At 44.2% G+C, this 144,179-nt stretch overlaps 4 protein-coding genes and 2 pseudogenes across 8 annotated transcripts; 3 read left to right on the top strand and 3 right to left on the bottom strand.

Annotated features, from left to right (window-relative positions):
* Positions 1-12,254: 12,254 nt before the first annotated feature.
* On the bottom strand, positions 12,255-13,588 carry LOC122421466. The gene is made up of 3 exons (XM_043437514.1): positions 13,528-13,588; positions 12,928-13,185; positions 12,255-12,553 (listed from the first exon to the last, which is right to left on the bottom strand). Exons 2-3 carry the CDS (start codon positions 13,144-13,146, stop codon positions 12,407-12,409), a joined length of 366 nt encoding a protein of 121 aa, XP_043293449.1. The 5' UTR covers positions 13,147-13,185; positions 13,528-13,588; the 3' UTR covers positions 12,255-12,406.
* Positions 13,589-25,266: 11,678 nt separating this feature from the next.
* LOC122421465 (transmembrane protein PMIS2-like) lies at positions 25,267-26,614 on the bottom strand. The gene is made up of 2 exons (XM_043437512.1): positions 25,922-26,614; positions 25,267-25,716 (listed from the first exon to the last, which is right to left on the bottom strand). Exons 1-2 carry the CDS (start codon positions 26,162-26,164, stop codon positions 25,588-25,590), a joined length of 372 nt encoding a protein of 123 aa, XP_043293447.1. The 5' UTR covers positions 26,165-26,614; the 3' UTR covers positions 25,267-25,587.
* An 18,908-nt stretch (positions 26,615-45,522) lies between these two features.
* Positions 45,523-119,004, bottom strand: LOC122421444 (annotated as a pseudogene). The gene is made up of 3 exons (XR_006263484.1): positions 118,864-119,004; positions 118,486-118,619; positions 45,523-47,598 (listed from the first exon to the last, which is right to left on the bottom strand). The product of XR_006263484.1 is annotated as a hypoxanthine-guanine phosphoribosyltransferase-like (transcript).
* LOC122421445 lies at positions 77,954-79,087 on the top strand (annotated as a pseudogene).
* HAUS5 (HAUS augmin like complex subunit 5) lies at positions 119,002-130,178 on the top strand. Of its 2 annotated transcripts, XM_043437311.1 has the most exons (19): positions 119,002-119,157; positions 119,929-119,991; positions 120,083-120,115; positions 120,250-120,274; positions 120,761-120,866; positions 120,946-121,105; positions 122,217-122,286; positions 122,380-122,462; positions 122,952-123,009; positions 123,164-123,288; positions 123,474-123,537; positions 123,645-123,775; positions 123,999-124,161; positions 124,381-124,461; positions 124,563-124,708; positions 124,893-125,004; positions 125,082-125,214; positions 127,219-127,351; positions 127,520-130,178. In XM_043437311.1, exons 1-19 carry the CDS (start codon positions 119,060-119,062, stop codon positions 127,635-127,637), a joined length of 1,902 nt encoding a protein of 633 aa, XP_043293246.1. In that variant the 5' UTR covers positions 119,002-119,059; the 3' UTR covers positions 127,638-130,178. The 2 variants fall into 2 exon arrangements, with proteins under 2 accessions (XP_043293246.1, XP_043293248.1); XM_043437313.1 differs by lacking the exon at positions 120,083-120,115 and having other exon boundaries at positions 119,105-119,157; positions 120,156-120,274.
* A 4,897-nt stretch (positions 130,179-135,075) lies between these two features.
* RBM42 (RNA binding motif protein 42) lies at positions 135,076-142,970 on the top strand. 3 transcript variants are annotated; one of them, XM_043437426.1, is made up of 10 exons: positions 135,076-135,323; positions 135,563-135,707; positions 136,989-137,073; positions 137,176-137,250; positions 138,809-138,874; positions 138,953-139,128; positions 139,584-139,916; positions 140,229-140,346; positions 142,452-142,646; positions 142,727-142,970. In XM_043437426.1, the coding sequence occupies exons 1-10, from the start codon at positions 135,196-135,198 to the stop codon at positions 142,837-142,839; spliced, it is 1,434 nt and encodes a 477-aa protein (XP_043293361.1). In that variant the 5' UTR covers positions 135,076-135,195; the 3' UTR covers positions 142,840-142,970. The 3 variants fall into 3 exon arrangements, with proteins under 3 accessions (XP_043293361.1, XP_043293362.1, XP_043293364.1); XM_043437427.1 differs by lacking the exon at positions 138,809-138,874 and having other exon boundaries at positions 138,974-139,128; XM_043437429.1 differs by lacking the exons at positions 137,176-137,250; positions 138,809-138,874 and having other exon boundaries at positions 135,090-135,323; positions 138,974-139,128.
* Positions 142,971-144,179: the final 1,209 nt, after the last annotated feature.

Raw genomic sequence — 144,179 nt, 5'->3', positions numbered from 1 at the left:
GTTAGAGGGGGGGAACAAAGATTATACATCAAGGGGGGATGGCTCCATGGTTAATCTAACAGGGGCAGCCTGACCTCAACTACAGTCTCTGTCATCTGTAGGGAGGGAAGTCTCCAGGAGAAGTGGTTTTCACTAGCAATGGTTTTCTCACTTTTGGGCAGGGTTCAGGCCCAGTTTATATCCTGTCTTTAAAATGGATGACAGACTTCAAGATGGAGTCTCTCTTGCTTTCCTCACACTGGCCCCAACATTCCCCGCTCTTGATGCTCATCTTATCCTTAACGATGGGCATCAGTCATGGGTAAATACTGCACACGGGGACTGTGTAACAGTAGCAGAGCTGTCAGTCTGGAGGTTACACATCGAGTTATACACTGGAGAATACAAAGCCCCCAAATTAATAATATAATGATTAAAAAAATAGCTACAAAAAGATTTTCCACCAATCACTTTTGATCCAAGAAAATACCGATGTCTAAAAAGGAGGATTATCATTAGACATAGCTTTTACCTGGTTTTTCATGTCATCTAGAGAAGCTGATATATTGCCAGATAAATCAGGGATATATACACAGCATTCAATTTTAATTAGAGCACAGGTCCCTCCTTGGGTGGCTGTAAGTAAGTCTAAAGCCATCCGATTTTGAATCATTGCCTTTCTCATTGTCTTGGATTGCCTTTGCATTGTCCAGGAGGGCCTGTTTCATGAAGTTAGTTAGAGCTTTTATTTTAATCATCACAGACCTTGCCCACCGTGCATGTAAATAAGGCAAATTTACCGGGGCTTGTTGTAAGGATGGCTTAATACTTCCATGAGCAAAGGCAAATCCTAATGTGCAGTAGCCAACCCAACCAACTGGAAGCCAAGGCCATAAATTCAATCCACTGGGTGCCATTAGGGGCCACCCATCAGATCCCAGGGTTGGTAATCTGAGCCAGGCCCGTGAGCTGGTAAATCTGGGTGATAAGTGACCTCTAATATTTGTTAACATTGCTCAGAGGACAAGTATCCCACATATTTTAATTCTTTTGGATCTATAGGATGGTCACCAAACCCAACTTCTTGTTCCCTGTGTCCCCAACAGATAGGGGCAGGGACAATAGATTGGCCTTTTTCTGGGGTAATCCAAAAATATTCATGCCATATCAGGTATTCAAATTTCCTGATGGATTGGCCCTTCTCACCAGCTACTGAGTTCTCATTCTTTCTATTTTTTAAGTAAAAGGTATAGGTTTTGGTCACTTTTGTAAGGCTTGTATTTACCTCAAGTGTTACCCCATGGCCTTGACCAATTTGGTTAAAGTCCAGGTTACACCAAGGAAGAAGCGACAGGTTGTGAGTTACCAAGGAAGCAAACACCTCTTGTTGCTGTCTCAAAAATGAGCAGAGGGAGCTAAAGTCCCCTCTGTGTAGGGGTGACACCCACCAAGGAAGTCCATCCATCACTGACACCACACACCTAACTTTTAGAAGTATTTTAGAAGCTTGTATCCAAGTGGGCCCAAGATAGGAACACACTATCCTGAGTTTGCAGTCCCAGGAGGGTAATCGTGCAGATCAGGAACAGCAGAGCTATTTGTAGTGGCTCCAAACTCAATCTGTGGTTGCTGATGGAAGACGAGTCAGGTCTTTAATGGTTCGTCCAGGTTAGGATGGGCAGTCCAAGGTCCCTTTTCCTCTGCTGCTGGTGTGTGGTGAATCTAGAGAGTAATACCTGCAACTGTAACTGCAGTGGGTGTGGTTAGTACAATTGTATATGGCCCTTTCGGGGGAGTAGGGGGTGGACAGTATCTGTTGCTTCCAATCCTTTACCCATACTAAATCTCCTGGTGAATATGGGTGTACAGTACTGTCTAGAGAAAATGGAATTTTTTTCAACGTAAGAGGTGATGTCATGGATCACCTTTCCCAACTGTTCCAGTTGCCACAACACCTCCATCCCTCCTGTTTGTAATAAATTTCTCTTTACTTCCAAAATAAGTGGGTGAGGTCTCCTGAACATTATCTCATAGGGGGAATACCCATGCCCGGGGGGTCATTCTGATCCTCATTAACACTAATGGCATCACGTCCATCCGAGACAGGGCACCAGTTTCTTGCATCCATTTTGCCAAAGTCACCCTGATGGTCCAGTTCATTCTCTCAACCATTCTTGAGCTTTGTGACCTATACACTGTATGTAGTTTCCATTTAACATTTACTGCTTTGCAGACCAGTTGGAGTAATTCAGCCACAAATGCGGGCCCATTATCTGATTCTATACTCAGAGGGAACCCAAACCTAGGAATAATGTCTCTCAGCAAGAATCAGGCCACTTCCTTCGCTTTTTCAGTCTTGGTGGAGTAAGCTTCTACCCATCCTGTAAAAGGACATACCATTACCAGCAAATATTTGTAACCTCAGCATGGCTTTACCTCAGTGAAGCCCACTTCTAGATGTTCAGATGGTGCTGTGTCCCCTTGAATTGTATTCCAGGAGGCGCAGTCCCCTTGGGAGATGGATTATTCTTGGCACAGGTTACAAGTTGGGTGGCTTGCATCTGCCCACAAGGCTATTAGACGTGGTATGACAAAATAGCAAGCTAAAATCTCACAAGTCTTTGTTTTCCCTAAACGGGTGGACTGATGGAAGTCTGTAACCAGTTGAAATGCCAACCTAGAAGGGACAAAGAGCCTCCCATCTGAGAGTTCCCACCATCCAGCCTCCTGTAGTGTTCCTTGCTCAGTTCATGCCCAGGTGGTTTCTTTTCCTTGTCATAGACTGGGGCCACTTGGGCGGTTAGTAGGCCAGACACCACAGGCGTCACCATAAGTCTGGTTGCTAAATTGTCCTGGGTGGCTGCTTGCTTTGCCACTCGGTCAGCCAGACAGCTCCCTTTCGCCTGAGGTGGGTCCGACCACGGGTGGCCCCTACAGTGCATTACTGCCACTGTAGCGGGTTCCCACACTGCTTCCAACAGCAGCAGAATTTTCTCTTTATTTTTTTATCTCTTTGTCAGTTGTAGTTATTAGCCCCCTTTCCTTATATATGGAGAACAGCTGGTAGTAAAGAACAGCGGGGCCAGGATGAGTGTGCCTGTCTGACCCCACTTGTAGTGCCGCCTGGACTTTCCTAAGAAGCATCTGCAAAACCTCTCTCTCGAGGTTTCTTTGTAGACCTCAACCACGTCTGAACACTCAGCTGTTCCTTTTTCCCTTCCTCTGAACCGGGGAGGGCGGGTATAACGCTGGCGCAGTCGCTCCCATCACACTTGGTGGTGCAGTAGGAGGGAAAGGAGCCTCCTCCCCCGGGGGACGTGGGGGGAATCTCCTTCTTTTCTCACTTCTTCCTCCTTCTCTGGGAGTCCCTGTCATGTTCCCCAGTATGAGGGAGGAAGTGGGGGCTCCTCTTCCTCTGGATCATGGTATTTTTTTTTCTTTTTCAGCTTCTCTTGCCTGGGTTCTGCCTATGCTAGCAAAATGTTGCTTTCTCCTTTTTCAAGGTAACATACCCGGGCCCAAGGGGGTGGGTTTTGCGCAATTAGTAGCCATGAGTCAATGTACGGAAACTGATCCAGGTGGCCTGGCTGCCCGGTTACCAAAGTATACAGCACGAACTTTGTCCAATTTTAGGGTTCCCTCTGAGGACCATCCTACCCCAAAGGATGGCCAGTCTACCTCACAAAAGGTTTTAAGCTTGTTTGGGGTTAACTTTATGCCAAAGTCTCCTCCAAAGCCCTTTCTCAAGTTTCTAATCATGTATCCAAGAACAGTCGGCTTGGATTCTCCACTACCCATCCCGCTTTCACTTTGCTTCTACAATACCTCTTGGGCTCCTCTTGCTGTCTTGGCAGCCAGCCAGATCCAGTCAGTTAAGGCTTCCACGTATTCTTCTTTGCACAAGTCTGATCCTTGCTAAATCCAAGACCATTTATCACTGGTTGGTGTAGCCAAACATGCATGCAAAGCCACAGTTCCCAATCCGACCCCAAGCAATGTTCAGGAGGTCCCTGAGTCCCTAAGAATGGAAGAGTGTCACGGCAAAGGGGACAGTCCCTTGGAAACTAAAAGCTATGTTGACAAACAATCAGTACAGGCCTAGTTAACAGAGTACCACTTATTTCAGTAAACAGTTTCCCACTGAGCCTAGGAGGACACAGCCGCCACAGACTCATCCAGCCCCAAGGGGTTGATCAGGCCCCTTCTTCCACTATTACAGCGGGATGTACCTGTGCGCTTCCCTCCTGCCGTCCACAGTCTTGTGAAGTCCGCCTGTAAGGACAAGTCGCTAAAACAAGAGCCGATCCACAGGCAGAGGCTCAATGGGCCTGTCTCTCCAAGGGCTTCCTGGCCAATGCACTAGAAATGTGGAATCCAGAGTTACAAAACACACCTCGGAGGACACTCAAGACAGTGGAGTACAGTCTATTACGCCAGAGAGTCCAAGGAGAACCAGTTTGTATACCCCCCAGTGCATATAAAGCTGGGCCTTTCAGAAACATCAGGGTCCTTGTTGGGAACTGATTCCCCTTGGACCCGCTAGCGTAATAAACTGAACGCCACTGTCTTGAGTGTCCTCCGAGGTGTGTTTTGTAATTCCGGATTCCACAGCAATAGAACCAACCCCACCAACAGGAGGATGTTGGAAGTCCTTGCCCCACAATGACCCTAGCTACCACTATGGGAAAACAGACCCTGTGACATCCCAGTGGTTCCATATAATACTCCTGCTGGCCCTATATAACACCCTTCAAGAAACAGAAACCCTGCCAGCTTCTTCTGTCCTCCTACACCCATTCCTGCTCTCCAATAATGTGCTCCATCCTGGTTTGCTGTGCAGTCCAGTTAGTTAAGCCTGGTCCTACCAAATTAATGAGAGCTTCCCTTTTAGTTTAGAAAATCCTCAGTTTGGATGTTAAATGGAATGGTCACTTTAGCCCAGTGATGCTAAAACAAACATACAACAGAGTCACATGGAGGATTTACTGAAACAGGTAACTGAGTGCCCAGAATTGCTGATTCGGTAGGTCTGGGGCAGGGCTCAAGAATGTGCATTTCTGGGACTTCCCTGGCGGTCCAGTGGCTAAGACTCCATGCTCCCAATTCAGGGGGCCTGGGTTCAATCCCTGATCAGGAAACTAGATCCTACATGCTGCAACTAAGAGTTTGAATGCTGCAACTAAGGATCCCAAATGCTGCAACTAAGGCCTGGTGCAGCCAAAAAAGTAAATTAAAAGAAAAACCTTTTAAAAAGAATGTGTATTTCTGACAAGTTCCCAGGTGAAGTTGCTGCTGCAGGATAGGGACCAGGCTTTGAGAACCACTGCTTTAAATGATGACTTACTCTCTGTACCCCTCTAACCCTCTGGTCACTTCTGTAATCCTTTTTGTGTACCTTATATTCCCCATCCTGTAACTCTTATCCTTATCCTGCTACACTCCTCTCCCTGATCCAGTAAAAACCTTCCTGTCTCACTTAACACCTCCCATAACCTACCCTCCTCCTATAACCTCTCCCTGTCCCCTAGAACTCCCTTTCTGCTCCCCATAACCCTTTCCTAAACCCCTATAATCCCCTCCCACAACTCCTTCTCTGTCTTATACTCCCCCTGCCTCTATAAACCCTTCAATTTCTTCATATAAATCCCTCCCTGTTTCCCCTCAAACCCTTTCTCAAGACCCTAACCTCCTGGATCCTTTCCTAACCCTCTCCCTGTCCCATGAGAACCTCCTTATCCCATGTAACCCTCTCCTTGACCCCTATAATCTTCTCGTTGTCTCTCACAACTTTTTCTTGTTCCTTTCTAACTTCCAACCTCTTCCCACACAAATTACTTCCTTCCCCCCCAAGAAAAACTTTCCTGTGAATTTACAATTCCCTCCTGGACACCCAGACACCCATCATCCCCCTATCTATCCCATACTAGCTCTGGCTGTCCTCTTTTGACCCCTTCCTGATGCCCTTAAACTCCCCACTATTTCTGGATCATCATCCACAAACCCAGTTAATGCCACAACTGACCGCCCAACCTAGACCTGGGGCTGCCCTGGAGAGCTGAGTCACAGGGGCGTGGCCTCTGTTGGTTACCACTTCATTGTGATTGGCTGCCCTGATACGGAGGAGGTGGGGGAGGGTCAGATGATGGTGTCTCAAAAGGGTTTAGACCCAGATTCTGGTTGGTTCAGTGTTTAAGGAGGCATTACTTAGGCACTCCCCACCCCTGTTCTCTGCCTTGTCCCCTTCATTGATTCAATGAATAAAGAGGTAGGGTTTCAACTATTTGCCTTTTCATTGTTGTTCACAGTTTGAGCTCCTGATTGACTCAATGAATGAACCTCAAGTACAGGCTATTAAATTCTGGATTGACTCTTTGTTAGGCTCCATAAGTGCAAAGGGCAGGGTGTAATGTTGCTGTTTTTAGAATGAAAATATCGAAGCCTAGGGTGCACCTGGCAGCGCTCTGCTCTCGAGGGCCAAGTGACAACCAAGAAAGGCAAAGCCACAGCTGTCCCGGAGTTCATAGACCTTGCAGGACATGGGGAGATGGAGAGGGAAAATCTGAATAAAGAAGCCAAATGATTTCAGAGATGACCAAGGGTTATGGGGAATAACTAAGACACAAGGGCGAGGAACCCAGGAGGGTGACATGAGGGCAGATGGGTAGTGAGGAGGTCAAGGAAGGCTTGCCTGGAAGAGGACATCCAAGCTGAGACCATGGATTAAGGGCCAGCCATGAGAAGATCGGGAGGAAAGAGTTCCAGGTAGGGGGAATGGCAAGCGCAAAGGTTTTGAAGTGAGAAAGAGATTTGTGTGTTCCAGAAACAGAAACAGGGGCAGTGTGGGTAGAGTGTGGAGAGGCAGGAAGAGAGTAGCGGACCAAGGCTGAGCCTGAATACCTAGGTGAGGGTTTAATCCAGGGAGGGATAGAATCTGGTTTAGAATAGAATCTGGATAGAATCTTCCTCCAGCTGCCCTGAGCTGAATGGAGAGTGGAAAGCAGGTTTTTGTTTTGCCTGAAGACTGTCTGGCACTTTTATTCTTAGGGAGAACGGCACAGCATGGAAGCTGAAAGGTGCAGGTAGGACTGGTGTAGGCAGAAATCATGTTTCCAAAGAGTGTTTCTCACCTTCTACCAGAGAAATCATCAACACAGATTGATAAGAATGAGCGCCCCCAGGATTTCCCTGGTGGTCCAATGTATAAGAATCGAGGGGACACGGATTTGATCCCCAGTCTGGGAAGATTCCACATGCCGCAGAGCAACTAAGCCCGTGGGCCACAACAACCGAAGCCCATGTGCCTACGGCCCACGAGCCACAACAAGGGAAACCACTGCAGTGAGAAAACCTGTGCATCGCAATGAAGAGCAGCCCCCACTCGCTGCAGCTAGAGAAAGCCCGAGCACAGCACCGAAGAGCCAGTGCAAGCAAAAAGAAAGAAAGAGAACCCTCATCCATGGCTGAGAGTCCCTTGGCTGGTGTGTTTCTTGCCAGGTGGATCCCATGGCTGGTGGTCATGTGTCTCTTAGCCAGTGGGCTACATCCCAGGGAGGCCATCGCTCCCACAACTCCGTCTCACTAACGGTTTAATGTGCAACCCTGACCAGAGCCATTCTTTGGTGGGGTTTCAGCAAGTGAGAGTGAACTGCAAGCGCTGTGCCACCTGCCGCTCTCTCCAGGGGCTCACCCAACTTCTGAAATTCCCTTGAAATAACATTCTAGAGTTTTCTTTGTCCACAAAACCAGGTATAAGCGTAGGGCTAGGAGAAAAGCTGGAAATAGAGCTAGGTACTTGTGCCTGCAAGCTGCCTACGGTAAAAGATTAATAAAAAGAAATGTCAATCAAGTAGAGTTAGGATGCCAGAAGGGGGCACTCTGGTACCTTGCATCAACAGCAGAGTCCTACAGGAAGAAGAAAGATCCCCTCCTCTTACCTGGGGGTTTCCTTGGTGACTCGGATGGTAAAGAATCTGCCTCCAAAGCAGGAGACTGGGGTTTGATGCCTGGGTTGGGAAGATCCCGTGAAGAAGGGAATGACTACCCACTCCAGGGTTCTTGGCTGGAGAATCCCATGGACAGAGGAGCCTGGCAGGCTACAGTCCATGGGGTCACAAAGAGTCAGACATGACTGAGTGACTAACAGTTGCTGGAGAAATTATCTGGCAGTCTACTTATTTCAAGTCAACACTACTGTGTGCTTGTTCTGTAAAAGAATCAGTTTTCTTCTCTGTTACTTGCAACCAATGACTACAGATGGATTCCTGCGTTCTTACCAAAATTTGCTGGCAGTAGTCTTTTCAATTTTGGTTTCAGTTTGAATTTCCCTAATGACAAAGGATATTAATCACCTTGCACATGCTGTGGCCGTGTGGAAATTACATTTTGTGAAATGCATGTTCATGTTTTTTGCTCATTAAAAAAGCTGAACTGCTTGTTTTTTCTTATTGCAAATATTTTTTTTTTCAGCTTGTAACAACTTTTCACCTTCTTAGTGGTGTCTTCACAAGCAGAAGTATTAAATTTTAATAAAATCCAACTGTCATTTTTATTATTGTGCTTAGGTTTTTTGCTAAGTCTTATATAATAAATCTTTGTCTACCTATGCAAAGGTTATAAAAAACACTCTCCTGTGCTTTCTCATAGAAGCTTTATATTAAGTTTTAGCTTTCATACGTAGGTCTGCGGTCATCCTGAATTAATTTTGTAGCTAGCACAGTTCTCGTGTACAACTCTTTCATGACTCCGGCCAACTGTAGCCTGCCAGGATGCTCCGTCTGTGGGATTTCCCAGGCAAGAACACTGGCATGGGTTGCCATTTCCTCCTCCGGGGGGTCTTCCCGACCCAGGGATCGAGCCCATGCTTCCTGCATTGGCAGGCGGGTTCTTTACCACTGAGCCACCAGGAAAGCCCCCTCAGATGGTCCCCTCAGAGCTGCTGAGAGACTGTTTCCTGGGATATAGTTCTCAGTAAGTTCCCTGAATAAAACCTAAATTCACAGCTCTGATGCATTTTTCTTTAAGTCTTAACAAACGTCTCTATAAAAACCCCAAAGGATGATTCAGAGAGCTTCCGGGCTGGTGAACATGTGAAGGTGCTAAGAGGGTGTTTCCCCTAAAGAGAACATGGAAGCTCTGTGACCTTTCCCCAGACCTTGCACTGTGCATCTTTTCCACCTGATTGTTCCTGAGTTACATCCTTTTATAATAAACTGGTGATCTACTAAGATCTACTGAAAAAGATCTTAATAACCCAGATAACCACAATGGTGTGATGACTCACCTAGAGCCAGGCATCCTGGAATGCGAAGTCAAGTGGGCCTTAGGAAGCATCAGTACGAACAAAGCTAGTGGAGGTGATGGAATTCCAGCTGAACTTTTGCAAATCCTCAAAAATGATGCTGTGAAAGTGCTGCACTCAATATGTCAGCAAATTTGGAAAACTCAGCAGTGGCCACAGGACTGGAAAAGTCAGTTTTCATTCCAATCCCTAAGAAACACAATGCCAGAGAATGTTCAGACTACTGCAGAATTGCACTCATCTCACACACTAGCAAAGTAATGCCCAAAATTCTCCAAGCCAGGCTTCAACAGTACCTGAACTGAGAACTTTCAGTTGTTCAAGCTGGATTTAGAAAAGGCAGAGGAACCAGAGATCAAATTGCCAACATCCGTTGGATCATAGAAAAAGCAAGAGAGTTCAAGAAAAACATCTATTTCCGCTTTATTGAGTACACCAAAATTTTTGACTGTGTAGATCACAACAAACTGTGGAAAATTCTTCAAGAGATGAGAATACTAGACCACCTTACCTACCTCCTGAGAAATCTGTATGCAGGTCAAGAAGCAACATTTAGAACTGGACATGGGACAATGGACTGGTTCCAAATTGGGAAAGGAGTACATCAAGGCTGATTATTGTCATCCTGCTTATTTAACTTATATGCAGAGTATATCACACAAAATGCTGGGCTGGATGAAGCACAAGCTGGAATCAAGATTGCCAGGGGAAATATCAATAACCTCAGATATGCAGATGACACCACCCTTATGGCAGAAAATGAAGAGGAACTAAAGAGCCTCTTGATGAAAGTGAAAGAGGAGAGTGAAAAGGCTGGCTTTAAATTCAACATTCAGAAAACTAGGATCATGACATCTGGTCCCATCACTTCATGGCAAATAGATGGGGAATCAATGGAAATAGTGACAGACTTTCTTTTCTTGGACTCCAAAATCACTGCAGGCGGTGACTTCAGTCATGAAATTAAAAGACACTTGCTCCTTGGAAGAAAAGCTCTGACCAACCTAGACAGCCTATTAAAAGGCAGAGACATTACTTTGCTGACAAAGGTCCATCTAGTCAAAGCTAGTGTTTTTCCAGTAGTCATGTATGGATGTGAGAGTTGGACCATAAGGAAAGCTGAGTGCCAAAGAATTGATGCTTTTGAACTATGGTATTGGAGAAGAATCTTGAGAGTTCCTTGGACAGCAAGGAGATCAAACCAGTCAATCCTAAAGGAAATCAGTCCTGAATATTCATTGGAAGGACTGATGCTGAAGTTGAAGCTCCAATACTTTGGCCACATGATGGGAAGAACTGACTCATTTGAAAAGACCCTGATGCTGGGGAAGATTGAAGGCAAGAGGAGAAGAGGATGACGTAGGATGAGATGGTTGGATGGTATCACCGACTCGATAGACGTTGAGTTTGAGCAAGCTCTGGGAGTTGGTGATGGACAGGGAAGCCTGGTGTACTGCAGTCCATGGGGTCACAAAGAGTTGGACACGACTGAGTGACTGAACTGAACTGAACTGTATCTACTAAGTAAGTTGTTTCTCTGAATTCTATGAGCCACTCTAATTAATCAGTCCTGAGGAGGAGATTGTAAGAACCTCTGATTTACAACCAGTCACTTAGACATACAGGTAACAACCCAGACTGGGGACTGGTGTCTGAAGTCTCAGGAAGAGGTTGTGGAAAACCTCAATCTGTACCTGGGTGGTCAGGCTTGTGACTGACATCTGAAGTGGTTGGGGAAGGTGGGAGATGGCTTGTAGGACAGAGCCCTCAAACTGTGGAGTTTGATGTTAGCACCAAGCAGTGTCAGAATTGAGTTTAATTGTAGGACATCCTGGAGAAGGAAATGACATCCCACTCCAGTACTCTTGCATAGAAAATTCCATGGACAGAGAAGCCTGGTGGGCTATGATCCATGGGGTCCCAAAAAGTTGGACACAACTGAGTGACTGAGCACGCATGCACATAGGACATCCAGCTAGTGTCCGAGGGTAGCTTATTAAGTGTGGGGATCACCCCTCCAAAATTGGAGCTGGCAACAGAGCCTATTCAGAGATATTTTACATTCGATTTAGACATGGGACTCTTTTAAAAACAGAATCCAGAGTCTGTGTTCCCCCTGTTTAATGCCTATAATAGCTTCACTTCACATTTAAAATCCAACCTTCTTCCTGTGACCTTCCAGCCTCTCTGCGACCTGCCTCCTGCCCACCCTCTGAACTTATTCTGTATCACTCCCATTGCTCCACCCCAAACCCACTAGTCTTCTTTTTCTTCTGGGGACAAGCCAGGCTCCTTCCTGCCCTGGGGACTTTGCACTTGCTGTTCTGCTTAGAACTCTCTTCCAGAACTTTCTAAGGCTCTCCCCTCCTCTCACTTCAGACCACAACTCAGGTATCAGCTCTCCAGTCAGGGTTTTCCTTAGCCACTCTGTCATAAGTCCCTCTTCCTACTCTCCCAATTTTTTTCTTCTTCATAATGTTAACACTACCTAGAACTGTGCTGTCCAGGACAGTGGCCACTAACCATATGTGGCAAATTTAATTTAAATTAATTATAATTAAGTTACATTAAACATTGAGCTCCTTAGTTGCACTTAACCTCATTTCAAGTGCTCAACAGTCACCTGTGACTGGTAGGTACCATATTGGACAGAGTGGATTACAAAGCATTTCTCTCACTGCCAAATGTTCTGTTAGACAGAGTGGACCCAGAACCATCTTCTTGCTTTACATTTTACCCTTTTTTCTGTGTCCTCTCAAAATAGAGCAAGTTCTATGGAGGTAGATCCCTCATCTCTTGAATCAGCACTGAATCACCAAGACCCAAAACTGCCTGGCACAGTAGAGTGGTTGCCCAATAAATGATTTGCATATTCACCGAATGTGTAAATAAGCCCCATGTAACTCTGACATGGAGATGCAGGGGCATGAGAACATTTGTGCACATACACATACATACAGAAGATGAAAGCAGAAACTTCCTCATAAACTTTATTGCTCTCAAAAATCCAATGGTGGGGAACTTCCCCCCAGTATAGGTAGGTTACTGATGTTCAAGTTCAAAGGCTCCAAGAGGACCCATGAGGTACAGTTCATAACTTTCTGAGGGAGCTGAGCTCTCAGGATGATCTCATTCTCGCTGTTTCATGACTCTGACAACAATGGAGGAAATAATGAGAGTGGAACCCACCAGGATGCTTGAGAGGCTGAAGCCCAAGGCCAGTCTGGAATTCCTCTGGGCTTTCCTCTGGTCCCCAAGGATGTTGGCTTCACGGGTCTATGGGGATGAAGGCAAGCTGGTGGCAGTGTTTCCAAGGAAAAGGAGACAAGGGAAGGGCATCCCTGGGGAGAGGTGAGGTGTGAAAGGCCAGTAACAGTGGTGTGGGGGTGGAAAGTGCAGGGGTCAGCCCTTCAGTGGAAAAAGGAAGAAAGAAGGGAGCCAGGATGAGGGTGTGGGTCTGGGCAGAACACGGGAGTGGGGAGCAGAGAGGGGACTCCTAGAGAGGAACAAGGGCAGCTACATGGTGAAGCAGGAGTAAATACCCCAGGAGGAAGAAAGGGGGATTGTGAGGGAGGAGCAGGAAGGTAGGGTGGGACAGAGAAGGCAGATCTGGGGGCAACAGGAGTTGGTGGTAGCTGGGTGGTGCCCACCTTGAAGGAGAACAAGAGGGCTGGGATTGCCAGCAGAATGAAGAAGAAGAAGGAAGCAATGGAGAGAAACAAATAATCATTCTCCGGGGGATTCAGGGGCACCAGGACGACTGCCTGCAGCGGGTAGACCTTCTGCGTCGGATAGACCTGCTGCAGCGGGATAACCTGCACTGGAGCAATCTTGGACTCTCGGTCCTTGCGGTTAGTCTCAGTAGCCATGGACCTTGGCCAGAGGAGGAGACGCTGAGCAGGTGCAATCTGTAAGTGAGGGAAATGGGACCCAAAGCGGGGATATCTTAGTTCCCAGGAAATGAGGACTGTCCGAACCAATCCCTCTACCTAGAAAGGCACTGAAAACAAGACACTGCCCCAAACTAGAGGACGGCACACCAAACCAGAACCCACCATACCATATATGTGCCTGTGTAACAGTTTCGATGGCCCTATAGCACGATTCAACCCTCCTCTATCCTCTGGTGACTCCTCTGTACCCTGCCCCATTACCCACTCTGTATCTCCCTCTAACTACTTTCCTCCGCTTAACTCTCCCAACATCCTCCACATATACACACTTAAATTTTCTGATAACCCATCACAAACCTAGTTAACGTGTCAAGGACTTCCCTTGACCTCTCAGTCCCGGAGGCAGTCTCGGGGATTTGAGTTACTGGGCGTGGTTTCCCTGCTGACCACCACTGCATTATGATTGGCTGCTCCCGTAGAGTTGTGCCGGTGTTGCCTAGCCAATCCCCTTTCTTCTTGACTTCTTAATTGATTCGGTGAAAAACTGGACTAGGTATTCGCCCTTTACGTTGTCGTTCCCAACTTGAATTCCTGATTGATTCAACATACAGTGTGTGGGTCTTACTTTCAGATTGAATCTGGGTGCAAAAGGCCGATAGATACGCCTACGAGGAGCCTACTGAACACTAGACTTAGGCTGGGCACTGAGGACCGTGTAGTAACTAAGGCAGACAAGACCATGGCTTTCCTGGAATTTACAGTCGCTGGGAGAGAAGGGGAAAAAACACCCAAACAAATAGATGAAACGATTTAATGGAGGATTAAGACCTACGAGGAATAACTAGAACGGGGAGGGAGAGGGACCCCCAAGGCCCACACGGGACTGCACGGTGGGGTTGAATAGGCAGAAAACGTCCCTCTGAGAAGGAACATCTAAGCTGAGACCTGAAGTACAAGAAAAGCCATTCCCTAGAATATTTGGAGGAAAGAGTTTCAGGCAGGGGAAACAGCAAGTATTAATACAAAGGTCCTGGGGTGGGAAAGAGGTTGATAAGAACAGGAACAGAAACAAGGGCCATGTAGTTGGACTCAGTGATAGATCAAGATGCATGAACAGCACACACAACTGCGCATATCCAAACACACACACAGTCTGCAGGCCAGCAAGTCCTCCTTAGAGTTTTCACTTTGACGGCTTCCTTTGAATTAATAGCCTTGTGTGTGGCGCTGGTGCAAGAAAGTGAACTGCCTGCCCTGATCCCCTTGAACAGAGGCCGAATGATCGAAGGATGCCTCTGTTGCTGGTTCCTTGGCTTGGAGATTCTTTGGTTGAGTGTTTCTCTTGGCTTTTCCAGGCCATCAGAAAATAAAGCTGAGAAAATTGTAAGATGATAACCCTCATGATTCCATATTCAGCAGAGTGACCCATATTGAAAAGGTCTCATCTGTGACCCACTTGTTCTTGTTAGCTTTCCTGGTCTGTGATGATGGAAGGGAAATGTGCCTTCATGATGTTTGCTCTGGGAGAACTTTGGGGATGGGACCAAAGCCATGGCTGAGAGTGACAGCCTTCCATTGACAGCCCATAATGTCATAGGATGGAAGAGATGCAGAGAGTGGGGGCTGTCAGTAAAGCATGACACAGGAGAGTGGCAAGAGCTCAGAGAATGATCAGCCTTGACAGAGAAAGCCAGAGATGGAAACTCCAGGGAAAGAACTGAACCTAAACAGTGGTTTTTAAAGCATGGTCCTCTGACCAGCAGAGCCAACATCACCTGGAAATCTCTTTAAAAAACAAATTCTTGCCCACCCCAGACTTTCTGAGTATGAAACCCCAGTGGTGCCTGAAGTCTGTTTTAATACACCTCCATGCAATTCCAATGCAAGCTAAAGTTTGAGAAACACCAGACTATAGGAATGAATAAGAAAGGATGCACGTGCCAAGGACCCTCTAAAAGCTTCGCTTTGAACTCCGGACTTTGTCTTTAGGAGGTTCTTTGGGTTCTGGAAGTACAGAGGCTCTTCAGCTTAGGGTTTTATGTCCAAAAACAGTGGGAAAGGATAACAAAATAGTTTCACCTAAATCAAAGAAAGACATTGAGTCTTCAAGTTGAAAATACTTAGTAGGAATCATTTATAGACAAGCACACATAAATCAAGACATATTGCCACCCAAATCCTCAGTGCCAAGGACATGGGTAGAATTTTACAGGCTTGTAGACTGAACAAATAAGATTTTATTCTAAGTACTGTGGGAACCTGTCATGGGGCTATACATTTTTGAGGTTCTTTGGATACCCTAAGCAGAATGGACAGTGGGACACAGTAGGTTCCTGATCTTCTTATGGGTACAGAGTCTGCAGACCTTGTGCCTGGAAAGAGAAAGAAGAAAAGCCCAGATTGTGTGGGCTCTGGGCATGTCTGAGATGTTTCTGAAACAGACAAGGTCTTGGGAATGTCAGGAGAGAACAAGCTATGCTTGACTACAAAATTATGTGTGTGTGTGTGTGTGTGTGTGTGAGAGAGAGAGAGAGAGAGAGAGATGTTGATGGGCTCCCTGTGCCTCCTGGGAAGTTATTGACCCTTGTTGCCTGGTAGGGTGGCCACTGGAGGTGGGGGCTGAGTAGGGCAGTGTTAGGAATCAGACTGACCTCCATACCTCCTTGCCTTCACAGTTCCAGACAACGTCACATGTCATCAAAACTGAGTCCACATGCAGTCTTGCAAATGTACAATCAAAGCCAAGCACAGTCACAAACTCACCTACATGAAAAACACATGCATTTTTCTCTCTCACACACAAACCTATTCCACAAACCAGCAGGTCCTTCTTAGAATTTCTAAAGTTTTCAAGATTTCTTCCACAATAAAATCCCCATTGAAAGGAGCTAGAAGGAAATAAAAGCAGTTAAATCCACTCCTTTTGGTGATCCCCTTTGGGTGAGCAGTGGATATGATTGGCTCAACAGTCTATCATTGGTGGGAATCTTGCCTGGATGGTCTCTCCACTTGAGAATGCTTTGCCTGTGGGGTCTGTTGCCTGAAGTGTTCTTTGTCTATAAAGTTTCTTGGTTGGAGGGCCTCTATCTGATGTTCCCCTTGGCTTTGCCAGATCAGCAGAGAAAGATGAAAATATATATATATGATGAGGAGGAAGGTTCTCCAGATTCCATATATTCTCTGCCAGTTGCCTCACACAGAAAAATGTTCAACTCTAGCCCAGTTATTCTTCCTGTTAATTCTCAGTCAGTGGTGATGGGAGAGTGATGTGATTTTTTAAAGTCAAATGCAGGGTAGTGGGGGTGAGGGTCCTTGAAGACTACAGTAGGGACAACAACCCCCACCCTCAAATTCCTAAGATTAGAAGAGAAGACTTGCAGGGAGTAGAGACTTTAGAAAAGGATTTAGGGTGTGGATTTGGGGTATATGTGGGGGGCAAGGTCTTGGGCAATGACAAGTCTTGAAAGAGATACAGACTGTCCAGAACTCTCTCAAAAAGTCTTGATTGAATAAATTTCACAAGGACCCTCAAATTCTCTCCTTTAAAATATGGAACAACATCCAGCCCTTCTTGAATTTTGACTGCTGATTGATACTCCTTGGCAGGGCTCTCTCTCAGCATATTTCCTATTGGTGACTGGCTGCAGACTATAGAAGATGGGTCTTGAATGTATCCCCTCCACCCTGCCTAGAGCACATGGTTGGGAGGTGTCAGTGGAGCAATGGAGGGAGTAGAGGGAACCCTAGAGGGAGTGGCAGAAGAAGAGGTGAGAAGGGGTACTTAGAGACTAGTGGCCAATGTCCTTGAGGAAGGGAGTGGCGCTTCAGGAAAGGGCATGGCCGTCAGCCATTAGAAGAATCTCCTCAGCTTTGCTCTAAGAAGTGGGAGAGGTCAGCCAGCAGTTGATGGGGCAGTAGAAGTGAAGCAGCGCCATCAGAATCTCCTGGAGGGCTTCTTGAAACGGTTTTCTAAGCTACATCCCCAGAGATCGATTTAGCAGGTCTGAGATAGGACCAATGAATTTGCATTTCTAACAGACCCCTAGGTGTTGTGCCTCTGGCCCTGAAATCGCAAGTTGAGATTCCCCTCTGGCAGCAACCTCTTTCATTAGGTTGCCTGAGGAAGAGGAAAAAGAAGCAGGGCTCCCAATTTCTGAGGTTGGACCTAGGGAAAACCAAGGACAGGGGAGGTTTTCTACATCCCCCACCAACAGAGCAGCAGATTAAATACATCAAGATTCCACCTTTCGTGCATGTTCAGTTGTGTCCAGCTCTTTTTAATCCCATGGACTATATAGCACACCTGGCTCCTCTATCCATGGGATTATCCTAGCAGGAACACTGGAGTGGGTGGTCATGCCCTCCTCCAGGGGATCTTCCCGACCCAGGGATCGAACCGGTGTCTCCTGTGGCTCCTGCACTGGCAGGCAGATTCTTCACCACTGAGCCACCAGGGAAGCCTGGGTAAGATTTGTTGGCAACCATTTTGCATGTTAGAGAGTTCTTGGAATGGGGGGAAGTCTGACATCCAAGTTGTTATTCAGTGGATACTACATTTTTTATGAATACTAAATTTAACAGTTGACCTGGTGATGACATTGGTTATGTTACTATGAGATTTATTTGAATTTTTATGAATTCCAAATATTCAGTCAATAATTGTGAAGCCAATTTGTGTATGTGTGTATTTGTGAGTCAAACTTTTTCTATGAGCATCCCTTGGACAGCAAGGTAATCAAACCCATCAATCCTAAAGGAAATCAACTCTGAATATTCATTGGAAGGGCTGATGCTGAAGCTCCAATACTTCGGCCACCTGATGTGAAGAACTGACTCATTTGAAAAGACCCTGATGCTGGGAAAGATTTAGGGTAGGAGGAGAAGGGGGCAGCAGAGGATGAGATGGTTGGATGGCACTATCGACTCAAAGGACATGAGTTCGAGCAAACTCCAGGAGATAGTGAACGACAGGGAAGCCTGGCATGCTTCAGTGGGGTCGCAAAGAGTCGGACATGACTGAGCAACTGAACAACAACAAGAAAGCTCATTCTGGCACTGTGTCCAAAACAGAAGGAAACATTTGCCATTCTCTTCATCATGGGTACTCAGGAGCAAAAGTTTGTTGCCTGCCGCTCCCAAGAACCTCCTATCTAGCCTGTGAAAGGAACCTGCCACCAGCAGCCTGCAAAAGAACTTGTGACTCTCCCAAGAGACCTCAGAAGTTCTCTAATTGACCATCGAATTAGCTTAGGGGCTTCCATTGAATCTGTGGAAGAGAAAAGAGTTCTTTATTAAAGAGAGAGGTCTCTAACTGATACCACTATCCTACAAAGTTTATTAGTTAAATTAAATGATTTTTTAAATTATTTAATTTATATATATCAATAATTTTAAAATATTCAACAAATCTAAACTTGATATACAGTGCATGCATGCTGCGTGCTAAGTTGCTTTGCTTGTGTCTAACTCTTTGCAACGCTATGGACTGTAGCCCACCAGGCTCCTCTGCCCATGGGATTCTCCAGGCAAGAATACTGGAATGGGTTGCCATTTCCTCCTCCAGGGGATCTTCTCTACCTTATTGTCTCCTGCATTGTTTCTTTACCACTAGTGCCACCTGGGAAGAATCGAAATAAACAACTAATTTGTTGGTCCAGATAATTAGAAAATTTAATTCAGAGAAAAACAAGAAAACAACACAAGAAAAAAAGTTATTTAAAAGGTCCAGGAGATCTAATAGATATTAGGTAGGAATTTTCAGAAAAAGAAAGGACGTAACAAGGTAATAATAAGATATAATTTTCCCAAGCTGGACAAAATACTGCTCATGGAAAGAATTCACAGAGTTTCTGACAGAACAGTGCAAAACACACACACACTCACACACACACACACACACTCCTAGGCTTTTTCTGGTGAAGTTCCTGAATTCTAAGAGTAAGACAAACATCCCAGGAAGTCCTAGACAGTTACTTAAATGGAGAGATAGGGAATTCCGTGGTTGTCCAATGGTTAGGATTCCATGCTTCCACTACAGAGGGCACAGGTTCAATCCTTGGTTGAGGAACTAAGATCCTGAAAGCCTTGAGATGGGGCCTAAAAAAAAAATTTTTTTTTAAGGAGAATTAGGCTGGTACCAGACTTACTGCCATCACTGAATGTGGACATGAGAAAATGGCTACAGACCATTGACAGAGTGACACAAAAATATTATCCCCAGTAAGATTGTTCATGTGTTCCGATTACAAAATCTTTTTATTTTATCCAGGATTTAAGTTAACCACTCATGTATCATACCATAGGAAGTCCTGGAACTCTAACCCAACAAAAATTAAGACATCTCAAAATATAAGACAGAAAGGAGACAGAACAGTGGCGAGCAAGCTGTGTTTGTGTATGTTTTGAAAGTCGTTGTGAAAGTGTTAGTTGCTCAGTTGTGTCAGATTCTTTGCAACCCCATGGACTGTAGCCAGCAGGCTCCTCTGTCCATGGGATTTCCCAGGCAAAAATACTGGAATAGGTTGCCATTTTCTTCTCCAGGGTATCTTCCAGGTCCAGGGATCGAACCTGGGTCTTCTACAATGGCAGGCAGATTCTTTACCAACTGAGCCACCAGGGAATGTATAGACAGTCAAAACAAATGGGTTCATGTTGATGGTGAAACTGGAAATTTGTAACCTGTGTTCCTATTTTTTAAATCAGAGAGATATGTTCTCTGTCACTTCTCCCCTAAAACAAAAAGGGAGAGAAAAACATGGATTCCAGGAACTAACAACAATAAGAAAAAGTGTGACACCCTAGGAAGACTGAAGGCTGCCTCCAGCTGGTATGGAGTGTTTATAAGGTGCACAGGTGGCCACAGGTGGTGTGGAGCAGAAAGTGGCTGGAGGGGCCAAGGCTTAATAAACTGAAGTAAAGGTGAGCGTGTGTGTGTGTGATTTTTGTTTCCTAACGGTAACCTTTGATATTTTTAAAGTATTTATTTATTTATTTACTTATCTGATGTACTAGGTCTTAGTTGTGGCTCTCAAGATCATCAATCTTCATTGCTGTATGCAGGATCTTTGATTGCGGCATGCTAACTCTTAGTTGCAGCATGTGGGATCTAACTCCCTGACCAGGGATTGAACCTGGGCCCCTGCACTGGGAGTAAGGAGTCTTAGTCACTGGACCACCAGGGATCTCAAGTTCTCTCTTCTTTTTTTTCACTTTTTGGCTGCACCATGAGGCATGCTCAATCTTATTTGCCCAACCAGGGATTGAATCCACACTCCATGCAGTGGAAGCACCAGAGGGTAACCTTGGAGTTTTAAAAACAATTTATTGAAGTATGATAGGTCTACCATGACTCAAAGAATCTGCCTGCAATGCAGAATGACCCAGGTTTGATCCCTGTGTTGGGAATATCCCCTGGAGAAGGGAATGGCTACCGACTCCAGTATTCTTGCCTGGGAAATCCTGTGGACAGAGGAGCCTGACAGGCTACCATCCATGGGGTCATCAAGAGTCAGACATGACTGAGCGACTAACGCATCACTGAAAAGTGCACGTATCAGAAAGGTACAGCTCAGATCTTTTCCAGCTGAACTCATGTGCGAAACCAGCATTCAACCTCTTAACCCCAGGCCTCCTTCCAGTCACTGCTCCCCAAACACAATTTAGCCTGCTTTTGTACGTTCTACAGTATAAGTCTATAGGAAGCTTCCTTTTCTCCATTTCATGTCTGGGAAATTCCTCCACATTGTTGCGTGTAGTTGTGGAGCAACCATCTTCTTTGCTGGGGAATATACACCCAACGTATTCTGGCATTCTACTGTTTACAGGCATGTGGGTAGTTTCCAATCTGGGTTCTTAGTAATAAAGTTGCTATGAATATTCTAGCACAAAGATCCCCAGCCTCTGGGATCTAACACCTGATGATCTGAAATGAAGCTGATGTAATAATAATAGAAATAAAGTGCACAGTAAATATAACGTACTTGAATCATTCCCAAACCAACCCCTTGCCCAAGTTCGTGAAAAAATTGTCTTCCACGAAACTGGCCCGCTGTTCTAGCACATCTTTTGGTGAATACATGTACACGTTTCTTTGGGTATAAATCTGTGTATGGAATGGCTGGGTTGTTGGAAGGATGCTTTTCAGATCCTGCTCTTGACTTTGATGTAGTTGCCTTGAGGAAGTTATCGGCTATCCCTTTAGAAGTCGGCAGCAACGGTCCAGGCTGCTGGTGTTCAAGGAAGAGTTAGGGAGTAAACCCTCACCTTTGGATATTCACTCGCTCCTCCAGCCTACTGCTTTCAAACTTCCAGAACTGAGTGATTACAATTCAGAGAGGCGGCCTCCTTCTGTGCTGCTCTTCCTGCTGGGGGGCAGAGGAGGGGGGACAGAAACTAGGGGTAAACATGCCTAGGACTCTCTCTTGGGGCTCAGCCATCTGCTGGCTCCTGAAATTCACCTCTACTCACACAATTAAAAAACCCAGCTAATTCTCCCAACATTTAGAACTTAACACATATGTCCTCAGAGACAAATTATGGAACAAGATGGACTAGGAATTGGAAATCACCACGATCAGCTCACAGAGGGGAGTTATTGACAAGTAGAATGCAGGGCATTCGGTGTTGAAAATCTTCAGTATTAACACAAAAGCATTTTCAAGACCTAGAGGTAAGCAGAAGTGTGGTATCAAGGTGTTTGAATACATATGCACATGGAAATGCATTAAGGTAACTGAAAGTTAACAACAAAATATTGTCAGCTGGTGGCTCAGTGCTAAAGAATCCACCTTCCAATGCAGGAGACACGGGCTGGATCCCTGAGTCAGGAAGATCACCTTTAGAAGGAAATGGCAACCCAGTCCAGTATTCTTGCCTGGGAAATCCCATGGACAGGGGAACCTGGCAGGCTACAGTCCATAGGGTCCCAAAGAGTCACACACGAATGAGCAACTAAACAACAACCTAGGAGAGGGGGAAAATGATACCAGGACCAGCCATAAAATGAGCTTCTCCTCTCCTTCAGACTCTTTTTATTACTTGATTTTTTGGGAGAATATATTTGTGTGGAATTTGTGCAAAAAAAAAAAAAAATTCCATGGGACTTCCCAGGCAGTTCAGTAGTTAAGACTCCTAGCTCCCAATGCAGGGAAGAGGGGGTGGGGGTTCGATCCCTGGATGGGGGGTTTAGATCTTGCATGCCAAGGCACTGCCACATGGCGTGGCCAAAAATAAGTAAAATTAAATTCAAAAATCTCAGGTAAAGAAACAGGTTTAATGATCCAAAGGAAAAAGAGAATAAAAAATGACCTAACCGGTTTGGCCATGGGGGAATTCTGTTGAGAGCAGTTAAAGAGTTCTGGAGAGTCTGGGAACAATTCGTGAAGGGGCACATAGATAACTGAGCAAACAGAACCAACAGAGGAAGGAGGAGGAGGAAGGTGAGGAGAAGCAGGAGGAAGAGGGAGAAGAGAAGCAAAAATTGGAGGAGAAAGAGGAAGAAGAAAAAAATCTGAAAGAGTCCAAGCAGATGGGTTGCTTGGCTGCTGAGTTCAAAAATTAGTTCAGAGTATGTAATCACCATAAGGGGCTACCTTGGTGGCTCAGACAGTGGGTTAGATCCCTGGGTTGGGAAGATTCCTCTGGAGAAGGGAATGGCAACCCACTCCAGTATTCTTGTCTGGAGAACTCCATGGACAGAGGAGCCTGGAAGGCTACAGTCCATGGCGTCGCAAAGAGTCAGACACAACTCAGTGACTAACGCTTTCACTTTTTTCACTTTCAATCACCATGAACCACCATGCTCAGTAATGGAGCATACTTACAAAGGCCTAATGAAATATAATCCCTATAAATTAAATAAAAATGGTAGTCCCATTCTGCAGGAAGTAGAGGGGAAAGAAAAATGTGGAGGTGTTATATCTGTGTGTTTCATCATAGTAATTCAACTGATGATGTCTCAAGATAGAAGAATAGACATTTGGGGTTTGTTCCCTGGTGGCTCAGCTTGTAAAGAATCTGCCTGCAATGTGGGAGACTTGGGTTCAATTCCTGGGGTGGGAAGATCCCCTGTAGAAGGGAATGGCTACCCACTTCAGTATTCTGGCCTGGAGAATTCCATGAACTGCATAGTCCATGGGGTCGCAAAGAGTCAGACATGACTGAACAACTTTCATTTTCACATTACACGTTGGTAAATACCAGATGAATGTCTGAGAGTGGAATGCAGGTTGGGGGGAGTTAGGAAGCAGAGAAGACTGCTTGGCTTTCCAAGTCTTATAGTACAATATGTCTTTTTTGGATTTGGCTGTTCACCCTGACATAGGCCATCCTGACTTGACATGGTTCTGCAGATGAATGTTACAGCCCCAGCTTAGGCTGGTCTGGGGAACGACAGGGATGGCTGACCCTGACCATCCAGAGCCACCGACACAACAGACAAGCAAATATAATCTCCTTTCCCGGACACACCCATAACATGGAGCAGTATCCCACAAACAAGTGTGGTCTGTGCAGATATCCGGGGCCACAGAAGAAACAGAAAGAGCATTGTAACAGCTAAGGTCAAGGTTAACCATAGACTACCACTTTCATTCTCTCCTTCACTCATTATTTTCCATAAATCTTCCATGGTGAGTCTCTTGTTGGGTATGAATTTAAAGCTGTAACCCCAGATGTCTAAGCAATGAAACTCTATTTTCCTGCATTTGCACAGGTTAGGGTGGATTAAGTCGTGGAAATAGGTGGGTCATACATAACATGGAACAACATAGTAGTTTATTTTCTGCTCCCATCATGGGAGGTGGTAGGGTGGTAGTAATCTTAGAGCGGTAATCTTAGGTTGGTAGTCCCTAAGATTCATGGACTGAGGCTCTATAACATGTGACCTTCAAATCACCAGGGCTATCATTTGCCCAATCAGCTAGAGGAGGAAGAAAAAGGCAGAGTGCCTGTGTGGGAGATGGGTTAAGGCCAGGGTTACTTGTAGCACACATCACTTGTGATCACATTCCATGAAGCCAAAGACAATCTCATGGCCACACGGGGAACCTAGGAAATGTAACGGAGTCATGCTCCCAAGAAGAAAAGGAGATGGGTATGGAGAAAGAGTTAGCGGTCTTTCCCCTAGCTATTCAATTTATTTCCACTGACAATTCTCATTCCCCTTGACTGTGGAAACTTAATTCCACTAAGCCTAAGGTTTCTGGGTGTGCATTTGGGGTTGTCTGTGAAGCTAGGGCCCCAGAAGAAACCCCTGAGTGTTGCCGATGGGATCATCCTTGATCTCTGTTTTCATTCATTCTGGATGGTGATTGTGTTGTCCCTGGTTTCCCTCTGACAGTCATCGTCACTCAGGCACTTGGCATTCTGTAAGCCTCCACCTCCTCCTCACCAAGTTGGGACGTGAGATATTCTACTTGGCTGTCAGAGACCATTTCTTCCTAGACCTCCACACAATACAGCCTATTTTCTTTGATATCTTAAAGCCTCTGTGGGATTTGTATGTGAAGTGGGAATATAGGTATTAACCAGGGTCTTTGACACCCTACCCCTTCCTGAGATGCAAGTTATTAGGGGCCTTCTGATGGATATACTGGCATCTAGTATTTCTCTACTTCCCTATTCCATAAATAGGCAGCCATTTCCATTTCAGGATTGGGGGAGAGGCAGTCCTGATCAGCTCTGCTGGAAATTCAATTATTTAGTTCCTGAGGTCTTTCTTTCCTAAGAGTTTGGCTTTTAAATCTCAAAAGTTGGAGGAGGTTTCTATTTTTCCCCCCCTTCTCTGAGACACTGGAAGCCTGGAATTCCAGTTTGAATGAACCTAGAGAACATTAATTCAAATTTCTAAATATCATTCTATATTGACAATTATTATATCTATTTTACAAAGGAATCAGTTTCCAGAAAATTATCTTGTTCAAGGATATACAGTTTTTAAAGTGTCAGAAGTGGGATGTAGACTTACATCCACCAGATTTCTATGTCTCTGTGCTTCACCATTAGGTCATTCTGATTTTCACCTGATTTGGGAGACACATAGCCCTAGAGAAACACAGACAAGACTCAGAAACACACACACGTACACACAGGAGAAGCTGGAACATACCCTTCGATTTTATTGGTTTAAACAAATATTTTCCTGAAAGAGCAGCCCAGTATCAAGGAGCTTAAGGCATCTAGAGCATCAAAGTGAAGATCCCCAAGATGGATAACGACAGAGCTGGAGGCCAAGAGCATAAAGTAAAGTTTTCCTGGGCTAGTGGGTTGCTTGGATGTTGAGCTCCTTGGCTGGTAGGTTTTCTGGCTAGGGAATATCCAGCTGTTGGTTTCTTGCATGGTGGCTGATTTGGCTGGTCAGTGTTTTGGTCAGCTGGTCCTGTTGGGGTGGGTGAACCAGTTGGCTATTGGGCCTGGACTTCAGACAAATAGTACTAAGAAATAAATGATGCCTAAACCGATGAGTATGGCGAATACATCCAGCCAACCAGTTCGGCCCGAGTTGATATAAGCTTCTTCCCATTGGCTTTTCTTGTTGGCCTCTTTGGTCTGTAGGAATGGGAGCTTTAGATTTGGGTTTCTCAGTCCAGCCTTGTCAAACCCTGGGTAATGGCTAGACATCTCTCCGGTCAGGAGGGAAAACCCCTCCCCATATCCCAGGACAGGAGCAGATGCAATGGGGACAGCAAGAGGGCACCGTTGAGGACAGCAAGGGGGCGGGTAGAGGACAGGATGGGCCCAGGCACTGGTTTACCTTTCCGCTGAATACGAGTGCTGGTATTCCCAGGGGAGGGAATAAAATTATGGCCATGACGGTCAAACACGTGTACTCCGGGGCATAAAATAACAATTCTTCTTTCGTCTGTTTAATCTCTGGTGCTGCGGCACCTGGAGCCCCGGGAGGCGCGTCTGGGGCCCCGGGTGGCGCGCCTGGGGCCGGGGGCGGCGCGCCTGGGGCGGGGGGCGGCGCGCCGGCGTCGGCGGGTATCGGGGTCATGATTTTTCTACCCTAAAAGGCTCCAAGTATCTTCAAAACAGAGCCAAACCCACTACACCTCCCCTTGTTGTATCCAGAATCCCAAGACTCAGACCCCAGACCATCAAGGGCCAGTACTTCACAATGGAGAAATCAGAGCAGGTCCTGATTGGCTGCCCGTGTGAGGGGGCGTGGTCCCGCGTTACTCAGTTCCTCTAGGATTCAAGAGGGTGGCTGCGTACTGAGGTGCTTCAGTCGTGTCCGGCTCTTTGCGACCCTGGACTGTAGCCTCCCAGGCTTCTTTCACTTTTCACAGGGTGCTCCATCCTCGGTCGGGACACTGACTCCGCCCACCCTGATAGGCATAAGTTGCAAGCCGTAAGGTTGGCTTCCGGCTCCTGCTTCCTGCAGATCCCTATCTGCATTCAGGGCTGGAGCGAGTACCAGGGACCCCACCCAAGAGCTGTGGGAGTGAAGTAGACAAACCTCATAAGAAAACTAGGCGGGGGCCTTCCGTTGGTGGTTCAGTGGTTAAGACTTCCCGGCCTGGGTTTGATCCCTGGTCAGGGAACTAGATCCCATATGCCACAACTGAAGGTCTTTTTTGAGTTTAATGCCATCTAATACATATTGATGGAGTGATGGAAATAAGAAATCGCCATTGTGATAGGCAGAATCTAAGATGACTCCAAGATTCCTGCTCGCTGGTGCATATACCTGCTCCCAGTTGTCATTAAGCACCAATCTGTGTGCTGCTGTAACTGAAGTCCCCAATCAGTTAATGGTAAAATAGGGAGAATATCTTCAAAGGGTCTAACCTTATCAGATGAGTTCCTAAAAAGGACTGGATTTTACTGGCAAAGATTCCCAGGCAGGAGGCAGCTTAGAGGCAAGGAAGACACTCCCCAGCTAGCTTTAACTCAGAAAGGATCACGTGGCAAGAAATGCAGGCAACATTTAACTGAGTGGCCCCCAGCTGAAAGCCAGGAGGGAAATGGGGATTTTAGTTTTACAACAAATAAGGATCTGAATCCTGCCGTAACCATGATTCATTTGGAAGAGTGTCCTAGCTCCAAATGAGAATGCAGGCCAACACCTTGATTTTAACCTTGTGAAATGGTGAGCAGAGAACGCAGCCATTCTGACCTACACAGAACTCTAAGTTAACAAACTTAACTTTGTGGAAATTTCTTATGCATCATTAGAAAACTGACAATCATTCAAACACCATAGTAACTACTAACTCAGGTGAGAACCATCAATGGAAGCTAATGCCACTGGGTTTTAGCTGATATTAATAGTCCCCTTGGTTTTAGAGGAAAGTGAAAGTGTTAGTCACTCAGTTGTGTTCAACTCTTTGCGACCCCACTGACTGTAGCCCACCAGTCACCTATATCCATGGGATTCTCCAGGCAAGAATACTGGAATGGGTAGCCATTCCCCTCTCCAGGCGATCTTTCCAATGCAGGGACTGTACCCAGGTCTCTGCATTGCAGGCCAATTCTTTCTCATCTGAGCAACAAGGGAAGAGGGTGTGATTCCAGCACTGGCATGAACCTGTGTGCCTTTCTTCTTTCTGGTTAAAGAACTGTTAGAAGGATAACAAGGACAATCTCAAAAGAATAAGCAGCTGCAGGAAAGCAGATTCTGTTCCACACCATGAGTTGGCCTCATCCAAGTTTATATCTAACCCCAGAAAACTGAACAAACTTTAAGACACTCAGACTGCAACATTATTACCATGTCCTATGACTGTGATTTTTAACTTCAGTGTTCAGTTTTGATAAGACATCTAACTTATTTCAAGTGTCTTAACAATACTTATTTCTTTTTTTTTCATTTATTTTTATTAGTTGGAGGCTAATTACAATATTGTAGTGGTTTTTGCCATACATTGACATGAATCAGCCATGGATTTACATGTGTTCCCCATCCTGAACCCCCCTCCCACCTCCCTCCCCATTCCCATCCCTTATTTCAAGTGACTTCACAATCCTTGAATTGATACTCTTTATTTCCTGAATGAGAGATGTGCTTTTGAATTTTCAGGTCAGAAGGAGAACTGTACGCATGGTTCCCCTTTTCTCACAGATATGTGAATTAAGAAGAGAAAACTAGTTCTCTCCCACCGAAGAAATACTCCCTAAGAACCCTCGAGAGACCTAGATTTCTTACTGAAATGAAGAGTTTGGGAATCTGAGTCTCACTGAAATCAAGAGTACACTGAATCTCCTATTTTTTTTTAATATTTTTATGGAAGTGCATAAGCATGCCTAACCATACATGTATTACCAATACACTTTAACACACAGCATACTCATGGAACCTGCACCTGAAAACAAGGCCCAGACCAAAAGACCCCCTCCATGGCCTCTCCCAGTTACTTCTCCACAGATGGAACCTATACCCTGATTTTCTCTCCCTCTTTTTAATAACTGCTTTGGGGGTCATATCAGGAATTACAAACTTTACTATGGGGACCCTCTAGTTGGATATAAAGATGATTTCCATCTGTTGGCCACCACAAAGAATCCTGCCAAGAACACCCATGGGCATGCTTCTCTGTGCAAGTGAGCAAGTACCACTTGAAAATGGGTCCAAGAAGTGGGATTGCAGGGCCAAAGTATAAGGACTTCGTGGTCATCATACTATGATGACTTCTGCAAAGGCTTCACTAAGTCACACGTCCAATTCCAGCATGTGAAAGGATTGTACTTTGTCTTCTTGTCAGCACACAATGTGCTGGGTGGGTGAGAAGGTATACAATAGCTCTGTACTGCTTTAATTTAGATTTCTATGATGAATAGGGGGGCTTCCCAGGTGGCTCAGTGGTAAAGAATCCACCTGCAATGCAGGAGATGCATGTTCAATCTTTGGGTCAAGAAAATCCCTTAGAAAAGGAAATGACAACCAACTCCAGTATTCTTGCCTGGGGAAATCCCATGGACAGAGGAACCTGGCGGGCTACAGTCCACAGAGTTGCATAAGAGTCGGACACAACTCAGTGGCTAAAAGAAGAAGAAAGAGATGAGCAGGGAGTTTGATCATTACAATGGATGGAGTTGTGTCCCACAAAATTGATATGTTGAAACCCTAACCCCTAGTGTGATTATATTTAGAGATAGAAATTTTAGGACATAATTAGGATTAGATGAGGTCATGAGGGTGGGGTAATCCCAGTGGGATTACTGCCCTTATAAGAAGAGACTGTGAGAGCTTGCTTCCTTTCTGTCTACCATATGAGGACACAGTGAGAAGGTGGCTGTCATCTCTGCAGCTAGAGAAAGCCCACACAGCAATGAAGACCCAGCATGGCCAAAAATAAATAAATAAAAATTGTTTTTAAAAACAAAGGTTTAAAAAAGAGGAATGAGCTTCATACATGCATCAGCTTGGGTGAATCTCTAAGGCATTATGCCAAGTGACAAAAAGCCAGTCTCAAAGGTTCAGTTCAGTTAAGTTCAGTCACTCAGTTGTGTCCGACTCTTTGTGACCCCACAGACTGGTGCACGCCAGGCCTCCCTGTCCATCACCAACTCCCAGAGTTTACTCAAACTCATGTCAGTCCCATCCAACCATCTCATCCTCTGTCTTCCCCTTCTCCTCCTGCCTTCAATCTTTCCCAGCATCAGGGTCTTTTCCAATGAGTCAGCTCTTCACATCAGGTGGACAAAGTATTGGAGTTTCAGCTTCAGCATCAGTCCTTCCAATGAATATTCAGGACTGACTTCCTTTAGGATGGATCTCCTTGCTGTCCAAGGGACTCTCAAGAGTCTTCTCCAACACCACAGTTCAAAAGCATCAATTCTTTGGTGCTCAGCTTTCTTTATGGTCCAACTCTCACATCCATACATGACTACTGGAAAAACCATAGCTTTGACTAGATGGAACTTTGTTGGCAAAGTAATGTCTCTGCTTTTTAATAAGCTGTCTAGGTTGGTCATAACTTTTCTTCCAAGGAGTAAGCGTCTTTTAATTTCATGGCTGCAGTCACCATCTGCAGTGATTTTGGAGCCCCCAAAATAAAGTCTGTCACTGTTTCCACTGTTTTCCCATCTATTTGCCATGAAGTGATGGGACCAGATGCCATTCTTAGTTTTCTGAATGTTGAGTTTTAAGTCAACTTTTTCACTCTCCTCTTTCACTTTCATCAGGAGGCTCTTTAGTTTTTCTTCGATTTCTGCAATAAGGGTGGTGTCATCTGCATATCTGAGGTTATTGATATTTCTCCTGGCAATTTTGATTCCAGCTTGTGCTTCATACAGCCCAGAATTTCTCATGATGTACTCTGCATATAAATTAAACAAGCAAGGTGACAATATACAGTCTTGATGTACTCCTTTCCCAATTTGGAACCAGTCTGTTCCATGTCCAGTTCTAAATGTTGCTTCTTGACCTGCATGCAGATTTCTCAGAAGGCAGGTCATGTGGTTTGGTATTCCCATCTCTTGAATTTTCCACAGTTTGTGGTGATCCACACAGTCAAAGACTTTGGCATAGTCAATAAAACAGAAAGAGATGTTTTTCTGGAACTCTCTTGCTTTTTTGATGATCCAACGGATGTTGGCAATTTGATCTCTGGTTCTTCTGCCTTTTCTAAATCCTCGCTTGAACATCTGGAAGTTCACGCTTCATGTACTCTGAAGCCTGGCTTGAAGAATTTTGAGCATTACTTTGCTAGTGTGTGAGATGAGTGCAACTGTGTGGTAGTTTGTGCATTCTTTGGCATTGCCTTTCTTTGGGACTGAAATGAAAACTAACCTTTTCCAGTCCTGTGGCCACTGCTTAGTTTTCCAAATTTCCTGGCATACTGAGTGCATCACTTTCACAGCATCATCTTTCAGGATTTGCAAAAGTTCAGCTGGAATTCCATCACATCCACTAGCTTTGTTCATAGTGATGCTTCCTAAGGCCCACTTGACTTCGAATTCCAGGATGCCTGGCTTTACGTGAGTGATTACACCATTATGGTTATCTAGGTTGTGAAGATCTTTTTTGTGTAGTTCTTCTGTGTATTCTTGCCACCTGTTCTTAAAATCTTCTGCTTCTGTTAGGTCCATACTGTTTCTGTCCTTTATTGAGCCCATCTTTGCATGAAATGTTCCCTTGATATCTCTAATTTTCTTGAAGAGATCTCCAGTCTTCCCCATTCTATTGTTTTCCTCTATATCTTTGCATTGATCATCGAGGAAGGCTTTCTTATCTCTCCTTGCTATTCTTTGGAACTCTGCATTCAAATGGGAATATCTTTCCTTTGCTCCTTTGCCTTTCACCTCTCTTCTTTCCTCAACTATTTGTGAGGCTTCCTCAGACAGTCATTTTGCCTTTTTGCATTTGTTTTTCTTGGGATGGTCTCGATCACAGCCTCCTAAACAATGTCACGAACCTCCATCCATAGTTCTTCAGGCACTCTGTCCATCAGAACTAATCCCTTGAATCTATTTGTCACTTCCACTGTATAATTTTAAGGGATTTGATTTAGATCATACCTGAATGGTCTAGTGGTTTTCCCTACCTTCTTCAATTTAAGTCTGAATTTAGCAATAAGGAGTTCATGATCTGAGCCACAGTCAGCTCCCAGTCTTGTTTTTGCTTACTATATAGAGCTTCTCCATCTTTGGCTGCAAACAATATGTCAATCTGTTTTTGGTGTTGACCATCTGGTCATGTCCATGTGTAGAGTCTTCTCTTGTGTTGTTGGAACAGGGTATTTTCTATGACCAGTGCGTTCTTTTGGCAAAACTCTGTTAGCCTTTGCCCTGCTTCATTCTGTAGTCCAAGGCCAAATTTGCCTGTTACTCCAGGTATTTCTTGACATCCTACTTTTGCATTCCAGTCCCCTATAATGAAAAGGACATCTTTTTTGGGTGTTAGTTCTAGAAGGTCTCATAGGTCTTCATAGCACTATTCAACTTCAGCTTCTTCAGCATTATTGGTCGGGGCTTAGACTAATAAAAGGTTAACACTGTGTGATTCCCTTGACAGGGTCCTCTCACAAAGACAAAACTATATTGTCAGGTCAGTGGTGGCCAAGGGTAGAAGAAGGGGAGGATGACTGTGAAGGGAGAGCACAAGGGAGATATTTTGGAGGTGATGAATCCTGATTCTGATGGTAGTTAAATCTATATCTAGGTGTATAAATGTCATTGAACTGTATACTAAGTCAGCTTTACTGCATGCTAATTTGAAAATGCAATCAAAGTGATAATGTCATTACACACTCATAGCTAAAATTTAAAAACCTGTTTGGAGTCAGGTATTTGGATAATGTCCTTTAATTTGTACTTCAGGTTGGTCTAATGTTTTCATCACACTTAGATGGAGATTATAGGTTTGAGGAAGAACATCCAGAGGTGAGTGTACCCTTCATCACATATTACCAAAGACTACATCATATCAACATGATTTGTCACAAATAATGTTAACCTTGATCATCTGGCCAAGGTAATGCTGGCTTTTCCTGGGGAGGACTCTGAACTTTACAGACCTAAGCTGACTGGGAGCAGGGAAGAATAGGTCCCCAGCTTAGCCCAAGGGCAGAAAACAGACAGGCCACAGCCAGTCACGCCTCATCTCAGAGAATACTCCTGTAAAGGTTGGAAGTGAGGGGGCATCTCTCTGTGGCCTGCTCTGCTTGCCCTCACCCCCAGGGTCGGCCTTAGGAGGGTCTGAGGTTCCTGGCAAATCAAGAACCTGCTGCTGCCCACTCTCCATTCTGCACAGGGCAGCCAGAGTTTATCCACAACCTAAATCATGTGACACCTTTCTCAGGTTGACATCCTCCCATAGGTTCCCGTGGTTCACAGGATGAAATCCCAATCTCGCACTCCGATGTCCAAGCCCTGATTGATCTGCTTCTGCCCCACCCCCCTCACACTCTCCCCTCAGGCCCCCCCAACTCCAGCCACTCAAAACTCACTCCCAACTCAGGACCTTTGCACTTGCTGTTCCCCTGCCTGGAGCCCTTTCATTTCCCATATATCTCTTCACAGCTATCTCACCCAGCCAATCTCAGCTCAGGTGGCCCCTCTGCTGAGAGTCCTCAGTGCCTCTCTATTTATTCCCCTCACAGTCATTGGTCCACCCTGAAAGCACCTTGTTTATTTGGCTGTTGATCTCCATCTCCCCTGTGAATTGTGAACTCCAGGAGAGCCACAGTCCTGTCTCCCTTGGCCACCACTTGTTCCCTGGGGGCTGAACATGGAGCCTGGCACACAGTAAGCTCCTAAATTCAAATATGATCAATGGGGACTTCCCTGGTGGTCCAGTGGTTAAGAATCTTCCTTGCAATGCAGGGGATGCAGGTTTGATCCCTGGTAGGGGAACTAATGGGGCTTTCCTAGGTGGCTCAGTGGTAAAGAATCTGTCTGCCAACATAGGAGATGTGGATTCGATCCCTGGGTGGGGGAGATGCCCTGAAGAAGGAAATGGCAACCCACTCTAGTATTCTTGCCTGGGAGACCCCATGGACAGAGGAGCCTGGCAGGCTACAGTCCTTGGGGTCACAAAGAATCAGACAGGGCTGAGCGACTAAACAACAACAAAAAAGGGGAACTAATACCCCACATGCCTCATAGTTACTAAACCCCAGAACCACAGCTACTGAGCCTGCGTGCCACAACTAGAGAGCTATGTTTTGCAAGGATAGATCCTACATGACTCAGTGGAGTTCCCACGTGATGCAACTAAGATCTGATGCAGCCAAAATAAATAAATACTTTTTAAAGGCCCACAAATATGTGTTCAATGGATTAATAAATCCTGCCTTTCACATGCCTGGAACAAATCAGAGGCTCAATCAGGAATATACTTGTGACTTAGACTCACATTTTCTATATGTTGAACCAGTTAGAAGTTCCAACTGGAGGATAAATGCCAATAACTGAAATCCCACTCAATTCATTGAGAAGTTTCCTAGGTGACAGAACCCAATATTCCTCTAATAGAGCAGAAATCTGGACTAAACATTTGGGACTCTGCCCTTTATATTTCAATCGAAGTCAATATCGGTGATTAGAGCCTGCCCTGATGGCATCACACCCTGATGTACTCTCCAGTCCTGAGGAATTGGAGGCATGGCCCTTCGGCCTTAATGAGGTAAGTGGAGTGCTATCTAGAAAGAGTGCAGTAAGTTAAGGGATTGAGCTAGTAGGATCCAGTTTGGACAGAGAAGGGGTTAAGAGGGAAGAGAATTGGTTAGGGGAGGTAGAAAAAAAGACTGGCAGAGGACCAGGCTCAAGTTAAGGGAGGACCTGCACAGGGGAATGGAGAGGATTAAAGGGGGAAAACGAGAGTTGTTAGGGTGACATGCTGCAGGTTTCATGGGAAGGTCATGAAGGGGGACAGAGAGAGTAGTGAAGGATGGGGTATTTCAAGGAGATAGATGTCTTTATAGCTGCAAAAGTCTAGAGGTCATCAGGGAACAATAAAGCATTCTGGAGGGCAGGGATAAGTTAAAATTCACAAGGGGCAGAAACGGTGTTATGGAGGACACGGATAGGGTCACTGGATCTTGGGAAGGATTGTGGGGGATGATAAGGGGAAATCAAGAAGGGAGAGAAATCAGGCAGCTCCACCTGAACCATATCAGTAGAAGACACTGAGGCAGCATACTGGGGGCAGTGGGGTGGTGTGGGGGGGGCCACTGTGCCCACATCGACACCTGCAGGGTGGGAGGGAGTTGTTTACAGTGCAAGTACTGCAGCAGTTCTCAGCAACACCTGTGTGTCCAGTGGTTAGGTCCCAGAGCAGGCGTCTGTGGTGACCAAAGCCAGTGGTATGCACACCCATGTATTTGGCAGGCTATCTGCAGGAGCCTGTGTAGTGGCAGGGATCAGATTGAGACACACACTTGGGGCAGGGGCCAACCATCAGCATTGGCATTATTAGATATAAGCCTGCAAACCATATGCAGAGACACAAACAAGTTTGAAAATTTTAGTGAAGAAACTGGAAACTATTTGAAGCGATAGAGATTGGAGAAAATCAAATTTTAGAATTGAGAAATATCAGGAATTGTTCTACTTGTACTTTATTGACTATGCCAAAGCCTTTGACTGTGTGGATCACCACAAATGGTGGGGAATTCTTCAAGAGATGGGAATACCAGACCACCTGACCTGTCTCCTGAGAAATCTGTATGCAGTTCAAGAAGCAACAGTTAGAACTAGACATGGAACAACAGACTGTTCCAAATAGGAAAAGGAGTACATCAAGGCTATATATTGTCACCCTGCTTGTTTAACTTATATGCAGAGTATATAATGAGAAATGCTGGACTGGATGAAGCACAAGCTGGAATCAAGATTGCTGGGAGAAATATCAATAACCTCAGATATGCAGATGACACCACCCTTATTGCAGAAATCGAAGAAAAACTAAAGAGCCTCTTGATGAAAGTGAAAGAGGAGAGTGAAAAAGTTGACTTAAAACTCAACATTCAGAAAACTAAGAATGGCATCTGGTCCCATCACTTCATGGCAAATAGATGGGAAAACAGTGGAAACAGTGACAGACTTTATTTTGGGGGGCTCCAAAATCACTGCAGATGGTGACTGCAGCCATGAAATTAAAAGACGCTTACTCCTTGGAAGAAAAGTTATGACCAACCTAGATAGCTTATTAAAAAGCAGAGACATTACTTTGCCAACAAGGATCCATCTAGTCAAAGCTATGGTTTTTCCGGTAGTCATGTATGGATGTGAGAGTTGGACCATAAAGAAAGCTGAGCGCTGAAGAATTGATGCTTTTGAACTGTGGTGTTGGAGAAGACTCTTGAGAGTCCCTTGGACTGCAAGGAGATCCAACCAGTCCATCCTAAAGGAGATCAGTCCTGGGTGTTCATTGGAGGGACTGATGTTGAAGCTGAAACTCCAATACTTTGGCCACCTAATGTGAAGAGCTGACTCATTTGAAAAGACCCTGATGCTGGGAAAGATTGAAGGTGAAAGGAGAGGGGACGACAGAGGATGAGATTGTTGGATGGCATCACCGACTCAATGGACATGAGTTTGAGTAAACTCCGGGAGTCGGTGATGGACAGGGAGGCCTGGTGTGCTGCAGTCCATGGGGTCACAAAGAGTCAGACATGACTAAGTGACTGAACTGAACTGGGAATTGTTATGAATTCCCAGCATCCCATTGTTATGAATTCTCATCCCATGGATGAGATTAACAGGAAATTAGACATAGACAAAGAGAGAAATGGTGAGCAGAAGTTAGGTCAGGAAAAAACTAAATAGACCATAGTATGGAGGGGAAAGAAAAGGAAGAGATTGTGTGCCAGGGCTGGTTCTAGGCACACTATCAGCTGCAGGGATTCTGGCTCCTGGCAGGCACTTGTGGCTGCCAGGTCTTGCCCCAAGTGCATGTCAGTGCAGACTGGGGATGGGACTTGGGCCAGCAGCATGAACTGACTTGGCTGCAGGGGCTGCCACAGGGGATCACAGACATGCAGGCCAGTGAGAAGAGAGGGCTCAGGGGACTGGGTTGACAAGCTGGCTCTCCACGTGCATTCCTGTGGCCGTAGCACCTCACAACAGGCACACGGTTTCTCCATTCTTGCAGAATATTTTTGCTGTGCTTGATTTTTTTTTTTTTTGCTGGCAGTTGATGTATTTCAGACATTGAAGGTATCATTCTAACCATTTTCTAAGCTTTGCTTCCTTGCTGTTTAAAAATCAGCCATCTATCTGTCATTTCACTGAAGGAAAATTTTTTAACATTTTCTCTTTGCCTTGGTTTTCTGCAATTCTCCTAAAATATAATTAGGGGTGGATTGTAATTATTCTGTTTGGGGTTCATCAGACTTCTTGTATCAGTCCTCAGTCTGATGTCAGTCATCAGGTCTGGAAAACTCCTTGTCATTATGTCTTCAAATGTATCCTGTATGCCATTCTCTTCTCTTCTCTCTGGGATTCTAGCCATATGTACGACAGATGCTCTTCCTTTTTTCCCCCTCCATTCAGTTCAGTTCAGTTCAGTTTAGTTGCTCAGTCGTGTCCGACTCTTTGTGACCCCATGAATCGCAGCACACCAGGCCTCCCTGTCCATCACCAACTCCCGGAGTTCACCCAAACTCAAGTCCATCCAGTCGGTGATGCCATCCAGCCATCTCATCCTCTGTCGTCCCCTTCTCCTCCTGCCTCCAATCCCTCCCAGCATCAGGGTCTTTTCCAAAGAGTCAACTCTTCGCATCAGGTGGCCGAAATACTGGAGTTTCAGCTTCAGCATCAGTCTTTCCAGTGAGCACCCAGGACTGATCTCCTTTAGGATGAACTGGTTGGATCTCCTTGCAGTCCAAGGGACTCTCAAGAGTCTTCTCCAATACCACAGTTCAAAAGTATCAATTCTTCAGTGCTCAGCTTTCTTCACAGTCCAACTCTCACATCCATACATGACCACCAGAAAAACCACAGCCTTGACTAGACAGACCTTTGTTGGCAAAGTAATGTCTTTGCTTTTTAATATGCTGTCTAGGTTGGTCATAACTTTCCTTCCAAGGAGTAAGCATCTTTTAATTTCATGGCTGCAGTCACCATCTGCAGTGATTTTGAGCCCCCAAAAATAAAGTCTGTCACTGTTTTCACTGTTTCCCCATCTATTTGCCATGAAGTGATGGGACCAGATGCCATGATCTTAGTTTTCTGAATGTTGAGCTTTAAGCCGACTTTTTCACTCTCCTCTTTCACTTTCATCAAGAGGCTCTTTAGTTCTTCTTCACTTTCTGCCATAAGGGTGGTGTCATCTGCATATCTGAGGTTATTGATATTTCTCCCGGCAATCTTGATTCCAGCTTGTGCTTCTTCCAGCCCAGCGTTTCTCATGATGTACTCTGCATATAAGTTAAATAAGCAGGGTGACAATATACAGCCTTGACATACTCCTTTTCCTATTTGGAACCCGTCTGTTGTTCCATGTCCAGTTCTAACTGTTGCTTCCTGACCTGCATACAGGTTTCTCAAGAGGCAGGTCAGGTGGTCTGGTATTCCCATCTCTTTCAGAATTTTCCACAGTTTATTGTGATCCACACAGTCAAAGGCTTTGGCATAGTCAATAAAGTAGAAATAGATGTTTTTCTGGAACTCTCTTGCTTTTTCGATTGTTGTTGTCGTTGTTCGGCCACTAAGTCATGTCCGCATGACTTTGCGACCCCGTGGACTGCAGCACACCAGGTTCCTCTGTCCTCCACTATCTCCAGGAGTTTGCTCAAATTCTTGTCCATTGAGTCAGTGATTCTATCTAACCATTTCATCCTTTGCCACTCTCTTCTCCTTTGGCCTTCAGTCTTTCCCAGCACCAGGGTCTTTTCCAATGAGTCAGTTCTTCGGATCAGATGACCAAAGTATTGGAGCTTCAGCATCAGTCCTTCCAATTAATATTCAGGGTTGATTTCCTTTCAGATTGACTAGTTTGATCTCTGTGCAGTCCAAGAGACTCTCTGGAATCTTCTCCAGCACCAAAGTTGAAAGCATCAATTTTTTGGCACTCAGCCTTCTTTGTGGTCCAACATATGAAAGCAACCCAGTGTCCATCAATAGATAGATGAATAGAGAAGATGTGGTATTATACACACACACACATGGCTGAGTGGTATTCCACTCTGTGTGTGTGTGTGTGTGTGTGTGCGCGCGTGCACATGCTGAGTGGTATTCCATTGTGTGTGTGTGTGTGTGCATGCACACACATACTGAGTTGTGTCCAACTATTTGCAACCTCATGGCCTATAGCCCACCAAGATCCTTTGTCCATGGAATTCCCCCAGGCAAGAATAATACTGGAGTGGGTTGTCATTTCCTTCAAATATATATAGCGAGAGAATAGAATACCACTCAGCCCTAAAAAAGAATGAAATTTTGACACTTGCAACAGCATGGATGGACTTGGAGGGTATTACACCTAGTGAAGTAAGTCAGACAAAAAAGGAAAAGTGTATGTCATCACTTATATGTGGAATCTTAAAAAAATAAACAACTGAATGATTATAATAAACCAGACTCACAGATATAGCAAACAAAGCAGTGGTGGTTACCAGAGGGAAGAGGAGGGGCAAGAAGGAGAGAATTAAGAGGTACAAACTACTAGGTATAAAATTAGGAAAATTTTCAGGGATATATTTATAGCACAGAGAATATAGTCAATATTTTATAACTTTACATGGAGTATAAGCTATAAAAATTTTGAATCAGTATGTTGTGCACCTAAAACTAATATAATATTGTAAGTCAACTATATTTCAATTTTAAAAGATAAAGGAAAAAATCCTATCTGAATTCATTTATATTATAATGAAGCTAGTTATCAGTTGAGGTGATTCAACACGTTGAAGCTTACAGTAAGTCTTCTTACTCATTAACATGGTATTTCATACAGGACTTACAGAACTTTAGCTTTATTATAAATGGACTTTTCTTCCTATTGTATAATCTAACTTGTTATTGGGGTAGGAGAAAGGAATTGAGTTTTTAATGTTGACATTTTGGCTATCTTACTGAACTTTTTGGTGTTATAACCCATCATTTAAGAAGCTTGAATTTTCTATGTAAAATTTGAATTTTTTTAAACAATTTTATACTTCATTTTATATTTTTTATTTTAGTTCCTTGGCTAACCTATCTGGTACAATATGAAGCATAAGCAAGCATCCTAATTGCATTTTTATTTTTGTATGAAATTGTTCTAATGTTTTACCAGTCACATAACTGATGTAGATTTTTAATAAAAATTCCATCTGTTCAAAGCATTTTCTTCTAATCTCAGCTTGCCAAGATTTTTTAAATTAAAAATTTGTTAATTATATCAAACATTTTCCAGCACTGATTAAAATTTAATTCAGCACATTAACAAAATTATAAACCATCCTTGTACTCCTGAAAAAACCTGATTGGTTCACTATCCATTGCAGTTGACCCTTGAACAAGGAGGAAGTTAATCTGTGTATGACTTAAGAGTCAGTCCTCCATATCTGCAGTTCCTCCAATTTGCAGATTCAACCAAACATGAACCATGTAGTACTGTAGAACTTACTATTGAAAAATACCTGCATATCAGTGGAGCTGCACAGTTCAAACTCATCTTGTTCAAGTGTAAATTATATTCTTTTAATGCATAGTGGATATCATTTACTTACATCTCATTTTGTGCCTCTATTTGTAAACGAATTTATTACTTTCCATTTTGGGGCCAATCTCTCAAGTTTGCATTGGGGCTGTGCTGGCAATATCACATAGGTTGAAGAGCATTCCAGGTTTTTCTGTTTTTTTGTTTGCCCTCTCTGCAAACTGGACCGTCTGAGTCAGTGTTCTAACTAATCCCTGATGGTCTCTGAGCTACTGTTCTACCAGACTCAGTAGTTATGTGCTTCAGGAATTTTTCGGTAGAATTGGTCCTATTAGGAGACTCTTGGTGTCACGTTTGTTATGTTAAAAGCTGATCCCTTTGCTGAGGCTCTTAATTTTTTGAAAACTTGATGCTATTTCAGCTGAAAAAAACTGGCAAGGCTATTTAAAAAATTGAGGGAAGCCATTTAAAAAATTGAAAAGTAATCGAAAACAACACTGGGTAGTTGTGACTTTCAGTTCTGTATCAGTTGAATTTTTGTGCTCTTTTCCCTGTGTACATGGTGGTTCTATTTTTCTCCAATAAAACTTTTTATTTAAAAAAAAAAAGACTTCAAGGGATCTTCCCAATCCAGGGATCAAACCCAGGTCTCCTGCATCGCAGGTGGATTCTTTACCAGCTGAGCCACAGGGAAGCCAAAGAATACAGGAGTGAGTAGCCTATCCCTTCTCCAGTGGATTTTCCTGACCCAGGAACCGAGCCAGGGTCTCCTGCATTGCAGGTGGATTCTTCACCAACTGAGCTATCAGGAAAGCCCCTGATCCTGTTTGACCAAGAAACATTGCTGTAAAGAGCAATATTGCATAGGAACCTGGAATGTTAGGTCCATGAATCAAGGCAAATTGGAAGTGGTCAGACAGGAGATAGCAAGAGTAAATGTCGACATTCTAGGAATCAGCGAGCTAAAATGGACAGGAATGGGTGAATTTAACTCAGATAACCATTATATCTACTACTGTGGGCAGGAATCCCTTGGAAGAAATGGAGTAGCCATCATGGTCAACAAAACAGTCTGAAATGCAGTACTTGGATGCAATCTCAAAAATGACAGAATGATCTCTGTTCGTTTCCAAGGCAAACCATTCAATATCACAGTAATCCGAGCCTATGCCCCAACCAGTAATGCTGAAGAAGCTGAAGTTGAACAGTTCTATGAAGACCTACAAGACCTTTTAGAACTAACACCCAAAAAAAGATGTCCTTTTCATTATAGGGGACTGGAATGCAAAGGTAGGAAGTCAAGAAACACCTGGAGTAACAGGCAAATTTGGCCTTGGAGTACGGAATGAAGTAGGGCAAACACTAATAGAGTTTTGCCAAGAGAACACACTGGTCATAGCAAAAACCCTCTTCCAACAACACAAGAGAAGACTCTACACATGGACATCACCAGATGGTCAACACCACAATGAGATTGATTATATTCTCTGCAGCCAAAGATGGAGAAGCTCTATACAGTCAGCAAAAACAAGAGCGGGAGCTGACTATGGCTCAGATCATGAACTCCTTATTGCCAAATTCAGACTTTAGTTGAAGAAAGTAGGGAAAACCACAAGACCATTCAGGTATGACCTAAATCAAATTCCTTATGACTATACAGCGGAAGTGAGAAATAGATTTAAGGGACTAGATCTGATAGACAGAGGGCCTGATGAACTATGGACGGAGGTTCGTGACATTGTACAGGAGACAGGGATCAAGACCATCCCCATGGAAAAGAAATGCAAAAAGGCAAAATGGTTGTCTGAGGAGGCCTTACAAATAGCTGTGAAAAAAGAGAAGCAAAAAACAAAGGAGAAAAGGAAAGATATTCCCATTTTTTGAATGCAGAGTTCCAAAGAATAGCAAAGAGAGATAAGAAAGCCTTCCTCAGCAATCAATGCAAAGAAATAAAGGAAGACAACAGAATGGGAAAGACTAGAGCTCTCTTCAAGAAAATTAGAGATACTAAGGGAACATTTCATGCAAAAATGGATTTGATAAAGGACAGAAATGGTATGGACCTAACAGAAGCAGAAGATATTAAGAAGAGGTGGCAAGAATACACAGAAGAACTGTACAAAAAAGATCTTCATGACCCAGATAATCACGATGGTGTGATCACTCACCTAGAGCCAGACATCCTGGAATGTGAAGTCAAGTGGGCCTTAGAAAGCATCACTATGAACAAAGCTAGTGGAGGTGATGGAATTCCAGTTGAGCTGTTTCAAATCCTGAAAGATGATGCTGTGAAAGTGCTGCACTCAATATGCCAGCAAATTTGGAAAACTCAGCAGTGGCCACAGCACTGGAAAAGGTCAGTTTTCACTCCAATCCCAAAGAAAGGCAATGCCAAAGAATGCTCAAACTACTGCACAATTGCACTCATCTCACACGCTAGTAAAGTAATGCTCAAAATTCTCCAAGCCAGGCTTCTAGGCTACATGAAGCGTGAACTTCCAGATGTTCAAACTGGTTTTAGAAAAGGCAGAGGAACCAGAGATCAAATTGCCAACATCCGCTGGATCATCGAAAAAGCAAGAGAGTTCCAGAAAAACATCTATTTCTGCTTTATTGACTATGCCAAAGTCTTTGACTGTGTGGATCACCACAAACTATGGAAAATTCTGAAAGAGATGGGAATACCAGACCACCTGACCTGCCTCTTGAGAAACCTGTATGCAGGTCAGGAAGCAACAGTTAGAACTGGACATGGAACCACAGACTGGTTCCAAATAGGAAAAGGAGTACGTCAAGGCTGCATATTGTCACCCTGCTTATTTAAGTTATATGCAGAGTACATCATGAGAAACGCTGGGCTGGAATCAAGACTGCCGGGAGAAATATCAATAACCTCAGATATGCAGATGACACCACCCTTATGGCAGAAAGTGAAGAGGAACTAAAAAGCCTCTTGATGAAAGTGAAAGAGGAGAGTGAAAAAGTTGGCTTAAAGCTCAACATTCAGAAAACTAAGATCAAGGCATCTGGTCCCATCACCTCATGGGAAATAGATGGGGAGACAGTGGAAATAGTGGCTGACTTTATTTTTGGGGGGCTCCAAAATCACTGCAGATGGTGATTGCAGCCATGAAATTAAAAGACACTTACTCCTTGGAAGGAAAGTTATGACCAACCTAGATAGCATATTAAAAAGCAGAGACATTACTTTGTCAGCAAAGGTCCATCTAGTCAAGGCTATGGTTTTTCCAGTGGTCATGTATGGATGTGAGAGTTGGACTGTGAAGAAAGCTGAGCGCTGAAGAATTGATGCTTTTGAACTGTAGTGTTGGAGAAGACTCTTGAGAGTCCCTTGGACTGCAAGGAGATCCAACCAGTCCATCCTAGAGGAGATTAGTCCTGGGTGTTCATTGGAGGTACTGATGCTGAAGCTGAAACTCCAGTACTTTGGCCACCTCATGCGAAGGGTTGACTCATTGGAAAAGACCCTGATGCTGGGAGGGATTGGGGGCAGGAAGGGAAGAGGATGACGGAGGATGAGATGGCTGGATGGCATCACTGACTCGATGGACATGAATTTGAGTAGACCCCAGGAGTTGGTGATGGACAGGGAGGCCTGGCGTGCTGCGATTCATGGGGTTGCAAAGAGTCGGACACGACTGTGGGACTGAACTGAACTGAACTGAAAGCACACCTGCATTCCTTGACATGTGGTCCTGTTCATCTTCAAAGCCTTGAACAGAGAATCTCCCTCCATCAAAACCACACTCATACTTTGTATCTGACTTCCTCTGTCTCTGACCTCTAGAACCACATTTAAACGCTTCATCATGTGTTTAGGTTAGGTCCACCCAGATAATCTTCTTAAGGTCAACTATACCAAAAATATCACAGGAGTGACATCCCATCATAGTCACAGTCTCAGAGATTATATAGGATTGTACACTAGGGACAGGAATTATTTTTGCGGTTGGGGGGCACATTAGAGTTTTGCAAACCACAGTCAGATAATATGATTTTGTATGATTTAAATCCTTTGAATTTGTTAGTTTTATGACGAAGGATGTGGTCCATCTTGATGAAGTTCCATGTGCACTTGAAAAGAATATGATCTGCTTTTGTTGGGTGGAGTGTTCTATAACTGGCAATTAGATCTAATTGTTTGATAATATTCAGTTTTTCAATGTACATGCTAATCGTCTGTTCTATCAGTTACTGAGAGAGGAATGTTGAAGTCTTCAAGTATAATTGCAGATTTGTTCATTTGTTATTTTTTTCAGGTTTTGACTCATGTATCTTGAAGTTCTGTTAGGCGCACATACAATTAGCATTCTTGTCCTCTCATTGAATTGTCCCTTTTTGCATTATTTAATGTCCCTCTTTATCCATGCTAATTATCCTCACTCTGATATCTCTGCCTGACATCAATATAACCACACATCTCTGTTTTGTGTTTGTGTTGCGTACCTTCCCTCCTCCCAATCTTTACTTTTATCCTATATGCATCTTTAATGTTAGTCTTATAGACAGGATATAATTGGATCTTTTTTTAAAATGAATTCTGAACATCTTTATAATTTTCATGTTTATCACATGTGCATTTAATGTAATGGCTGGTATGTTTGGCATTAAGTCTACCATTTTATTACTTGTTTTATTTGTTCCCTCTGTTTTTTGGTCCTCTGTTTTCCCTTTCCGGCTCCCTTTTGGATTACCTGAGTATTATTTTAGTACTCCATTTTAATTGATCTCGTGATTTTTGAGTATATGTCTTGGCAAATTTTGTTTGTGGTTGCTGTAGGGAGTACAATAAACATGCTAGCCTAACCAGAATATTTCACAACTCAGGTAGAATATAGCAACCTCCCACCATGTTGGTCCCTTCACCCCCTCTCCTTTATGTTTTAAAAAGTTAACCATATGTATATCTACATACAATGAAAATCTCATCAATGTTATAATTTTTGCTTTCAACTGTAATACACATTTTCAAGAATCAAAAGGTGACTAGTCTATCATGTTTACCCAGATCTTGACCATTTCTATTGCTTTTACTTCTTCCTGACATTCCAAGTTTTCCTGTAGTATCATTTTCCTTTACTAAAGAATTAACTTTGGTTTTCCTTTTAGAGCAGGTCCATGCCAATGTATTCTGTTGGCTTTTTTCATCTGAAACTATCCTTATTTCACCTTTATTCCTGAAGGGCATTTCCCCCAGAGACAGAATTCTAGATTGACAGTTCTTTTCTCTCGGTACTTATAAATAATGTTTCTCTTCCTACTGAAGGTCTGATTTTTTTTTCTTTTAAAGAGACAGCCTTTATTTGAAATATTTTTACACTGAAGAATTCAAAATGTGGTAAGTTCTGGAACTTATTGACCTGTATTTAAAAGGAACTGTTAACAAAGATTCATCAGAAATAATCTGAACAAGCAAGAAAATACAGTTAATACTACTGAAACCTACTAAAAAAATTCCAGGACATATGGTTTCTCTGACACAATAATACCTCTTAAGTACTGTCACAGATATGAAACTGACTGGTTTTCTAAACACACAGCAGTATAGTTAACAACATTCAATCACTTCTGTTCTTTCTTGACTATATAAAAATTAAAATACCAATTAAAAAACTAATACAGTCTTATCTTTAAATGTTACAGATACAATTTTCATATTTTCAGTCAATAGTGGTGTGGCTTCAGAGATTTTTCATTCACGAGCCAAACAACAATCTGCCCAAAGGGAACTGATAGTCTATAGGCTCGCAGTGCAAATGAAGAGTTTGGGAATGAAGCAACTGACATTTCTAAAACACAGAACAGACAAAACTCTTAGGAGACACACAGTAAGTTCTTCTAAGCAGCTGGCCACAGAACTAGAACATTGGATAATTTCACTGGTGATTTCAGTGGGACTCCAGATGTTTCCAAACTCAGCTTGTATGTTCACCTTCGGCTTTGTATTTTGCTTTTTCAGTTTCACTAGTGACACAAACATGATTCAAATCCCTGAAGTATTCATTATAGTCGAGGGCACATCTCACAAGGAACTTGTCTGGAATTTCAAATCCAACAAATTCTGGTCTATATCCAACACTTCGAGGGGTCCTTTTCACCAGCAAGCTTGCAACCTTGACCATCTTTGGATTATGCTGCTTGACCAAAGAAAGCAAAGCTTGCATTGTTTTGCCTGTGTCCATTAAATCTTCAACAATCAAGACATTCTTGCCAGTTAAAGTTGACAGACCATCTCCTCCAATGACTTTTATGTCACCTGTTGACTGGTCATTACAGTAATTACAGGATTTATCAGTCTGATAAAATCCACAGTCATAGGAATAGATCTATCACTATTTCTGTTCATGCTTTGATGTAATCCAGCAAGTCAGCAAAAAATTTATAGGCCCCCATTGAGTACACAGAGGGCCACGATGTGATGGCCTCCCATCTCCATCACATCTGGAGCAAGGCGCTCGGTCCTGTCCATTATTAGTCCACGAGGAATAAACACCCTTTTCAAATCCTCAGCATAATGGCTGGGTATACAAAATAAATCTAGGTCATAACCTGGTTCATCATCACTAATCACGACGCTGGGGCTGCTGGTCGCCGTAACGGAGCCAGCTGGCGCACGGGCTGAAGGAAGTATGGGGAGGAGCTGAAGGTCTGATTTCTGATAAGACATTTCAGTCATTTAAACTTTTGTCACTCCTAGCAAACTATTCAAGAAAGTTTATTATCAAGTTACTTCAAACTCAGAACTGTCTTCTTGAAGAAGTATCAACCGAGCAGTATTGGTAACATATGACAACCCATCGCATCAAAGAAAAATCATTAAGAGGGTTTGAAGAGGCGATTGTTGGGGCCCAAGGGTGAACTCGGTGGCCGCGTAACGCCCCCCGCCACCTGCCCCTCCCGGTCATTGCCGCCAGTTGGGGGTCCTCGGGTCCGTGGTCACCCTCGGCTCCAGGTACCGCATCGGGGGTGAGTGGCGACACCAGGTTCATGGCCTCCGACACGGCTCCGTCAGCCTTGGTTCTCAAGGACCTCGAGTCTGGCGGCGGCGCCCAGCTCCTACGGGGTCTTGCGAGGGGCCCTCCCGCACCCTGCCCACCCTGGCATCTGAACAAGAACTTGTGGTACTTCTACCTCGCGGGCTCTGTGGTCCTCAACATGTGCTTGCAGTTACGCTTTCAGAACCCTGATGAAGCCGCCAACATTCCAAACCACCATTATGGCCGACTCCCAAGAAGCGGGGAGCTGAGAGCGATGAGCCGGCTGACTTGCGAGCGTGTCTGGACTCCCTCTGCGGCTGCGCTCTCCACCCTTAGCAGAGCTCCCGGACTGTCACTGAGACACGGCGTGGAGGATGAGGTAGAGGAAATGACGCGATTCTGGGAACAGAGACGACTTCAGTTAAGACCCAGTTCAGTTCAGTTGCTCAGTCGTGTCCGACCCCATGAACTGCAGCAAGCCAGCCCTCCCTGCCCATCACCAACTCCCGGAGTCCACCCAAACCCATGTCCATTGAATCGGTGATGCCATCCAACCATCTCATCCTCTGTCGTCCCCTTCTCCTCCTGCCCTCAATCTTTCCCAGCATCGGGGTCTTTTCAAATGAGTCAGCTCTTCGCATCAGGTGGCCAAAGTACTGGAGTTTCAGCTTCAACATCAGACCTTACAATGAACACCCAGGACTAATCTCCTTTAGGATGGACTGGTTGGATCTCCTTGCAGTCCAAGGGACTCTCAAGAGTCTTCTCCAACACCACAGTTCAAAAGCATCAATTCTTCGGCGCTCAGCTTTCTTTATAGTCCAACTCTCACATCCATACATGGCCACTGGAAAAACCATAGCCTTGACTAGATGGACCTTTGTTGACAAGTAATGTCTCTGTTTTTTAATATGCTGTTCTAGGTTGGTCATAACTTTCCTTCCAAGGAGTAAGCATCTTTTAATTTCATGGCTGCAGTCACCATCTGCAGTGATTTTGGAGCCCAGAAAAATAAAGTCAGCCACTGTTTCCACTGTTTCCCCAGTTAAGACCCACGACCATATTTAAGAAACTGTACATCCTTAAAACAAAAACAGAATGAACAGTATGTGTTATAAAAGAGAAGGCTACCAAAATTTTCAGGACAAAAATGTACAAGCTCACGGTGCATATTAATTTAATAAACCAGATTTCAGCAACAGGAGACTGGATTATAGACTGGACATTAATTGAGTAAGAAGCTGGAGATCTTAAGGATATACTGTGGAAGGCATATAGTTTTTCATCCCACAAGCGAAAACAATGATAATCAGAAACTTCCAGTGAAAAAATAACAAGGAAACCAAAAATAAAACAACACTCTACAGGAACTCATCCTTCAAATACCAAACAATGTAAAATGTTGCAAAATTTTGAACAGAGGGTTGGAATGTATGAAAGTGGACTCTATTTCAGGGTCCCAACTAGTAACATGCAGTTCTAGACCTTGGAGCCAAGGAGAAGGAAATCTAGTTATAGAGCAAAGCATTGTGATATATTGAGTAACATTTAAATAATCATGATCATGTAAAAGCTGAAAAAAATCATTAGAAATCATTAACCTTTTAAAAATTGAGGTTAAATACACATAAAATTAGGGCTTCCCTGATAGCTTAGTTGGTATGGCAGTGGATCCCGAAGACCTGCTGGAAAAGGGATAGGTTACCCACTCCGATATTCTGGGGCTTTCCTCGTGGCTCAGCTGGTAAAGAATTCACCTGCAATGTGGGAGACCTGGGTTTGATCCCTGGATTTGGAAGATCCCCTGGGGAAAGGAAAGGCTACCCACTCCATACTCTGGCCTGGAGAATTCCATGGACTATATAATCCATGGGATCGCAGAGTCAGACAGGATTGAATGACTTACACTTTCACACATAAAACTTGCCATTTTAATCATTTTCAAGCGAAACACCCAGTGGCATTTTGTGCATTTACTTTGCTGTACAACCATCACTGCTGCTCAACTTCAGAAGTTACAGATCCCAAATGAAAATGTACCCATTTAAGTAGTAATCCTCATTTCCCCCTCCCCATAGTCTCTGGCAACTACTTTCCCCTCCAGCTTTACTGAGATATAACTGAGATAAAATTGTGTCATTTTAAAGTGTACAGTGTGTTAGTTTGATATCCTTCCTATACTGTAGTGTTAATATTATTACCAGTGTAGATAGCTAACAACTGCATCACAAGAGATAATTATCAGTTCTTTCTTGTGGAGAGAACATTTAAGATCTACTCTCTTAGCCACTTTCAAGTACGTAGTACAACATTATTATTTGTAATCACTGCATTGTGCATTAAATCCTCAGAAGTTATTCATCTTCTAAATGGAAATTTGGTCCTTTTGAGCAACATTCATTGACATTTATTATTTCCTATTTCCATATCTTGGCTGTTGTGAATAATGTTGCAATAAACACAGGAGTACAGATCTTTCTTCCAGAGCCTCTTTTTATTTCCTTTGACTATATACCCAGCAATGGGTTGCTGGATCATATTTTTAATGTTTTAAGGAACTTCCACACTGTTTTCCTTAGTGACTGTACCAATTTATATTCCCACAAACAGTATACTAGGGTTCGCTTTTCTCCATATCCTCACTAACCTTCATTATTCCTTGTCTTTTTGATGATAGCCATTCTGACAGGTGTGAGGTGATATCTCACTGTGGTTTTTGACTTGCATTTCCCTGGTATTTAGTGATATTGAACATCTTTTCACGTGCCTGTTTGCCATCTGTACATCTGTGGAAAAATGCTTATTTGGGCCCTCTGCCCATTTTTAAACTTTTTATATTGAGTTATATGAGTTCTTTATATATTTTGGATATTAACCCCTTTTAAGACATATTATTTGCAGATTATCTTCTATTCAGTAAGTTGCCTTTTCATTTCATTTATTGTTTCCTTTGCTATGCAAAAGCTTTTTAGTTTGATTGGGTCCCATTTGTTTATTTTGCTTTTGTTTCCCCTGCCTGCAGAGACAGAGTTTAAAAAAATATTGCTAAGACTTATGTGCAAGAGTGCCTTTTACTTCTTTTCATTCCTTGATTCCTCTATTAGGACTTCCAGCATTATGCTGAATAAGAATGGTGAAAGTGGTCACTCTTTCTTGTTCCTGATCTTAGAGGAATAGTTTCAACATTTCATTACTGAGTGTGATGTTTGCTGTGGGCTTGTCATACATGGTGTTTATTGTGTTGAGGTTATTCCTTCTATACCCAATTTATTGAGAGGTTTTTTAAAGAAAGTATTATTATGAAGGACTGTTGTATTTTGTCAAATGCTTTTTCCCCATGTTTCAAGATTATCATATGATTTTTTTTCTTTCATTCTGTTAATTTAGTCTATCCCATTTATTGATTCATGGCAACTGCTTTTCTACTTTTGTTCTGTATGATGTTGAATATGTCTTGTTTTAGTAATTGACAGTGATGCTGCTTTCAATGTCTTCTATTCTTCTAGCAACTCTTCTCGTGAAGGGCTAATACTCTTAGATAAATTTATTTCCTCTGGACAGATTTTCTTTTTGCTGCCATCAAACATAATTTAATTAACTCACCATTGGTAAATGCTTTCCTTGCTTGACTCACAAATGAGCCATTCAGAAACCTACTTTGGTTGCAACCTCATTTTCATGTTTTCCTTTTTTGTGTGAAGAAATTCTACTGTGATGAGATATTCCCTTTTTCATTTTAAAATTTTTCTGAATATTTATTTCCTATGAGCTAGGGATATTGCATTGAGTATTTAGTCTGATAATGTCAACATATAGTGTAATCTTTCAGCATAGTCACATTATCATCACATAATGAACACAATGTTTTGCCATCTATTTCAATAACACAATAATTTGCATTTAAAAGTCGACCCTTGGAACTTCCTTAGTGGTCTAGTAGTTAAGACTCCATGCTCCCAATGCAGTGGGGATAGAGGGGGCAGGGGGTTCCATCCCTGATCAGGGAACTAGATCCCACATGCCACAACTAAAGATCCTTCATGCCACAACGAAGACTGAAGATCCCATGTGCGTCAACTAAGACCTGGTGCAGCCAAATAAATAAATATTTTTTAAAAAGAGAAGAAATTTGTTTTGTAACCAAAAAACTCCTGAAATAAAAATCTCTAGACCCAGATGGTTTCACTGGTAAATTATTACCAAACAAATAACATAATTTCCACACAATCTTTTCCAGAAAAATAGAAGAGGAGAGAGTATTTCCCAATTCATTTTTTGAGGCCAGCATTGTCTTGATCTTAAAAGCACATATAGACTATGGATAAAACACTACAGACCAATACATCTTATGAATATAGATGCAAATTTCTCAATGAAATATTAGAAAATTTAAAATAGAAGTGTATAAATAGAACACACCATCACCAGCTGAGGTTCCTCCAAGACTGCAAAGCTGGTTCAATATTAGAAAGTCAATCAATGTAATCCACTCTATGAACTATTGAAAAAAGGAAAACCACATGATCAAGTGACGCAGAAAAGGCATTTGAGGAAAGTCAACATACATCTACAATAAAAATGGCAAACCAGAACTAAAGGAAACGTCCTCATCCTGAAAAGGGCATCTACAGAAAACCTCTAGCTAATATTATATGTGGTGATGAAAGTGGGAAGGCTTTCTGCCTTAATATATGCAACAGGTAAGGATGTCCTTCTCACAATCCCTGTTCCATGTCAGACTGGGAGTCCTAATCAGCACAGTATGTCAGAAAAAGAAAAAAGAAAGGGCATACAAATAGTAAAGGAAGAAATAAAAAACTACCCTTATTTGCAAATGACATAAGTGTCTAAGTGGAAAGTCCCAAGGAATCCGTATACACACATACAAAGTTAGAATTGGTAAAATGAGTTAAGCAAGATTCAGGTTGCAATACATTTTCAGTAGCCCCCAAATAAGCAATTAGTTGGGTGTGAATCTAAAATGTTATGTTTACAGGCTGTATGTGTAACTTTGGCTGCTGCTGAAAGAAATCAAAGATGTCTGAGAATTCCCTGGCAGTTCAGTGGTTAGGACTCTGTGCTTTCACTGCTGAGGTTTCAGGTTTGATCCATGGTCAGAGAACTATGATCCCACAAGCTGTGTGGAATGGCCAAAAAAAGGAAGAAAGAATCAAAGAAATCCTAAATAAATGAAGAGCCTTTCCATAGTCGTGAACTGGAAGACTCAACATCTCTCCCAAACTGACAGGAAATTTCAATGCAATTCCCACTAAAATAAAATTTAAAAATTGCAAGATTTATAGATCTAGACAAGCATTGTCAAAACACTTTTGAAAAAAAAGAACAGAGTATTCACATTACCCAGTTTTAAGAATCACTATAAATCTACATTAATAAGAGTGTGGTATTGGCAAATGAATAAACACAGGTCAACAGAACAGAATGAGGGCAGAATGAGACCCACAATTTATTTATTAGCCATCTTTGGGCAATTTATTTAGAAATGTGTCAAAAGGCAACTAACTTATCAAAGAAATAATCATGTTTTATGGTGTTTAATTGGACCACCATATGTAAAACTCAACTAATCCCAATGAAAACTTCACATCTTATACAAGTATAAACTCAATAAGTATCATAGATCTAAATGTAAATTGTTAACCTATCAAACTTACAGGAGAAAACACAAGAGAAAACCCTGAATTAAGCAGAGTTCTTAGGCATGATACCAAAACACCTCCAGAAAAGAGAAAAAAAGTAATTTAAGCTACACCAAGGGCTTCCCTGGTGGCTCAGCTGGTAAAGAATCTGCCTGCAATGCGGGAGACCTGGGTTCAATCCCTGGGCTGGGAAGATCTCCTGGAGAAGGGAAAGGCTACCCACTCCAGCATTCTGGCCTGGAGAATTCCATGGACTGTATAGTCCATGGGGTCGCAAAGAGTCGGACAGGACAGAGCAACTTTCACTTTCACTTTCAAACTACATCAAAATTAAATCCTTTTGATCTGCAATGGATACTGTTAGAAAATGAGAAGATTAAGCTACATACCTAGAGAAAATATTTTCAAATCATACATCTGATAAAGAATTTTTACACAAAATATACAAATGACTCTCAAACTTAACTGTAATAAAAACAACCCAAATTTTTCTTTATGGAAGAAAGACTTGAACTGACCCTTCATCAGAGAGGATATGTGTGTTAAGTCATTTCAGTTGTATCCAACTCTTTGCAACCCTATGGACTGTAGCTCACCAGTCTCATCTGTCCATGGGATTCTCCAGGCAAGAATACTGGAGTGAGTTGCCATGTCCTCTTCCAGGGGATCTTCCTGATGCAGGGCAGGAGGCAAATAAGCACATAAAATGCTGTTCATTCTTGCAAAGATCTCCATTTACTGCTGAAGTACCAACTTGTTAAATGATCCCTCTGAAGGTGTCTGAAGCAACCTAAGACTCCTAGGCTCACATCACTCTGCACCAAGTGGTATCTCTCACTTCCTGGGATTGATCAATCATCAGAGAGAATAGGAGGAGTCTGAACTCCTTCAGACCAATCAGCAGCCAGATGAGAACTGGCTTCCTCACCCCAACACACAACCTCCAATCAGTCAATAGAAGTAGAATGATAGAATAGGAGGCGGGGTCTATCTGGTCTCCATGGTAATCCCTGGCAGATTGGCTTGAGGGACAGGCCCTATGTTACCTTAATAGTAGACGGAGACCCATATGCCCTAATGGAGGTGAGGGGGGCAGGGAGAGAATTTATGGGATGACAGGAGGGAGAAAGAGAGCTAGAGGAAGTGGGGAATGAAGGGGCAAGAAGAGTTTAGAGGGTAGAGAGGGGAGGGTGTAGAGAATTATTTAGGGAGAATGGATTTTGAAGAACTGGAAGGTTGTAATTAGTGGAAGGAAAAGAAATTCAAAGGATCACCAAGCTTGTTTCAGAGACAGAGGTGTTAGGAGGAACACGTCAGGTCTTTAAAAGGGGACAGAGAAGAGGCTATGAGTGGACAAGCAGAGGACTCAAAGTTTATAGTTGCTCTAAGAAGGTCTTAGAGGAGCCAAGTGAGAGGTTATTGGGGAAGGGAGAAGGGAGGAGTTTAGGGGTGAACAATAAGGGTCAAAACAGGACCATGACAGATTCATAGGGACAAAATGAGTGATATTATTATAAAAGGGACAAGCAAATAGCTAGTAAAGATATTACAGGTATTATAGGGTGAAAGTTTTTAAGGAGACAATGGAGGTTTTATACATGAAAAGTGAGTGTGCTAGTGTTGAGTGAGGGTCTTCTTAGTAAGGTGGTTTATAGGTACAAAGAGAAGGTTGCTTGGAGGATGATGAGAGTGTTAATGGAAACCAAGTATGACAGTGGGTCAGTTGAGGTACAAGGAAGCCAAGTGAGAGTCATCTGAATCAGTAGGGATTTTTGTGGAGACAGTGGAAGGGGTCACGTGAGACACCCTGTAGGGACCAGCAAGCCAGTTATAGAAGACAAAGAAGAGCCTATTGGAGATGGGGGAAATGTTACAGAGAACAGAGAGGGGTTATAAGGCATGAAGTAGGGGCCACAGGCTGAGAGTTCTGGGGACAGGAAGGTATTAAAGAGGATAGGGAGATGCCAAGAGGAGACATGGTGGGAGTTAGAGGGAGTTGGTGAGAGTTTTCAAGGGGGTCAGTGAAATTTTTATAGGAGCCAAGAAGAGACATGTTGAGAGGTCAGAGGAGACGTTAGAATTCAGAAGCCATATGAAGCTACATAACCCACTCCCTGCCCCCAGTCATCCGAAATTGAGTCTGAGGAGAACCCCAGGGACCACTTCTTGCTGTCGGTCTTGGCCTGCCATATGTGTTGCCCCTTAGGCACCATAGCCTTGTACTACTCTTTACAGGTGGGAATTCGAATTATGCCAACCCTCGCCCTCCCCTCCCTCTCCATCCTGGCCCCAACCCTGAACAAACTGTATCCATGTCCTCCCTCCTGTTTCTCCAGATCCTACCCTGTGCCCCCACAGACCCATGGCTCACCCCATTCACTAATCCTTTTAAGTCCAACTATTCCTGCTCCACCTCTCCCGTCCAACTCAGACAAGGAACCACATCAATAACAATGAACTTGCCTTGGCCACCAACTCCTCCCGGAAAGCCTTCACATTTGCAGTCTCAGCAATTGTTACAGCATCTGTCTGCCTGGTCTGCGTCGTCCTAGTCTTCATCTCAATTGCAATCCTACTATTCGTAATTTCTCAGTAACCTCCTCTCCAGCTCCTGAAAAGAACACCAAATATATTTAAGTGTGACTTACCGTGGCTCTAAGTATCCATTTGGCCAAATGGGACACCATTTCGTGCATTCATGTGTGCTCAGTCACTTCAGTCATTCCTTACTCTTTGCGACCGTATGGACTGTAGCCCGCCAGGCTCCTCTGCCCATGGGATTCTGCTAGCAAGAATACTGGAGTGGGTTGCCACATCCCCTCCAGGGCATCTTCCTGACCCAGGGATTGAACCCACGTCTCCTGCATTGCAAGAGGATTCTTTACAGCTGAACCAACCAGGGAAGCCCACACCACCTCATGGTTGGAAGTAAACGATGTTGCCAGCCTGATCCAGCACCTTGTGGTGGCTGATGGGGAAAGGAAGTGGGAGCTCAGATAGCTCACTGGACCAGAGTTCAACACCAACTCTAGACCCTACCAGGACACAGGCCATGGGAGACAAGAGAGGGCATTCTCTCCCCAGGGCAGCCTCCCCTCCTGCCTACATGCATGCATTCATGCCATAAATCTACTTATGCCAACCAAGGGACTTGACTGTGTTGCATGACTCTCGGGACACAGCAGTCATCACTACAGACTCAACCCCATCCCCTCAGAACCGTTAACCAGACAGAGACACTCCAGAGTGGTTTTGTCTCTAGTGGGGGAAACACAGGGAAATGGGTTATAAATGGCCGCACCTAACCTAGGGCACTTGTGGTCTACCAGAAAACCAGGGAGTCAAACTATCAGTGAACTGGTTAAAATTAGGGTCAAATTAGGATTGTAGAGAGCTTCTATAACAGCTTTGGTTGCCTCCTCTCCCCACCAACACCAGTGCTTGTGATTTAATCATTATTCAACAATACTGTGGGGGCATCCATGATCTACCAGATGCTGTGCTGGGAACTAGGGAACTTTCAAGAGCAAAATAAACAAGACTCCTTTCTTATGGAGCTTACGTTCTAGTGGGAAGAAAATCATAAACAAAAAGATCTTTAAATAAACAAGATAATTACAGTGAATGGAAAATGCTGTAATTTTGGAGAAAATAAAACAGGATAATAAGCTAAAGCAGTGCCAGTACTGGTCCACCAACTGCTAATGGCCTGCTAATGGTGTGCAACAAGTACTGAAATTGCTAGGAGGTGCTTAGAAATAGCAATCTGACATCATCACATCCAAGTATACGATCAAGAGTCTTGTCTTATTTAACAAGGTGTAGACCAAAAGGATCAGTCCATGACAGACTGGAGATATCAAAAACAGATAACTACTTCACAACTGGGCTATTGTGGCAATATACAAATAAAAATTATTAATTTGAGAAATTAATGAGAAATATGAATCCTGCTATTTGCCACAAAATGAATGGAACTTGAGGGCATTATGATAAGTGAGATAAGTCAGACAGAGAAAGACAATGTATGGTATCACTTCTGTGGAAACTGAAAAAGCCAAATTCACAGAAACAGAAAGTAGAATACTATTTTCCAGGAGCTGGGTGATGGAGGAAATGGAGACAGACTGGTAAAAGTATCCAGACTTTCAGTTGTAAGATGAATGAGGTCTGAGGGTGTAAAATGTAACACAATGACTATGGTTAACAGTACTATTGTATATATCAATACTAACACTTGCTAAGAGAGTAAGTATCCTCACCAGAGATAACTACAGAGGTAATAGATGTGTTAATTAACTTCTTGCTTAGTTCCTAAGCCATGTCTGACTCTTTAAAACCCCATGGACTATATAGCTTGCCAGGCTCTACCTGTCCATGGGATTTCTCAGGCAAGAATATTGGAGTGGGTTACCTTCTCCAGAGGATCTCCCCACCCAGGGTTGAACACATGTCTCCTGCATTGGCAGGCAGGTTCTTTACCACTGAGCCACCAGGGAAGCCCTATTAATTAACTGACTGTGGTAATAACACCACAAAGTATATGCATGTTATATCACTATATTGTACCCTTTAAATATATTACAATTTTGTCAATTATTCCTCAATAAAGCAGGGTAAAAAATTTTAATAAAGCTTTAACCCTAAAGTACCAACTATCACATTTGCTCTCAGTCCATGGGGCAGAACTAGTCTCACGGCCTCATGTGAATGCAAAGGCATCTGGGAAATGTCATCCCAGACTGGACACCCAATGCACACCTTTCTAAGATGTTCCTTGAGCTGAGATACAGAAGCCAAAGTGTGACAGCTGTTCCAAGAACTGTGAGAACGGAGTTCCCACGAGTGGGAATAGCAAGTGGAAAGGTCCATAAGCTGGAATGAGCTTGGCAATTCAAGGAACACAAAGGAAGCTAGTGTGGCAGTAAGTAATGTCGCACATCTCCCACTCTCCAAAATAGGTGGGGTTCTCTCCTCCTCCTGGTAAGAATCCTTGTAAGTGCTTATGAAAGTCCCAAAGATGTCCCCCATTTCCACTTCTCCTGAAGAGGAAACTCAACACCGGTTCTCACAGATATGCTCACAGGAATATTTACAGACATACAGCTACCCACCTGCAGGACTTCCCAGCTCCCCCCATGTCTGGCTCCGTGAAGGATGATGCAGGAGACACAACAGTGACCAAGACAGACCTCAACCTTGCCCTCAGGAAATCCACAGACCAACGAGGAAGGCAGGGTTATGAGTTGTTCTTTCATTCAGCAAACTTTTATTGTGTATCTGTTGTTGTGCCAGGCACAGGGGACGTATTGCTGAACAAAACATCTCTCCCAAGAGCTCCCTGGTATGATTCAGCCTTGTCATCATCTGCCCTGGTCCACGCCATGGTCTGTCTCTTCCTCTGGTCCACCCTCCACAAAAACATCAGAGTGTTCTTCACTTTAAAAAAAATTAATGTCTGACTTTATTTAGATAAAGTTTTCAAATTTACAAACTGTATAGAAAGAGTCTGACAGACCCCCAAGTACCATCTGGATTTAACAGATGCAAACATTTTCCTATATTTGCATCAGATCTTTTTTTCTTAGAAATAAAATGTTGTTGGTATAAATTAAGCTCATGTTCTCCCCTTCTCTATTCTGTTCTTCCCTCCCTCCATATCTGGAAGAAACCACAGAACTCCTGTTGCTATAAATCCATCCTGTGTGTATTTTGCACTTTGACTTCATATGTGCAGGTACACACACACATTTCGAGACAAGATGACAGAGTAGAAGGGTGTGTGCTCATCTTCTCCTGAGAGAATGCCAAAATTGCAACTCACTGCTGAATATCCACTGACAGGAGAATGTTGGATCCCACTAAGAAAAGATACCCCATGTCCAAGGGCAAAGGAGAAGCCACAACAAGATGATAGAAAGGGTGAAATCACATTTAGAATCAAACCCCATACCTGCCAGAGATGCTCGGAGGGCTCAAACAAAACTTTGTGTACACTGGAACCCAGAGACCCCACAGAGTCTGAGTCAGGCCTGCTTTTGAGTGTTTGAGTGTCTCCAGAGGAGGCATGGGTCAGCAGTAGCCTGACGCAGGGATAGGGGTTCTGATTGCAGCAGACCTGGGACACGCTGTGTGTGGCATAAGCCCTCTTGGAGGAGGTTGCCATTAGCCCCACCATAGAGCCACCAAGCAGACAACCTACAAATTGCAGAACAGTTATACCAAAGAAATTCTCTAGGGCCCACAACAGATTTCCCAACCTGGGGATTCAGCAAAGAGACTGAGGATCCCCAGGGAATTTGACTTCAGAGGCCAGTGGCATTTCACTACAGAACTTCCACAGGACTTGGGAAACAGAATCTTGGAGGGCACAAACAAAACCTTGTATGCACCAGGACCCAGGTGAAAGAAGCAATGTCCCCACAACAGACTGAGCCAGACTTGCCTGTGAGTGTCCAGGAGTCTCCAGCAGAGGCATGGGTCAACAGTGGCTGCTGCAGGGTCAGGGGCACTGAATACAACAGTGCAGGATAAGTCCTTTTGAAGGAGGTCACTGTTACCACCATTACTGCCATTACCTCCACCATAGTTTGGCCTCAGGCCAAACAACAGGGAGGGAACACAGCCCCTCCCATCAACAGAAAATTGGATTAAAGATCTACTGAGCATGGCCCCACCCATCAGAACAAGACCCAGATTCCCCCACAGTCAGTCTCTCCTATCAGGAAGCTCCCATAAGCCTCTCATCCATATCCATCAGAGGGCAGATAGAATGAAAATCACAATCACAGAAAACTAACCAAGCTGATCACCTGGACCACAGCCTTGTCTAACTCAATGAAACTATGAGCCATGCCATGTAGGGCCACCCAAGACAGATGGGTCATGACGGAGAGTTCTGACAAAATGTGGTCCACTGGAGAAGGGAAACTGCTTCAGTATTCTTGCCTTGAGAACCCCATGAAAAGTATGAAAAGGCAAAAAGATATGGCACTGAAAGATGAACTCCCCAGGTCAGTAGGTGCCCAATATGCTACTGGAGAAGAGTGGAGAAATAACTCCAGAAAGAATGAAGAGACAGAGCCAAAGCGAAAACAACGCCCAGTTGTGGATGTGACTGGTGATGGAAGTCAAGTCTGATGCCATAAAGAACAATATTGCATAGGAACCTGGAATGTTAGGTCCATGAATCAAGGTAAATTGGAAGTGGTCAAACAGGAGATGGTAAGAGTGAGCATTGACATTTTAGGAATCAGTAAACTAAAATGGACCAGAATGGGCAAATTTAATTCAGATGACCATTATATTTACTACTGTGGGCAAGAATCCCTTAGAAGAAATGGAGTAGCCCTAATAGTCAACAAAAGAGTTCAAAATGCAGTCTCAAAAATGACAGTGACCTCTGTTTGTTTGCAAGGCAAACCACTCAATATCAGTAATCCAAGTTTATGCCCCAACCACTAATGCTGAAGATACTGAAGTTGAATGGTTCTGTGAAGACCTACAAGACCTTCTAGAACTACCATCAAAAAACAAAAGATGTTCTTTTCATCATAGGGGACTGGAATGCAAAAGTAGGAAGTCAAGAGATACCTGGAATAACAGGCAAGTTTCTCCTTGGAGTACAAAATGAGGCAGGGCAAAGGCTAACAGAGTTTTTCCAAGAGAACACACTGGTCATACCAAACACTCTCTTCCAACAACACAAGAGATGAGTCTATACATCGACATTACCACACAGTCAATACCAAAATCAGATTGATTATATTCTTTGCAGCTGAAGATGGAGAAGCTCTATATGGTCAGCAAAAACAAGACCAGGAGCTGACTATGGCTCAGATCAAGAACTCCTTATTGCAAAATTTAGACTTAAATTGAAGAAAGTAGGGGAAACCACTAGACCATTCAGGTATGACCTAAATCAAATCCCTTATGATTATACAGTGGAAGTGACAAATAGATTCAAGGGATTAGGTCTGATAGACAGTGCCTGAAGAACTATGGACAGAGGTTCGTGATGTTGTACAGGAGATGGTGACCAATACCATCCCCAAGAAAAAGAAATGCAAAAAGGCAAAATGGTTGTCTCAGGAGTCCTTACAAATAGCTGAGAAAAGAAGAGTAGCTAAAGGCAAAGAAGAAAAAGAAAGATATACCATTCTGAATGCAGAGTGCCAAAGAATAGCAAGGAGAGGTAAGAAAGCCTTCCTAAGTGAACAATGCAAAGAAATAGAGGAAAACAATAGAATGGGAAAGACTAGAGATCTCTTCAAGAAAAACAGATACCAAGGGAAAATTTCATGCAATAAAGGACATTTCATGTCAATAAAGGACAGAAACAGTATGGACCTAACAGAAGCAGAAGATTTTAAGAACACGTGGCAAGAATACACAGAAACTATACAAAAAAAGATCTTAATGGCCCAGATAACCACAATGGTGTAATCACTCACTTAGAGCCAGACATCCTGGAATGCGAAGTCAAGTGGGCCTTAGGAAGCATCACTACAAACAAAGCTAGTGGAGGTGATGGAATTCCAGTTGAGCTATTGCAAATCCTTAAAAAGGATGCTGTGAAAGTGCTGCACTCAATATGCCAGCAAATTTGGAAAACTAAGCAGTGGCCACAGGACTGGAAAAGTCAGTTTTCATTCCAATCCCTAAGAAACACAATGCCAAAGAATGTTCAAACTACTGCAGAATTGCACTCATCTCACACACTAGCAAAGTAATGCTCAAAATTCTCCAAGCCAGGCTTCAACAGTACCTGAACTGAGAACTTTCAATTGTTCAAGCTGGATTTAGAAAAGGCAGAGGAACCAGAGATCAAATTGCCAACATCCGTTGGATCATAGAAAAGCAAGAGAGTTCAAGAAAAACATCTATTTCTGCTTTATTGACTATGCCAAAGCCTTCGACTGTGTGGATCACAACAAACTGTGGAAAATTCAAGAGATGAGAATACCAGACCACCTTACCTGCCTCCTGAGAAATCTGTATGCAGGTCAAGAAGCAACAGTTAGAACTAGACATGGAACAACAGACTGGTTCCAAGTCGGGAAAGGAGTACGTCAAGGCTGTATATTGCCACCCTACTTATTTAACTTATATGCGGAGTATATCATGCAAAATGCTGGGCTGGATGAAGCACAAGCTGGAATCAAGGAGAGAGAAATATCAATAACCTCAGATATGCGGATGACACCACCCTTATGGCAGAAAGTGAAGAGGAACTAAAAAGTCTCTTGATGAAAGTGAAAGAGGAGAGTGAAAAAACTGGCTTAAAACTCAACATTCAAAAACTATGATCATGGCATCCAGCCCCATCACTTCATGGCAAATAGTTGGGGAAACAAGGGTAACAGTGACAGACTTTATTTTGGGGGGCTCCAAAATTACTGTAGATAGTGACTGCAGCCATGAAATTAAAAGATGCTTGCCCCATGAAAGAAAAGCTATGACAACCCTTGACAGCTTATTAAAAAGGAGAGACACTACTTTGACAACAAAGGTCCATCTAGTCAAAGCTATGGTTTTTCCAGTAGTTATGTATGGATGTGAGAGTTGGACTATTAAGGAAGCTGAGCACCGAAGAATTTATGCTTTTGAACTGCAGTGTTGGAGAAGACTCTTGAGAGTACCTTGGACAGCAAGCAGGTTCAACCAGTCCATCCTAAAGTAAACCAGTCCTGAATATTCATTGGAAGGACTGATACTGAAGCTGAAACTCCAATACTTTGGCCACCTGATGGAAAGAACTGACTCATTTGAAAAGACCCTGCTGCTGGGAAAGATTGAACACAGGAGGAGAAGGGGATGATGGAGAATGGCATCACTGACTCGATGGACATGAGTTTGAGCAAACTGGGAGTTGGTGATGGACAGGGAAGCCTGGCATGATGCAGTCCATGGGGTTGCAAAGAGTCAGACATGACTGAGTGACTGAACTGAACTGAACTGAACACCTGATGGTGCAGTGTTGTTGTTTGAGTGTGTAGTAGTCCTTAGTTCCCTCTGCAAATGTTTACAGCTCTTCACCTTCCAGGACTCACCTTCTGGGTCTCTCAGTTGGTCCAGCTGATCTCTCCCTCCATCTGCAAAAATTGGATTGGCCAAAATGATCATTTGGGTTTTTCTGTAAGACGTAAGATGTAATGAAAAGACCCGAATGATCATTTTGGCCAATTCAATATATTCTTCACCTAGTTTCTGGGGAAATACTCTCCATTCTCCTCCTAAACGCTGGCAGCTCTTTCACATCTCTTTTACAGGTCTGTCCTCATCCTCTGTACCTGGTCCCCTTGAGGAACAGAAGGTAACCCAGAATGTAAACACCACTGGACCCAGACACCTTGTAACAAGAGGGCCACAGAACCCAGACACCTCCAGACCAGGCCTCTGTTGGAGGAAGTCATCAAGAGGATGTGACCACCAGGTCAACTCCAAAATAAACTTGGGCAATCAGAAGCTCTTTATCCCCTCTTCTGTCCTAGGAATATATACTTTGCCCACTGCTGCCACAGTGGGAACATTTCCAAGGACGGTAGCCTTGGGAGAGTAAGGTGTTGTTGAGGCCATCTGGACTGAATATGTGACTGAACCCAGTTGAGGTCTCTATTTAAACTTTTAAGAAGGCTTCCCTGGTGGTTCAGTGGCAAAGAACGTACCTCCCAATGCAGGAGGCACAAGTTCGATCCTTCATTGGGCAGGATCCCACATGCTGCGGAGCAACTAAGCCTGGGCACCACAACTACTGAACCTGTGCTCTAGAGCCTAGGAGCCGCAACTACTGAAACCCATGCGCCCTACAGCCCATGCACTGCAACAAGAGAAACTACCATAATGAGAAGCCCGCACAGCAATGAAGACCCGGCACAGGCTAAATAAATAAATACAATTAATTTTCTAAAATAAAAATAGATAAACTTTTAGGATTCTGGCAGGCAGGTGCAGAGACCTACTCATCCTGCAACTGCCCAATACCAGCCTGGTATGTAAGTTTCTTTGCCTATCAAAACTTCCACCGGACTTCCCTGGTAGTCCAGTGGTTAAGACACAGTGCTTCCAGTACAGGGGTGGCAGGTTTGATCCCTGGTCGGGGAACTAAGATCCCACATGCTGAGCAGCATGGCCAAAACAAACAAACAAAATTCCACTCTACAGTCTGGAGTGGCCTGCCTCTTTCTTCAGCCTGTCCTCCACCTTTGGGGGCGGAGGTGGGTAGGGGGGCCAGGTTCAGATTTCACATAGGCAACTCCTGAGGTTGTGACCCAATAGACACCCTCAAAAATGGATTAATTCAGGCACCACTGAACCCTGATAACTGAAGAACCCAGAGCTCAGGGACCTCTATACCTGGACACCCTTGTAAAACAGGAGTCAGCTTGGGGCACTTGGGTACCTCCAGATCTGTGGTGATTTAGTCGCTATGTCATGTCCAACTCTTATGACCCCACGGACTGTAGCCCTCCAGGCTTCTCTATCCCTGGGATATCTCAGGCAAGAATACGGAAGTGGGTTGCCATTTCCTTCTCCAGGGTATCTTCCCGACCCAGAGATCAAATTCAGGTCTTCTGCATTGCAGGCAGACTCTTTACCAACTGAGCCACCAGGGAAGCCCAGAACTTAGTGACCTCTGGACCTAGTCACTTCTGTAAAACAGGAGTCAGCTTGGGCACCTCCAGACCTGGACACTCTCAAATCCGAAGGCCGTCCTGAAGTTCACTCTCCTTCAGACATCCACCAACATCCTTCATTCAGCTCTGTACTCTGACATTCAGAACCTGGAACCCCAGGAAAGCAGAAACAGGCCTGGCTGCTGCATATTCTAGGGCAAGTCCAAGAACGAGGTGAGGCCTGGCACTAAAGAGCCACCCCCTCAAGAGGTGTGGGCCAATCAGGATGCTAGGCAGAGGGCTGGCCCAGAGGTAAGGTGGGCAGAAGCTTTCCTTTAGGGTGATTTTAACCTTGTGCACAATTGCTAGGGCAGTGAGGCTGTTATTTAGGGACAGAAACACAGGTGCAGTGATGGGGGTGCCCCTTAGAGAAACAGAGCATGACAGAGGTGATGCAGACAACAGGATCTATTGAGAAGGGAGTATTGGGACATCCGTGGATGGAAGAGGACAGGAAAAACATGCTATCAGAGCAGACGGGGTATCCAGCAGCATTTAAGGAGTCTAGTTCATGACAGTGAGGAAGGATTGGAAGGACATTGTGGGGAAAATAAAAACACTTGGGGTTATGGAGGAGAGAGAGGGTATAATAGGACAAAGCAGTTATGTCAAGACACAGGGCCCATGTCAGGAAAGACTGACTATATTGGGGCAGGTGGGCAGTTAAACTGGCTCAATGAGGACCTGTATGTGTGTCTCTTTAAGGAAGGAATGTATCTGTGGCTACACAACCCTATGTGGCAGTTTGTGAGTGAAAAGGCTAGAAGAGAGGATATTGAAGATTTATACAGTATGAGGCAAAGAAATTCATGGAGAGAGGAACTAGGGGAACCAAACCTACAACCTCAACTGAGCAGGAAAGCAGTCCTCTGAGCCTTAGCCTGTCTTGCCTATGGAAGAAGCCACCACAGATCTACAGAACCTTCCCAGACCCTAAGACACAGCCCAACTGCAGGATGTCCAGATGCTGGCTGAGAAGCCAGCAGCAGACAAGGACCCACAGGCTCCACAGATGTTGAAAATTCAGGGCAGCCTCTGGCTGAGGATCACACAGGCTCCTCTGCTGCCCCAGTCAGCTTTCCACCCCTGGCATCCTGGCTTGCCTCACCTCTCTCCAAATGCCCAGCACAGCCCCACCCACTGCAGCCCAGCCTCAGGGTGAACACTAGCTTCTGGGGAGCCCCTGTGCGAGTCAGAAGAGGTGTCCATTCACCTGGGCAACTGAAGCAGCTCCCATGCGCTCCCCTGCCAGGACAGGTCATGGGCAATGGGTACAAAACCGAAACAGCTCTAGGTGGCAGCCCTGCCCAACCACTGTCACTGACCCCCATGTGCTTCTTCCTCCCCACCCCTCCCCACAACCTGCAAACCCAGAGAGCCACCCTCCAGGGAGACGTGATCTGAGCCCTGGTCAGCTCTCCCACCACCCTCTGCTTCAAGGCCTGTTCGGCCATCTGCACTTCCATCACCTTGTTCTTGATCGTTTTCCATTGCGGTTGTGGTCATGGACCAGGAGCAGGACTGGCAGGTTCAAGGGTCTCCAAGGCTTCCCACCCACCCCCCGTCCTTGAGAAGAACTCTTAGCCCTTCTAGTGACAGAGATAAGAGGCTGGGGCTCATGGTCTCCCCAAGGAAAGTGACACCCCACCTCCAAGGTGGCTGCAACACTCCTTTCAGTCACCCATTCCAGGATCTGGATCAAATAGCTTATGGCACTGTCTTAGCTCCTGAGGTGAGGGTTTTCTGCATTAGCAAGAGTGAAGGGAGGGAAGAGAAGAAAGTGCCTCGAGTGGGACTAATGCTGCTTGGCCTGGTTGGTCCTCCAGCTCTAGGCACGCATTCCAGTTGCCGGCCAGTATGGGAACTGCCTGCCAGCCTGCACTCAAATCCCGAGTCAAATCCCGAGTGCTGAAGCTAATGAACCTGACTTTGCCTCCGTTTCCCCAACTGTACAATGGCAGAACCCTCATAGATGCTGTGGGGATCAAGTGAGTTGACAGAGTTCACAGAGCCGTAGCAGCATATAATAACTACTGTGAAAGCGCTTGTTGTGAAAACGGCTGATTGCAGCGTGACAGACACAGCTGCCCCTCCTGCAGAGTGAAGGTGGTCGAGGCTTTCTCTCTGGTTTGATTTTTCCCCTTGGCATGACGATGCTCAGCAGCTCCACAGCATAGCCAGCTCTGCACTTGCCTGAACACACCTGGGCTGGACTCAGAGGACCTCTCCTGGCAACAGAAACTGGCAAAAGAGGCCTCTCCCTGTGATGTAGAGAACCAACCAAGCCAGCAGGACTTCTGAACTACGGGGGCTTCACCCTAGAGTTCACAGCCAGTCTGTGTCCTCTTTTCCCGTCAGACATGCAGCCCTTCCCTGGAGAGGGACTCATTCGAGTTCTTACGTAGCAGCAGATATGCCACGGACCAGAAAACATGATCAGTTAGAGCGATGTGTCTCTTTATCTATACAAAGGAGAAATTATGACACGACGGGGCTGAGGACACAGCTGCAGGTATGAGACCGATTCAAGATCATCTGTAGAAAAATATATTAGCTACTCCTTAACAGAAACACGTAAGATCTCACTTATGTACCTCCCCTTGTGGAAAAAAAAATTGTTAATTGGTAAAATACTTATACTGGGTTTTGTTTGTGCCAGACTCAATCATCCAACCTCTGGAAGAAAATTAGCACCCTCCTACTGCAAGTGACACTTGTCACATGTTCCCTCTCATGAGCTACAGTTTCAACCTAGCAAATTAGGGTCTTGTTTGTTTGTTTTTTTTTCATTTCTTTTCCTTTCTTAAAAAATTATTTTCTTGAAGTATAGTTGATTTACAATGTTGTATTAATGTTTTGGTTGTTGTTCAGTCGCTCAGTCATGTCTGACTCTTTGCGACCCCATGACTGCAGCATGCCAGGCTTCCCTGTCCATCACCAACTCCCAGAGCTTGCTCAAATTCATGTCCATCGAGTTGGTGATGCCATCCTCCATCATCCTCTTCACTCCCTCCAAGAGTTTGCTCAAACTCATGTCCACTGAGTCAATGAAGTCATCCAACCATCTCATCCTCCATTATCCCCTTCTCCTCCTGCCTTCAATCTTTCCCAGCATCAGGGTCTTTCCCAAGGAGTCGGCTCTTCGCATCAGGTGGCCGAAGTATTGAAGGTTCAGCTTCAGCATCAGTCAGTGAGATATATATATATATACATATATATTCTCTTTTGTATTCTTTCCTATTGTGGTTATCACAAGACATCGACCATAGTTCCCTGTGCTAATCAGTAGGATTTTGTTGTTTTTCCATTCTGTATGTAATAGTTTGCATCTGCTAACCCAAAATTTCCAATCCATCCCTCCCCAACCCCTTTTCCCTTGGCAACCACAAATGTGTTCTTTGTCTCTGTGAGTCTTGTTTCTGTTTCACAGATATGTTCATTTGTGTTATATTTCAAATTTCACATATAAGTGATATTATATGGTATTTGCCTTTCTCTTTCAGACTTACTTCACTTTGTATGATAATCTCTAGGTCCATCCATGTTGCTAGCATTATTTCATTCTTTCTTATGGCTGAGTAGTGTTCCACTGTATACATATATACAACTTCTTTATTCATTCATCTGTTATGGACATTTAGATTATTTCCTTATATTGGAAAGTTAAACCATGCTCTTATACTGGAAAAATCAAGATTGTTAAAATGGTCATACTCTCCAAACCAAACAAATGTTACTACAAATTAATTTGATCCCTATCAAATTACTCATGATGTTTTGCACAGAATTAGAACAAATAACCCTAATAAAATGACCATAAATGACCCAGAATTGCCAAAGCAGTTCTGAGGAAAAAGAACAAAGCTGGAGGCATAGCCCTTCTGGAAGTCACACAATACAACAAAGCTATAGTAATCAAAACAGCATGGTGTTGGCACAAAAAACAGACATATGGATCAATGGAACAGAATAGAGAGCTCAGAAATAAAGTCACATACCTACAGTCTATTAATCTTTGACAAAGGAGTCAGGAATATACCATGGAGAAAAGACAGTCTCTTCAGCAAGTGGTGCTGGGAAAACTGGACAGCCACTGTAAATCAATGAAGTTAGAGCATTCTCTCACACCATACACAAAAATAAACTCAAAACAGCTTAAAGACTTAAATAAAGGCAGGACACCATAAAACAGAGAACATAGGCAAAACATTCTCTGACGTAAATTGGAGCAATGTTTTCTTAGATCAGTCTATGAAGGCAATAGAAATAAAAGCAAAAATAAGCAAATGGGACATAAGCTTTTGCACAGCAAAGAAAACCATAAACAAAACTAAAAGACAATCTACAGACAGGGAGAAAATGCAAATCAATGCAACTGGCAAGGGCTTAATTTTCAAAATATACAAATAGCTCACGTAACTCAATAAGAATAAAACAAACAACCAAACAACCCAAACAAAAAATGGTCAAAAGACCAAAATAGACATTTCTCAAAGAAGACATACAGATGGCTAATAGGCACGTGAAAAGATGCTCAACATAGCTAACTATCAGAGAAATACAAATCTAAACTACAATGAGGAAGCATCACACACCAGTCAGAGTAGCCATTATTAAAGTCTACAAACAATAAACGCTGGAGAGGGTGTGAAACAAAGGGAACCCTCCTATACTGTTGGTGGGAACATAAATTGGTACAGCCACTATGGAAAACAGTATGGAGGTTTCTTAAAAAACTAAAAATAGAGTTACCATATGATCCAGCAATCCCACTCCTGGTCATATACTCAGACAAAACTCTAATTTGAAAACATACATGCACCCCTATGTTCATAGTGGCATTCTTTGCAATATCCAAGATATGGAAACAGCCTAAATGTCCACTGACATGTGAATAGCTAAAAAAGAAGCAATATATATACACACACAACAGAATACTACACACTCATAAAAAAGGGATGGAATAATACCATTTGGAGCAACATGGATGGACCTAGAGATTGTCAAACTAAGTGAAGTAATTCAGACAAAGACAACATATCATGTGACATCATTTATATGTGGAATCTAAAATATGATGCAAGTAAACTAATTTACAAAACAGAAAGAGACCCACAGACATAGAAAACAAACTTAGAGTTACCAAAGGGGAGAAGAGGTGGGGAAGGATAAATCAAGAGTTTGGTATTAGCATATAAAGCTGCTGCTGCTGCTGCTAAGTCATATCAGTCATGTCCGACTCTGTGCAACCCCACAGATGTCAGCCCACCAGGCTCCTCCGTCCCTGGGATTCTCTAGGCAAGAACACTGGAGTGTGTTGCCATTTCCTTACCAATGCATGAAAGTGAAAAGTGAAAGTGAAAGTGAAGTCGTGTCCAACTCCTTGAGACACCATGGACTGTAGCCCACCAGGCTCCTCCGTCCATGGGAGTTCCCAGGCAAGAGTACTGGAGTGGGCTGCCATTGCCTTATCCGCATATACAAGCTACATACATAAAATAGATAAACAATAAGGTCCTACTTGTTATAATATATGTAATATATAATCTAGCACAGGGGACTCTATTCAATATCTTGTAATAACCTGTAATGGAAAAGAATATGAAAAAGAATACAAATATTATATATATAGGTATATATATAATTGTACCTCTTTGCTGCATAGCAGAAACTAACACCACAGGTTTCCCTGGTGGAACAGTGGTTAAGAATTCCCCTTGGGACACAGGTTTGATCCCTGGTTCAAGAAGATCCACTTGTCACAAGGCAACTAAACCAATGTGCCACAACTGCCGAGCTCACACACTAGAGCCGGCAAGACAGAACTACTGAGCCCACCTGCCCTACAGCCTGTGCTCCAAAACAAGAGAAGCCACTGCAGTGAGAAACCCACACACTAGAGAAAGCCCTCACACAGCACAGAGCCAGCAAACTATATAAATAAATAAATAAATTTTTTAAAGTAACACAACATTGTAAATCAACTACACCTCAAAGAAAAAAAGCTTTGTGAAAATTCCTAATGGTTGAGATGAATAACCGTATCAGTCTTTTTGCTTTCTCTTTAAAAAAAAATTATTATGGACCATCTTATACTGAAATCTAAAGAGAACACAGATATTTTGTGTTTTTATCCCCATAATTTATTCCCCGCAATGTATGATACTTTATGACCCAAACCCAAGCACCAGAACTGTAAGGTGGATTGACTACATTATTTAGGTTGAGGGTCAGTACCACAACCTAAGTATCACACACAGACACACACAGACACACACACACACACACCTATTCTGCTCCCATTGCATTGGCCAGAATTTAATCACATGGCCTCTGACTTTCTCTCAGAGAACCTGGAAAATGCAGTCTTTACTATGAGTGGCCAAGTGCCTCAATAAAATGAGAATTTCAGGATTGGGGACCACGCATTTACCCTAGTCTAGAGGAATAAATACATCATGATATATGAAAACTGAACAAATACATCTGTGATTTTATGAAGATTGAGCATCAGCAATGAGAAGAAAAAAATTAAAATGGCAGTCGGAGAAAGTGCAATGGGATGGATCTGACCGACTTTCAATTAATCTAATGAAAAGCCAAGATGAAAGTGCATGTGACTACCACATTGAACACAAAACCTTGTGCTGGTCTGATTTTATCTGGCCTCGGGTGTTGTCTGTAAACAACATTCCATGACTTGATGTTGTGTTAGGAAAGATTTCTCCCTGTTAACACAAAACAAATGAAAAAGCTGAGGTGGACAAAATTCTTCTCTCCCCTCTGGTACATTTACAGAGTCCATGTACTTCTCAACATGTCCAGTTACAGCTGGAATTGCTATTATCTGTGTCGACTGAGAGGACTGAGAGTTACTCAGGTTTAAAGCTGGCTGCACTGTTCTTGAAACATATCTGGAGGGACTTCCCTGGTGGTCCAGTGGTTAGGACTCCAAGCTTCCACCGCAGCAGGCACAGGTTCAATTCCCGGTCAAGGAATGAAGATCCCACATGCTGAGCAGTGTGACCAAAATAAATAGATAAATAATTTTATTAATGTATCTGGAATATTCAATCAGTGTCTGTGTTTTTTAAATACAGGATGAATCATTTACAATCTGGGGTCAGGGAAACAGAGCTGTAGTCTTCACCTGGATGTGCAATATCCAAGCATTTAGCTTCTTACGCTCTAAAGAAAGAAATTTAGTCTTGCCTTTAATATCTCCTTTCTTTCAGAAATTACTACTCTTTACTAATTTGGGGGGGATTTATTGAGATATAATTCACAAAACTATAGATATTTAAAGTATACAGATTGGTAAGTTTTGACATATGTATACATCCATGAAACCATCACCACAATCAAGGAAATGAAAATATCCATCACCACCAAACAGAAAATAGCCCTTCCAGTAAAAGAAAAAATTAGAGGAAATATTTCCAAAATCATTTCATTAAGCCAGCATTATCATGATACTAAAATCAGAAAAAAAAATGTACCAAAGATTACAGATCAATATCTGTTATGAATATAGATATGAAAATTATCAAAGAAATAATAGAAAACCAAAAACAAAAGTATATAAATTGAATACAGCATCATCCACTGGGATTTCTCCCAAGAATACAAAGTTTGTTCAATATTAGAAAATCAATGTAATCCACTATATGAACTGTCTAAAAAAAGGAAAAGCACACGATCAATCGATACAAAAAAGGCGCTTGAGAAGAGTCCATATCCATTAAGATTAGAAACTCAGCAAACCAGGACAGGAAACTTCCTCATCCTGATAATGTCTACAGAAAACCTATAGCTAACATCATATGTGGTGGTGAAAGTGCGAAAGCGTTCATCCCTCATATATGCAACAAGGCAAGGATGTTCTCTATGCCGCACCAGACTGGAAGTCCTAATTAGCACAATAAGTCAGAAAAAGGTGAGGGGGTGGCGAGGAAAGGGCATAGAGGACTTCACTGGTGGTCCAGTAGTAAAGAATTTGCCTGCCAATGCAGGAGACACAGGTTCAATCCTTGGTGCAGGAAGATTCCACATGCTGCAGAGCAACTAAGCTCACATGCCACAACTACTGAGCCCACATGCCACCACTACTGAAGCCTGTTCATCAAGAGCCCTTGCTCTGCAACAAGAGAAGCCACCTCAGTGAGAAGCCTGTGCACTACAACTAGAGAGTAGCCCTCGCTTGCCACAACTAGAGAAAGCTCTCATGCAGCAAAAAAGACCCAGTGCAGTCAGATAAATAAACTTTAAAAGGGCATACAAAAAGATATTAAAGCTACCTTATTTGCAGATGACATGATTCTCTATGTAGAGAAGCCCAAAGAATCTGAAAAAAAAAATTAAAATGAAATAAAAACTCCTAAAGTTGAGTTTAGCAAGATGCAGGTAGCAATACCAATATTCAAAAATCTACTGTATTTCCATATGCTTGCAGTAAACAATCAGAAACCAAAATTAAAAAGTGTCTTTAAAATACCATTTCCAGTAGCTCCCAAATAGGCAAGTAGTTGGGTGTAAATCTGAGACTTCCCAGGTGGCGCTAGTAGTAAAGAACTTGACTTCCAATGCAGGAGACACAAGAGATGCGGGTTTGATCCCTGGGTTGAGAAGATCCCCTGAAGTAGGAAACGGCAACTCACTCCAGTACTCTTGCCTGGAAAATCCCATGGACAGAGGAGCCTGGCAGGCTACAGTTCGTGGGGTCTCAAAGAGTCGGACACAACTGAGCACACACACATTGGGTGTAAACCTAATGTATCATGTGTATAAGTTGTGTGTGTAACTAGATGGCTGATAAAAAAAATAGAAGAACTAAACAAATAGAGAGTTTGCCCACAGTTGATAACTGGAAGGTTTGACACCTCTCTCAACTCATTCTGAAATTCTTATGGAATTCCTTAATATATATTTTTTATTGAAGATGGTTGATTTACAATGTTTCAGGTACACAGCAAGGTGATTCAGTTATACATATACACATATATTATTTTTGAGATTATGCAATTCCTAAAGACAAAAAAGATTTGTAGATCTAGACAAGCATAGTCAAAGCAATTCTGAAAATTAAGAATAAAGTTGGAGTACTCACATGACCCAACTTTAAGAATCATTATAAAGCTACATGAATAAGAGTACAGTACTGGCAAATGAATAAACACATAAGTCAACAGAACATAATAAGGACTGCAGATAGAGATCCACAATAAATACAGCCATTTTATTTAGAATGGAGTGCAAAGGTAATTTACCAAAGAAACAGAAACAGTTTCAAAGAAATAGAACAGTGTTAGGTTAATTGGACCACCATATGCAAAACAATGTCAACTAAAACTTCACATTTGAAACTCAATATAGAGCATAGATTTAAATGTAAATTGTATTATAAATCTATTAAACTTTAAGATTAAAACATAGGAGAAAATCTTCCTGACCCTGGTTAAGCAAGAGTCTTAGACATTATGCCAAAAGCACCTTCATAAAAAAAATAATTTAGATTCCATCCACATTAAAAAATTTGATCTGCAGTGCACACTATCAGAAAATGAAAAGATGAACTACAGAACCAGAGAAAATATTTGCAAATCATACATCTGACAAAGGACTTGTATCCAAAATATATAAATGACTCTCAAACTTAACTGTAATAAAAACAAAGCAATTATTTTAAAATGGGCAAAAGAGATGAACTGACCCTTCATCAAGGGGGATATATAGGTGTTAAGTAAACACATGAAAAGATGTTAATTCTCACAAACAGCAGCCGCCACTGCTGCAGAACCTGACTCAAATCGTTAAATGACCCCTCTCAAGGTACCTGAAACAACCCAAGACTCCTAGGCTTACATCACTCTTCCCTCAAGCGGCGCTTTTGCCCTCAAGGCACCTCGGGAATTGATCAATCACCTGAAAGAGTAGGAGGAGCCTGAACCCCTACAGACCAATCAGCAGCCACTTGAGTACTGGGTTCCCCAGCACACACAACCTCCAATCAGCCAATAGAAGTGGAACTACAGAGGCGGGGCCTGTCTGGTCTCCATGGTAATCCCTGGCAGGGCGGAGTGGGAAAGAGGCTCTATGTAGTCTTGGTAGTACCAAATCCAGGTGCCCTAAAGGAGGGAGTTGGGGGGGATTAGAAGAGGTAGGGAGAGAATTTATGGAGTGACAAGTGCCAGGAAGAAAGTTAGGAGGGATAGGGGAGAATCAGGCGGAAGGAGAGTTTCATGAGCGGGCAGAGAGGGTTTATTAAGAAGAGAAGTATTTAGAGACAGTTACCAGTTTAGCAGAACAGGGGGGTTGTGTAATTAAGAGGAAGAAGGAGTTCAAAGCTGGTTTCAGAGGTAGAAAGAAGACGTTAGGAGGACGCAAGGCAGGTCTTTATAAGGGACAGAGAAGAAGCTATGAGTGGATAAGAAGAGACTTCGAGTTTACAGTTGCTTAAAGAAGGTCTTGAAGGAGCCAAGTGAGAGGATACGGGCGTGGGGGATAGATGAGGGGAGGAGTTTACAGGTGAACAATAATGGGTCATAACCGGACCATGATAGATGCTTAGGGGCAAAAGAGTGATATTATTATAAAAGGGACAAGCAGAGAGCTATTAAAGACATTAAAGTATTATAGGGTGAAAGTCTTTAAGGGGACAATGGAGGTTTCACACATGAAAAGTGAATGTATTAGTGCTGAGTGAGGGTCTTCTTAGACGGCTGGTTTATAGGGACAAAGAGAAGGTTGCTTGGGGGACAATGAGGGTGTTTATGGAAACAAAGTATTACAGTGGGTCAGTTGAGGTACAAGGAGGTCAAGTGAGAGTCCTCAGAGTCAGAAAGGACTTTAGGGGGACAGTGGAAGGGGTCAAGTGAGACATGCTGTAGAGAGCAGCAAGGCAGTTGTAGAAGACAGGGAGTAGCTTACAGGAGATAGAGAAAATGTTACAGAGAACAGAGGGGTTATAGGGCATGGGGGTGCGGAGAAGAGAGGGTCTGGGAGTTACAGGGTAAATGGATTTATTAAAATGGATAGTAAGGTTGGAGGGAATACAGTGTGAGTTAGAGGGAGTCAGTGAGTCTTTTAAAGAGTGTCAGTGAAGATTTTACAGGAATCAAGGACAATCAAGGAAGGAAGTTACAGGGAATGGTGGGGTCCAGAAGCCATACTGAGCCATAACCCACTCCCTCTCCCCAGGCACTTGAAATTATGGCTGAGAAGCCCCCCAAGGACTACCTCCTGCTGGCGATCGTGACCTATCTCCTGTGCTGTCCTTTAGGCACTGCAGCCTTGTACTATTCTTCCAAGGTGGGAATGTGCATCGTGTCAGTCCTCACCCTCCCCTCTCTCTCCCTCCTGGCCCTGTGTGTGTGCTAGTTGCTCAGTCGTGTCCAGCTCTTCCCAACCCCATGGTCTGTAGCCCACCGGGCTCCTCTGTCCACGGAATTCTCCAGACAAGAATACAGGGGTGGGTAGCCATTCCCTTCTCCAGGGGATCTTCCTAATCCAGGGATCAAACCTGGGTCTCCTGCATTGCAGGCAGATTCATTACCATCTGAGCCACCAGGGAAGCCCTGACCCTGGATAAATTTCATCCATATTCTCCATCCTGTTGGCTCAGACCCCACCCTTGCAGTGCCTTCACCCCTCCAATAACCCTTTTAAGCCCATCTCTTCCTGTTCTGTCTCTCCTATCAAACTCAGACAAGGAGCTACAACCGTAGGAATGACCGAGCCTTGGCAGTCAAGTTCTCCCACAAAGCCTACAGTTATTCAGTGGCGGGAATTGTTATGGCATGCATCACTGCTATCGTTGTCTGGATTATATTTGCAATAGCCACTTTTAAACGGTAACCTCATCGCCGGCTCATGAAGAAAACCACAAAAATATACAACAGTATTACTTATCAAGGCTCTAAGTATCCATTTGGGCCAGTGTCTGGCGTGCCAGGTGTTCTAACTTGAATCACCTTGAGGTGGTTGATGGGAGAAGGAAGTGGTAACTCAGGCAGCCTGTTGGACCGAGCTCAAACCAACCCTGGGACCCTGCCAAGGGGGTGGGGCTCATGGGAGACATGTAGGGCTCTGTTTCTCCAGGCAACCTCCCCTCCTACCCAAATACATGCCACAAACCTGTTTATGTCAACCAAGGGCCTTGACTGAGCTGCCTGACTTTGGGAATACTGCAGTCAACTTCAGATCAAATCCCCACCCTCTCAGAACTTATAAACCAAGGAGGGAAGACATATCACCAGATAGTGACCATCCACATTAGAACTATCTGTAATTGGGGAAATCCAGTGGTGGGTATTGGAGGCTGAACCTAATCTGCGCCTAATCTGGGGTACTTGTGGTCTACCAGAAAATGAGAGAGTCAAGCAGCTGTGAGTGAACTGACTAGAATTCAGGCCAGGTAGGAATGTAGAGAGTTTCCATAACAGCTATGGTTGCCTCCTCTCCCCACCAACACCATTGTTTGTGATTTAGGCATCATTCAACAATACTTTATGAGCACCTACTATGTCTCGGCCACTAACCGGGAAAGCAACAGAGCAAAATAAATCAGACCTCTTTCTAATGGAGCTTATGCTCTAGTGAGAAGAAAACCATAAACAAATAGCCCTCTAAATAAACAAGGTAATTACAGGGACTGTAAATACTATGGAGAAAAATATCACAGGGTAATAAGCTAAAGCAATGCCAGTACTGGTCCACCGACTGTTAGTGTTAAGTACACAAGACAGGTGCAGAAATTGCCAGTTTAGTTCAATTCAGTCACTCAGTCATGTCCGACTCCTCGTGACCCCATGGACTGCAGCATGCCAGGTGTCACTGGCCATCACCAGTAATCGCCAGTAGGCACGTTGAAAGTGAAAATGTTAGTTGTTCAGGCCTGTCTGACTCTTTGTGACACCCATGGACTGTAGCCCACCAGGCTCCTCTGTCCATGGGATTCTCCACTCAAGAGTACTAGAGTGGGTTGCCAGTCCCTTCTCCAGAGAATCTTCCCAACCCAGGAATTGAACCAGTGTCTCCTGCATTGCAGGCAGATTATCTACTTTCTAAACCACCAGGGAAGCCATACGTTCAAACTTACAGCAATTTGACATTGTCATGGCATCCAAGTATAAGATCAAGAGTCTTATTTCAATTAAAAATTAAAAAATAAAAATAAAGAGTCTTGTCTGGTTGAACCAAGTGTAGGCCAGAGTATGGGTGCAGCGGCCTTGGTCTGGGAGCACCGGGGCAGGAGTGGGTGGCCTGGCATGTTGGGCTGGGAGGAGCTGAGCGGGTCTGCATAGGGCGAGAGGCCCGGCTGGAGCCGGAGCCCCGGTGGCAAAGCAGCTGTGTCCCTCACAATGAAAGGTCTAGGGATACCGCTCTCTCCTTTGTATAGTTGATAGTTTAGGCAGTGAAGAAATGGCTTACAGTGTCAAAACCTTTCTGCGGGACCCTGCCAGGGGAATCAAAACCTCCACCTGGGGAATTTATACCATCTCAAAGCTAGATGCTCAAATTCAACAAAAGAGAGAGGAGCAGTGTCCAAGAAGGTCAAGCAGTGTCCTGGCTCAGAGAAGAGCCCAGAGCACTGAGGGGAAGCAGGAGAGTGAACCACATGTTGTTAGGAGAATTTTTCAGTGCTGCACTTGGAATGGTGGAGTTTCCTGGTTCAATCTCCTCTTGTTTCATCAAGTGTTTATTCCTGTGCTTCAGTCAGTAGTGGCCCGGATTATTGGTGATCCCATCACTACATGGGGATATTTGGTCATGGATGGAGATTTTCCCTGGATCAACTTTCAGAGCTTTCTCGGTGCACTCCCTCTTTGCACTCACCAAAGTCATAAGTTCAATTTGGTGCCATGATATAGCTGACCTGGCATCAGAGGTATCAGGAAGGAAGCCTCCCACATTCCCTAGGGTAGCAAAATAATTGCTGACATGCTCTTCAGCCTTTCGCTGCAGGCTCTCTTCTTCCTCCAGGGGATGTCTGTGAGTCTCTTTCCCATCCAGCTGGTTAGTCTGGTTAGTCTTCTGCATATGTCTCTTTTCTACTCACTACTCACAGTCCATGGAATTCTCCAGGCCAGAATACTGGAGTGGGTAGCCTTTCCCTTCTCCAGGGGATCTTCCCAATGCAGGGATTGAACCTAGGTCTCCCGCTTTGCAGGAGGATTCTTTACCAGTTGAGCCACAAGGGAAACCCAAGAATACTGGATATCCCTTCTCCAGCAGATCTTCCTGACCCAGAAATCGAACCGGGGTCTCCTGCAGATTCTTTACCAACTGAACTATCAAGGAAGCTCTACTCACTATACTGCTTCAGTGGATGGTTCAATAAAGGAATTGAAATGCACCAGCGGTTGTCAAACACAGAAAGGAATTGGCCTTACTTTGGATTTGGTTTGCCCCTGGCTTTACTCACAGCATGGCAGTCCTCCAACATTGTCAGTGGCTGCCTCTTCTCTGTCCTCTTCCCTTTATTCCTTATCAGCGCCAATGAAGCAAAGATCCCTGGCAAAGCATACCCCTTCCAATTGCACCTCTTCTCCTTAGTAATTTTCTTAAGCAGCAGACTCTTCCACAAGATGGGTGAACCTGCAGTAATTTCCACTTCTGCAGAGTTTCTTCACCATACCCATCTCCTGCCCGAACTGAAGGCTGCTGCAGGCCCCTGAGTCCATCACCCTCCATCTGGAGGAGATGGGAGGGATCGGAAGGACGGACGCCATGGCAGCTCTTTTCCTGGTTCACCTCCATCCCCTCCCAGGGAAGGCGGGGCCCACCATGCCAAAGGCCCTAGACACATTCCCTTCTCTCTGAGGAATCCAGACTTTTGTCTCTGGTGCACATAAGGCAGAATCTTCCTGACACCACTATGGACTTTAAACCCTGGTGAGTCTGAAAGGACCTCAGGTTTTTCTGCAGCTCTTCTCTAACACTTGCCAGCCTCGTGCCTGGACTGATTTGAATACTCTTTCTCCTTGTGCCATTTCCCCTTCCACTTACCCTTCCTGCCTCCCACCACCCTTGGATGAATGGATTTTTGTGATTCTGGCTGCTGTATATTATGGATCTATTATTTTTGTTTTTCTGTGATGCACATATATTGGCTGTGGGAGGAACAGGAGGCTCTGCTGCTCCGGGTTACTCTCTTTATAGCCATCACTGTCTTTTTTCTTTAACTCAAGTTAGATTTTGGTCTCTTGCTCCACTGCAAAAAAAAAAAGGAGAAACAAGCCTGAAGAGATGGGACAGGGAGAAAGACTGCACAGCCACATTTGCTGGGTTTTGAGGAGTGATTTTCTTTCTTCCCCTTGAAGGAGAAAAGCTTTTTTCACTGGTACATTTAAAGCTCACTTGACGATAGGGAGGTACCAATTTTGGACAAGTGCCACTGCAACATGGAATGCTCAGAGAATCTGACTGTTGGCCACTGCCGGTTCTGTCTGGTATTTCAAAGAAATATTGGGTGCTGCAAATAGGAACTGAACGGGTAAACTTATTAAACCCATTAAACCTGAAAAAAAAAAAAAAGTACAGCCCCAAAGGATCAATCCATGACAGACCGGAGAAGATAGCAAAAACAGATCCTATACTACAATCACAAATAGTTTGAGATGCAAGGGGCTAGCGGGCACTGAGGTCTAGAAAGTATATTGTTTTGGGTCATGCTAGTGGCTGTAGTAAATATACTAGTTCACAAAATAGAAGTATATTTCACATTCCCAGAACCTCAAATTTGGGCATTTCAAGTGACCCACAAATAATTCAGGGATCCCATCTCCTTCTATTTGGTAATTCCACCATCCCCAGAGGACCGAGTCCTTTGAATTCAGGTAGAAGTAGACAGTGAGATCCCCAACTTGATTTTTTAAAATCCCTGGCCTACAAGTGAGCACTTGTACATTGTTGGTGAGAAGGTAAACTTGGACAACCACTATGGAAAAAAGAATGGAGGACCCTCAAAAGTATAATTTATAGATTAATTATGATTGTCTATCAAGTGATGCAACAATTTCACTTTGGGGCATATGTCCAAAAGAAAGAAAATCACTGCTTCAAAGACATATCTGTTCGCCCTTGATCACTGCAGCATTATTGACAACAGGCAAGATAAGGAAACAACTCAAGTGTCTGATAAAAGATGAATGTCATCCACATAAAGAAGATGTGATACATGTACAGAAAGGAATATCATTAAGCCGTGAGAAACATGAAATTCTGCCAATTAAGACAACACAGATGGACCTTGAGGGAACTGCCATAAATGAAACAGGTCAAACAGAGAAAGATTAATACTGTACGATACCACTTACATATGTAATTTTTTTAAATATATTCCCATAGAAACTAAAAGTAGAATGATGGTTGCCAGGGGCTGGAAAGTGGGAGGGAAAGTACAAGCTGGTAAAAACTTTTTAAAAAGTAGAAAATTTCAGTTACAAGGTGAATAAGGTTTGAGGGTCTAATATATAACATTGTAACTACCATTAACAATACTGTACTGTGAACTTAAAACTTGCTAAGAAAATAAGTCTTAAGCATTCAACACCCCCACCCAAAAAAATAAAGAGGTAACTGTGTGAGCTAGCAGATGTGTTAATTAATTTGATTGTGGTAATAATTTCACTAAAGATATGATACAAATGAATAATCATAACAAAACAGAAACAGAGTCATAGATACAAATAGTTGCCAAAAGGAGGATAAGTGGAACAGATGAGGGAGATTAAGGGATCCAAACTTCCAGTTAAAAAATAAGTGAATCACATTTATGTACATCGTGGGGAATATAGTCAGTAGTAATGAAATATCTTTGTATGGTGACTGATGAAACTAGACTTATCACAATGATTATTTTGTAATGTATAGAAGTATCAAATCACTATATTGTGCACCAGGCATAAGTCAATTATGCTTCAAACAAACTCATAAAAGAGATCAGATTTGTGGTGACCAAAGGATGGGAGTGGGGGAGGAGGAATTGGATGAAAGTGGCAAAAGGTACAAACTTCCAGTTATAAGACAAATCACTACTAGAATATTATGTACAATGTGATAATATAATCAATACTGCTGTAAGTTCTATACATAAATTGTTAAAACAGTAAATCCTAAATCCTAAGAGTAAATCATCACAAGGCAAAAAAATTTTTTTTCTGTTATTTTGTATCTGTATGAGATGATGGATGTTCACTAGATTTATTGTGGTGATCATTTCATGACATAGGTAAGTCCTATCATCATGCTGTACACCTTAAACCTATGCAGTGCTATATGTCAATTATATCTCAATAAAAATGGAAGGAAAAACACACACAAACATATATATTCCTAAAATTGGTAACATGCATTTAGAAGATCACAGGGTACAATATCAACAAGCAAAAATCTAAGATATTAGCAAATGTTAGCAATGAAAAATAAGAACACATACCTTTTTAAAATACCATTTTAAATAGTTAAAAAAAAAAAACTAGTAGAGTGTATATCTAAGAGATTATGTGTATGCACTGTCTATTTAAAAAACAGCAGCTGATGAAAGAAATAAAAGAAGACTTAAAAGTGTTCCCACAATTGTTAGTTGAAAGGGTCATCTCTCAAGTAGATATGAAATTCTAACACTATTCCTATTAAAAGACCAACAAAATTTTTAGATCTAGACAAGTATATTCAAAACAATTATGAAAAATAAGAATAAAGTTATAGAACTCATGTTACCCAATTTTAAGAATCATTACAAAGCTACATTAATAAGACAGTGTGGTATTGGCAAACAGATAAATACATAGGTCAACAGAATAAGGAATGCAGAAAGAGGCACATAATAAATATGGTCAATTTATTTTAAAAAGAAATCCAAAAGTAATTTATGAAAAAAATGGGTATTCATGGTGTTGAATTGGATCACTATAACCAAAATATAATTAATCTCAATGAAAACCTCATATCTTATACAGATATACTCAATACAGACCATAGAGCTAAATGTACATTGTAAATCTAACACTTAGAAGAAAACATAGGAAAAAATCCTCCTGAGTTAAGCAAAGAGTTCTTAGACATGATACCAAAAACACCTCCATAAAAGAAAAAAAGTAATTTAGACTCCCTCAAAATTAAAAACTTTGCTCTGCAATGGACACTGTTAGAAAATTAAAAGATTAAGCTACAGACCCAAAGAAAATACTTTCAAATCACATATTTGATATCTGGATTCAAAATATATATGACCCTCAAACCTAACTGTAATTAAAAAAAAAAAAAACAACTATTTTTTAATGGTAGAAAGACCTGAACTGACACTACGTCAAAGGGGATGTACAGGTGGCAAATAAGCATGTGAAAAGCTGTTCATTCTTGCAAAGATCACCCTCCACCTGCCACTGCTACATGATCCCTCTCAAGGTGTTTGAAGCAACCTAAGACTCCTAGGCTCATATCACTCTTGCACCAAGCGGTGTCTCTCCTTTCCTGGGACTGATCACTCATCAGAGAGACTGGGAGGAGCCTGAGCTCCTTCAGATGAGAATTCAGCCAGATGAGAATTGGATTCCTCAACCCTAACACACAACCTCCAATCAGTCATAGAAGTAGAATGATAGAATATTCTAGGATAGGAGGTGGGGCCTATCCGGTCTCCATGGTAATCCCTGGCAGACTGGAGTGAGGGACAGGCCCTATGTTACCTTAGTGGTGTCAGATCCATATGCCCTAATGGAGGTGAGGGGGGCAGGGAGAGAATTTATGGGGTGACAGGAGGGAGAAAGAGAGCTAGAGGGAGTGGGGAATGAAGGGGCAAGGAGGGCTTCATTAGAGGGCAGAGAGGGTATAGAGAATTATTCAAGGATTTTGGGGAACTGGAAGGTTGTAATTAGTGGAGGGAGAAGAATTCAAAAGATCACCAAGCTCATTTTAGAGGCAGAGAGAAGGTGTTAAGAGGAACTGGTCAGGTCTTTAAAAGTGGACAGAGAAGAGGCTATGAGTGGACAAGGAGAGGACTTGGAGTTTATATTTGCTCAAATAGCATCTTAGAGAAGCCAAGTGAGAGGATATGGGGTTGGGGGAAAGGGAGGAATTTATAGATGAACAATAAGGGTCATAACAGGACCATGACAGATGCTTAGGGTCAAAATGAGTGGTATTATTATAAAAGGGACAAGCAGAGACCTATTAAAGACATTAGAAGTATCATAGGGTGAGAGCTTTTAGGGGGACAATGGAGGTTTTACACATGAAAAGTGTGTTAGTGTTGAGTGAGGGTCTTCATAGTAGGGTGGTTTATAGGGACAAAGAGAAGGCTGCTTGGGGGACAATAAGGGTGTTAATGGAAACAAACTGTAACAATGGGTCAGCTGAGGTACAGGGAGGTCAAGTGAGAGTCCTCAGAATCAGTAGGGACTTTAGGGGAACAGTGGGAGGGGTCAAGTGAGACATGCTGTAGAGAGGAGCAAAGTAGTCACAGAAGACAGGGAGGAGCTTGTAGCAGATGGAGAAAATGTTACAGAGAACAGAGAGAGGTTATAGGGCATGGGGGTGAGGAGAAGAGAGGGTCTGGGAGTTATGGCGTAAAGGTATGTGTTAGAGTGGGTAATAAGGTTTGAAGGAAAATGGTGTGAGTTGGAGTCAGTGAGACTTTTAAAGAGTGTCAGTGAAGATTTTATAGGAATCAAGGACAGTCAAGGAAGGAAGTTACAGGGAATGGCAGGGTCCAGAAGCCATGCTGAGCTATCACTCACTCCCTGTCCCCAGGAATCTGAAAGTGTGTCTGACGAGGCCCCCAGTGACCACCTCTTGCTGGCGATCTTGGCCTATCTCCTGTGCTGTCCTTTAGGCACTGCAGCCTTGTACTATTCTTCCCAGGTGGGCATGTGCATCGTGTCAGTCCTCACCCTCCCCTCTCTCTCCCTCCTGGCCCTGACCCTGAAATCAATTTCATCCATGTTCTCCATCCTGTTGGCTCAGACCCCACCCTGAGTCCTTGCAGCACCTTCATCCCCACCCCCACCCCCCGCAATAACCCTTTTAAACCCATCTATGCCTGCTCTGTCTCTCCTCCCAAACTCAGACAAGGCGCCACAACCGTAGGAATGAACGAGCCTTGGCAGCCGAGACCTCCCACAAAGTCTTCAGTTTTGCACTGGCAGGAATTATTATGGCATGCATCGCTGCTCTCAACAGCTGGATTATATTAATAACAGCCATTTTTCAACGGTGACCTAATCTCCAACTCATGAAGAAAACCACCATAATATACAACAGTTATTAACCTAGGCTCTCAGTATCCACATGCGCCAATATCTGGTGTGCCAGGTGTTTTGACCTGAAGCACTTTGGGGTGGCTGACGGAGGAAGGAAGTGATAACTCTGGCCAGAGCTCAAGACCAACCCTGGGACCCTGCTGAGGGGTGGGGGTCATGGGAGACAGTGTAGCGCACTGTTTCCCCAGGGCAGTCTCTGCTTCTGCCCAAACACACACCACAAACCCATTTATGTCAGCTAAGGGTCTTGACTGAACTACCTGACTTTGGGGATACAGCAGTCAACTTCAGATCAAATCCCCACCCTCTCAGAACTTATAAACCAGGGGGGAAGACATATCACCAGATATTGACCATCCACAGTGGACCTATCTGTAATCAGAGAAATCTAGTAGGGGATAAAGGAGGCTGGACCTAATCTGGGTACTTGTCATCTATCAGAAAACTAGGGAATCAAGCATCTGTGAGTGAACTGGCTAGAATTCAAGTCAGGTAGGATTGTAGAGAGCTTCCATAACAGTTATGGTTGCCTCGTCCTTTTTCCACCAACACCATTGCTTGTGATTTAGCCATCATTCAACAATGCTTCCTGAGCGCCTACTATTTACCAGGCATGATAACAGGAACTAGGAATGCAAAAGAACAAAAGAAATCAGACCCCTTTCTGATGGAGCTTACAGACAGAGCTTTAAATAAACAAGATAGCTACAGGGAATGTAAATGCTATGGAGAAAAATAACACGGTGTGATAAGCGAGAGCGGTGCCAGCACCGGTCCACTGACTGTTAATGTTAATTACAACAAGCTAGGCAGAAATTTACAGTAGGTGCATGGAAATTTACAGCAATTTGACAGTGTCATGGCCTCCAAGTATAAGATAAAGAGTTTTGTCCTCTTGAACAAAGTATTACCCAAAAGGATCAATACATGACAGACTGGAGACGTAAAAAACAGATCCAATGCCACAACCAAAACTAGTTTGAGATGCACTGGGCTAGTGGGCACCAAGGTCTAGAAAGTATACTGTTTAGAGTCATGCTAGAGGCTGTAACAAATAAACCCCCTCAAATCAATAGCTCACAAGATACAAGTTTATTTCACATTATCGCAACCTCAAAATGTGGGCATTTCAAGTGACCCACATATAGTTCACAAATCCCATCTCCTTCTGCTTGATGATTCCACCATCTCCAGAGGGCTCAGAGTCCTTTGAACTCAGGTAGAAGAAGACAATAAGACATTTGCTTTTTAATTTTATTTATTTTTGCCTGTGCTGGATCTTCACTGTTGCACATGGGCTCTCTCTACTTGTGGTACGTGGGCTTTTCATTGCAGTGGCTTTTCAGGTTGCAGAGTAGGGTCTCTAGGGCATGCAGCCTTCAGTAGTTGTAACACACAGGCTTAGATGCCCTGTGGCTTGTGGGATCTTCCTGGACCAGGGATAGAACCCATGTCCCCGATCTTGGCAGGTGGATTCTTAACCATTTGACCACCATAGAAGTCCTCCACTGGCTTTTTAAAATCCCTGGCCTGAAAGTGAACACTTGTACACTGTTGGTGGGAATGTGAACTTGGACAACCACTATAGAACACAGGATTGAGGACCCTCAAAAATATAATTTAAATATTAACTATGATTGTCTAGCATATGATGCAGCAATTTCACTTTTCGGCATATGTACAAAAGAAATAAAACCACTGCTTCAAAAAGATATCTGCTCTCCCTTGATCATTGCAGCGTTCATCACAATAGGCAAGATAAGGAAACAACTCAAGTGTCTGACAATGGATGAATGGACAAAGAAGATGTGTTATATGTACAGAAGTGAATATTATTAAGCCTTGAGAAATATTAAATTCTGCCAATTAAGACAACACAAATGGACCTTGAGGGAATTACTATAAGTGAAGTAGGTCAAATCAGAAAAATAGAAATACTGTATGATATCACTTATATATAGAATATTAAAAAAAAAAAATAGAAACTGAAAACAGAATGAAGGTTGTCAGGGGCTGGAAGGTGGGGGACAAGCTGGTAAAAAAAATAGAAAATTTCAGTTATAAGGTGAACTTGGTCTGAAGGTCTAATATATAACATTGTAACTACAGTTAACAATACTGCATTTTGTACTTAAAAATATGCTAGGAAAGTAAATCTTAAGCATTCAACACTCCCCCAAAACAATCAAGAGGTAGCTGTGTGCGCTGATAGATGTGTTAACTAATTTGATTATGGTAATAATTTTACTACCAACATGATACAAATGAACAATCATAATGAAACAGAAAAAGAATCGTACATACAGAAGGGGGTGGGGGAATAAGTGGAATAGGTAAGGGAAAACTAAGAGGTACAAAGTCCTAGCTAAAAAATAAATGAATCACATTTACGTACAGCATGGGGAATATAGTCAGTAATAACGTAATATTTTTTATGGTGATGGATGATAACTAGACATCACAGTGGTTTTATTGTTCTGTATAGAAATATCAAATCAGGATATTGTGCACCAGGGATAGGTCAACTATACTTTAAACAAGCTCATAATAAAAATAAAATAAAGGAAACCAGATTTGTGGTGACCAAAGGAAGGGAATAGGGGAGGGGGTATTGGATGAAAGTGGTAAAAGGTATGAACTTCCAGTTACAAGACAAATAATTACTGGGATATAATGTTGCTGCTGCTGTTCAGTCGCTCAGTCATCCGACCCTCTGTGACCCCACGGACTGCAGCACACCAGTCTCCTCTGTCCTTCACTATCTCCCAAACCTTGCTCAGATTCATGTCCATTGAATCGGTGATGCCATCCAACCACCTTATCCTCTGTCATCCCCTTCTCCTCTTGCCTTCAGTCTTTCCCAGCAGCAGGGTCTTTTCCAATGAGTCAGCTCTTCGCATCAGGTGGCCAAAGTATTGGAGCTTCAGTTTCAGCATCAGTTCTTCCAATGAATATTCAGGGTTGATTTCCTTTAGGATTGATTGGCTTGATCTCCTTGCTGTTCAAGGGACTCTCAAGAGCCTTCCCCAGCACCATAATTCAAAAGCATCAATTCTTCAGAATTCAGCCTTCTTCGTGGTCCAACTCGCACATTCGGTACGTGACTCCTGGAAAAATTATACATTTGACTATCCAAATCTTTGTCAGCAAAGTAGTGTCTCTGCCTTTTAATACGCTGTCTAGGTTTGTCATAGCTTTCCTTCCAAGGAGCAAGCATCTTTTAATTTCATGGCTGCAGTCACTGTCCACAGTGATTTTGGAGCCCAAAAAAATAAAATCTGTCACTGCTTCCATTTTTTCCCCTTCTCTGTGCCATGAAGTGATGGGACCAGATGCCATGATCTTAGTTTTCCAAATGTTGAGTTTCAAACTAGCTTTTTCACTCTCCTCTTTCACCCTTATCAAGACACTTTTTAGTTCCTCTTCACTTTCTGCCATTAGAGTGGTATCATCTGCATGTCTGAGGTTGCTGATATTTCTCCTGGCAGTCTTGATTCCAGCTTGTGATTCATCCAGCCCAGTATTTTTCATGATGTACTCTGTATATAACTTAAATAAGCAGGGTGACAATATACAGCCTTGACATAGTCCTTTCCCAATTTTGAACCAGTTTTCCCATGTCAGGTTCTAAATGTTGCTTCTTGACCTGCATACAGATTTCTCAGAAGACAGGTAAGGTGGTCTGGTACTCTTATGTCTTTAAGAATTTTCCAGTTTGTTGTGATCCACACAGTCAAAGGCTTTCAGGTAGTCAATGAAGCAGAAGTATGTTTTTCTGGAACTTCCTTGCTTTCTCCATGATTCAACAAATGTTGGCAAATTGACCTCTGGTTCCTCTGTCTTTTCAAAACCCAGCTTGTACATATGGAGGTTCTCAGTTCACATACTGCTGAAGCCTAGTTTGAAGGATTTTGAACATAACCTTGCTAGCATGTGAAATGAACACAGTTGTACAAGTAGTTTGAACATCCTTTAGCACTAGCCTTCTTTGGGACTGGAGTGAAAACTGACTCTTTCCTGTCCACTGGTTGAGTTTTCCAAATTTGTTGACACATTGAGTGCAGCACTTTAACAGCATCCTCTTTCAGGATTTTAAATAACTCAGCTGGAATCCTGTCATCTCCACTAGCTTTGTTTGTAGTAATGCTTACTAAGGCCCACTTGACTTCACACTCCAAGATGTCCAGCTCTAGGTGAGTGACCACACCATCGTGGTTATCCAGGTCATTAAGACTTTTCTTGTATCAGTTCAATCACTCAGTCGTGTCTGACTCTTTGTGACCCCACGGACTGCAGCACACCAGGCCTCCCTGTCCATCACCAACTCCTGGAGTTTACTCAGACTCATGCCCATTGAGTCGGTGATGCCATTCAACCATTTCATCCTCTGTTGTCCCCTTCTCCTCCCACCTTCAATCCTTCCCAGCATCAGGGTCTTTTCCAGTGAGTCAGTTCTTCACATCAGGTGGCCAAAGTATTGGAGTTTCAGCTTCAGCATCAGTCCTTCCAATGAATATTCAAGACTGATCTTTAGGATGGACTGGTTCAATCTCCTTGCTGTCCAAGGGACTCTCAAGAGTCTTCTCCAACACCACAGTTCAAAAGCATCAATTGTTCACTGCTCAGCTTTCTTTGTAGTCCAACTCTCACATCCATACAAAACTATTGGAAAAACCATAGCTTTGACTAGATGGACCCTCAAGGCACTCCTAGAATTGATCAGTCACCAGAGAGAGTAGGAAGAGGCTGAGCTCCTTCAGACCAATCAGCAGCCACCTGAGTATTGGCTTACCCTAGTCATCACACACAACCTCCAATCAGCCAATAGAAGTAGAAAGATAGACTAGGAGGCGGGGCCTGCCTGGTCTCCACGGTGATCTCTGGATAGTGAAGGAAAGGCTCTATGTAGCCTTGGTAGTACCAGATCCAGTTGCTATAATGGGGTGTTTGAAGGGGCAAGGAGAGAATTTATGGGGTGACAGATGGGAGGAAGAGAGTTAGAGAGGGTGGGGGGAATAAAGGGAGGAAGTTTCATAAGGGGACAGAGACAGTTTTATAAGTAAAGAAGTATCTAGAGGGAGCACAAGTTTAGGAAAACAGGGAGGTTGTAATTAGTGGTGGGAAAAGGAGTTCAAAGGATCACCAAGTTGGTTTCAGAGGTAGAAGGTTTCAGTGGGGGACAGGGCAAGTCTTTATAAAGAGATAGAGAAGAGGCTGTAAGTGGAAATGGAGGGAACTTTAGTTCACAGTTGGTTAAATAACAGAGGAGCCAAGTGAGAAGTTATGGTGTGAGGGGGAGAAGGGAGAAGTTTAAGGATGAAAAATAAGGGTCATGACAGATTCACAAGGACAAAATGAGTGGTATTATTATAAAAGGGACAATGAAATGAAATGTTAGTTGCTCAGTCATGTCCGACTCTTTGCAATCCCATGGGCTGTAGACTGCCAGGTTCCTCTATCTATGGGATTCTCCAGGCAAGAATATTGGAGTGGGTTGCCATACTCTTCTCCAGGGGATCTTCCCGACCCAGGGATCAAACCTGCATCTCTTACGTCTCCTGCATTGCAGGCAGATTCTTTACTGTCTGAGCCAGCAGGGAAGCTATAAAGGGGACAAGCAGAAAATTATTAAAGACATTAGAAGTATTATAGAGACTTCCCTGGTGGTCCAGCGGCTAAGACTCCTTGCTCCAAACGCAGTGGGTCTGGGTTCGATCCCTGGTCAAGGAACGAGATCCCACATGCTGCAACCAAAAATCTGAAGTGTCAAAACTAAGACCCAGCACAGCCAAACAAATAAATGTTTTTAAAAAGACATTCAAAGTATTATAGGGTGAAAGATTTTAGGGGGACAATGGAGGTTTTACACATGAAAAGTGTTGAGTGTGGGTCTTCTTAGTTGGTGGTTTATAGGGACAAAGAGAAGGTTGCTTGGAGGACGATGAGAGTGTTAATGGAAACTAAGCATGACAGTGGGTCAGCTGAGGTACAGGGAGGCCAAGTGAGAGTCCTCAGAATCAGCAGGGAATTTAGGGGGACAGTGGGAGAGGTCAAGTGAGACAAGCTATAGAGATCAGCAAGCAATTATAGAAGACAGAGAAGAGTTTACAGGAGAAGGGGAAAATGTTACAGAGAACAAAGAGGGATTCTAGGGCATGGGGGTGTGGTGGGAGGTTGCTACCAGGTCTAGTGGTCAGGGAGGTATTAAAAGAGAGAGGGAGATGTTAGGGGGAGACAGTGAGCATTTGCAAGATCTAAGGGGGTGGTCAATGAAGAATTTATAGGAGCCACAGAGAGATGTGTTGGTGTAAAAAGGGAGGAGTTCAGAGAGAATATGAGAGACCAGAGGCCATACTGAGCCATAACCCACTCCTTCCCCAGGTGTTTGAAATTATGTCAGAGGCGTCACCCAGCGAGGACGACATCATGCTGCCATCCATGGGCTGCTTCATGTGTTGTCCCTTATGCACGGTAGCCATGTTCTACTCTTCCCAGGTGGGAATCTGCATCTTGCGAATCCGAGCCCTCCCCTCCCTCTCTCTGGTTCTGACCCTGGACCACCTTCCTTGTCCTTCCTCCTTGGATTCAGGCCCCTACCCTGGGTCTGTACACTCCCAATGGCTCACCCCCATTCAATAACCCTTATAAGCTCATCATACCCATTCTGCCTTTCCTCTCAGACTCAGACAAGATGACTCAAAAATAAACTGAACAGTTTTGTGGGGACAGTGGAAGGGGCCAAGTGAGGAATGCTCTAGGGGTGTGCAAGGCAGTTAGAGAAGATGATGAGGAGGTTGTAGGCAGCAGGGAAAGGGTTATAGAGAACAGAGAGGGATTAGAGGGTGTGTGGGTGGGGTGGGGGGTAAATGAGTTCTAGGGGACATCATGGTATTACAGTAAGGTTAAAGGGGGTACGGTGCAACTAGTGGGGGTCAATGAGACATTTTTAAAGAGTGTCAGTAAAGATTTTGTGGGATCCAAGTAGGGTGAAAGGTAGGAGGTATTGGGAAACATAGAGTCCAGAAGCCACACTGAACCATAACCCACTCCTTCTCCCCAGGCTTTTGAAATTAGGTCTAACAAGCCCCCAAGTGACCACCTCTTGCTGGCGATCTTGGCCTATCTCCTGTGCTGTCCTTTAGGCACTGCAGCCTTGTACTATTCTTCCCAGGTGGGCATGTGCATCGTGTCAGTCCTCACCCTCCCCTCTCTCTCCATCCTGGCCCTGACCCTGAATCAATTTCATCCATGTTCTCCATCCTGTTGGCTCAGACCCCACCCTGAGTCCTTGCAGCACCTTTGCCCCCTCCATGAACCCTCTTAAACCCATCTGTTCCTGTTCTCTCTCCTCCCAAACTCAGACAAGGCGCCACAACCGTAGGAATGAACGAACCTTGGCAGTCAAGACCTCCCACAAAGTCTTCAATTTCGCTGTCTCAGCAATTGTTTCTGGATGCGTCATCATACTCCTCGCCATGAGTGTATTCTTAACAATCTTACTTAAGCGGTAACTTCCTCTCCAGGTCATGAAAAAGCAACCAAAAAAATATACAACAGTGTGTCTTACCTTGGCTCTAGGTGTCCACTGGGGCCAAATGAGACTCCTGCCTCTCAGTGTCTGGCGTTCTGAGTGCTGCCAACCTGAGCCAGTACCATGAGGTGGTTGTTGGGAGAAAGAAAGTGGTAGTTCAGGCAGCCCCTTAAACCAGAGCTCAAGACCAACCTAGGGACCCCGCCAAGATGCGGGCCATGGGAGACAGGGTAGCATACTGACTCCCCACAGCAGCCTCCCCTCTGTCCACATTCTTGCATTGATGCCATAAATCTACTTATGTTGACCAAGGACCTAGACTGTGCTGCATGACTCTGGGGACATAGCAGTCATCACTTGAGATCAAATCTTACACCTTCAGAATCTCATAATCTAGGTTGGAAGACAGACATATCACTAAACAGTGACAGTCCATAGTGACCCCATCTCTAAAGGGGAAAACTTAAAGAGAGGGATTGTAGGAGGCTGGACCTAATCTGGGATACTTGTGGGTCTATCAGAAAACCAGGGAGTCAAGCAGCTGTAAGTGAACTGGCTAGAATTCAGACCAGGTAGGTCACAGACAGCTTCCATGACAGTCTCCTCTCCCCACCAACACCATTGCTTGTGATTCAAAATCAACAATACTTTCTGAGCACCTACTATGTATAAGGCACTAGACTGGGAAGTAGGAAGGCAACAGAGCAAAGTAAACCAGACCCCTTTCTGATAGAGCTTAAGTTCCAGTGGAAAGAAAACCATAAACAAATAGACCTCTAAATAAACAAGATAATTACAGGGGACAGTAAGTGCTACAGAGAAAAATGACAGAGTAATAAGCTAAAGCAATAATGTAATGAACATTAACAGCTGGCCCATCAAACTGCTAATGTTCATTATAAGACAGGTGCAGGAATTGACAGTAGGTACTTTGAAACTTATAGCAATTTGATGTCATCATAACATCCAAGTATAAGGTCAAGAATTTTGTCAGACAAAGTATAGACCAAAAGAATCAATCCATGACAGATTGAAAGTGAAAGTGAAAGTCGCTCAGTCATGTCCGATTCTTTGCGACCCCATGGACTATATAATCCATGGAATTCTCCAGGCCAGAATACTGAAGTGGGTAGCCTTTTCCTTCTCCAGGGGATCTTCCAAACCCAGGGATCAAACCTAGGTCTCCCGCTTTGCAGGCAGATCCTTTACCAGCTGAGCCACAAGGGAAACCCAGGAATACTGGAGTGGGCAGTCCATCCCTTCTCCACTGAATCTTCCCGACCCAGGAATCGAGCCTGCATTGCAGGTGGATTCTTTAGCTATCAGGGAGGCCCTCCATGACAGATTGGAGATACCAAAAACAGGATCTATGCCACAGTCACAAATAGATTGAGATGCACTGGGCTAGTGGGCACTGAGGTCTAAAAGGCATATTGTTCAGAGTCATGATAGAGGCTGTGAAAAATAAACCCTCACAAAATCAGCAGCTCACCAGATACAAGTTTATTTCACACTATCACAACCTTTCCATGTGAGTATTTCTAGTGACCCATAGATTAAGCCAGGGATCCATGCTCCTTTTATTTGGTGATTCCACCATCTCTTAAGGGCTCAGAGTCCCGTGAGTCTGGGCAGAGGATGAAAGAGTTAAAACCTCCACTTGTTCCTTACTATCCTTGGCCTGCAAGGGAATCCTTGTCCACTGTTGGTAGATTGTAAATTTGAACAGCCACTATGGAAAATAAGACGTGTGTGTGTTTAGTCACTAAGTTGTGTCCAACTCTTTTTCAACCCCAAGGACTGTACTCCACTAGTCTCCTCTGTCCATGGGGTTTCCCAGGCAAGAATACTGGATTAGGTTGCCCTTTCCTTCTCCAGGGGATCTTCCTGACCCAGGGATCAAACCCAAGTCTCCTACACTGCAGGTGGATTCTTTACCACTGAGCCACCAGGGAAGACCAGAAAATAGGATGGAGGTCCTCAAATATTAAAATTATAACTACATATGATGCAACAATCTCACTTCTGAGTATACATCCAAAGGAAATAAAATCACTATCTCAAAGAGATATCTGGAGTCCCATATTCATTGCAGCATTATTCATAATAGACAAGACATGGAAACAAACTAAGTGTCCATTGTCAACTTAAGAAATAAAGAGGATTTGGTATCTACATACAAAGAAAAAGTATTAATCTGTGAGAAATACAAAATCCTGCCCTTTGAGACAACACAGATAGACCTTGAGGGTGTTATGAAAAATGAAAAAAGTCTGACAAAGACAAGTACTGTATGATATCACTTACACATGGAATCTTAAAGAAAACAAATTCATAAGAACAGAAATTAGATGTGGAGAAAAGGGAACCCTCTTACACTGTTGGTGGGAATGCAGACTAGTACAGCCACTATGGAGAACAGTGTGGAGATTCCTTAAAAAACTGGAAATAGAACTGCCATATGACCCAGCAATCCCACTCCTGGGCATACACACCAAGGAAGCCAGAACTGAAAGAGACACGTGTACCCCAATGTTCATCGCAGCACCGTTTATAGTAGCCAGGATATGGAAGCAACCTAGATGCCCAACAGCAAACAAATGGATAAGAAAACTATGGTACATATACACAATGGAATATTACTCAGCCATTAAAAAGAATACATTTGAATCATGTATTATGATTATGAATAATCATATGTATGAATAATCATGAATAATGAGATGGATGAAACTGGAGCCCATTATACAGAGTGAAGTAAGCCAGAAAGATAAACACCAATACAGTATACTAACGCATATATATGGAATTTAGAAAGATGGTAATGATAACCCTATATGCAAGACAGAAAAAGAGACACAGATGTATAGAACAGACTTTTGGACTCTATGGAAGAAGGTGAGGGTGGGATGATCTGAGAGAATAGCATTGAAACATGCATATTATCAAGTGTGAAACAGATCACCAGCCCAGGTTGGATGCATGAGACAAGTGCTCAGGGCTGGTGCACTGGGATGACCCAGAGAGATGGGATGGGGAGGGGAAGTGGGAGGGGGGTTCAGGATGGGGAACACATGTAAATCCATGGCTGATTCATGTCAATGTATGGCAAAAACCACTACAATATTGTAAAGTAATTAGCCTCCAACTAATAAAAAATAAAAGAACAGAAATTAGAGTAATGGTTGCCAGAGGGTGGAAGGTGGTGAGGAAAAACAGATAGGCTGGTAGGGAATTCCCTGGTGGTCCAGTGGTTAGGACTCAGTGCTTTCACTGCAGAGACCACGGGTTCCATCCCTAGTCAACGAACTAAGATCCCATAGGTGAGGCCACACAGTCCCCCAACCGAAGAAAAAGAATATGCTGGTAAAAAAAAAAGTTTGTATCATATACAAACTTTCAGTTATATGATAAATAAGGTCTGAGGGGCTAATAGATAATATAGTAACTGGAGCTAACAATACCATTTGGTATACTTATAATTTATTAAGAAAGTAAATCTTAAGTTCTCCCAATCCCCCCCCCCAAAAAAAGGTGAAAAAAAGGGAACTGTGAGCTGATGGATGTGTTAATTAACTTCAGTAGGTAAAAATTTCACTACAGACATGTATATCAAATCACCATGTTGTACATTTTTAAATATATTACAATTTTATCTGTCTCATATACCTCAATAAAGCAAGGGGAAGGGTTTTGAAATAAAACTTTGGTCTTAAAGTAACACGCATCACTTTTTTTCTTAATCACTTTTGTCTCAGTCTTGTAGAGAAGTAGTCTTATGGTCTCAACTGGATGTAGGGGCCTCTGAGATAAAGCCCCCAGAGAGATCCTGAGACGTTCTCAGACCCTGAGACACAGCCCAACTGCAGGATGTCCAGATGCTGGCCAAGAAGCCAGCAGCAGACAAGGACCCACAGGCTCCACAGACGTTGAAAATTCAGGGCAGCCTCTGGCTGAGGATCACACAGGCTCCTCTGCTACCCCGGTCAGCTTTCCACCCCTGGCATCCTGGCTTGCCTCACCTCTCTCCAAATGCCCAGCACAGCCCCACCCACTGTGTCCCAGCCTCAGGGCCAGCACCAGCCTCTGGGGAGCCCTTGTGCGAGTCAGAAGAGGTGTCCATTCACCTGGGCAACCGAAGCAGCTCCCATGCGCTCCCCTGCCAGGACAGGTCATGGGCAATGGGTACAAAACCGAAACAGCTCTAGGTGGCAGCCCTGCCCAACCACTGTCACTGACCCCCATGTGCTTCTTCCTCCCCACCCCTCCCCACAACCTGCAGACCCAGAGAGCCACCCTCCATGGAGACGTGTTCTGAGCCCAGGTCAGCTCTGCCACCACCCTCTGCTTCAAAGCCTGTTCTGCCCTCCGCACCTTCATTACCTTGTTCTTGATCGTTTTCCATTGTGGTTGTGGTCATGGACCTGGACCAGGACTGACAGACTCATCTTCATCTCAGGCAGTAGGACAGAGGAAGAGTGGGGGGGAAATGAAATGCTTACTCCATAAGATACTTTCAGGAAATTTTACACACACACTTATACACAAACCTATTCTGCTGTCATCACATTGGCCAGAATTTAACTACAAGGCCTCTGGCTACCTCCCAGGGAACCTGGAAAATACAGTCTATTCCAGGATGCCAAGTACCTGGATAAAATGAGAATTTCAGGTTTGGGGACTACCCATATATGCCACCTTAATTCTAGTCTGGAGGAACAAGTGTACCTGTGATAGTTTTTGTTTGGAAGACTGAACATCAGGAGTGAAAACTAAAAGAATTAAAATGGCAGTTGGAGAATATGCATTGGAATGAATCTAACCAACTTCCAATCAGTCTCATAAAAACCCAAGATGGAAGTGTATGCGATTACCATGCTGAGTGCAAGACCTTGTACTGGCTTGATTTTATCTGGTCTCGAGTATTGTCTGTAGAACTGTCTGTCCATGACTTGATGTTATGCTAGAAAAGATTTCTGCCGGTTAACATGAAACAAACAAAAAACCCAAGATGAACAAAGTTGTTCTCTCCTCTGTGGCACATTTACAGTGTCCATGTGCTTCTCCGTGTGTCTAATTACAGCTGGAATTGCTCTTACCTGTGTCAGCTGAGGAGGAGGGCAGGGCAACCCAGTCCAGTATTCTTGCCTGGAGAATCATATGGACAAAGAAACCCGACGGGCTACAGTCCCTAGGGTCACAAAGAGTCAGACGGGACTGAAGGGGCAGCACAGCATGGCACATGTCGGTTGAGAGGGTTGAGAGTTACTCAGGTTTGAAGTTGGCTGCACTGTTCTTAAAATTTATCTGGAACATTGAGTCAATGTCTGTGTTTTTAAAATATAGGATGGATCATTTACAATCTGGGGTCATGGAAATTCGGATTTATAAACACAAAGTGTAATTCCCAGGCATTTGTTTTTTATTTTTCATTGGCATATAGTTGATTCAAAATATTGTGTTAGTTTCAGGGGTACAGCAAAGTGATTTAGTTATTCATATATATATTCTTTTTCAGATTATTTTCTCATATAGGTTATTACAGAGTATTGAGTACAGTTGCCTATGCTATACAGTAGGTCCTTGTTGATTATCTATTTTACATATAGTGGTGTGCATAAGCCATTTATTTTTTAAACCCTAAAGAAAAAAATTATCTTGCCTTTAATCTCTTTTTTACTTACAGAATTTACCCTGTTGCTCTTTTATTAACTTAATCTTTCAGAACTTTATCAAAGTATAATTGACAAGACTGCATGATATTTTAAAATACAATGTGATGAGTTTTGACACAAATAATACACCCATGAAACTATTACCACAATCAAGATAATGAACATATTCATCACCTCCAACTTATTTCTCCAGCCACTTTGTCATCCCTCCCTCCCATCTCTCCCCAGGTGACTACTGATCTGTTTTCTGTCACTATAGATTAGTCTGTATTTTCTAGAATTTTATGTAACTGGAATCACAAAGTATGTGCCCTTCTTTTCTCTGATATCTTTCAGTCAGCATAATTATTTTGAGACTCATCAATGCTGTTCCATTATCAACAGTTCATTCCTTTTATTGCTGACTACTTCATTATATGATTATGCCACAGTCTGTTTATCTGTTAACCTGTTAGTGGACACTACGATGGTTTCCAGTTTTTGCCTAATACAAATAAAGCTGCTGTGAGCATTCAAACACAAGTATTTGTATGGGTGTGTGAGTACATGCTTTCATTCCTTATAGATAAATAACTAAGAGTAGGATGGCTAGATCATATGTTACATACATATTTAGCTTTTAAGAAATTGCCAAAGTGTTTTTCCAAAGTGGTTGTACTATTTTACATTCCTATAAGCCATTCCAGTTGCCCCACATCTTTGCCAAGCCATGGTATGGTTAGTCTTTTCATTTTAGCCGTTCTACTAGTTATGTAATGATATCTCACTGTGATTTGAACATGCCTTTTCCTAGTGACTAACACTATTGAGTATCTTTCTGACTACTTATTTACCATCAATACTTGGTGAATGCTTTGCTTTTTTTTTTTTTTTGCTGCAACAAGTGGCATACGGGATCTTAGTTCCCTGACCAGGCATGGAACCTGTGAGCCCCTGCAGTGAAAGCATAGAGTCTTAAGCACCAGACTACCAGGGAAGTCCCTTGCCCATTTTTATTGGATTGCTTCTTTTCTTTTTTAAAAACATATTTATTTATTTGGCTGTGCAAAGTGTAGTTCCCTGATCAGGGATCCAACCTGGTTCCTCTGCATTGGGAGTGCAGAGTATTAACCACTGGACCAGCAGCGATGTCCATGTTTCTTTTCTTATTATTGAGTTTTAAGAGTTCATGATATATTCTGGAATCAAGTCCTCTATCAGATTTTCCAGCCTGTACCTTGTCTTTTGTTTCTCTCAACAGTGTCTTTTGAAGATTGGAAATTTTAACTTTGATGATGGCCATTTTGTCAATTTCTCTTTTATTACAGATCACATTTTTGTTGTTGAATCTAAGAAATCAAGGATTTCTTAACCCAAGGTTTCTCTTATCCTCCTCTAGAAGTTTTATGGTTGTAGTTTACATTTAAGTCTAGGATCCGTGCTGGGTTCATTTTTATTAGATGCAAAGTATGCATCTGAGTTTACTCTTCTGCATGCATGCATGTGCGTGCTCAGTCATGTCCAACTCTTTGTGACCCCAGGGATTGTAGCCAGCCAGGCTCCTCTGTCCATGGGATTTTCCAGGCAAGAATACTGGAATGGGTGCCATCTGCTTTTCCAGGGAATCTCCCCAACCCAGGGATCGAACCTGAGTCTCCTGCATTAAAGGCAGATTCTTTTACCACTGAACCACCAAGGAAGCCATATATAGATGTCCAATTATTCCAGGGACATTTGTTGAAAAGATTGGCCTTCTCGACTGAATTGCCTCTGCATATTTTTTAAAAATTCCAATGCTCAGATATGTTAAGATCTAGTTCTGGACTAAAAATAGGTTGCACCCTTCCATTGATCCATTTCTCTATCTTGAGAGTAATACCACACTTTTTAATTTTCCATGCCTTATAATAGGACTTGAGATCAAGGACTGTGACTTCTTCCATTCTGTTCTTCTTTTTCAAAGTCATTATGGCTATTCCAGTTCTTTTTTATTTACATCTGAATTTATGAAGAATCTTATAAATTTCTAAGACAAATTTTAAAGGCCTGTGAGTATTTTCATTGAAATTGCACTGACTCTATACATAAATTTGAGGAGAACTGACATCTTGGCAGGGCTTCCCAGGTGGCGCTAATGGTAAAGAACCTACTTGTCAATGCAGGAGACATAAGAGATGCAGGTTGGATCCCTGGGTCAGGAAGATCACCTAGAGGAGGGCATGGCAACTCACTCCAGTATTCTTGCCTGGAGAATCCCATGGACAGAGGAGAGCTACAGTCTATAGGGTCACAAAGAGTTGGACACTACTGAAGCGACTTAGCACACACACACACAACATCTTAGCAATATTTTATTTCTTTCTATCTATGAGCATGATATATCTCCCCTTTTACATAGGTCTTCTTTTAAATCTCTCAGCAGTGTTTTGTAGTTTCTAATGTACAAATACGGCATATCTTTTGTCAAATTCATCTCAAATTATTTAATATTTTTGACACCAGTATAAATGGCATTTTCTAATTGTGGTAAAATATATATAACACAAAATTTACCACCTTACAAATATTAAATGTACAGTTCAGTGGTGTTCAGTACATTTCATATTGCTGTTCAACCAATCTCCAGAACTGTTTTCATCTTATAAAACTATATCTCTATACCTATTAAACACAACTCCCACCCTCTCCCTGCCACCAGCCCCTATAAATCACCATTTTACTTTCTGTCTCTACACATTTGACTACTCTAGATTCTTTATATAAATGAAAATCATAGAGTATTTCCCTTTTTGTAACTAGCTTATTTTGTTTGTTTTTTGCTTGTTTGGCTGTACTGCATGACTTTCAGGATCTTAATTAACTGATCAGGGATTAGTTCAAGTTCTAAGCACTGAACATCCAGGGAGCTCCCTGTATGAACTAGCTTACTTCACTTAGCATAATGTCCTTAAGGTCCATCCATATTATAGCATTTATGAGAATTCCTTACCTTTTTAAAGCTGGATTTTGTGTATATGGAGAAGAATTTTTGTGTATATTGGAGAAGGCAATGGCAACCCACTCCAGTACTCTTGCCTGGAAAATAGATTGGACAGAGGAGCCTGGTAGGCTGCAGTCCATGGGGTTGCTAAGAGTCGGACACGACTGAGCAACTTCACTTTCACTTTTCACTTTCATGCATTGGAGAAGGAAATGGCAACACACTCCAGTGTTCTTGCCTGGAGAATCCCAGGGACGGGGGAGCCTGGTGGGCTGCTGTCTATGGGGTCACACAGAGTCGGACACAAGTGAAGCAACTTAGCAGTATATATATACACATATATATATATACATATATATGTGTATATATATAAATGTTTTATGATATATATACATGAAAATGTTTTTATCCATATAAAATATGTGTATTTTATATATATCCAGGCTCTTCTTTCCATGGAATTCTTCAGGCAAGAATACTGGAGTGGGTAGTCATTCCCTTCTCCAAATCTTCCTGACCCAGGGATTGAACCCTAGTCTCCTGCACTGCAGGCAGATTCTTTACCATCTGAGCCACCAGGGAAGCCCAATATAAATATACATGTATGCACATGCATGTGTGCTAAGTTGTTTCTGTCGTTTCTTACTGTTTGTGACTCCACGGACTGTAGCGTGCCAGGTTCTTCTATCCATGGGATTCTCCAGGCAAGAACACTGGAGTGAGTTGCCATGCCCTGCTCCAGATCTTCCCCACCCAGGGATTGAACCCTCATCTCCGGCAGCTCCAGCATTGCAGGCGGATTCTTTACCCCGAGCCACCCACATATATTATCATGTATTATAAATATGTGCTTATATATATATATGCAACATTTTGTTTATCCATTCATTCATCAGTGTATACTTGGGTTGCTGTCAACTTTTAGCTATTGTGAATAATGTTGTTATGAACATGGGTATGCAAATTCTTTTGAAAACATGAGTGTTTTTAATTCTTTTGAACATATACCCAGAAGTGAAATGGTTGGATCATATAATTTTTAATTTTTGAGGAACTGCCATACTGTTGTCCATAGCAGCTGTGCCATTTTGCATCCCTACCAACAGTGCATAGGGGTTCCAATTTCTGCACAAACTTGTCCTTGCTTGTTATTTTCTGGGGTTTTCTGAGAGTAGCCATAGCGATGGATATGAGATGATAGATATTTCATCATGGTTTTGATTTTGCATTGGGAATGACTGGTGATGTTGAGTACATTTTCATATACTTATTGGCCTTTTACATATCTTCTTTGAAAAAAATATCTAGTCCTTTGCCCATTTTTAATCAGATTATTTTGTTTTTATGAGTAGTAGGGGTTCTTTATATATTCTGGATATTAGCCCCTTATGAGATTATATGATTGGCAAACATTTCCTTCCACTCCATCCATTTTCTTCCATTCCATCCATTTCCTTCCATTCCAGGTTGCATTTTCACTGTTAATGTTTTATGATACATACAAGTTTTTTTATTTGTATGTAGTCCATTTTTTTTTTGTATGTAGTCCATTTTATCTATTTTTGCTTTTGTTGCCTATTCTTTTGTTGCATACCCAAAAAATGACTGCCAAATCCAGTGCCATTAAGCTTTCCCTGATGTTTCTTTCTATGAATTTTGTGGTTTTAGATCTTATGTTTAGGCCTTTGATCCAGTTTAGTTAATTTTGGTGTATGGTGTACTTCATTCTTTTGCACGTGGATATCCAATTTTTCTAACACCATTTGTTGAAATGACTCTTCTGCTTGGTTTTATTGTAATTTGATCTCCTTTTTTCAGATACTCAAAGTGGAAGCTGACATCATTAATTTGAGATGATTTGCTCTAGATCAAATGTCCATGTCTTCCCAAAATTCACATGTTTGAAGCCTAATCCCCAGTGTTATGGTACTTAGATGCACAGCCTTTGGGAAGTGATTAGGTCATGAGGGCAGGTATTAAGGCAAACTATTGAGCATAAGATAGGCTCAAGGATGTATTGTGCAACATGAGAAATACAGAAAACATTTTGTAATAACTGTCAGTGGAAATGAACCTTGAAAATTGTTTTCAATTTTTTTTAATTTTTACAAAGATAGACCATATCTTTGATCATAAAACTAACTTTAATGAATTCAAAGAATTTAAATCATACAAAATCATATTATCTGACTGTGGTATGTATGCAAAACTCTAATGTGCCCCCCCAACCACTAAAGAACTCCAGTCCCTGGTGTGCGATCCTGTAAAATCTCTGAGATTGTGACTATGATGGGATATCACTCCTGTGATTTTATGGTAGAGCTGACCTTAAGAGAAGAAGATTATATGGATGGACCTGACCTAAACACATAATGAGGCACTTAAACACATAATGAGGCACTTAAGTTCATGGGTCTAGAGGTAAGAGACAGAAGTCAGACACAAAGCATGAGAGTGATTTTGATGGAGGGAGATTCCCCGTTCACAGCTTTGAAGATGAACAGGACCACACGCCAAGGAATGCAGGTGTGCTATAGAAGCTGAGAATAGATCCTGGCAGCTCACCTGCAAGGAAGAGGATGGCCTCAGTCCCTGAGCCACAGGGAACTGAATTTGGTCACAACCACATGAGTTTGGAAGAGTATCCAGAGCTACAGAGGAGACCACATTTCAGCAGACACACTGATACCAGCCTTGTGAGAGCCTGAGCAGGGAACTCAGGCACACCATTCCTGGATTTCTCATCCTCAGAACTGTGAGCCAATATATGGCTGTTGTTTTAAACCACTAAGTGTATGTTGATTTATCATATAGAAACAGAAAACTAATGTGCTGACCATAATAAAAGTAATGCAGAAATAAATAACTGAAAGTTAACAGGAAAATTTTCAAACACTTGGGAAATAAATCCTGCAAGTCAAAATAACTCATGAATCAAGGGAAATTAGAAAATGTATTTAACACATCAGAAAGGAAGTATAGGGCTTCCCTGGTGGCTCAGCGGTAAAGAATCCCCACACTAATGCAGGTGACATGGGTTCCATCCCTGATCCTGGAAGATCCCACAGGGTGAGGAGCAACTAAGCCTGAAAGTCGCAACTACTGAGCCCATGCGCCCTAGAGCCAGTGCTCCGCAATAAGAGAAGCCATTGCAATGAGCAGCCTGCTTGTCACAACTAGAGTATAGCACCGACTCCCTGCAACTAGAGAAAAGCCCACGCGTGAAGACCAAGAACAGCCAAAAAAAAAAAGGATAGACCTTATCAAAATATGTGGATGCAGCTAAAGCAGTGCTTAGAAGTAAACATATTATACTCAGATGCTTATTATATTAGAAAATAACATGTCTCAAATTAACAATCAAATATATAATGTAAATCTATCAAACATTTGGAAGAAAATATAGGAGAAAATATTTCTGACACTGGGTTAGACAAAGAGTTCTTAAACATGATACCAAAGCACGTTCCTAAAAGAAAAATATGTATATATACACTATCAATATTAAAAACTTTTGCTCTGCAAATGACAAAAAATAAAAAGATAAAGACCCAAGCATAATAATTGCAAATCACATATCTGACTAAGGGCTTGTATCCGATACAGATAAATAACTCTAAACAAAATAAAAAGAACATTAAAAAAAAACAAAACCCTAAATTGCAGTAAAAATAACTCCTAGAATTGATCAATCACGGGAGAGATTAGGAGAGACCCGCACTCCATGAGACCAATCAGCATTGGTTTCCCCACCCCAACACGCAACTTCCAATCAGCCAATAGGAGAAGGTACAGGGTAAGAGGCGGAGCCTGCGTGGTCTCCATGGCAATGTGGAGTCAGGGAGAGGCTCCATGTAGCCAGATCCAGATGCCCTAATGGGGGTGTTTGAGGGGGCAGGGCGGGAATTTATGGGGGGACAGGGTGGGAGGAAGAAAGCCAGCATGGGTTGAGGGGAATGAGGGGACAAAGTGTTTCATAAGGGGAAGGGAGGGTATTAAGTATTTAGAGGGAGGCACGGGTCTAGGAGAACAGGAAAGCTGCTCTCATAAGTGTACAGGAATACAGGAAGTTCACAGGGTCTTGAAGCTGGTTTCAGACGTAGCGAGAGGGCATTAGAGGACGACATGGCAGCTCTTTACATGGGGACAGAGAAGAGGCTATGTATAGACAAGGAGAGGACTTAGAGTTTATAGTTGCTCAAAGGTCTTAGAGGAGCCAAGTCAGAGGTTATTGGTGCAGGCGGGGCAGGGGGTGGGGTGGGGAGGATTTAATAGGTGAACAATAAGGGTTGTAACAGGATCATGACAGATTCATAGGGACAAAGTGAGGAATATTATAAGTGGAGCAAGAAGAGAGCCACTAAGGTCATTAGAAGTTTTTATAAGTTGAGAATTTTGCAGGAGCCTAATGAAGGTTTTACACATGAAAAGTCAAGAGTGTTAAAGTGTCAAATGAGGGTCTTCTTAATAGGGTGGTGAATAGGGACAAAGAAAAGGTTGCTTGGGGAATGATGAGGGTTTGTTTTATAGGAACAAAATGCTCTTAGAGGGTCAACTGAATTTTCAGGGAGGCCAAATGAGAGTCCTCGGAGTCAGTAAATGATTTTGTGGGGACAATGGAAGGACCAAGTGAGACGTGCTTAGGGATCTGAAAGGCAGTTATAGAATATGGTGAGGAGTTTACAGGAGATGAAGAAAGACAGAGAACTGAGTGGGATTATAGGGTAGGGGGAATGGGGGTGGAGGGAGGGGCTTACAGTTCTAGAGGACAGAGAAGGTATTAAAGGGAATAGGGAGAGGTTAGAGAGAATGCAGTAGGAAGCAAATGGAGTCAATGAGAGTTTTAAAGGGTGTCAGTGAAGACTTTACAGGAACCGAGGAAGGTCAAAGGGAGCAGGTCAGAGGGGATGTTAGAACCCAGGAGCCATACTGAGCCATAATTCACTTCCTACTCCCAGACGTTTGAGATTTTGCGTGATGAGCCCCCCAAAGACTATATGTGCCTGTCCATTTTGGCCCTCTTCCTGTGTTTTCCCATAGGAATTGTGGCAGTGATCTTCTCCATCCAGGTGGGAATCTGAACCATGCCAATCCTTGCCTTCCCTCACACTCTCCATCCTGGCTCTAATGCTGACTAAAATTCTTCCTTGTTTCCTGCCTCTGGGTTTAGGTCCCCACCCTATGTTCCTATAGTCCCATGACTCACCCCTCTCCCATACAAGAACCTTTTTATGCCCATCTATTCCTGTTCTACTTATTACCTCCAATCAGACAAGGCACTGCAACAGATGGAATAATCGAGCCATGGCAGCCGAGACCTCCCACCAAACCTTCTACATTGCAGTCCTGGGGATTGTTATGGGAAGCGTCATCATACTCATCATCTTGATTTTCTCCATGACGGACTTATTTTCTCGGTAACCTCCTCTCCAGCTCATGAGAAAAAAAAAGCACCAAATATATCCAAAACTGTTCCTTACTTTGGTTCTAAGTATCCATTTGGGCCAAATGAGACACCTGCCCCTCAGTGTCTGGTGGGTCAAGTATTGCCAACCTGAGACAGCACCTTGAGGTAGTTGATGGGGGAGGAAGGCCACTGAACCAGAGCTCAAGGCCAATTCTGGGACCCCGCCAAGATGTAGACCATGGGAGACAGGGTAGAATACTGTTCTCCTCTGCCCATATTCATGTATTCAAGTCATAAATCTATTTATGTTGACCAAGGGCTTTGAATGTGTTGCCACACTCTGGGGACAGAGCAGTCACCACTTAAGTACCACTGGTACCTCCTGTGAACTTATAAACCAGGCTGAAAGACAGTTATATCATCAGACAATAACAGAATAGAGGGTCCAGTCTCTACTGGGGGAAACCTAGGGAAGTGGGTTGTAAGAGGTCATGTTGGGTGCTGTGGTTCACCAGAGCACTCAGGAGTCAGCAACTGTCAGTGAACTCGTTGGAATTTGGAATTTTGATTGTAGAGCTTCTGTAATAGGTAGATTACCTCCTCTCCCCTCTAACCACCAAGTATGAGGCTTATTCATCATTCAACAAGTACTTATTCTGTTGAGTAGGTTGAATATTCTGAGCACTTATGATGTAGCAAGCACTGTACTAGGTACTAGAATCACAATGCAGAGCTTACATCTGGGAAGTTTTCCCCACATTCTAGTGGGAAGAAAACCACAAACAAATAGAAATAAATAATTACAGGGAATGGTGAATGTCACAGAGAAAAATAAAACAGGGTAACAAGCTACGGCAGTGATAACACTGGTCTACCACTATTAACAGTTTTCAATAAGGTAAGTGCGGAAATTGCCAGTAGGTGCTTTCAGACTTACAGCAATTTGACCTGTTATGACATCCAAGTATTTGAAACAGACTTGTCTCATTGTGTAGGGCATAGGACCAGTCCATGACAGATTGGGAGATATTAAAAAAAAAAACAAAAAAAAACAGGTCCTATTCTACAATTACAAATAGTCTGAGACACACTGGGATAAACAGCAAAAGTCTAGACGGTATATTGTCTAGGGTCATGCTAGCGGCTATAACAAATAAACCCCACCATTTAGTAGTTCACAAAATAGGAATTTATTTCTCACTCACAGAACCTGCCAAGGGGGGCAAGGGACCCAGGATCCTTCCATGTGGTGATTCCACCATCCCCTAAGGACTCAGAATCCTTTGAGTCCAGGCAGAAGATAAGAATGGAAAACTGCCACATGTTTCTTTAAAGCCTTGACTTGAAAGTGAACACTTGTGCACTGTTGGTGGAAAGTAAGTTTGTAGAGCCACTATGAAAATCAGGATGGAGGCTTCACAAAAATTTAAAAATAGAACTATCATATGAATCAGCAATCTCACTTTTGAGGGTATATCCAAAGGAAATAAAATTACTATCTAAAAGAGATATCTGGACTCCCACATTCAGTGCAGCATATTCATAACAGCCAAGATATGGAAACAACTTAAGTGTCCATGAACAGATTAAGGGATAAAGAGGATTTGATATCTGTATTCAAAGGAATATTATTAAGCCATGAGAAATACAAAATCCTGCCATTTGCAACAATATGAATGAAACTTGATGGCATTTTGCTAACTGAAATAGGTGGAGAAAAACAAATACTATATGATATCACTTATATGTAGAATCTTTTATAGATTTGTTTTCAAACTCGTAAGAACAGAAAGTAGAATGGTGGTTGCCAGGGACTGGGAGTGGGGGATATGACGACAGGCTGGTAAAAGGGTAAAGACCTTCGGAAAGAAGATGAATAAGGTCTGAAATTTTAGCATATAACAAGGTGACTGTGATTAACAATACTGTATTGTATACTTAAAATTTGCTAAGAGAGTAGCTCTTAAGCACTCTCACCAAAAACAGACAAAAACAAAGGTAACTCTGTGAGGTGATGCTATTTAACTTGGTTGTGGTAAAAACTTCACAATGATACATATATCAAATTACCATGTTGTACATTTTAAACCACATTACAATTTTTGTCATTTATACCCAATAAAGCAGTATAAATTTTTTAGTAAAACTTTGGCCCTAAAGTACCAACTATCACATTTGCTCTCAGTCCATTCAACAGAACTAATTTCATGACCTCAACTGGACACAGGGCCTCTGGGAAATGTCATCCCAGACTGGACACCCAATGCACACCTTTCTAAGATGTTCCTTGAGCTGAGATACAGAAGTCAAAGTGTGACAGCTGTTCCAAGAACTGTGAGAACAGAGTTCCCACAGAGTGGGAATAGCAAGTGGAAAGGTCCATAAGCTGGAATGAGCTTGGCAATTCAAGGAACATAAAGGAGGCCAATGTGGCAGTAAGTAATGTCACACATCTCCCACTCTCCAAAATAGGTGGGGCTCTCTCCTCCTCCTGGTAAGAATCCTTGTAAGTGCTTATGAAAGTCCCAAAGATATCCCCCATTTCCACCTTTCCTGAAGAGGAAACCCAGCACTGGTTCTCACAGATCTGCTCACAGGAATATTTTGCACATACAGTCACCCTCCTATAGGACCTCCCAAATCCCCTCCATGCCTGGCTCTGTGCTGGGTGATGCTAGAAACACAGCTGTGACCAAGACATACCCCATCCCTGCTTTCAGGAAACCCACAGCCCAGTGGGCAAGGCAGACTCACCCCTACACGTGGCTGTGAGTTGTTCTTTCATTTCTTCTTTCATTCAGCAAATTTTTATTGTGCATCTATTGTTGTGCCAGGCACAGGGCACAACAGAACAAACAAAAAAACTCCTACCTCATGGATCACATGTTCTTGTGGGGTGTGAAAGGTAACAAATATAGTAAATAGTGAAATATTAAGAGAACTGTGGGGAGAAATAAAGCAGATTAAGGGTGATTGGAAGTAACCAATCACCAAAACAACAACCAAAATGACAGTGAGGGGCTGTCATTCTAAATAGGGAAGCAGGTAATGCTCCAATGAAGATCTGACTTTTATTTATTTTGACTGTGCTGGCTCTTCATTGCTGCACATGGGCTTCCTCTAGTTGCAGTGAGCAAGGACTGCTCTTTAGTTGCAGTGCTCAGGCTTCTCACTGTGGTGGTTTCTCTTGTTGTGGAGCACAGGCTCTAGAGCATGGGCTCAGTGGTTGTGGCACATGGGCTTAGTTGATCCGAGGCATGTGGAATCTTCTCAGATCACGGATCAAACCTGTGTCCCCTGCATTAGCAGGAGGATTCTTATCCCCTGGACCACCAGGGAAGCCCCAGATCTGACTTTTGATCTAAGTCCTGTAGGACTTAAGTGAGGAAACTAGGCAAATATCTAAATGAAGCTTATCCCAGGGAGATGGAATGCTAGTTCAAAGGTCTGGAGGGAGAAGTACGTCTGATATTTCTGAGATATATTAAGGAGGCCAGGTGTAGCTGAAGGGCAGAGGCAAGACAGGGAATGGTTAAAGGAGAAATCAGGGAGGAAACAGGAAGTAAGATGGAAGTGAGCTTACTTCACTCTGAGTAACATGAACAGCCTTTGAACAGATGAGTGACAAGAGCTGACTCAGGTGTTAACAGGCTCTCCATGACTTTGGAATGGAGCTGACTGTGGGGGAAATGTAACAGCAGCAGACTTCTGTGAAAGTCTAGATGGGATGTGATGGAATATCAGGTCAGTGTAAGGGAAGTGGAAAAGGAAAAGCCTTGATGAATTTTAAAGGTAAGGTAAATAGGATTACTGATGCATGAGTATAAGAGAAAAAGAGGGATCTGGGGCCTCAGAAGCTTGAAGGAGAGAGCTGCCCTCATCTGAGCTGGAGAAGGAGGTGAGAAGCACCTCTGAGAAGCACCTCTGGGATGTATGGTGTAGTGATCATTATGAGTGTGGGGAGTCATAGTCTGGCTCAGAGATTGCTTCAGCAGTGGGCATGTGACCCTGCTTGAGTCAATGAAACTTAAATAAATGGCTTCTAGGGCTGATGGAGGGCTTCCCCAGTGGCTCAGTGGTAAAGAATCAGTCTGCAATGCAGGAGGCACAGGAAACTCGAGTTCGATCCCTGGGTCAGGGAAGATCCCCTGGAGGAGGGCATGGCAACCCACTCCCAGTGCTCTTGCCTGGAGAATCCCACAGACAGAAGAGTCTGGTGGGCTACAGTCCACAGGGTTGCAAAGAGTTGGACATGACTGAAGCGACTTAGCACGCACACAGAGCTTACGGAAGGAAGCAGAGCACCTCTTCCAAATTAGCCTCTAACCACATCTTTCTCTCTTACCTCGCAGGAGCAGGGACAGTCATTCTACAACCACATGAAAAAGCCTGGGGCGTTCAGGATGAAGGAGGGGCCGAGGAAAAAGCAAGTACTAAGAAGTGGAGAAGCAGGGAAGTGGGTCTTGCTCATCAGGACCATCACCATCACTATCATCAACATTGTAGCTACCTAGCAGTCAACTGTGTCAATCACAATTCAAGGAATTTATGCATATTACTGCATTTAAATCCCACTCACTAACCTTAGAGTACCTGCCAAATGGTTAGGGACCTACTGGAACTCTCTCCAGGACTGAAGGTTCCAGCAAGCGGCACTGTCTGATCCCCCAGGACTCCCCACAGCTTATGCCTGCTCCAGCTCCAGCTGCCTGCCAAGGCTCCTACAGCATGACACATCCCTAGACTGCCCAGTCCACGTGTGCTCCAGCGCCAGCTGTCCCCCAAGGAGGCCTTGGCACAACATGCTCCAGGGTTTCCTCTGGCCCCAAAATAGCTTCCAGGTATCTATCAAGGACACCAGCACAGTGCCCTGGGACTAACCCCAGCCCTTGCCCAGTTCTCCTCCAGTAGGCCTGCCAAAGCCACCGGTACAGGCAGTCTACACCAAGGATGCTCCTATACAAGGCTGCTTTTTCCAGACTGAAAGAGGTTCTGGTTCATCTAATTAACAGAAACAAACACAGAAAGTCAAACAAAATGAAAAGACACACAAAAAAAGAACAAGATAAAACCCTAGGGGAAAAAATCCCTAATGAAATGGAAATAAGTAATTTATCCAATGGGCTTCCCTGGTGGCTCAGACGGTAAAGAATCTGTCTGCAATGTGGGAGACCTGGATTCAAGGCCTGGGTTGGGAAGATCCCCTGGAGGAGGGTATGGAAACCCACTCCAGTATTCTTGCCTGAAGAATCCCCATGGACAGAGGAGCCTGGTGGGATACAGTCCATGGGTCACAAAGAGTTGGACACAACTGAGCAACTAAGCACAATTTATCCAATAAAGAGTTAAAAGCAATGATCATAAAGATGCTCACTGAACTCAGGAGAAGAATGGATGAACTCAGCAAGAACTTCAACAAAGAGTTAGAAAATATAAGAAAGAACCAAACAGACTTGAAAGATACAATAACTGAAATAAGAAATACAACAGAGGGAATCAACATCAGACCAGATGATACAGAACAGGTAAGTGATATGGAAAATATAATAATGGAAATCACCCAATCAGAACAGCAAAAGGAAAAAAATTTAATGAGGATATTTTTAAGGGACCTCTGGGACAATATCAAGCATATTAACATTCCCTGGTGGCTCAGATGATAAAGAATCTGCCTGCAATGTGGGAGACCTGGGTTTGATCCCTGGGCTGGGAAGATCCCCTGGAGAAGGGAATGACTACCCACTCTAGTATTCATTGCCTGGAGAACTCCACGGACAGAGGAGCCTGGCAGGCTACAGTCGATGAGTTCACAAAGAGTCAGACATGACTGAGCAACTTTCACTTCACATCACTTCAGAAGGATAACAGAGAGAGAGAAAGGGACAAAAAAAAAAAAAACTTATTTGAAGAAATAAGAGCCAAAAACTACCTTTGCCTGAGGAAGGAAACATCCAGGTTTGGGAACCATAGAGAGTCCCAAACAAGATGAGCTTAAAGAGATCTGCACCAAGACACAATTAAAATGGCAACAGTTAGAGACTCAAGGCAAAAAAAAAAAAAGAAATTCCATTCAAAATCACATCAAAAAATAAAGTAAAATACCTAGGAATATACTTAACCAAGGAGATGAAAAACCTATACTCTGAAAACTATAATATACTGATGAAAGAAACTGAAGATTATTCAAAGAAATAGTAGGGTATCCCATGCTCTTGGATTGGAAGAATTAATACTAAAATAGTCATATTACACAAAGAAATCTACAAATTTAATACAATCCCTATCAAAATATCTATGATAGTTTTTACAGAACTAGAATAAATAAACTTTATATGTAAGCACAAAAGACCCCAAATGCTAAAATGATCCCAAGGGGAGGGGGGAAAGTTGATGGTATAACCCTCCCAGACTTCAAACTATATTACAAAGCTACAGTAATCAAAACAGTATGTTGTCACAAAAAATAGATCAATGGAACAGAATAGAGAGCCCAGAAATAAACTCCTATCAGTTCAGTTCAGTTCAGTCGCTCAGTCGTGTCTGAATCTTTGCGACCCCGTGAATCGCAGCACGCCAGGCCTCCCTGTCTATCACAAACTCCTGGAGTTTACTCAAACTCATGCCCATCGAGTCGGTGACGCCATCCAACCATCTCATCCTCTGTCGTCCCCTTCTCCTCCTGCCCCCCAATCCCTCCCAGCATCAGGGTCTTTTCCAATGAGTCAACTCTTCACATGAGGTGGCCAAAGTATTGGAGTTTCAGCTTCAGCATCAGTACCTCCAATGAACACCCAGGACTAATCTCCTCTAGGATGGACTGGTTGGATCTCCTTGCAGTCCAAGGGACTCTCAAGAGTCTTCTCCAACACCACAGTTCAAAAGCATCAATTTTTCGGTGCTCAGCTTTCTTCACAGTCCAACTCTCACATCCTTACATGACCACTGGAAAAACCATAGCCTTGACCAGACAGACCTTTGTTGGCAAAGTAAAGTCTCTGCTTTTTAATATGCTATCTAGGTTGGTCATAACTTTCCTTCCAAGGAGTAAGCGTCTTTTAATTTCATGGCTGCAGTCACCATCTGCAGTGATTTTGGAGCCCCCCAAAAATAAAGTCTGACACTATTTCCACTGTCTCCCCATCTATTTCCCATGAGGTGATAGGACCAGATGCCATGAACTTAGTTTTCTGAATGTTGAGCTTTAAGCCAACTTTTTCACTCTCCTCTTTCACTTTCATCAAGAGGCTTTTTAGTTCCTCTTCACTTTCTGCCATAAGGGTGGTGCCATCTGCATATCTGAGGTTATTGGTATTTCTCCCAGCAATCTTAATTCCAGCTTGTGCTTCTTCCAGCCCAACTCATATACCTATGGTCAATTAATAGAATATGCAATGGAAAAAAGACAGTCTCTTCAACAAGTTGTGCTGGGAAAGCTGGACAACTACATGTAAAACAATAAGATTAGAGCATTCTCTCACAACATATACAAAAACTCAAAATGGTTTAAAGACCTAAATGGAAGATGTGAAACCATAAAACTCCTAGAAGAGAACATAGGTGGAAAAGTCTTTGACATAAAGCATAACAATATTTTATTGGATCAGTCTCCTAAGGTAAAAGAAATAAAAGCAAAAGTAAAATAATGGACCTAATTTAACTTAAAAGCTTTGCACAGCAAAAGAAGCCATCAACAAAACAAGACAACCTACCCAATGGGAGAAAATGTTTGCAAATGAGGAACTAACACTTCATCATAAGTACATAATAACCAAAATATACAAACATCTCATAGAACTCAATATCAAAAAAAAAAAATCCCAAATGGAATCAAAAAGTGGGCAGAAGACCTAAATAAACATTTTTCCAAAGAAGACAAAAGGTGGCTAACAAGAATGTGAAGAGACTCAATGTCACTAATTACTAAAGCAATGCAAATCACAACCACAGTGAGGTATCACTCCACATCTGTATGAAGGGCTATCATCAGAACGTCTATAAATAACAAATGTTGGCAAGAATATTGAGAAAAGGGAACTTTCATACATTGTTGGTGGGAATGTAAATTACTGCAGCCTTTATGGAAAACAGTCTGAAGTTTCTTTTAAAAACTAAAAATAGAACTACGATTCAGAAATCTGTTGCATTTCTATACACTAATAATGAACTATCAGAGAAATTAAGGGGAAAATCCTATTTACAAAGGCCTCAAAAAGTATAAAATACCTAGGAATAAATTTAACCAAGGAGGTGAAAAAACATGTACTCTGAAAACTACAAGATACCAAGGAAAGAAATTGAAGATGACAAAAGAAAAGCACACCATGCTCATGGATCAGAAGAATCAACATCTTTAAAATGTCCTTACCATCAAAAGCAATCTACAGATTCAATGCAATCCCTGTCAAATGCTCAAATGCCAATGGCAGTTTTCACAGAACTAAAAGAAATAATCCTAAAATTTTTATAAAACCACCAAAGACCTCAAATAGCCAAAGATATCTTGAGAAAGAAGAATAAAGCTGGAGATATCATGCTCCTGGACTTGAAACTATACTACTACAAAGCAATAGTAATCAAAACAGTATGTTACTGGTAGAAAAATAGACACTTATCATAGGAACAAAATAGAGAGTCCAGAAATAAACCCACTCTCATATGGTCAATTAATCTAAAACAAAGTAGGCAAGAATATAAAATGGGGGAAAGACAGTCTCTTCAATAATGATGATGGGAAAATGGGACAGCTACATGCAAAATATGGGCTTCCCTGGTGGCGCTACTGGTAAAGAATCCTCCTGCAATACTGGGGCTGCAGAAGACCCAGGTTCAATCCCTGGGTCAGGAAGATTCCCTAGAGGAGGGCATGGCAACTCACTCCAGTATTCTTGCCTGGAGAATCCCATGGGCAGAGGAGCCTAGGGATACAGTCCATAGGGTCATAAAGAGTCAGACCAGACACGACTGAAAAGACTTAGCACACACACATGCAAAAGAATAAAACTGACAGCTTTCTTTCTTTTTGGTGAGAATAAGTTTATTGTTTGATTTATTGTGACAGGTGGTTTTACCTAATTGGATACTATTACTAATCTTAAAATTTTGCTATTGTACTAACTGAAAGCAAAACCTCATTTCATGCTTAATGTTACTCTATTTTTGTTAAATCCATGTCATTCTTATTTGTTAGGAATTTCATAAAATACCTAGTTCAGTTCAGTCACTCAGTCGTGTCCAACTCTTGGCGAACCCATGGCTTGCAGAACTCCAGGCCTCCCTGTCCATCACCAACTCTCAGAGTTTACTCAAACTCACGTCCATTGAGTCAGTGATGCCATCCAACCATCTCATCCTCTGTCGTCCCCTTCTCCTCCCACCTTCAATCTTTCCCAGCATCAGGATCTTTTCCAATGAGTCAGTTCTTCGTATCAGGTGGCCAAAGTATTGGAGTATCAGCTTCAGGATCAGTCCTTCCAATGAATATTCAGGACTGATTTCCTTTCAGATGGACTGGTTGGATCTCCTTGCTGTCCAAAGGACTCTCAAGAGTCTTCTTCAACACCACAGTTCAAAAGTGGTGAACACAGTTCAAAAGTTCAACAGTTCAATTCTTCAGTGCTTTAAAATACCTAAGTTTCTTAAAAAGCCCACCTAGTCTGCCTGCCAATGCAAGAGACACAGGTTTGATCCCTGGTCTGGGAAGATTTCACAAGTTGCAGAGTGACTAAGCCTATGCATCACAACTATTGAAGCCCGAGTGCTCTAGAGCCCACACACCTCAACTGCTGAGCCCACTAGCTCTAGAGTCTGTGCACTACAATGAAGAGTAGCCCCTGCTCACCACAACTAGAGAAAGCCTGCTGCTGTTGCTGCTGCTAAGTTGCTTCAGTCATGTCCAACTCTGTGTGACCCCACAGACGGCAGCCCACCAGGCTCCCCTGTCCCTGGGATTCTCCAGGCAAGAACACTGGAGTGGGTTGCCATTTCCTTCTCCAATGCATGAAAGTGAAAAGTGAAAGTGAAGTCACTCAGTCGTGTCTGACTCTTAGCAACCCCATGGACTGCAGCCCACCAGGCTCCTCCATCAATGGGACTTTCCAGGCAAGAGTACTGGAGTGGGCTTTGCCTTCTCCCTTCATTGGGAGTGCCATTGCCTTCTCTGAGAGAAAGCCTGCACAAAGCAACAAAGACCCAGCACAGCCAAAATATTAAAAACAATTAATTAATTAAAGAATGAGGAGGTGGTAGCCTTTGAAGATAACAAAGAAGGGTAATTGAGTTAGGGGGCAGAGCAGGAATAAAAGCTCAGATGTGAGAGGGAGGGAGTCTCGACAGGTACTATCCCAAAGACAACAGTGCTTTCCTCTCTGGGAAGGTCTTAATCTTAGAATCAGTTCCCTCCAGTTAGTCCTATCATCAGTCTCACCAGTCCCTCGCGATGCTTCAGTTCTATCATCCCCTGCCCTAGGTCCCTGCCCTGGCCTCAGTCTCCTCCTGGTATCAGGGTTCAATTAGAGAGACTGAACCAATAGCGGGGGATAGATAGGTAGATAGACAGACAGTCAAACAGACAGACAGGGATTTGACCTTATGCAACTGGTGGAGACATTAAGCAGTCCCTAATATTATTGTCTTAGTGTCTGATGCTGCCACTCAAAGTGCAGATGGCAGGCAGTTGTTAGGAAGGGAAGACAGATGTAAATGGGGGAAAGCTAGCACAAGCTGGAACAAACTTGCCTCTGACCTTATTGGTATGAATGCCCACAGGAGAAGCTGAAGGTAAACACACACATGGCCCAGGAGTTGCAGAAGTTGAAGGAAGAGCCAGGAGGTGAAACAGTTGCTGACCTGGCTGCTACCCTATGCAAACATGGTGTGCCAGCAGCCAGCCAGGGACAACCTGCATGGCTGGCAAGATGTAAGCTGCCTCATTTCTGGATTTTAGACATTCTAATAGATATGTAGAAGTATTCCATTATTGTTTCAATTTGCAACTCCCTGATGACATCGTGTTGAACAAGTTCTCATATGCTTACTTGCATTTATCTGTATATTTCCCTTGGTGAGACATCTGTTCATAATTTTTGTCCATTTTTAAACTGGATTATTTTCTCATGGTTGAGTTTTAAGAGTTCTTTGTATATTTTGGGTACAAGTCAATAATCAGATATGTGTTTTGCAAATATTTTCTCCCAATCTGTGATTTGTCTGTTTATTCCCTTAACAGTTAATACTTTCTAACACCCCTTGAAAGGCTCAGAGATCCATGGCAAACGTGCTGTCTAATTGCTTTTTTAAACAGCAAAACAACCCACAAAAGTTGGAAGGGTGGAGATGTTTGAGAGAAATCAAAACTGTTGAGAAATCAAAATGGTGAAGTAGAAGCTGCTAATCTTTCCTCCAGGAAGCCCATCTGGATTTTACATCAGCCCCAGGCACCCTCTTCTGCATCTCGGCCCATAAGAAGCATTTGAAGCTCAATTCAGCTTCTCCCTGAAATCTGCTATGTCAATGGAGACCTTGTAGTCCCCTTGTTCCTGGAGCAGACTCGGCTGACCCTTGGACATCTCCTTGACTCCTCACACGCATGGAGTCTGTTGATAACATTGTTGTCAGCATCTCCTCCAAAGCTGTCCCTTCTCTTATCTTCCCATATCAAGGTCTGTTCCACCTAATCCCCAGCCTAGAGTGCTGTATTTCACCCTTCTACAGCCAGTCAACTTCACATGAGACCCACTCAGGTACCTCTCTACTCAACATCCCTACAGTTGTCCAGCACTGTCCTCAACACCCACCTCTCCCTCATCCTGCTCCATCCTCTACCCTGAGTTCCCAGCTTTTAGTCTCACCCCGCCATCTTTCTCTCCCATTTGTTTATTCAACAACTATTTAGAGATTCAGGCTCTGTATTGGACACTGAAGACAGTGATTAATGACACAATCATATTGCATGAGAGGTCCCTGAATGGTACCATTTCTCAGGACCATGTCTGAGGCTGAGTGGGCTCTCCAGGACTCCAGCCCTAGTATTTAGCGCTTTCTGGAGGCACTCCACAGACCTCTCAAGTTCCTTGACCCCAAAGTGACCCACCCCTGCTACTTATGTCCTATCCATTCCTACCTCGTGATGCGTCTACGTCCCTCACTGAACTGTAAGCTCCGTGGCATGGAGACTGGGGCTGTCTCAGCCACCAGGGTGTCCCCAGCACAAGGTCAGCTCACGAATGTTACGGATTGGTTAGGACGAACGAATACCTAGAAGAAAGCATGCCAGGGAAATATTAGGCTCATGCCAACTGCCCCCGTCCCTCACTCAGACCTGACACCCTGTTTCTGAAACCAAAGGGCAGTAATTTTGGCATCCCCTCGCCTGATTGTCATCCTCCTAGGATGAAAGTCCCATTTTGCCAAGAAAATGAAGGGAGGCATTAGGGACCTTTAGCTTCTTAGGGAACAGCTGGTAGTAGGAAGGAAGACGCAGAAGGCAAGCGGATCCCACCGTTTCTTCAAGTTCCTTTCATCTTCGCTCACAGGAAACCTGAGGTAAGAGAGCTGTGGGTCGGCTCTGAGACCCCGCAGAGCAGGAAATCCCCCATCTTCCTGGAGACCGTGGCGTTACTTCCGGCGCGTGCGTGACGTCAGAGAAGGACGCCACACTTGAAGAAGGGGCGGGAGGCAGCGGCCTGGTCACTGTCATGGAGTTAGCGCAGCAAGCGCGGGAACTGGGTTGCTGGGAGGCGGAAGAGATGAAGGTGCCCGTGGCGGCCCGGGTCCCGGAGTCGACGCTGCGCAGGTGAGAGCCGCTCTGGGAGTTAGGACTTACCACCCTGGAGATGGAATCTCCCGGGAATGAGACCCACATCTTCATCCAAAACGCGCCATCCTCCCCTTCCCCCTCTGCCCCAGTGAAAATAACCTTTGAGGGCTCTCCTGCCGCAGTGCAGTTAACCCTTGAGGGCGCTCCTGCCCTGCAGGTAGTAAATCCAGACAGAGAATCCTATATTGAGTGAGGGCGTCCTGGTGGTGACTCCGACACTCCCACCACCATCCTCTGAGGCCACCCTAAGTGGGGTCCCTTGCACTAGTGGGGATCCTCCATGAGTTAGTAATAAAGCTCTCTTTTATCAGTGTGAAAATTGGATCTCCAGGGTAAGGCTGTCCCTCAGTACATCACCACCCACCCCAGCTAGTGAGGACACTCAAGTCAGCAAAAACCGCCCCATTCAAGATTGAATGTATAGGAGTGATGACCCACAACTGATCATGAGAGGGCCGTTTCTGGCAGTGTAGCCCTCACCCCACCTCTGGAAGTAACAAGATAATCCTTTGCCAGGAGAAAGGGAGCACTCCACCAAGGAATGAGAATACCCCTACCCCCAGTGAGACACCCACCCTCTCAGTGGCTGAGAACTCCCCAGGAGGGAATACCTTACCCCCAAAAGTATGGACCCTACCCCCCGTACAGATGAGAATTCCCTAGTAAAGATCTTACCTCCTCACCACTGTGCTAGTGAGGATCCTCCATCCTGTGTCCCAGGCATACCTTTACATGCTGTTCCCACAGGCTGTGTCTGGGCCAGGGGGCCGACATCTGGGCCTACGTCTTGCGGCACGTGCACAGCCAGAGGTGAGCCTGGCCACAGAAGGGAAGCTGTGGCAGAGGAGGGGACCCAGGAGAGCCCCCCTGTAACTCCCCTTCCTCCTACGTCTCCATTCAGGAACGTCAGGAAGATCCGGGGAAACCTGCTCTGGTAACTGGTCCTCAAAGCTGTCCCTTCCTGTCTTCCCCAGCCCCATCCAGCCACATCCCTGCTCCCAGCCTCACACCTCCCATCTCTCCCCTGGAAGTCCCCATCATCCTCTCACTCTGGTCTCATTTCCTCAGGTATGGCCACCAGGACAGTCCAGAGGTGAGAAGCATGTGCTGCAAGGTTTTATTTCATCCAAAAAAAGGACTTACAGATCTTCTGCTCTGGGCCCAGCCTTGCGCTGGGTGATGCCAAGGGTCACTGTGTCACAAGACGGCCCGATCCCTGCACTCACTTGCAGTCTGGGGGCAGGAGGCGTGAGCTGTGAGTGGGGGGACAGGGATATGAAGCATCAAAGCTGGTGAGGTTGATGGGAGAAGAGACGGGCTTAGGAGAAATGCTGAGGCCAGTACGGGACCCAGCATGACATCTCAGAGGAGGCTTCCTGGAGACCTCAGGACTCCAGGTGTGGGGCTCCAGGCAGTCCCAGAAGGAAGGAGGGGAACAGGATAGTACCCTGGTGCTCTTCTTTAGGCACTGAAACTCCCTAGGGAAAACCCTGTGCCACATTAACTGGGCAGGAAAGAGACCACTGCCCCACAGAGAGCAGTCAGGCCATGCATCTGACCCTGTACCTGATTCCACCAGGCCCGCCGGAAGCTGGAGTTGGAAGCCGCTGTTGCCCGCCTGCGGGCAGAGTTCCTGGAGTTAGACCAGAGCCTGGAGCTGATGGAGCAAGAGACTGAGGCTCAGGGTGACCCATGGGGCTGGAGAGATGGGCAGCAGAATGGGGTGAGGGAAAGTGCTGATGGCCACCCCTGTTCCTCTCACAGATATAGCCATGGAGCAGAACCTACAGAGCGTGCAAGACACCCAGCGCCGTGCTCTCCTCCTCCGGGCTCAAGCTGGGGCCATGCGAAGACAGCAGCGTGGGCTCCAGGATCCCATGCAGCGACTGCAGAATCAGCTCAAGCGCTTGCAGGACATAGAAAGGTGGGCCTCAGGTATCCAGGGAGCATCCCTCACCAGGCTGGGCATACAGACATCCTTAGAGACCCAGTGCTTTGCCCGGACCCCTTCTGGGTACTAGAATTCTGAGCTCCACTCCTTAGGATTTAATGTCCATGGAGCCAGGAAGTTTTGCCATCTCAGCCACCTGTTGTTCCAGTGCCTAGAATGGTGCCAGCTGTATGTAGAACGCCAGTGCTGGGGGGAGGAAAAAAAAAAAAACAGTAAACAGGACAGTCCTGCCCTCATGGAGCTCACACTCTGATGCAGAGGAGACAAGTGGTAAACTAGGACACAGACAAACCCTATAATCATAGGTGGAGATGAGCGCTATGAAGAAAAGGGAATATAGAAAGGGAGAGGGAGATGCTATTCTAGGTACAATGGTCAGAGAAAACCTCTCTGAGGATGTTAACATTTGAGTTAGGGGAGGAGTTTCCATGGAGAGGAACGGCAAGAGCAGAGCCCCCTGAACCTGACTTGTGGGAAAAACAGCCCAGTTCAGCTTAAATTTTGAAGGCAAGAGGCAGAGTAGTAAGGGGGTAGGTTGGAGAGGTGGACAGAGTGCTGTGGAGGCATTGGAGTTTTATTCGGAGGCTGGGTTCATGCCCTGGCTCAACCACTTAGAGCTGTGTAACTTTGGGCATAGTCTAACTGCTTTGTGCCTCAGTTTTCTAAGTTCTGTAGAAGGGGATAATATTATCTACTCTAAAGGGTAGGTATGATAATTGAGTTAAATCACGCAGAGTGTTTAGAAGCGTTCTAATTGTTATTCTGTGTGTGATGGAAACCTATCACGTTTTCGAAGGTTTTGAGTAAAACAGGGATGTGATCTGTCTGAGGTTTTAACAGGATCGTTGGCTACTGCGGGGTGGAGAAGAGACTGCAGAGGGTAAGAGCAGGGAGATGGATGAGGAGATTAATGCAGTCATCCAGCCAGGAGATGACCGTGATCTCATTTGGGGGTTGGCCTCTGAGATCCAGGCTCAGTGATCCCTGTGACTGGCTTTGCTGGCAGCAGGAGGGAACACCAACCTCTGTGCTGCCAGCCACCTCCTCCCAGGAACCCCAGCCCCAACTTCACTCCTCCTTCCAGGAAGGCCAAAGTGGATATAAACTTTGGACCCTTGGTATCAGCAGCCCTGGGCCTGGAGCCTGCGGTCCTGGTAAGAGTCCTGGGCCAGGGGGCAGAATGGCGGGGTGTCCAGGGTTAGATGGACCTCTGGGCCCCCCCCCATACTACACTCTCTTCTTCACAGCACGATGTCCGAACAGCCTGCAGCCTCCGGACCCAGTTCCTGCAGAGCCTCCTGAGTCCTCAGGCCCAGGGAGGCGGCGTTCCGTGAGTAGCCCTCAGCCACCAGAGACCCTGTAAAGAACCTTGTTACAGACACTGTACCTCTGGGCTCTGTCAGCCTCAGGCCCTGTCCTGACAGGGCTCCCAGGCTGGGTAGAGAGGAAGCAGACATTTAGAGATAGTGACGACCCAGGTAGTTAGGGCTCTCAGAGGGTGGGCAAGCCTGGGAGGCTCTGGGTTCCCAAAGGAGACACTTTACCCAGCTAAGGAGGCAGAGAGGATGGGTGCTTTGGTGAGGAGGGATAAAAGGTTGAGAGGGTGTTCCAGGTAAACTGCACACACGAATGGGTCCAAGGCCAAGGCATTGATATGCTGTTAAGTGGGACGCTCAAGTCTAGCTGGTATAGAGGAACCTGGTTTCCAATCTTTAACATGGGGACAGTGACAGCCCCTACCTTACAGAGTGGCAGTGATCATTAAAGGGTGAATTAATGGTTCTTGTAACATTCTCTGTCCTCTTCCCCAACTCCACAGAACCCTGCAAGATGACCACTTTGGAACTTCCTACCAGCAGTGGCTTAGCTCAGTGGAGGTGAGGGGCACTCTCAAGAAAGGCTACACCCCCTGCCCCATGATTAAACCTCAGGGTGCTGGGACCTCACTCATCATCCCTACCCTTTCTCCATGGAGTCCCAGCTCACAGCCCTGCCACCATCCTGCCCTGACTTCACTCCTCTCCCCACCAGAGCCTACTGACAAACCACCCACCAGGCCACGTCCTGGCTGCCTTGCAGCATCTGGCTGCAGAACGGGAGGCAGAGATCCAGTCCCTGTGCAGTGCGGATGGGCTCCAGGATACGGAGAGAACCAGGTGGGGTGTTGGTGCTCCCAGTCAGCGCAGGGCAGGTGGCTGGGTGATCTGGGACAGGTCAGGACCAGGCAGGGTGACCTGCCAATGGGAACTGAGGCCCAGTAACTAGTCTGGCAGGTAGGCTGACACTGGTTACCTACAAGGGGACAGGGCTCCTCCCACTACAGCTCAGCCCTTATTCTCAGGTCCCAGGCACCAGACCAGTCAAGCTCCAGCCAGACCCTGCCATCCATGGTGCATCTCATCCAGGTGACCCCCCAGTACCCTTCCCAGGACTCCATCCCCTTCCCAAGCCAAAACATCTCGATGCCCTCCCTGCCAGGGACCATGTCACCCTGACTTTCTGCTTACTCCAGGAGGGCTGGCGGTCTGTGGGTGAGCTGGTCACCCAGCGGGACCCCCTCCTGAGGGAGCATCAAGTCCTGACCCTGCGCCTCCAGGGCCTGATGGAGAAGGCGGATAGATGTATCCTGGGATCCAGCGAGAGGTGAGGAGTCTCCAAGGGCCATGGCCTCGGCCATGTCTCTCCAAGGGGTCTCAGAATATGGACTTCTGCACCCTGGCTCCTGTTTCAGCCTCCCTGCTTGCTCTGCTGGGTCGTCTGCCTATGCTTACGGCTCTTTGTGCATCCTTGCGCGTCTGATCTCGCTCCTCTGCTGAGAGTCTTAGTCACTTTCCTTCTCCTTTGCTCTTTTCTACTTGGGCCGCAGGCAGACTTTGGTGCTGGGCCTCCGGGTCTGTGCCCTCTGGGCCGAACTCAAGGCCCTGCATGCCCTGAGCCAGGAGCTGGAGGAGGCCACTGGGCGTCGGCAGATTCTGCTCCAGGAGCTACAGGCCAAACAGCAACGGATCCTGCGCTGGCGCCAGCTAGTGGTGAGAAGTGGGACTGCAGGAGAAGTGGCAGGGCCTGATGGAGGGCCTGAGTCAGACTGGGAGCCCTAAGGAGCCAGAACTGGGCCTCCTGGTGAGGGGAGGGGGCCTCAGTGAGACTCCCAAGAGGAGTCAGGGCCTGTGCAAAAGGGGTGAGCAGGGGCAGAGGCTGGGAGGTAAAACAGAAAATCAGCCCATCTCCATGGCGTCTTGGTTGCCTAGGAGGAGACACAGGAGCAGATCCGCCTGCTCATCAAGGGCAACTCAGCCATCAAGACACGCCTGTGCCGGAGCCCCGGGGAGGTGAGATGGAAGCCGGGGCCAGTTCTGGGGAGGGCTGGGCCTCCTCGGGAGGGGACTACACAGCCTCACGCTGTCCTTCCCATCCCTTTCCTTCCCCACAGGTGCTAGCTTTGGTTCAGCGAAAAGTGGTCCCCATGTCTGAGGCGGTGGCTCCAGAGAGCCAGGAGCTGGTGCGGTGTCTGGAGCAGGAAGCCCAGCACCTGCCCCATCTTCCTCTGGGCCCCTTGCTGCAGCACGGCCCCGGAGGGTGAGATAGGGGTTGCCACATACCCTGTCGTGGATGACTGCTACTCCCTGGGCCCACTCCTAAAACACAATCCTAGGGTTCCCAGGCTGCCAGACCTCACCCTCAGCCCCACCTCCAAGTTCCTGGGCCTCTGGAACCTGGCCTCCCTCTCAGTGCCCCTCCCCACCTGGACTTCACTCCGCAGATTGCAGCCCCTCCCTACGGTCCTGCCATCCATCCACCAGCTGCATCCTGCATCCCCAAGGGGCTCCAGCCTCATCGCGCTGAGCCACACGCTGGGGCTGCCTGTAGGGAAGGTGAGTGCCTGTCGCCTCGGACCTGTCTTCCAACCCCAACCTCCACCCCAAGTGATTATACTTCCTCCTCCCTCCAGGCTCCGGAGCTGCTCCTCCCGAAGGCTGCCTCTCTTCGGCAGGACCTTCTGTTCCTCCAGGACCAACAAAGTCTCCGACGCTGGTATCTGCTCCACATGAAGACCAGCCTGCCGCCAGGACCATCCACCCAAGGTAGGCTGCCCCACTTCCTTATCCAGCATCCCTGCCCCTTCCCAGCACCTTTAGCCTCCAGAAGAAATCACAAATACCCACTGCTTACACAGTGCGCACTGTGCATTGAGGTCTTTGAGCATGCTCACTAGTGTCATCTGCACAGCATCCCCGGGGGTTCTCTCCATATTACAGAGGAGGGAACTGAGAAGCAGAGGGCTTGCAAGCTGCCCAGGCAGCCAAGCTAGATTTGAACCCAGGCCATCTAACATGGGTCTGTGCTCCTAACCACTGGGTGACACTGCTCACCAAACTGCCAAATATTCATCCATCATCAAACAGCAGTATACTTGAGTAGTTACAAACCAGGCTATATAGTTAAACTACTGGATTCTTTTCTCAGCAATCCCTCTTCTTGCTGCATGGTCTTCCTCTGCCTCAGTTTCCCCTGAAGTGGACTAGGCATAATCGTATTAATAATACCTTACAGAATGGCTGGGAAGACTCAGTCAGGTGACCTGAACAGGGTATTGAGCTTTGGCTGGCTGCAATTAAGCATTCTGTGTCCCTTGTGTGATTCCAGTCTCTGCTATCTGCACATGCACAGTCTCTTCTAGTCCTTACCATGAGGGAAGGGAGTGTAAGACTACAATTTACAGAAAGGAAGCTAAAACTCAGAAGTCCTTTATTCCTGGATTCACTAAGCAAGTACTCACTGCTTATATGCCTTGTGCTAGCCCCCGAGAATTCAACAGGGAGAGAGGCGAGAGCTATCCAGCCCCCAGGGTGTCCCAATTGTAGAAGCGAAAAATTCAAGAGAGAAATAGATGGAAGAGATGGCTTGAAGAGAAGTGAACCAGTGTACTATCAGCAAAGCAGGAAGAGACCATCTTCAGGCCTTTGAGTTTTGAGCTCCTTACCACCCCCACTCTTCACTGGGTGAGGAGCAGTGTGGAGGACCAGCAGAAAGAGCACGAGATGTGGCACAGCATTGTCTTACCGCGTGGGCATCAGGGGCTTAACACATCTATAACCGGAACTCAGCTCCCTTTAGTCCAGAAAGCAGTTCTGTTTTCTTCCCTCCTGGTTTCCTTCCCTCAATAAATGACCCCCCTGCCCTCATGCAGGTGCTAAAGCCAGAAGCCCAGGAGTCATCCGTAATTTTTCCTAGTCCTCTGAACCCCTACCTTCAACCTGTCAGTAAGCCCTGTGGGTCCCCTCTCCAGAGTGCCCCCATCTGCCCCCTGTTTCACCAGCCTGTGGCTCAGATAATTCCATCTGTCCCTAAGAGTGCCCAAAGAAAGGGCAAGTGTCATGCCTGAGGTTACAAGGCCAGGAAAGGGTTCAGGCCTGAAGGGTCTGACCACACTGCTGATCTGCACTTACTCTGATCTGGGCTTATTCTGAGTCTGTGGAGAGAGACTAGATGAGTCACAGTCCCCAGGGAAGACACCCATGGAGTGAAGGACTGCAGCAGTCTGAGGAAGCAGCTGGGGTGAGGAATGCTGGGAAGGGCTGCCAGGAGGAAGGATGGTGTCTCCAGTGGGCCTGGGGGACAGGTGAGGCTTTTGCTCCAGAGTAGTGAGCAGAGGCCACGTGATGCATTCCTCAAGTACTAGGCTGAGAGCTTGGGCTCAGTCTTGGGGCCCTGAGGAGCCTTGGAGGGCTCTAAGCAGGAGAGGAAAAGGATCAGATTTAGGCCGTGAGGTCGCTCTGGCTGCCACGTGAAGGATGGACCAGTAGGAGGCCGAGGCTTGGAGCCTAGGAGGGAGGCTGGGGGACAAGCAGGGAAGCAGGTGGGACGCTGAGGGAGGGACCATGGAGACTGAGGGGGAGGGAGGAAGGTATTCAGAAGCATACCTGGGGCATGGTGGGCTTGCACCTGGTAAGAGGACCTGGGAGGAGAGAGGTTTAGGAGAGATGCTGAGGGGAAGACTAGATGATTGGAGACTTGGTGACTCATTAGCTGCGAGGCACCCGGGAGCCCGAGGATTCAGTGCTGCACCCTGGGTTTCTAACCTACAGAGCTGCTGCAGATCCAGGAATCCCAGGAAAAGGAGCAGAAGGAGAGCCTGGGACAGGCTCTGAAGCGGCTGGAGAACCTGCTGAAACAAGCGCTGAAGCGCGTCCCCGAGCTCCAGGGAGTTGTGGGAGACTGGTGAGAGGGGGACATGACGAGGTGGGGGCTGAACTGGGAGCAACGGGCAGAACTTAGGCCGGGGGAGGCGGTGGGGGGCTGATGACAAGCAGACCATGGTGTTGAGGGTTGGCTAGTGAAGGTCTGGAGGTCCTAGACCTTCCCCTTTAACCCCATCCCCTTCTCCAGGTGGGAGCAGCCAGGACAAGCCGCCCTCTCCAGGGAGCTCTGCCAAGGCCTGTCGCTGGCCCAGTGGCGGCTGCGCTGGGTCCAGGCCCAAGGTGCCCTGCGGCAGTTGTGCAGATGACGAAGTAGCTCAAAAAGAAGTCAAGAGCTTCGCACTTGTTCATCCCAACACATCACTTCCCTTAAGACCTCTGGAAAAAAGCACTGCCTGGACACATCAGCCCATGGTCTCTACCACGCCTGCCGCCCACATCCCCAGCTGTTCTTGGTTCTCTCAGTTGCCTTGCCCCGTCCTGTCATTGCACTAAAGCCAAGATGAACACGATACTATGGGCCCCACCCTAGCTGAAACTCTCCTCATCACTTTTACCCTCAGTAAGAAGTAATCAAGTGCCTGCTATAAACACTGAGAATCCAGGACTGAAAAAAATGGACAGAAGTCCCAGCCTTCAGGGAGTTGTCGTTCTAGGACAGGAGAACAGACCACTGACAAGTAAGCAAAATATCTAGTACATGGAAGAACCGCTATGAGAAAAAGCGATTGCAGAGGTGCAGTGTTACATAGAGGGCTAACAGCAAGGTGACCCTGTGTAAAGGCAGTGGGAGGGAAGCACCCAGGGATGTGGGGAGGGCCTGCAGAGGGGAGACCGCAGCAAGTGCAGAGGCTCTAGTTCACAGGTGTTGGTGTGAGGGCCGAGGAGGAGTGTCGCTGTTGGAAGAAGGGAAGGTTTGAGAGATGGGGTTGTCTTTGAGTTTCTATACAGTTTTTTTTTGTTGTTTTTTTTTTTTACATTTAAATCTTTGAGCCATTTGGAATTGATCCAAATGGATTCCATTCTGTCTTATTTTAAGCACTTACTAAAATTCTCATTCAGAGCAGTGGTCACCTCTAAGGGAGGGTTGGGTGGCAAGGAGGAGACAAACTTTCTAGAGTTAAAAATATATTGTGTGTTGAAGGTGGTGAGGGTTACACAGGTGTATGGATTTGTCAGAACTAGTCTGGCTATACTCCTTAGGTCTGTGTATTTCACTGTGAACTATCTTCAATTTGTAAAGTAAAATTTTACCCACCTAAACTTTATAAAGTAGACTTAGATATTTTTCATACACTAAATTTCCAACGCTAATTGGGTTGTATCTGGGTTGTATTGGTTATATCTGGCTGTATCCAAGACCATCTGTCTGACTCTTGAGTGCCATCCCCGGTGTTTTAATTTTTGAGGCTATGTAATATGTCTTAGCTGCAATGACTGGTTGCCATCTTGCTCTTACTTGTCAGTGTTTCCCTGTCTCTACTTGCTGTCTTTTTCTTTTAAATGAAATTAACTTTACACCAAATTTGGCTGGTTCCAGAAGAAATACATAGATGGGAGTTTTACTGGGGTTGCGGTTAGTCTACCAATTAGGGATATTTGACGTCTTTGAGATTTTAAACCTGACTTTCCACCTCCCTTCCCATAGCTCCTCTCTTGACCTCCAGAGCACCCTCACCCCCAATGCCCCTCCTGTCCCTAGCTGCTCTTTCTCAGTCTTCACACATTTGCTTTCCCACTTTAGTGTTCCCCCTCCTTTGTCTTCTGTTCGTCTCACTTCCCAGTCACCTCCCTATTGAACAAGGTGATCCTTACCCTGTCCTTGCTTAATTTTTTTCTGTAACATAGCTTCTAACGTATACAATTTTAGTTTATCTTTTATTGTCCTCCTCAAACAAAATGTGACCTCCATGAAAGCTAATTCTTCTGTAAACTAGAAGCTAGACAAACTTTCTTCAATATGATTTGAAATCCATATGCAATAAGGGAAAATAATACTGACAAAAACAGAAAACAAATTTTTACATGATTTAAAAAAGGCCAAGTTAACAAGAAATGACTAATTAGGGGAAAATGTTTGCAGTTTATACTATAAAAGGATGTGTGTGTGTATGTGTGTGTAGTGTCAAAATGGAAAAGAAAAATTCCAAGTCCATAGAAAAAGGGACAAAATATATGAATGGATAGTTCTTAGAAAATATGCTCAAACTCAATAAGAGAAAAGCTAATGAAAACCCCACTTTGGTACATTTCCCACCTATCAGACAGGGGAAAGGAAACCGGTGATTTTGGCAGCTCCCTCTGTCGACAAGGCAGAAGGAAACAGCATTCTGATGTATCAGTGGGTGTGCCATATGAAACACCTGTGAGATAATCTCCAGCAAAACTATATGAGGACATACTCTTTGCCAAAACAATGCTACCTATAGAAATCTATCCCAGAGACGTACTGGGTAAAACATAAGTTGTGGGACTTTGTACAAAACTACTAGATCACATCTTCAGAAAGTCAGGAGGGGTACAGAGGGGACTGTTTTGGATTAAAGGAGACATGACAGCCAAATGTAATGCAAGATATTGATTGAATCACAGGCTGTTGTGATTTTTGTGTTTGGGTTTGAAAGTACACTTTTAAATCAGTAGGGGAAATTTTCATATGAGAAATGGAAAATTGGTATATTGGAAAATGTATCTTTATTACATTTCTTTGTGATAATGGTATTGTGCTTAGGTGAGAGAATGTGTACGAAGTATTAAGGATGATGTCTCCAACTTACTTTCAAGTAGTCTTATTGTTCATAATACTGATTTTTTTTATTTTGATAAAAGTTTAAAATTTTGAGACCCAACATCATATATTTTGAAATTATATATATTAGACTAAAGCATATAAGTATCTATGCTAACATTACTGGGGACCAAGTTTCTAATGCAAGTGAAAAGAAATACAAATATAAGAAGTAATACCCTGTGATCTTTCATTTGAATTGGAAATACCAGAATGAATTCATGGGTTTTCCTCTTTATTAAACAAACAAACAAAAATATATATATATATAGTTCCCTAGCTAAGTCCACAGAAAAACTCTACATACAACCACCCAGTAATGCTCATGCCTAGGTTGTGGTCTCTAAATACCACTTCTGACTCAAAGGAACCAAGGATCCTTGGAGAAATAACTGATTCTAGTCTGGGGCAAGAAATGTGCAAAATGAGTATGAAGCATTTTGTGCCAGCAGCAAGGAAGTACTCTAAAACTACTGGGATTGAGTCGAGGGACTCAGAAGTCAAAATGAAGAGGTTGTTGATGCTTAGTCACTAAGTCATGTCCAACTCTTTGCGACCCCATGGACTGTAGCCCACCAGGCTCCTCTTGTTCATGGGATTTCCCAGGCGAGAATACTCCAGTGGGTTGCCGTTTCATTCCCTAGGAGATCTTCCAGACCCAGGGATGAACCTAAGTCTCCTGCATTGCAGGTGGATTCTTTACCTCCGAGCCATCAGGCAAGCCCATTAAGTTCAATACTCTATCTTAATAGAAACTTCACTTACCTTGAATCTACAATTTGTAGTTAGGCCCACATACTCACACTGTGCTTTTACAGTACCCAGAAGGGTGATAAATTTTGAAGCATTCATTGCAGTAGTTTGCACTACAGTCCATGCAACTTTTTGTGGATTCTTGAGGCGGTGGTTTACAAAGGTCACACATACTGGCTGTGGCTGCCCTGGCTGCCTGCCATTATCTTTCAACAATAATTTCCCAAGTGAAATTTCAAAACAGACCATTGATTCCCCATTTTCCAAGATCCACATCATGCTCACAACCAGGACAAGGAAAAGTAGTCGTCCTAGGGGGTCAATGAATCGCACTTCCAGCCTGTGTATTCAGTAAATCTTTGTTTAGTTACATCAGTAGGAAGATGAATAGAATGAAAGAAAAGGAGGGGTCATGTTTCAGAAGGATACGTATCTAAATATATGTATTCCAAAACAATACTCAACATGGCTCCATATGAATCAATTTGTGTAGTAAAAAAAATTTTAATGATTTTTCCTTGGCATATGAAAGATAAGCCAAAGCTACTAAATAGTTATTAAAAAGAAATTATTCTATAATAAATCTCATAAAAACCACATTAAATCAAACAGATATGTGAACAAAACATATAATGCAGTAGTACACAGGGTCAAGATCTTTTGAAAGTATACAGGTAACCTTTATAGTTATTTTTATGTCATACCCAAAGGAATTTGACTTGCATTTCAATGAAAACATCCTTGACTGATTGATAGGAACTCAGTTTATACATAGACGAGCAGGAGTCCTTACCCCAGCCATGGTCTATGGATTGACTCCAGGAAGATTCAAATAGTTTAGTAGACCATTTGAAATTGTATGGAAAATTTTGCATCTATGTATCCATACATATTGGCTAAAGATGGGACACTTTGAGTAGCAATTAGAATAACTTGAAGCACATAAGTATGTTTGAAAATGTAATTTTTATATTGATATTCATACACATATACCTTATTGGTCCTTTGAAGGGTGCTAGTAACCAACTCATTTCTTCCCTCCTCCCCATAAAATAGGGAAAGAATCAGGCATTTTCTGTCTTCTTTCCTGTTTGTGAAAAAGTAACCCAAGTTCTGAAAAGAGGAAGTTTATAAAAGTCACTAATGATTTTAGAATGATAAAATTTGAAAACCACTATCTTCAATACATTAATGAAGTAATAGATACAGGTGATGATGATCAAGTACTGTTAAAACTTAATGGAAGGGCTGATTGAGCTTTTTTAAATGGATGAACAGGGTGACACTGCTGATCAATCTCGGCATCACTGAAGCAGGACAACCAGACACCACCCACTCCCGACAGGACAGTGGTAGTGGTTTAGTCACTCAGTCATGTCCAACTCTTGGGACCCCATGGACTGTAGCCTGCCAGGTTCCTCCATGGGATTCTCCAGGCAAGAATACTGGAATCTAATCAAGCTTCTGTCAAGAAAGGGAGAGGCCAACCCCCCGCCCCACCACCACCACCAGGAACAAGTGAAACAATGTAACCAGTTAAATCCAAAATGTGAGAAATCCAATAGGACAAGTGATCAGTTTCTCCAACAAATAGGGAAAAAGAGAGAGAGAGGATCTGGGGGAGAAAGAGAAAAAATGAGAAAGATAAAGAGAAGGACATTTTTCAGGTCAAAAAAAAAAAAAAAGACTTAAAAGCTGAAACAATTTGAGCAACAAAATAAGTATTGAATAATAACCAAAAGTATAAGATATCCATGAGTCCATGCTGATACAAATGATTTAATAATTAAATGAAGGGTGTAGCCTAGACATCCCCTATGCAAGACAAAGAGCTTGAAAGGGTTTTTTGTTTTGTTTTTATTTTTAATTGAAGGATGATTGCCTTACAGTATTGTGTTGGTTTCTGCCATACATCAACATGAATCAGCCACAGTTACACATATGTCGCCTTCCTCTTGAACTTCCCTCCCTCCTTTCACCCCATCCCACTGCTCTGGGTTGTCACAGAGCCCCGGTTTGAGTTCCCTGAGTCACAGCAAATTACCACTGGCTGGCTGTTTTACACACGGTAGTGTTTCTGTTTCCATGCTACTCCATTCATCGAGCACTCTCCTTCCCCTCCCCCCGCATGTCAGCAAGTCTGCTCTAGGTCCGAGTCTCTATTATTGCCCAGCAAATAGATTCATCATTACCATTTTTTTAGATTTCATATATATATATATATAATGTTAATATATGATATTTGTTTTCCTCTTTTCTTACTTCCCTCTGCATAATAGGCACTAGGTTCAGCCAACTCATAGAACTGACTCAAATGTGTTCCTTTTTATGGCTGAATAATATTCCATTATATATATGTACCACAGCTTCTTGATCCATTCATCTGTTGATGGACATCTCAGTTGCTTCCACGTCCTAGCTATTGTAAATAGTGCTACAATGAACATCGGGGTACATGTGTCTTTTTCAATTATGGTTTTTTCAGGATACATGCCAAGTAGTGGGATTGTTGTTCATATGGTAGTTTTATTCCTAGTTTTTTTAAGGAATCTTCATACTGTCTTCTGTAGTGGCTGTATCACTTTACATTGCCATCAACAGTGCAAGAGGGTTGAAAAGGGAGGTTTCTTTTTTTTTTTTTAAGTAAATTTATAGTAGATACCTGACAAGTGCTACCTCAGGAGATTAAAGTTAATAATAATCCATGTTGACAGTATGTACCCTTGATATGATAAGAATTGCACTTTACCTCTATGGTCTCCCCCCCCCCTCAAAAAAATATAACCTCAGCCTAATAATGAGAAAAACATCAGTGAGGTCCCACATGTGAAATATTCTACAAAATACATGACTAGTACTCCTCAAAACTATCAAAGTCATGAAAAAAGAAAGAGAAATGGTCACTGGCAAGAAGAGCTTAAGGAAACATGACAACTAACTATATGTTATGTGTTATCCTGGATGGAATGCTTGAATAGAAAATAGATAAGGTAAACACTAGGAAAACTGAATAAAGTGTGGACTCTAGTTAATAATTTTTAAGGTATCTTATTCTCTTATAATATCTCTAGCACATAAGCAACCAAACTATTTTAACAAATCACTCATTTATGCTGATTCAAACTGGGACTTCCAAGAAACCAAGGCAGGCAGTAAAATTAAGTTTTAAGGGGTGGGTTGCGGGGTGAAGGAGACTGAGCCACTGACCAAATGAAACGTGAGCCTTACTTGGATCCTGATTTTTACAATACTATTGTAATATAAACACATTTTGAGGCAGGGAAAATAGAAGGCAATCTAGGTGTAAGATGATAGGACAGTTTCCTGGATGTGAACATGGTATTTTTTTCTTTTAAATACTCCTTATTTAATAGACATCTTATCTGTTACACATTATGAAGCAAGTACAGGCGAATTGACAGATGTCTTCAATTTGCTATAATGTAAAGCGAAAAAATGTATAGACAAAATAAGGGTAAAATTTTAGTAAATTCTTGAGAGGCACGTGGATGTTCGTTATTCTCTCTACTACTGTGTAGTTTTTTGAAAATATTCATAAAACATCTTGAGGACTAAAAAAAAAAAGCAAAGCTATGTCTCAAGAAAGCACAAACACCAAAAGTCTACACGTGACCTTCTGAGTTGACATATTTGACTACTGTCCCTTGGCCTTTGCATGAACTATTCATCCTACCCAGAGTCTCTATACTCATTTTATCTAGTAGAAGTCTTCAGGTGTCACCTCCTCCAGGAAGCCTGGGTCAGGCGCCTCCTCTGAAATTCCCACATCATGGTCCTGGTTTTTCTGGAACTCACTGGTAGCGTGTACGAAAGTGGGCGACCATGGCTTCCAGCTGCCTCCATCTCCATCCCCATCCTGCCCTGGGGTGACTGGGATGTCACTGTGTTTTAAAACTTCCGGAACTGGTCTCGCGGTGGCACAGGAGGAACCTCCGAACTTCCCAGAGTTCTCAAAGGTCAAGTTTTCACTTTAGGGTCGGGCCTTGTTCTCCCATGAAGGCGTGGCCGTCTGTCTGGGTTGCACGCCCCTAAACGCAGCTTCTTCCGTTGACTCGTTTCTCCGGCACTCTGACTGGCCTATATTTCTCCTTGGGGGCGGGCCCTCTGGGTGTGGCCAGGTTCTCATTGGCTCTCACTCCAAAGGCCAGCCCTGTTGACGCTTGGTGTCATGTATCGGCGCCCGTCGCTTTCGCTGATACGTCATCCGCGGGCGCCCACCCTGACGTAGCCAGAGAATATACAGCGGAACCGGCGGAGGCGACTGAGCTGAGGCGGTAATACCGGCGACAGCGACGGTAGCAGCGATGGCCGGAGCGGGGCCAGCCCCGGGCCTCCCGGGCGCAGGAGGACCTGTGGTTCCGGGCCCTGGTGCCGGCATCCCGGGAAAGAGCGGCGAGGAACGCTTGAAGGAGATGGAGGCGGAGATGGCCCTGTAAGGCCCGCGATAGGGAGCGATTAAAGCCATCCTAGAGTCAGAGTCGTCGAGCCCTGGAGCCTTCAGGCACTGATAGACTCGATATATAGTTCTGTCTTGGGGAAATGGTACTTTCGGGATTGTGGGGACGAGAGTTAAGGAGGAGAGGTTGGCAGGGGTGAAGGCGCTGTCGTGATATACCCACCGTTTCAGAATTGGTGCAAGGTCCTGAGCTGTGGTGTGTCCTGCCTTCCCAGGTTTGAGCAGGAAGTTCTGGGGGCTCCCGTAACAGGAATCCCAACTGCCGTGCCTGCGGTGCCTACAGTCCCCACGGTTGAAGCGATGCAAGTCCCAGCAGCTCCTGTGATCCGCCCAATTATCGCGACCAACACATACCAGCAGGTACGGCTGACATAAGGCATAGAAGAGAGCACAATGCCTCAGACACACGTTTGTATACAGAGAGCTATTGACATGCTGGCTTGTTGATTAATAAGCATGACAAATATTTTAGGTGTCAGGCACTGAAGACTCAGTAAGGACTGAGACAATAATTCTGCCCTTTGCAAGCTTTTATCTAGATCATGGTGGCCAGTAGAACTTTCTGCAAAGATGGAAATGTCCTGTATTTATTTAAAATTCGTATTAGAGTTAGATAGTTTCTCAGTCTCATTAATGACATTCAAGTTCTCCATATACTATATGTGACTAGTGGAGAAAGAGATTACCAAAAGTGAACAGTAGATGAAACTTGTTCATTCTCTCGACAAATAATTTTCAGGTGCCTCTTCTGCACCAGGTGCTAATCTAGGCCCTAGACATATAGCAAAAAATAAAACAGAGAAATAGTCACTACCTTTTGTGGAGTTTCTATTTTACTGTGGAGAGACAGATTAAAGTAGATTAACAAGGGCAGAATTTTATCAGCATGGTCAGGGAAGACCTTTCTGGGAGGTGATATCTAAGCAAAGATATAAAGAGCATGATGGAGGGAACTATGCAGATATCTTGGGAAAGAGTATTCCCAGACAACTGTTGATCAGCAAAGACCACGAGGTAGGTGCATACCTGACGTGTTCAAGGACCATCAGGGAGAGCAGGGTGGCTGAAATGGAGTGAGCAAGGGAGAGGATAGGAGGAGATATGGACAGAGAGGTGATAGAGACAGATCTAGTAGGACCTTGTGGATCACCATAAGGACCTTGGTTTTTACTCTGGGATGAGAAGCAGTTGAAGGACTTTGAGCAGTGGGGTGATATGGTCCAACTTAGATGTCACCAGGGTCACTTTGCTGTGTTTAGAAGACAGATGGTAGAGGGCCAGGGCAGAATCAAGCAGTCTGAGGAAGAGGCTACCGTCATACTCTAGGCAAAAGATAATGGTGGCTTGGAGCAGGGTGGTGGCATGGGAGATGAGGAGGACAAGCTGGACATAATTTCAGGTAGTGCTGAGTGCTTTGGGGAAGATGAAGCAGGATGATGAAGTTGCACCAGGGAGGGACTAAGGACACCTTGAGCTAGTGTGATCCCAGAAGCCTCTCTGAAAAGTGATGTTTTAGCTGAGACCTAAAGTTTGAGAGATAGCCACACAGTGCAAAGAACAAAACCCTTGGTTCCCAGGTGAGCCTGCCAGGCAGCTTGGGGGCACTGAGTCAGACTCCTCACCCCAACCCCCATCCAACAGGTCCAACAGACTCTGGAGGCCCGAGCAGCCGCTGCAGCCACAGTGGTTCCTCCCATGGTGGGTGGCCCACCTTTTGTGGGTCCAGGTAAGTAAGGAGTGATGGGACGAGGGAAGCAGGGTGGTAAAAAGGGAAGCCTGGGACTCTCCTCTCCCCCCTTCCCCATCCTCATCACTCCCCTCCCAACAGTTGGCTTTGGCCCTGGTGATCGGAGTCACCTGGACAGTCCAGAGGCTCGAGAAGCCCTGTTCCTGCGGCGAGCAGGTAGGTCTGAGGCCAGAGAATCCCACATTTCACCAAGCACTCTTGTTTTGACTACTTCACCCTCTCCATTTCATCCCCAAGACATCATTGTCTTTCTGAAGCATAAACCTAATCATGTACTTCGTTGATTTGGCTTTAGTAAGGCTTTACTGGGTCATTGCAAACCAACCCCTTTATTGTGACTCCTAATCTGTATTCTTTGCTGTTTCTTCATAGCACTTCATGTGCTATAAAGCTGTATAGCTTTCTACCAAGTTATACTACTTACTTGTTTATTATGATTATCATCTTTTGCTTCCTCTAAAATATAACATCTGTGAGGGTGCCTGCCATCTTGTAAGCATTACATGCTCTCTGTTGATGGGATGAACAAACCAGACCATCAAACAAGCACCTGTGGTCCTCACCTGACAGTCAAGACCTTACATCAGCCAGCCCCTTGCAGAGAGAGACCCCCATTTCCTTCCCTGGAGCCCCAGACATTGCTGGGATGTGCTAGCAAGGCTCTTGTTGAGGTCCCTTTCCTCTCGTGCTCATTGTCACTCAACTTTTAACCTTCCAAACCTATCAACTAAACCAAAATCTAGCTAACCAAAATCAACTGAAATATACTGTCTCCACAGGACACTCTTACTTCATGTTGTTGAGATGACTTTTATACGCACAGTCAATTTTTGTGACATTAACTTCCTTACATGTAGGAAAAGGATATGTGTTCTGTAATGTTCTGGTGTCATCCCATTAGATCAAACTTGTTAATTGTGTCACTTAAATCCTGATAGACTCTTTTACCTGATATCTGAGGTTTAATATCGCCTATAATTTAGTATGGTTTTGATGAAAGTGTAAATCTGACCTAGTCACCCTGCCCAGCTTCCAGCTCTGCTGTGGCACCCTAGTACCCTCTAGAGAACAACCACTGAAATAGTCTTTCAGCCACCAAGACTATGCTTGGATGCCTACTGACCTCTTGACCATCCTCTTATGATGCTCTCCAACTCCTGACTTCCCCTATTGGAATTACACTAAACTAAAGAGGGGAAGTTTTTGGTTTATAAGCATTTGGTTTATAAGGAGAACTTGCCAGTAATATTTCCAAACTTACCCTTTGCATTACCAGCTCTTCACTATCCTTTGGGTCTCAGCTCACAGGTCCCTTTCTGCCAGAAGCCTTCTCTAGTCCCACTGGTGTCCCTCTTCTGAGCTCCCTTGGTGCCAGCCTCGGTCACCCTGCCTGGGCTTCCCCCATCCCAGCCCTGATCACTCTGGCTGTCACTCTGGTGATGAGTATGTTCTTTCCTGCTCTGGACCAGGAGCTCCCCTAGGGCCTGTGGTCTTTAGGTGTGCCCCTAGCATTGCCCAGGACAGGGCCGGGCCCAGAGGAGATCATCAGTGGTAGGTGTTTTGCTGAACGAACAAATGAAAAGGACCCTGCATCTCCCAGAAGGTTCCCCAGTCTCTTCAGCAGAATTTCTTGGGAGCTCAGAGTACCCACAGGCACATACCTTGCCCTGAGTGCCCCAGTCCCCCTTGACACACACCCTCATCTCTCCCACAGCTGTGGCCCCCCAGAGTGCCACTATTCTGCGTCCAGCCTTCGTCCCTCACGTGCTGCAGAGAGCAGGTGAGGGGGCCAAGGTCATCATCCCTGCCACATAACTCCTCCCCAAGTCCTCCAACTCCCCCACTAACACCCTGACAGATTCTGCTCTTACCTCTGCAGCAGCTGGGCCCCGCCCTATGGCCCTGCGGCCCCCTCACCAGGCCCTCGTGGGGCCCCCCCTGCCTGGGCCCCCTGGACCACCTATGATGCTGCCACCGATGGCTCGGGCCCCCGGCCCGCCCTTGGGCTCCATGGCTGCTCTGAGGCCTCCTCTGGTGAGTTGATCAGGGAACTGAGGGTCAGGTGCGGTGGACAGAGACCCTCATCCTGGCCTGATGAGCTGTGTCCACCACGTCTGCCTTTCCCCAGCTTTATGTGTCTCTGCCTCTGTCTTCCCCTGTTTCTTCCTGTGGCCATATCATTCTGTTTTTTGCTTTTTTTTGAGGGACGTTTAGAGAGAAAACACAAATTATAGGTGTATTTCTCTTTGTGTATCTCTATTTTCCCTTTGATTGTCCCTCTCTTTTTCTGTCTTTATTTTTTTTAGTCCCTGTGTTTGTCTATTTCTCTGTCCCTGTGTTGGTCTGACAGGAGCAGACACTGTTCCCTGTCTTGGTGTCTCTTGCCTGCTCTCTGGCCCTGGTGCCCTTGGTCTGTTGTACAGGATAAGGATGAGACAGAGGTCTGAGCCTGTGATCTGGCCCCCCTCATGCCCTCCTTTTGCCCACAGGAAGAGCCAGCAACACCCCGAGAGCTGGGCCTAGGCCTGGGGTTGGGCCTGAAAGAGAAGGAAGAGGCTGTGGTGGCGGCAGCAGCTGGGCTGGAGGAGGCTAGCGCAGCGGTGGCGGTGGGAGCCGGGGGCGCCCCAGCTGGCCCTGCAGTCATTGGGCCCAGCCTGCCACTGGCCCTGGCCATGCCTCTGCCTGAGCCTGAACCCCTGCCCCTCCCGCTGGAAGTTGTGCGAGGCCTGCTGCCCCCACTGCGCATTCCTGAGCTCCTGTCCCTGCGTCCGAGACCCCGGCCACCTCGGCCTGAGCCACCTCCTGGCCTCATGGCTCTTGAGGTAAGCAGGGAGCAGAGTAGTAGGGGACAGAATGGGTTGGATGGGCAGACAGCAGCCCATGGGCTTCCCCACACAGAAACACATGTCATCTTCTGTCCATGGAGGTAGGAGGGACCCAGGAAACTGGAAGGTTTGGGAGAACATGGGGAAGAGGGAGGCAGACACACACATACACCTGACACCCAGAAGCATATCCTGTGCTTTAACTATGGAGACAGGAGAACTAGGGGGACCAAATGGGAGAGCCTGAAGAGGGCAGATGGGCCCAAGAGACTCAGCTCTAGCCCTTAGTACCCTTCCTTTTCTCTGTAGGTGCCAGAACCTCTGAGTGAGGACAAGAAGAAAGGGAAACCAGAGAAACTGAAGCGCTGCATTCGCACAGCAGCTGGGAGCAGCTGGGAGGACCCCAGCCTGCTAGAGTGGGATGCGGGTGAGTGGGCGTGAGTGCAGGGCTGTGCTGCTCAGCCAAGGGAGGGGAACTGGGTAGCTCCACACCTCACTGCAGGGCGGCCTGTTGGCCCACCTCCTGGAGAGCCAGACTGTGGCTCGGGGGGCAGGCCCGCACCCAGCCACCGAACAGAACTGGGTAAAGGGGATTGGTGCGTAGGACCTCTGGCCCATTTCATTCATGAGGTGCCTGGCTTGTTAAAGGAGAAAGACCATTCTTTTTTTTCCCTAACTTGTTGTGAGAAATTTTAAATTTCTCACAGTTGCACAGTTAACTATATATCAACCACCTAGATTCAGCAATTAACATTTTGCTATCTTCACTGTAACCCTCCATGTGTATCTTTTTTTGGTTTTTGCTCAATCGTGTGAAGTAAACTATAAATGAGGTTATCACTTCACTCCTAAATACCTTAATATTCACCTCCTAAGAAAAGTAATATTTTCTTTCATATCATTACATGGTTAACACATCTAAGAAAATTATCAGTAACTCTGTGATATCTCATATTCTGTTTATATTGTGATTTTCCCAGTTGTCTCCAAACTATCTTCTTATAGCTGTTTTTCCCCTAAACCAGGAGGCATGCAGTTTTGTGTCACTAGATTATCTTTTAAAGAGAATTGTCTCCCTCCCGCTGCTTTGTCTTAGGTATAATAGTTTTTTGAAGTGTTCAGATCACTTAGTTTATAGACGGTCCTACCCTCTTAAGCTTGTCAGATTACTTCTGCCTGGGGTGACCTAACTTGTTCAAGAGTGCCCTCAGTCACCACCAAAGCTGTGAGGCAACCACAGTGGTAGCCAAGGGAAGGGGCCTAAGTCCCACCCCACCCCTTCACTTCTGCCTCTTTTCCTGGGACCATCTGCCCACCCCAGGCCAGAGCCATACAGCACTGGCCCAGAGGTGGCTAGGCGGTAGACCCTAATTCTGTGACCTTGGACAAGTCACTCAGCCTTTCAAGCCTTGTTTTCCAGCAAGGGGGTAGTAATAGTATATGCTCATGGGGGAAGGGATTCTTTGAGCTTGAGCACATTTGGTCAAGACCAGGCTCAGCCCAGGAGGTATATCCAAAAATGGCAGCTGAAGTTGACCTTGGAGAAGAATCAGGCAGTGTGTTCAAGTTTCAGGGACTCAAAGGGGGTCAGAGTGGGCTTTGCAGAGGAGGCAGAGCTGAGGAATGATGAAGTCTGCGGTCCTGGGGTGCCATTATGGGAACCAGTGGGTGTCAGGGGCCCAGGGAGAGTCCATGGAGCGGTGTTCAGGAGACCAAAGGATGCTGGGGGCTCGGAGGACAGGCCAGGGCTGTGATGACAAAGGTAGGGGCTTCGTCACTGGAGTGGGTGAGGTGGGGCAGGGCAGTGCCATTAGTTGAAAGTGAAGGCTCTGCCCCTTATACAGAGTGAAGTAAGCCAGAAAGATAAAGAACATTACAGCATACTAACACATATATATGGAATTTAGAAAGATGGTAACGATAACCCTATATGTAAAACAGAAAAAGAGACACAGAAATACAGAACAGACTTTTGAACTCTGTGGGAGAATGTGAGGGTGGGATATTTCAAAAGAACAGCAAGTATACTATCTATGGTGAAACAGATCACCAGCCCAGGTGGGATGCATGAGACAAGTGCTCGGGCCTGGTGCACTGGGAAGACCCAGAGGAATTGGGTGGAGAGGGAGGTGGGAAGGGGGATCAGGATGGGGAATATGTGTAAATCTATGGCTGATTCATATCAATGTATGACAAAACCCCCCCAAAAAAAAAAAAGAAAGTGAAGGCTCTGGAGCCAGATAGATGCCTGAGTTCTTGTCCCAGCTCTGCTGCTTGCTGATTAACTTTGGGCAGGTGACTTGACTTCTCTGTGCATTGGGGTAAAGGGCTGTTGGGAATGCCAGGTGTGTGAAAACTTTATGGGTGCTTTGCAGAGAGTCTAGCACAGGGTAAATACTATCCAAGTGTTGGCTGTTAAAACTAAGAGGACGGAGGGAAGAGGGCTTGGGGGATGCTCCCAGAGAAGGTGGGATCATTTCAGTAACTGGGCCACATATGTGTATCCTCTAATCTTCCCTCTCCCAACCCCAGATGACTTCCGGATCTTCTGTGGAGACCTGGGCAACGAGGTGAACGATGACATCTTGGCCCGAGCCTTCAGCCGCTTCCCATCCTTCCTTAAGGCTAAGGTGATCCGTGACAAGCGCACAGGCAAGACCAAGGGTTATGGCTTCGTCAGCTTTAAGGACCCCAGTGACTATGTGCGCGCCATGCGTGAGATGAATGGTGAGTGCCGTCTCCCCTAGGGTCAGTGGGCATGGCAGGCATCTGGTCTGAGCCTGACCTTGAACCCTGTCTTCCCACAGGGAAGTATGTGGGCTCACGCCCCATCAAGCTGCGCAAGAGCATGTGGAAGGACCGGAACCTGGACGTGGTGCGCAAGAAGCAGAAGGAGAAGAAGAAATTGGGCCTGAGATAGGGTCTGTGGCCAGGCACCCGCTCCCATCCGGCCGGGCGCTGGTTCCTCCCCACAGTTCTTTGGAAAACCCTCAATTGTCTACCCACCTATCCTCCCCAACACCAGTTTCAATAAATTTACGTTCATTTCCATCCTTGGCTAGGCTTGGAAGTACTCTTTGGAGAGCAGGGCTTAGCATCCCCAACTCTGGAGATAGTGGGGAGCCTTGAAAGTTTATATAAACTTGCAGATGGGCGTTTTCAACACAGCTACATGCCCGTTAGATCTTCTTGAAACCTCTCAAGTGTACACTGAGTGCAGCCCATTCCTCAGAGGAGGAAGTAGAGGCTTAGCGCAAGGTCAAAGCCAAGTGGATGCTCACCAGCTGTCTTCTGACTGCCTTGTGTTCTCAGCACCAGGGTAGTGGGTCTTCTGGGCCCTGCCCTTCTGGAGCTCAGAGCTTTCCAGGCTTTCATTCATTCATCCACTGTCATCAAGGACCTGGACAGTGTGTGGTACAGTGGTAACAGTGTTCCTAGCTAATGGTTCAGTGGCAGAGATCGGGCCATTGCCAGACAATGACAGCCCAGAGTTATCAGGGTTGGGATGGGGAACCATCCCTAGGAGTCCAGGAAGGCCTCCTGAAGGCACTGGCCATTTCTGAAACTATTTCATTCTCTTCCTATTAATATCATTCTCTCTCCTTGTTTCTGCCATCCTCACCCTTTAGGTCTCTGAGACTGTTTTCCAGTTTCTTCACTCTGCCAAAACCTAGTCAACTTCCGCTGTCTCTTTGAATGTTTATGCCTCCTTCTGTTTCTCTTGAGTCCCCCTCGGCTGCTTTTCTCTTTCTAAATGTCTCTGAGTCTCTCCTCCTTTTCCATCTGTAAGTCTCTTCACAGCTCCAAGCTTGTCTCTGCCTTTCAGAAGTAAGTGTGCATGCAGGACCTTGAATGCCAGACTGAGAGCTTAGACTTTACCCTGAAGGCAGCAGCCAGCCATGAGAAGCTGAGACAAAGTTCAAGCAGGGGCCTGGCATCACAGATTTGCACTTTAGAGAAAACTGGGGTTCAGGAAGGAGATTGGAGCAGTGACCAGCCAAAGTAGGGAGATGGCATGGGGAGGGGACAAGGGTCTCCCAGGGGCATAGCCAGAACCCCAGATTGGGAGGGGAGAAACAATACCAAGGCTTCTCGGGAAGCCAGTCACCCAGGAGAGGTGTCAGATTTCCTCTGTTCCGGTCTTCCTCCCTTACTGCCCACTCTGACGTCACATTTTCCAGTCTGGTTAGAGGGGTGAGGGCCTCCTTTCAATGACAGGAAGTGCCCTTCAGCCCCCTGCCACCTGGCTGGACCACCCAG

This window comes from Cervus canadensis, chromosome 18 (assembly GCF_019320065.1).
Source record: "Cervus canadensis isolate Bull #8, Minnesota chromosome 18, ASM1932006v1, whole genome shotgun sequence".
In the NCBI taxonomy this organism is placed as follows: domain Eukaryota; kingdom Metazoa; phylum Chordata; class Mammalia; order Artiodactyla; family Cervidae; genus Cervus; species Cervus canadensis.
The sequence above is the reverse complement of the archived record's forward strand: the minus strand, read 5'-3'. Positions and strand labels throughout refer to the sequence as shown.

Excerpts from the sequence above, each read along its gene's own strand:
- LOC122421466 (XM_043437514.1), bottom strand. The coding sequence starts at position 13,146 with ATGGCTACTGAGACTAACCGCAAGGACCGAGAGTCCAAGATTGCTCCA. Across the intron at positions 12,554-12,927 it reads CCCTCTTGTTCTCCTTCAAG|ACCCGTGAAGCCAACATCCT; the intron begins GTGGGCACCACC and ends TCATCCCCATAG.
- LOC122421465 (XM_043437512.1), bottom strand. The coding sequence starts at position 26,164 with ATGACCCCGATACCCGCCGACGCCGGCGCGCCGCCCCCCGCCCCAGGC. Across the intron at positions 25,717-25,921 it reads CACTCGTATTCAGCGGAAAG|ACCAAAGAGGCCAACAAGAA; the intron begins GTAAACCAGTGC and ends CCATTCCTACAG.
- HAUS5 (XM_043437311.1), top strand. The coding sequence starts at position 119,060 with ATGGAGTTAGCGCAGCAAGCGCGGGAACTGGGTTGCTGGGAGGCGGAA. Across the intron at positions 120,275-120,760 it reads GCCACCAGGACAGTCCAGAG|GCCCGCCGGAAGCTGGAGTT; the intron begins GTGAGAAGCATG and ends TGATTCCACCAG. Across the intron at positions 125,215-127,218 it reads GCCAGGACCATCCACCCAAG|AGCTGCTGCAGATCCAGGAA; the intron begins GTAGGCTGCCCC and ends TCTAACCTACAG.
- RBM42 (XM_043437426.1), top strand. The coding sequence starts at position 135,196 with ATGGCCGGAGCGGGGCCAGCCCCGGGCCTCCCGGGCGCAGGAGGACCT. Across the intron at positions 135,324-135,562 it reads ATGGAGGCGGAGATGGCCCT|GTTTGAGCAGGAAGTTCTGG; the intron begins GTAAGGCCCGCG and ends CTGCCTTCCCAG. Across the intron at positions 135,708-136,988 it reads CGACCAACACATACCAGCAG|GTCCAACAGACTCTGGAGGC; the intron begins GTACGGCTGACA and ends CCCATCCAACAG.